The 144179-nt window shown below is 38.1% G+C and overlaps 5 protein-coding genes and 1 long non-coding RNA gene across 13 annotated transcripts; 4 read left to right on the forward strand and 2 right to left on the reverse strand.

Moving 5' to 3' along the window:
• The first annotated feature begins 1993 nt into the window (after positions 1-1993).
• Positions 1994-7801, forward strand: LOC139145618 (uncharacterized). The gene is made up of 3 exons (XR_011554982.1): positions 1994-2149; positions 6859-6933; positions 7343-7801. It is a non-coding gene; the product is annotated as an uncharacterized lncRNA (long non-coding RNA).
• A 3874-nt stretch (positions 7802-11675) lies between these two features.
• On the forward strand, positions 11676-13295 carry LOC139146276 (uncharacterized). Its single transcript, XM_070717683.1, has one exon. It carries the CDS (start codon positions 11676-11678, stop codon positions 13293-13295), a length of 1620 nt encoding a protein of 539 aa, XP_070573784.1.
• A 17852-nt stretch (positions 13296-31147) lies between these two features.
• LOC139145620 (uncharacterized) lies at positions 31148-46479 on the forward strand. 5 transcript variants are annotated; one of them, XR_011554983.1, is made up of 4 exons: positions 36201-36646; positions 38044-39113; positions 41773-41873; positions 42315-42760. XR_011554983.1 is itself a non-coding variant. In XM_070716887.1 (3 exons), exons 1-3 carry the CDS (start codon positions 36567-36569, stop codon positions 42347-42349), a joined length of 1185 nt encoding a protein of 394 aa, XP_070572988.1. In that variant the 5' UTR covers positions 36202-36566; the 3' UTR covers positions 42350-42758. The 5 variants fall into 5 exon arrangements, 4 of the variants coding, with proteins under 4 accessions (XP_070572987.1, XP_070572988.1, XP_070572989.1 ...); XM_070716887.1 differs by lacking the exon at positions 41773-41873 and having other exon boundaries at positions 36202-36646; positions 42315-42758; XM_070716888.1 differs by lacking the exons at positions 41773-41873; positions 42315-42760 and adding an exon at positions 46448-46479 and having other exon boundaries at positions 36204-36646.
• A 415-nt stretch (positions 46480-46894) lies between these two features.
• On the reverse strand, positions 46895-81262 carry LOC139145619 (copper-transporting ATPase 2-like). Of its 2 annotated transcripts, XM_070716883.1 has the most exons (22): positions 81136-81262; positions 73754-73946; positions 72654-73173; positions 70272-70349; positions 68310-68534; positions 66819-66982; positions 65332-65573; positions 64450-64600; positions 63416-63649; positions 62231-62480; positions 61488-61612; positions 60877-61020; positions 60524-60580; positions 59943-60137; positions 59419-59601; positions 57881-58190; positions 57178-57336; positions 55795-55937; positions 55119-55322; positions 50185-50302; positions 49357-49459; positions 46895-48799 (listed from the first exon to the last, which is right to left on the reverse strand). In XM_070716883.1, the coding sequence occupies exons 2-22, from the start codon at positions 73931-73933 to the stop codon at positions 48748-48750; spliced, it is 3837 nt and encodes a 1278-aa protein (XP_070572984.1). In that variant the 5' UTR covers positions 73934-73946; positions 81136-81262; the 3' UTR covers positions 46895-48747. The 2 variants fall into 2 exon arrangements, with proteins under 2 accessions (XP_070572984.1, XP_070572985.1); XM_070716884.1 differs by lacking the exon at positions 70272-70349.
• Positions 81263-101269: 20007 nt separating this feature from the next.
• On the forward strand, positions 101270-107732 carry LOC139145622 (serine/threonine-protein phosphatase PGAM5, mitochondrial-like). 3 transcript variants are annotated; one of them, XM_070716893.1, is made up of 5 exons: positions 101270-101601; positions 102402-102586; positions 104825-105039; positions 106347-106480; positions 106653-107732. In XM_070716893.1, exons 1-5 carry the CDS (start codon positions 101429-101431, stop codon positions 106801-106803), a joined length of 858 nt encoding a protein of 285 aa, XP_070572994.1. In that variant the 5' UTR covers positions 101270-101428; the 3' UTR covers positions 106804-107732. The 3 variants fall into 3 exon arrangements, with proteins under 3 accessions (XP_070572994.1, XP_070572996.1, XP_070572995.1); XM_070716895.1 differs by having other exon boundaries at positions 106350-106480; XM_070716894.1 differs by having other exon boundaries at positions 101279-101601; positions 102402-102580; positions 104819-105039.
• Positions 107733-120584: 12852 nt separating this feature from the next.
• LOC139145623 (mediator of RNA polymerase II transcription subunit 19-like) lies at positions 120585-133255 on the reverse strand. The gene is made up of 6 exons (XM_070716896.1): positions 133055-133255; positions 131397-131519; positions 128201-128334; positions 126116-126218; positions 125325-125431; positions 120585-121774 (listed from the first exon to the last, which is right to left on the reverse strand). The coding sequence occupies exons 1-6, from the start codon at positions 133212-133214 to the stop codon at positions 121703-121705; spliced, it is 699 nt and encodes a 232-aa protein (XP_070572997.1). The 5' UTR covers positions 133215-133255; the 3' UTR covers positions 120585-121702.
• Positions 133256-144179: the final 10924 nt, after the last annotated feature.

Below are 144179 nucleotides of genomic sequence, written 5' to 3' on the forward strand. Positions count from 1 at the left end.
CATCTGGATTTAAAACTGATCAAAATTTGACCGCATGCTTAGGCGGGAACCATCAAATTTAATATGGCATAGTGGTCACCATCAGAGGCCACGGCATTGTTAAAGGGACACTGTAATGGATATATTTTTCATTTGTTGTTGAAATACACCTAATATTTTAACCATGTATCTTTGTGCGATACCAGTTTCATTAAATCAATTTGTATCATTTCAAACTTTCAATATGTGTAATTGGCATACTTATACAGCGGTAGTCGATACACACACGTGAACATGAAAATAACATTCATCGACTTATAGATCATTGATTATAAAGGGAAATGGACTAGCAGTAATTAGGATAAAGCTACACTCAAATGGACTAAAATTCATTGATATGTTTAATTAAGCGTTTCGATATATGCAATGTACACATTGCTTCTACGTTGAGTCATTTCATAACATTTTGCTTTGTATAATAGTTATATTTGCATTATTGTGCAGTATCTCACGTCACGATCGCGTTACAGGAATACAAAACATTATTCAGGTGCCGGCGCTCATGAAATAGTGACATCACCGTGATTCAAAGGTCCATAATTCCTAAACCTGTTTTGATATTTATTTGTTCTGTGTGTGTCGAAACTCTAATAATTACACTGTGATCGACGTTGCGCTCCAAATGTTTGGTGGTGAAAAGAACCAGGCGTCTATTCCTAATTTTAGGGTAAAGATCGGCATTTCAGTAAGCGAAACCGCCGTTCTTGTCAGGCCAAGTTTGAACTTTGTATTTCTGTCACAATGTTCCATCGTTCGAAGGACGACAATTCTTTTCAGTTAGTTTCGTTATCTGTTTATGCTTTTTTGCTCACGTGTGAACACGTGAGCATATGTCGCAGCGATGTCTGTCTGTCTGTCTGTCTGTGTGTCTGTCTGTCTGTCTGTTGGTCCATTTTCTCAAAAACGGCTGAACGTATTTCAGTCAAATTTGGTAGACATCTTCAGAATTCAAATGGCTAGAACTGAAAAGGTTTTGGTGGGCGTGGCTTGGATATTAATGAAGTTATGAAAGTTTTAATTTTTCTGTTACGCCGCGTATGACAAGTGAAAACAATCGACTGTTTGAGGCGCTGTGAAATGTGCTTGTCCAGGTTGGCTACAGCTGGATACATTTTACCCACAAACCCTAGCGGCATAAAGCCAGTCTTACTGCACTTACTGTACTTGTACATTTCGTCTCCCCGCCATCGTCGCGTAAATCAAGTTATACCGTCCACAGGCGTTATGTGGACCGGATAGATTGTAAAAGTGCAGTTAATATATGCTGTGAGCACAGGCGTGATGTTTTCTGGGTAGTTTCTATAAGTATAGTTTATTCTACGTTTCGACGTTCTCTTCCGTAGCCTAATCATCAACTTAAGAAACAGAATTACCCGGCCTGCCAAGAAAACTGCACGTTCTAGTCGAAAAATAAACACAAATCCTTCATTGAGTTACCTCGTTAGATGCGGAAGGATCTCGGCTGTCCAAAAAAACACACTTATGTCACGATAAAATGACAACTTTAGGAGAAATCTGCCGTGTTTTGACAAACTAGGCATTTCTGGCGTCCACCGTTGTAATAACGCAACTCATTATCATAATTGTACGCCGTCCGCATCGCTGATTGGTCCGTGAGCAACGCCATCAACGGCATCAGACTGAGATTCACCACTTTCTATGTGCAGAGACCGTCCGTTATGATAATGAGTTGCGTTATTACAACGGTGACCATCAGATACGCTGATGCTGTCAAAACGCGGCAGATTTCTTCGAAAGTTTTCATTTTATTATGACATGATGTGTTTTTTGGACAGCCGAGATCCTTCGCATCTAACTAGGTAACTCAATGAAGGATGTGTGTTTATTTTTCGACTAGAACGTGCAGTTTTCTTGGCAGGCCGGATAATTCTGTTTCTTACCTTGGTGATTAGGCTACGGAGAAACGTAGAATAAACTACACTTATAGAAACTACCCAGAAAACATCACGCCTGTGATACCGTCGTATCATAACGAGCACATAGTTCTTCGCTTGTCTCCACAGCCTTTCTGTGCTGTGAGTACGCTTATCCGGCTTTTTGCTGTACAAATTCTGAAGCGTGATTTTGATGGACTGTCGGTGTGGTGTCGGTAAGTAATTCAAAGTAATTTGTGTGTGATGTGTTGATTCTATGTCGTGATTTGATGTATGCACCTTTGTTCGATACCACGATTTGACTTGGACGCTTTGAGTTTACGGTTGAGAAAGTGAATAGTACGGTACATGCATCAAAAGAATTGAGAAGGAGCGCGACTGTGACTCGATCGCGACTGGGAGCTGTAGTTCCGAACTTGACTTTTTCATGGCATAGATTCCCTTACGGAAAACCTATGTCCACAGTAGATGAGAGTAGATCTACGGACCGTCTGCAGTAGACTTTATGTAGATCTACATCAGGGTTTTGTAGATGAACAGCCACAGCAGTTTGTCTACATGAAGCTTTGTCTACAGATATTGTCCACACCAGACATGACTATGTCTACATTTCGCACTAACTTCGTCTGCACTTGATCTACACTGATCTACCATCCAATCTAAGGAGTTTCATCTACAAAATTCACTTAGGCAAACAAAGACTCATCCACTTCTACTTCAAAAATCACCATCTTGTCTACATTTAATCTAATGTACTGTTTCTTGCTGTATACTATGTCCAACGATCCAATCCCTTCAAATTCTATGATTGGCAAACTGCAGGCTCCATGCAAGAAGGAATCAGTAAAAGACAAGACATTTTACCTTACATTTGAATATATACTGTACAACAAGAGAGAAGAAATTAGTGAATTAATTTTCTTTTCATCCTAAGGCACTCCTGTTTAACTCGAGGAACACAAATACAAAATGTCACAGGGATCAAACTACAATTTTGTGGTAAAGTTAAAAATGTAAAGATTATCCAGTAATTAATTTTTGAAAAAGTGACTTTAAAGTGAATCTAATAAAAAAATCAATGTTTTCATTGATACTTTCTTCAGATGGGTCAATACAGTAGCATCTAACCACGGGCTGGACCCTGATCTAATTTGTAAGTTTTTTTTTGGAGTTATGTGACTAATTACAAAACTTCATAAATATGCAAGTGAGCTATTTGTTAACTAATAACTTTATTTCCTCGGCTTCATATCCAACAAACAATCAAACGAACCTGTTTGATATCCCAGCTGCTTTTAATTGTAAAAAATAAAATCAAAACTATCCTCGTATAAAACTTTCTGAGTATCATTGAGTCACTTCTGAATCGTGTGAAAATCAGCAGCCACGGCCCTATCTCTCAGTCAACTTACAAATAATTGTATTGACATTGTTATCATTGCCACATACGTAACAGATAAGACTACATTACAGTGTTATTTTGGCAATGGCATTTCAGTACACATGCATAACACGAGTTAGCTTTAAAAATTACCAGTACTGCTTTAAGTAATTTCTTCACCTGAGCGACGTATTTTCTTGCATTTTCATGGAGAGTTCGCGCATGGACTGATCTCCCCACCACCTTTCAGCCTCCACCTCTTGCTCTTTTAGAGCAAATGACCTTGTAACTGGCTTCGATTTCCGGGTCAACTGTGAGAGTTGACTTATGCGCATGCGCAATCACAAGGCGCCATGTTTTCAACGGTTCAGCATATCAATGCATATCGGAGAGAGAAGCCAGCCTGCTTACCATTCGTACTTCAACAATCTTATTTTTCAAGCACATTTTCGTCATCTGTACACCTTGGAAACAATGTTACATCAATTCTGATATGCATAGAAAGTGTTCCGATCGAGAATTACATCGGGTTGAGACATAGCTTGGCATCGATAACTTGACGATGGCAGTGCCTCTACACTGCCAGTATACGGCACACAGTCCATGTAGCCGACAATGAGATGCAAATGATATGCGGTTAAGGTCTCCTCAACTAACTTTCAGCTGGTTGTTCACTTTCTACTATTTTTATAGTATTTTATACAAAGGCACAGACTTATTCTACCTGCAACTTAAAACTGATAGTGATTTTGTAGCTCATTCTTGACTATTTTCCATAGTTTTTGGTAGCCGGTAACAGACACTTCGTGTTCGTGTCGGCTACATGGACGATCTGCCCAGTATACAGCTGTACTGGTACTGCGGTAATGCAACTTGTAAGGTAGGCCCGTGAGGTAGGGAAGGTTTGTTGATCGCCTGTTTTAATACCACGACCATATGAATTTTGATTGTGTAACATGTAGAATATTTCAGTTCTAAATGTTTTAATAAAGCGTCGTTGAATGTACTGAAATGCTTTGTATGCAGTTTGTTCTGTTAATCATGTAATGATGTATGTACAGTTGAGAAAGATTTGAAAAATTTGAGTATATAGGCCTAAGCATGCACAATGTTCTACTCTCTATTTCGACCTGAATACCACTCATGATCGGTCATTGAATTATTGATTTTCCAGCGTGAGATATCTCATGTTATGCAAAGGTCCATTGATACCATGGTGCTCAGTGAAGTTGCCAGCAATTAAATTACATCAAGAAGATGTTGTTGTGATATGCAACATTGTGATACTCATCATGAACTGCAGCCCTAGCCTGTGCTACACCATGGCCATCGGTCAATTTTTAAAGTCTAAAAATTGATTGACATGTTAACATACTTACATTTTCATTTTCAACACTTTTGCAAGATCTCCATGCCTCACTAATTTCTTGTTCTTTGTCTAAGCTACATCTTATACGTAATTTATTCCATCTACATCTTGTCTGCCTTTCATCTACATTTTATCTACTCTCTAAACTATGACCTGATGATTAATATGCACAAAAGTAGACGAAGCAATAGATCTACATCTTGTCTACATTTCATCTACCTGAGATCTAAATTTCGTCTAATTTTTCATCCACATTTGTCTACATTTCATCTACTCTCTGAACTATGACCTCATTAGTATGCACAAAAGTAGATGAAACAGTTCATCTACTGCCCAATTAAAATAAAGTCTACTGTAGATCTAATGTGGACTAGATGTAGATCTCAATTTTCCGTAAGGGTTTGTACGGTCGGCTCTTGCCCTGCGTACCCTGCTGTGTGTTTCGGGCGTTACACGGCCCCCGCCACTATCATCTACATCATCACATCTTTCATCTAGTCTAATGAGGTCTTCCAAATCCTTTGTATTCATTTAGACCCATATTTTTTGAGCAACGGCTTTTGAGATTTTCTGGCGCACGTTTGTTGGCTCATTATAAAGTGAGTCTTGGGGTCGACTGTTCAGAGATGACAGCTGTAGTTGCTTCATTGTAAGAAGGCAGACAAGGCCCTCTGTCACAAACCTTAAAAAGTCTGTAGCATGATTGAAAGAATCCATTACTTTACGCTTCACTGTTCTGTGATTAAATGTTTTCTTGGCGTGCGACAATGTCAGCTACGCTGGCTCCTCTGTAGAATTCATCCATTAGATGTGGTGGGGCCGTGTAACACCTGAAACACACAGCACGGTACGCAGAGCTAGCTAGGTCGGGTAGATTTCTGTGTACGCTGCACTGTCTCCAAAACCCACGTGGGTCCGGCCCGACAGCGTATCCCTTAGCGTACACGAGAGGTCCTGCACGAAGAATAACAACTTGACTGGTGTCAATGTTATTACTATTTCATAAAAATAGTCCACGTAAAGATTGTTTTGTGACAATCGACGAGAGTCATAGGCTGGTTAGGCTAATTTTGTCGTGGCACCTAATTTTGTCGTGGCAAAGCCATAGATTAGGGTTAGGGATTTTAGATTGGGCAATAGTTTTTCGTTCTCGTAGATGTCGCGGGGACATGGATATTCTAGGTACACTGGTAGCAATGATGAATAGTTACTATTATTGTTTGTGTATAGGGTCTGTTGTGTGCTCCGAAGGGTTTCAGGTAATATTTTCATGATATCGTCATAATAATATGTCTGATCATTTACATACTTTTTAGTTTCCTATAATGTGGGACAAGCTACTGAATTTCGATGGTTGGTACTCAGTGGCAAAGACTTTGCTTGGAAAATGCGTTACCATCAAAAGCGAATAAGAATGTAAAATGCCCCCAAAAATCTTCCAGACCCCCCCAGGATATCAAATGGTCCACCCCATAGGTGGGAAGGCTTGTATAATGAAAAAATGACATTTATTCATCATATTCATAACTTCCAGACAAATATTGCTTGCAAGATCCTGTGAGTAGGCCACCACTGTAATTGTTGATAGATCAATAAAGCCTGTCGGCTGGTAGGAACTGATCAATTAGTGTGTGTGTGTAGTGTGGAGATTTCCTGACTTTCCATCCTGTAAATTTTGACAATTTTCTAAAGTACAGCTTGTAAAAAATTACACAAGTTTAGTAATATGCAGATTAATTTTAGTGCCCTTTCTTATCCAGCTTTGAGTGTTGAATGAATCATTATGAGGACAAAATGGTAATGTGATGAAATGTCACAGGACAAAGTGATGATAAACCATGAATTCATTTATTATTCATGAAAAGTATACTCTATGAGTGAACTAATGAGGTTTAAATGGGTCCTAAAAGATAAACTTAATTTGATGAGATTTACATCCGTGTGTTGCCCTTATATTTCATTAAAACAAAATGACATGTCATACACACATCAAAAACATTAAGATAGCTATTTGAAGAGATTGTTGGACATGGAAGTTGTGTGAGAAATGTTAACAGAGCTTTCGATAATGTTGTATCACTGTTCTAGTAAATTATATGGCACTTCATGGAGTCAACAAAATTTATGACAGTGGTCATTTTAATCCTTGGTGTTATGTTTTTTTTCATTTGCAGAAGTGGTCTATTGATGATTACATCACCACAGGGCATTCATTAGGACATTCCAATTAAATCCACATATTTTTTTGTGTGAGTTCATTCACTTTTGCCATTCTTTGTTAGTCCATGCAGCTTTTCATTGTGTGTGCATTCAGGCATCTAGGTAGATATTTCAGACATGCCCAAACCGATTTCAATTTGTTCTTTGATACTATCAATGCCATCAGGCAGCCATTATGTTATATTTTGTGGCCATTCACAAAGATATGTCTGACATACCTGGACCAATGTCATGCAAACTTGCCTTTGTATGAATGGTGTCGTGTCATCAATGATGAACTTGTTGGTCAATAATTTCCATGAAAAAAATGGAATAAGTTCTTTACATGTTGTAAAACATCAAATTCATCTTTTTTGCCAATTTTTTTCACTGGTACAAATATGTATATTTAACAGGATGCAATGGATGTCTTACTTTGATTTTTTGTTTCTTTAACAGATTATACCAGGAGGCCATATACGTGGTGAAATTCACTCGCCCATAGGAGGCACAGCAATAACTTGCCCACAGGAGGCGCAATAATAACTTGCCCATAGGAAGGGTGCAATAATAACTTGCCCATAGGAGGCGCAATAATCATTTGCCCATAGGCGGCGCAAACAATAACTTGCCCAAAGGGGTACAACACAATCACTTGCCTATAAGAGGCACAGACTGCCCAGTTGAGGCACAGTTGCCCATAGACGGTACAGACTGCCTGTAGAGGCGCGTTCAAGATCACAAATTGATAGTCAACAAGCATTGGTTACAACATTGCTGATAGTACTTTGAGCAAACACTGTTGTGGTTAATTTCGCATTTAGATCACAACTGATTTGACATTGATAATATTCAGTATTAACTTGCAGAAGAAAAAAAATAAGGCAGTAAAGTTTTGTCTTTGTCTTCCTCAGTGTACATTGAGAAATTATACCGTGAATATTTAACAGCACACAAGTTAGTGCTCTATCATTTACTTCCTGATAGGAAACAAGAGTATTGTTTACAGGCAGATTATTTGCAATCAAATAGAATTACTTCAGCGTACTGAATATATAAGGAAGACTGACATTTCTCTACAATTTCTGAAAATTGGCATTCATTACTTCATAATAAACAAGAACAGTCATACCACATTCTATCATTGTCTACTTATAACTGACAACCCTTTTAACTGCTTTTTTCTGTCTAGGTCCAGCTTCCCCAATAAAGTTGGACCTAAATTTTGTAGTGAAAGGGTTCAACGTCTAAACTGCACAATATTGACAAGCAATAACACATTCATAGTCTACAATCTCAACAAACACAATCATTCTTTCATCAATACTTCAACTTTTAAGGTTTCACTTTTCATAGCATCAGAAGAAATCAAGGAAGCAATAAGCAACATCAGTCAAATTATTAATTTTTCTTCCTATACAAGTGCTTGAATTGACTGTAAGAACTTATTATAATATTAAGCACACCCATAACACAACGTTACTATAAAAGTACAATGAGAGTAAAAAAACTGAGCATAAAAGCAAAAAATGAAAGAAGTAATTGTACATGCAACGAAAAAGACAGTTGCAGACTCCTCACAGATGTTACACAAAGGTTAATGTCGAAGGTGATGGTAATTGCTTGTTCCGTGCTATAAGTCTAGGACTCTATGGAACACAAGATCATCATCATGCAATAAGAGTACATACTGTTGACTATGTAATTGAACATTGGGACAGATATGAGGATCCAATTAAAGGTGAATATGAAAGATGGCATATTGTCTCTCAAGATGACTATAGGCAGTATATGTCCAGATCTGAACCAGGTAATGCAACTTATGGAGGGGACATTGAAATAAATGCTGCAGCGCTTGCATATAACATTAATATTGCAGTTTCATCTTGACACTTTAAGTGAACCATTAGAGACTGTTGGTAATTCTTCTGTAACTATACATCTTTTGTATCATGCAATCCGTGTTGAAGGAGAAATTGATAGTGGTCACTATGACTTTCTGCAAAGCACAGAGCAAAATTTGTCACAAGCAATAAATGTAAACAGTTGTGGACCAGTACAAACAGAGAATCTTCTATGCCGCAAAATGAACATTGTGTAAATTATAGAGAAATAGAGAAACAGAGAGACATGATTGCCAAGAGAGAAAAGAGAGAACAAATAGATTTTAGGCAAAGCGAAAAGCAAAGAGATTTAACAGCCAAGCAAAATAAACGAGCTGATCCAGCATACAGGCAAACTGAAAGGCAAAGAGATATGAATGCTAAGAAATTATGAGAACTGATGAGCTGTACAGACAAACTGAAAGGCAAAGAGATGTCAATGCTAAGAAAACTATGAGAGCTGATGATGTGTATAAACAAACTGAAAACAGAGAAACAGGACATCAATGAAATTGAGACGGTGTGATGATGAGTACAGACAAACTGAAAGACAAAGGAATGTAATTGCTAAGAAAACAAAGAGAAGTGATGATGTATATAAACAAACTGAAAACAACAGAAATAGGGAGTCAAAGAAATTAAGACGGTGTGATGATGAGTACAGACAAAATGAAAGGGAAAGAAATGCTAATGCTAAAAAGACAAAGAGAACTGACCAGGTCTTCAGGGAAAGCGAAAAGATCAGAGATGCCAATATTAAAAGTATTAAAAGAACTGATAAATCATATAGAGAGAGAGAGCAAATGAGAGATAGATTAAACAAACTAAACAACAGAAGATGTAGTGCTGCCAAATCTATTGAAGAGCTGATACAAATTTTTCACGGTGCAGTTCAGAATGCCCAAATTTTGTATGTGTGTGCTGCCAACAGCTGTGGTACAGAGAAAGTGTTTTGAACTACAATAATGTTAAAGAAAAGTTAAACACCTTTGCATCATCTCAGGCTACAGATAATGATATGGCACCATTATGTAAAACTTGTTATTCATATTTAAAAGAGTCAAAGTTGCCTCCTTGTTCTGTGGCCAATAACATGTCATTTCCATTAATTCCCCCCGAGTTACAGTTACATCCACTAGAAGAAAGACTTGTTGCCTTACGCATTCCATTCATGCAAATAAGAGAATTGCCAAGAGGTAGACAAGTTAGTCTCAGAGGTAACATAGTCAATGTTATAGCTGATGTATCAACTACTGTCTCTACATTACCTAGAACTTTAAATGAATCGCAGACAATACCTGTCAAATTTAAAAGAAAGATTAGCTATAGTCATGCCTATCAGGTAGAGAATGTCAGACCAGTGAAAGTCTTACAAGCAGCTAATTGGTTAGTTAAAAATAGCCCCTTATATAAAGCAGAACTGATTACAATATCTACAGATTGGGTTGTTTGCAGAAAGGATGAAAACCACAATTGGCAGGAATTTTGTGAGGAAAATGACGATCATGATTATTCTCACATGTCTGACAAACAAACATGTAAACAAGATGACAGTAATGATCATGATGATCATGATGATGATGATAATTGGACTGAAGAAATAAAATTGGAAGATCATCCTGCTGGCACACTGGATACAATGCTGTCACCTTTATATGATCAACACACAGACTCTGATGGCGCAGTTTGTTATGCACCAGGCGAGAACAATAAACCACTAGGAATATTTCAAGACAAATATTCTGAGGAGCTCTCATTTCCAACAATATATTGTGGTCAACCCAGACAAAAGAACGCATAGTCCCTGTATTATATAGTACATTGTGTAAATGGGAACTTCGACACAAAGATAGGAGAGTTGCAAAGTCGATGCCTAACATTTTCTTTAAACTAAAAAAATTACAAATCAAGCAGATTAAAGACAAGGCAACATCATGTTTGCGAAAATGTAATCTGAAGGGCCGCAAATTAACAGCTGGTGAGCTTCAATCACCACAAAATGTTGATAAAATTGTTCGACTTGATGAGGGATTCAGAGTGTTGAAGACACTTAGAGGTTCACCACCATACTGGGAGAGTGCAAAGAAAGATATATTTGCCATGATACGTCAACTTGGTATTCCAACATTTTTCATGTCATTTTCATCAGCAGAATCTAAATGGATACATCTATTGAAAATTCTTGGAAGGACAGTTCACAACAAGGAATACACAGATGACGATGTATTGAACATATCTTGGAATACAAAATCTGCTTTGATAAAATCTGACCCTGTTACGTGTGCTCGACACTTTGACTATTCATTTCAACGATTTATGCATGATTTCCTAATGAGCTCACATCATCCAATTGGTGAAATACACGATTACTTTTACAGAGTGGAATTCCAACAAAGAGGATCACCACATATACACATGCTTGTATGGATTAAAGATGCACCACAATATGGTGAAAATAGTGATGATGACATCACACAATTCATAGATCAGTATATTACATGTTCAAATGATACCAGTAATGAATCCTTCGCTGAATTGATAAATTATCAAATGCACAGACATGCAAAAACCTGTAAGAAAAAAGGCCAATGTGTTTGCAGATTTGGATTTCCTGTGCCACCTATGCCAAGAACAATGATATTGCAGCCATTGCCAATGGATACTGATGAAAGCACAGAACAGATCCTTCAAAAGCACTATGAAATATCAAGACTGTTGTTACTGATTTACAATTTGGAGAAACTCTTTCTTTTTCTGAATTCTTAAATAAACTACAACTTGATGAACAAACCTATATTAATGCAATACAGTCATCTCTAACATCAGATAAAATATTCCTCAAGAGGTCACCAAATGAAATAAGAATTAACAGCTACAATGAAACCCTACTCAAAGCTTGGAGAGCAAACATGGACATTCAATTCATTCTTGATCCATATGCATGTGCCATGTACATCGCATCTTACATTAGTAAAGCTCAACGTGGAATGAGTAATTTGCTCAGTAGGGCTGTGGAAGAAGCAAGGGAAGGATGTCATGATATCAGAGAAAGTGTCAGGCATATAGGAAACAAATTCCTTAATCATGTTGAAGTTAGTGCTCAAGAAGCTGTTTACCTTGTTATGCAAATGAGACTAAGAAGAGCTTCACGCGGCTTCACATTTATTAACACATCACCCCCTGATGATAGAGTTATCCTATTGAAACCTCTTGATGACATACAAAACATGCGTCCAAATGCTACTGACATAGAAAGTGATAGCATCTTGAAAAAATATGAGAGGCGCCCAAAAGCCCTTGAGAAATTGTGCTTGGCAGACTTGGCAGCATGGTACAGTTTTCAAAAGTTAAAAGATAACCCGCAAGATCATTACCAAGATAATGATGACTTCTACAAAACTGATGAAGAGGATGATGATGATGAAAACAACACAATATATCAGATACGTGGCCTTGTGTATAAAAAACGCACCAAAAGTAAAGTTATCAGATATGTTCGTTTCCATAGGGAAAAAGACAAAGAAAATCATTACAGAGAGTTAATAATGTTGTTTTATCCTTGGCGAAATGAAAATGAACTCCTTGCAGGGTGCAAAACATACTATGATCGTTACATGCAAGTGAAATTTGAAGTAGATTCTAAAGAAAAGGAGTACAATAAAAATGCTCAGGAATTAGATCAAGCTATTGAAGCAGTACAAAACACAGCCATTGATATGTTTGATAATGTTGCTCCAAATACACAACATCAGGAACATCAAGACATTTTAGAAGGATCAAGGCCAAGTGACACATTGAGTATGTTTGCACCATGTGATGAGAGTCATTCTAAATATGACATTGGACAGGACATTGGCATCAGTACAAATAATCCCATTATTGAAGATCTTCAACAACCACGAATGGCTGATAATGAATTATATCCACTTTTACAGAAACTCAACAAGAAACAAAAAGAAATATTCTATCACATAGTACATTGGATGAAAACAAGGACAGAGCCGTTAAATATTTTTGTAACAGGTGGCGCTGGTGTAGGGAAATCTCTTGTTCTCAAATCATTGTATCAAGTACTTTTAAAATATCTTTCAAATCTTCCTGGTGAAAATCCTGACAACATACACTTATTACTAGTTGCACCTACTGGAAAAGCTGCTTACAACATTAAGGGTACTACAATTCATTCAGCTTTTCAAATTCCTGCATCCCAAGGTTTTCATTATAGACCACTGACATCAGAAAGACTTAATACTCTACAAGCAAAATACAGGAACTTAAAAGTCATATTCATAGATGAAATCTCCATGGTTGGTAATGGTATGTTAAATTATATCAATCTCAGACTACAACAGATAATGGCCAACAATAAAATCTTTGGTGGTGTCAGCGTTGTTAGCTTTGGCGACTTATATCAATTAAAACCTGTCTTTGATGGTTGGATATTTAACGACCTTCAACATGATTATGGGCCATTGGCTGTCAACATCTGGAAAGACCTGTTCAAAATGTTTGAATTACAGATATTATGAGGCAAAAGGATGACCAGAATTTTGCTAAATTACTCAACCGTATACGTGAGGGAAAGCATACATCTCATGACATAAAAGTTCTGCAAACTCGAATAGTCAGTGTTGATAAAAAAACTTCATCTATTGATGAGTCGACAGTACATCTTTATTGCGAGAACAGACTTGTTGATGACCACAATGCAATAGCATATGACAGACTTACAGGAATAAAAACATGTATACCTGCTACTGATACAGTCATTGGCGATGTCTCTGAGATCATAAAACACAAAACATTAGGTATTGTTGTCATGCTTCCTGCTCAAAAAACAATGGGGTTAGTTTCTAATTATCAATTGGAACAAATCAGCGTATTGAGCTTTGCATTAATCTGTCTGTAAATGATGGATTGATAAATGGTACTCCAGGAGTAATCAAATACATCGATGGACCTGATTTGCATCATGTTACTATTCTATGGATTTTATTTGATGACGATTGTGTTGGCAAAAACCTGCGACGTGAAAAACGGCATTTAATACATGACAAAGTATCTCACAGATGGACGCCAGTTTTACAGATATCACGGCAATTTAGAGTGGGAAGACACAAAAATGCAGAAGTTGTGAGAAAACAATTTCCACTCAGACCAGCTAGTGCCAAAACAATACATCGTTGTCAAGGTGATACACTTAACAATGTGGTTGTGGACTTCAGTACAGCAAACAAGAGAAATCAGTGTCATGTACACTATGTTGCTTTAAGCAGAGTGACTAAACTTACAGGTCTCAACATAACCACATTACAAGAAAATCAAATATCAGTTAGCACTGATGTTACACAAGAGATGCAACGCATGAGAACCCATTCCATGCTACAACTCTGTTTCACATTACCATATATTATATCGAACAGATTCATTATTACTTATCAAAATGTGAGATCTCTTCATTGCCATTTTCAAGATGTTGCTAGTGATTTCAGCTTAACTTCAGCTGATGTACTAATTTGCAGTGAATCAAGACTACAAACCGGCGATCACAATGATGACTTCAAAATAGCAGACTTCAACCTTTTCAGACAGGATGATAAAACCGTCAAAACAACACCAGACCATATCATGGTATGGTTATGTACAGCAAAGAAAACACTCTTGAAGCTACCCCACAGACACTGCATTGTTTTAATACAGATTTCTTAATTGCAATACACAAAACAACATTTGGTTTAGTTCAAATTGTTGGTGTTTACAATCCACCATCATCACCTACATCAAACTTACAACATGCTCTTCTTCAGCTCATCCATACACTTGAGTACAATCTACCAACCGTGATCATTGGTGATTTCAATGTTGACTTACAAAGCAAACACAATCTACAAGACAACTATCTGAACTTATGACAAAGCACTTCAACTACACACAAGTTATTGAGGAGTCAACAACAGACTATGGATCATGCCTTGATCACATTTACACTAACATCCATTGCATGCAAAGTGGTGTACTTGAGTCATACTATAGTGACCACAAACCAATTTGGATTGCATTGTAAAATAGAATTAAATCAAAAACTGCGGTCATACTAATTACTGCCCGTGACTACCCGTAGCTGCCTGAGAACTGCCCGAGGAAAAGTGGGACAAACAGGTTCAGTTTATTTCATGCCCAGCCAACCCAAAATATCATTGATTTGACGTTAACCTGATGTTTTCTCCAGCCGTTTTGAAACACTGAAGACACCGGGCTTCGAGGACGTCGCCAGCTTGACATTGAGTTCATACCATTCAGTCCGAGAGATGGTACAATAATCTCGCCAAACGCTCACAGTTTGACAGCTTACCACCCCTTGCACTGAATGGTATGATCTCACAATCAACTGTAAAGAAAAAAATTGAAAGATTTCTGCAGTGATGTCAATTACACTTAAGGATTACTCAGCAAGGGCACTTTGCAAGACCAGTACTGGTTAGCCACTTTCATACAGAGGAATTTCTCCTTACTACTCTTACACAAAAACACTCCATTATTTCTCCGTACTACTCATACTAACTCTCTATTGCTATTTAAACTATGTCCTTCTCAATGGCTCATTTTAATCTATTTTCTTGAAAGATTTATCAAAATAGCCATGTTGTTTATCTTTTACTTGAGTTCTTAAAAAATAAAAATGGTTTTCTGAAAGAATGCGTATATGGCTTTTCATTACTTTATGGTGATATCACTTTGGCCTATACAGTGTGAAGCACTGTACCAATCAATTGCACTTGTTATGTAAATGCTGATACAATGCCAGAAGCCAAAGACATTCAGCATTTTTTCCACCGAATTCATATTTGTAAATAAAAAGGCCGTTGTCATTGGTCTGTCATGATAATGTCCATGATCTTGATCATCACAGCTAAAAAACTTTAAAACTATTGGCAAAAGTTTAAATTTACAGACAAATGCAATATCTTTGAAAACGCGTGAGCATTTTCAGTTCATGTCTGGTTTGTATCTTTAGCCATGATGTGCCTGTACCTTCTTGTCTTTTATATAAAGATTTGCATGGGGCCTATCACCTATTTTTATTATTATCTGTAGATATATTGGTAATATCTCGATTGAGCTACTGGACCCCCTCCCCGAAAATGAATGAACAAGTCATCGTTGATGACACAGTTCCCTCTTGTCCATTTTGTTATAATCTTTGGTGTCTAGGTAGCTGTGGTCTAGGTAGCTGTGGAATGACATTGATGCATTGGGTGCATCAGGCCTGTGACTTGCATAATAAAGTAATCTGAGGAACGTTCAATAAAATTGACCAATCTCTGTCGGTAATGACCACTGAAGGAACTTTTGATTACATCACACATAACGATGCCCTCACTGCCTCTAGTGTCATGATGGCACATACTATACAGTGTCACATGGTTTGGTGAAATTTAAGAAATGGTATTGGATCGGGTATGTTGTTGTAATCAGCCATTTCGGATCATATAATGAAACAAATAATGTGCACAAGAATGCAGCCATATCACGTTTAAACAAAATCAGTCCATCGAAGGACAGTGACCTTTGTTTATGTTTCAAAGATATAAAAAAATCACACCAAATTGAAATCAAACGGCTGTCTATTGACCATATTGATCATTGCACAATATTAGTAGACGTGCATATGTAGGCCATAATACTTTATCTTTGTACCAAGTCTCAACAACATTGGATAAGGAATATTTGCATATGATTAAGCATCAAAGACATGAAGAAATCCAAAAATGACCATCTGGCAGCAATATCATGCCAGAAAATGCCAAGACGTTTTGACCGGTTGACCTCGCTGTTAATTTTATGCAGGAAATTACAATAACAATGCTTGGTCGAATGACGTATTGCCTTGAGGGCGGGATCGCCAGTGGTATAGGGGGAGGAGTACCTTTCCCGATGGTGATAAGTGGTGCAGATTACCGTCGCCGAGGTGACTGGCGTATACGCGTGCCAAAAGACACCTATGGTTGATTTCCTGTTGACCAGTCGGATGGCAGAGTTGCAAATACCTGGACTGAACCATTTGGTTTTTTGTGGGTGTCGGTGGTACTTTGACAATAAAGTAAAGATTCACAGATATTGAGTTTATTGTCTTGTTTATGAGCGGCCAGTATTTCCAACAGCATGAATTACGTGCATTTGCCCTAGGAGAAATCGAATGTAACCACATTCCTTAAGCTCGACGTACACTTAAGTGCCCCAAAGAACCATGGAATCACCCGACTTTCGATTGAAGAGATGAGTTTTGCCAAACCGCGTATACAGAAAAAGTGGCAGATGACTTTATTTTTAGAATCATAGACAGTAGAGCGAGATGTAAAAAAATGTGAAAGAGGCTCCCCACCTAACTATTCTAAATGTTTTTGTGTCGAGTTTGTGTTTGATTCATTTTCGAAAATGTGTTCCTACATTCTTATCCCATTGTGTGTGTTAATAAAAATGTTTGTTTCGCTTTGGATATTTGTAGAGAAGTTTGGATTAGTGTGTACGGTAATGTTTTGTTTGTGTGGGGAAAGCTTATGGCGAGACGCAGCCGGACCTATGTTGTTACAAAAGTTGATAGAGTCGCCCTTTGACGCTCGCGTTTCGAAACCCGAGTGTGGTTTCTCATCAGTCGCAGTGTAGATTCATTCCTTAGTTTGTGTTTGTGAAAATTTATTTTAATGCATTTTAGTGGTCTTGCTTTTCGATTAGCGAGGCAAGTATATTAATTTTTGGTCACGTTGTGAGTCCGTTTGGTGGTTCGGTTTGTTTGTTCTATGTTTCTTTACTTCGGTAAATTTTGTTTTGACTGGTGTGTCTTTTAGATTTTTGCGGAGGTTTTTGAATTTTTGGCAATAAGTACCACTGCGGGGTACGGATTTTATGTTTAGATACTTACAAGTATCCTGGTTGATGTGCTTGTTCTCGTACATTTTGATTAATAGTTCGTTTACTTTGTTTACTGTTTGTTCTGGCTTGTTGTGTATAATACTGAGTGTTGCGTAATTGCCTTTCGCATTCGAGTACGTAATCGTTTGTGTTGACAATGACGAAAACCCGACCCTTGTCGAAGGTTTTTTTCCGGAATTTGTCTATTGTTTGCAAGCTGGTTTATCGCGATTCTTTTAGCGCGCGACATGTTTTGTTTCCTTGTTTGAAAGGGTATCTCTAGAAGTGCGAGTTTAGCAGCTTCAGATAGCTTTCAAGTTTTTGTTTTTTGTTGTTCGTGGAGCCCAATTTGACTTTTCTTTGAATTGGTGTTGTTGCGATTGTTTGTGTCTCACGATGTAGCGTAGTCACATTTTACGACTTTATTTGTTGAAATCCTGAGGTGGTTTTATTCTGTTTGGTTTTGTTGGTGTCCGAATTAATTTTAAGGCTTTTGCCTAGTACTAGTTTCATAGTTTGAGCATGAGCGATGATAGGTTGTTGTTGAATTTCATGTTGCTGTCGGCTTTTCTTTGGAAATAGCTGATTTATTTCCACGGCCATTTTTCTGTTACGTTACGGTGATTGTTTATTTTGTATTTAATGTTGTGTTACAGTTGTTTGTTATGTGTACGATTTTGTTATTTCTTTTAAGTGTTTGTGTGTTCTATGTAATTTTATGGTTTTTTTTGGTAGTTCTCTTTTTGGAGTATTTGGTGGCCCTGAAAAGGGCCGCTTGGTATGGGTTTTTGTTAGCGCTTGGCGCGTTTGTTTTGGCGATAAGCCTAGCTTTTTTATGCTTCTTTTCGCCGATTCGATGTGCTTGGTGAGAAGTGTTTGCTGCCTTCTTGTCACTGTGTGTGCGTACATGGACGGTCTGCATAGCCCTTGAATGAGGTCTCCATTTTACAATCAAACTTACAATTTAGGAGTATATATCAAAACTGATAAATGATTTATGTTTTCACATGGGTTCAAAAAAAGTTTCGCCCCCGTGTTCATTTTTGGCCCAGGAATTCCATCTATCCACACTTTGCAGAGTAGTAAGCTTATGGGGCAAGTAAACATGGATGCGCCGGTGCGATTCAACGATCAGCCTGTATATCGGATCGAACGTCAACAATTTTACGGCTCGGACTATGATTTTATAAGTTTATACACAGTCCCTCGTGGATAGAGGGACTGTGGTTTATATAAAAAGTATAAGGCGCGGGGTATTATATATTGACTGATTACTGTAGCTATAGATAGGCTACATTCAGGACGGGCAGCGACGGGCAGTAATTAGTAGGCAAAACAGGTGGTTTTCACCGTGGGCAGAACTCGGTGCAATGATACTGAACATTAATAGTAAGCCTGTCACCTTGAAGGTAATACTGTAGGTGAAACAAGGACTTTAAACGCACGATGATACAAACAACACCACAAGTGAAACGTACACATAGAAATACACGCGTTCCTACGTTGTGCCCACCCGGGCCACGCGATTAAAATATGACTGATACTGCTGGATAGTGTTAATTGGGTCGGCAAACAGTCAATTAATAGTTTAATTGACTACCTGGGTGATTGGCAGGTCGTGTCCAACGACGCATATGCAAAGCAGGCCAAAAGACAAAAGCCCCCAAAGTTATTGACAGCTGGCCAGGGGTCACCATGAATACGTAATGAAGCTTCACTACGCAGAAACTGCGTAGTCAGGCCCTTCTTAACCGGTCAAATCGTCTTGCATTTGTCCTCATGTTGGGGAAAAAATGACAATCTGGCAACCTATTGGAACATGTCACGAAGTACATTGACATGTATATGTATGCCATAGTGCATGATCTTTGTGCCAAGTTGGACAAAATCGGTGTAATGACCTTTGAATTAAGCTTCAAAGACATGCAAAATTCCAACAGAATGGCAGTTCTGCAGCCATTGGCGCCTATCGCAAGGTTAATTGATACATGTATATGTATGCCATAGTGCTTTGTCTTTGTGCCAAGTTTGAACAGAATCGGTTCAAGGATGTTTGAGTTATGGTTCAAAGACACGAAAAATTGCAAACAAAGTGGCCGCCTCACGCCCATATTGGATTGTATTGCAATATCATTCTACATGCATATGTAGGTCACAGTGTTATGCCTTTGTGCCAAGTTTGAACAGAATCGGTTCAAGGATGTTTGAGTTATGTTTCAATGACACGAAAAATCGCAAACAAAATGGCCGCCTCACGCCCATATTGGATTGTATCGCAATATAATTCGACAAGCATATGTAGGCCATAGTGTTATGCCTTTGTGCCAAGTTTGAACAGAATCGGTTCAAGGATGTTTAAGTTATGGTTCAAAGACATGAAAAATCGCGCAAAAATATGTCCACCTTGCGGCCATATTGGATCGTATCGCATAATAAATCGATGTGCATCTGTAGGCCATAGTGTTATGCCTTTGTGACAAGTTTGAACAGAATCGGTTCAAGGATGTTTGAGTTATGGTTCAAAGACACGAAAAATTGCAAACAAAGTGGCCGCCTCACGCCCATATTGGATTGTATTGCAATATCATTCTACATGCATATGTAGGTCACAGTGTTATGCCTTTGTGCCAAGTTTGAACAGAATCGGTTCAAGGATGTTTGAGTTATGGTTCAAAGACACGAAAAATCGCAAACAAAATGGCCGCCTCACGCCCATATTGGATTGTATCGCAATATAATTCGACAAGCATATGTAGGCCATAGTGTTATGCCTTTGTGCCAAGTTTGAACAGAATCGGTTCAAGGATGTTTGAGTTATGGTTCAAAGACATGAAAAATCGCAAAAAAATATGGCCACCATGCGGCCATATTGAATCGTATCACAAAATAAATCGATATGCATCTGTTGGTCATAGTACTATGCCTTTGTGCCAAGTTTGAACAAAATTGGTTCAGCAGTGTCTGAGAAACGGCTGCGGACGCACGGACGCACGGACGCACGGGACCCAATCTATAAGTCCCCACCGGACTTCGTCCGCGGGGACTAATAAATAGAATATGTAAGCATCTATTGATAGCTAGCTAGATGGATACGCAGAGAGACAGAGAGATAAATAAATAGATAGATATACATATTAGGTAGACAGACAGACAGACAGATAGATAGACAGACAGACAGACAGATAGATAGATAGATAGATAGATAGATAGATAGATAGATAGATAGATAGATAGATAGATAGATAGATAGATAGATAGATAGATAGATAGATAGATAAGGAAGTGAGTTAAACAATCTAAGGCTCGGAACCAAAATTATTTCTATGGTAGAGGAATCACGGACACGCAGGCGAAGTATGAAAGAAAAGGGTACCGAATTCTTTTACCACAGTCCCTTCACTATTTGCAGGGACTGTGCTTTGACCCTTCTCGTAATTATTGAGCCGTAAAAATTTAACCTCAGTTTTGAATGAATACATCGTTATCTAATACAATGAATGTCGATCACAATGCAGACTCTGACTCTCGACGAAGCTATTTATTTCTCTTTCCAGTTGCTTCTCCTTTTCCTTTTTCTCCTGATTTCGTTTTTGTCTTATGGCAGCGATAATACAGCAGTCTAGAATTGTTAGACCCGCTCCTACTGCAATCAACAAACTTTTTAAGATGAAAAGATATACGATGGCAAGTTACGAATGATTTCGTTTGTTCCAGGTTTATTATCTCTTGACAGTGTATCGTGCGTTAAGAGTACTCCTCCTACGGACGTTTTGGTTGTTGTTCCTGCTTCTACAGTTATTGTACGTGCACGTGTTGATTGCTGAGTGGCGACATCGGTATCCGATGGCTCCGTTTTGGTACTGGATGTATTTGGTATGTCGGCGGTAGCAACAGTGGTAGTTGGCGCCTCTGCACTAGTGACAACGGTGGTTGGTGGAATATTAGTGTTAAAGGTTGTTGGTTGCTCAACAGTGATTATAGTGGTCGTTGGTGACTCATAAGGGGAGAAAGATGTCGTTGTTGCAGTTGTTTGATCTGTTGTAGTAACACTAATCGTTGTTGGATCCCTGGTTGTAACGGTGGTCGTTATTGGTCCCGTTGTGGTAAAAGTGGTCGTTATTTGTCCCGTTGTGGTCAAATCAGTAGTTGGTAAATTTGTTGTGATGGCAGCAGTAGTTGGTACTACAGCCCCTGGTGTCGTAGGTTGCCCTGTGTTGATAATAGAAATCGGTTGTCCTTTTAATGTGTGCATCTGAGATAACCTTTTAATTTTGTTACATTCAACAACGTTTCAATTTGGACTATTGAAAATAGCCGGAGCTGGCAACAGTTTGTAATGCAGTTGCGTTATACTAATTGTCCCACAGGAAGGTAGACTGGTTGTGATCACAATGCAATACAGTAAGATTCATGCAATTATTGTATTAAAAGATTAACGATAAATGAAATCGCAAAAGAAACATGCTGTATCTGCATTTTGATACTTTTCAAGATCTTTTTATGTCCAAGACTGCATTTCAGGGAGGACAAACGTGTTCGAAAACGTCTTGTATTCTCTATACCTACCTGGAACCCTGCAAATCCGAGCATGAAGTTCAGTAACGCAATCTTGTGTCACCCAGTTGAAACTGACATTGTTGTCCAATAGTACACATCTCTCTGGCCCAGGTTGCCCAGGTGCCCAGCTCGCATGTCCAGTGGTTGACACTAATCTGTCATCGACCAATTCGTAAACGCCAGTTCGAAGGCTGTCATATAGACCGACCCAGTAGCTGTAGCTTTGATCAAGAATACCAGCCAGAAACACCTGATCGGTGTTTTTCTCTATTATTAGAACATCTCCCAAGGCCGCCAAACACGCTATTCGAGAGTCGAAATATATATCCTGAGAAGTGGAATACTCAAAGCACCATCCTTCGTATGCTACCCGACCACCTGTACAAGCTGAATACACATGCATAAAATAATGAACCTGTGTTAAGACTAAAGCATTATTGTTTTTGTTAATATTTAGGCATTCAGCTTCCTATACACACAAACTAAAACAATTTACACGTATTTCACAATGCATTAACACTATAGAATAAAAAAACATAACATAAAAGGATATGATATGACAGTACAAAGTAAAGATAACAGACATAACATGAAGTAGCAAGACAGAAGATAAACACTAAAAATATAGTTACATATAACAGCACATATACACGCATATAATTTATGCTCTGAACGAAACATGTCTGCTATGTTTAAAATTGTATTTTAAAGATGCCACACTTGAACGTATTAAGCTTACTTTCTTCGGAGCTACAGTGAGAGTAACAGGTTTTCTTTGGAAATAAAAGTAGCTGAAACTATAATCAAAGGGCATCGGTTGGAATATAAATGTAGATGTCAACGACAGACTGGAATGACTTTGAAAAAAAAGGACGTTAAAGAAGGCTCGAACAAGTACTCATTTTCAAACTAAGTTCTTCCTAAATGACCCGTGGCGATACTGAAGTTGTAGCATCGACTCAGCAGGATCAGGACCGCTGTCATCGATGAAAGATACGGCATTATTTTCATCGTCGTAAAGCAATATCTTGTTTCCGTAATAGTGATATAGCGATGTGATTCGCTGCCAGAGTTTACAGCAAGCAGCTTCTTGCTATCTCTCTCCTATCAAAGTGAATACTTCAGTTCGTAATAGGCTTACAATGTAACACACGACAATATGTCAATAATGAAAGAAAAGTCTTTATGCAAAGCACACGCAAATATTGATCGCATTATTTAAATAATCGAAAAGTTTACCAAGGAAAGTATTGTACTGTGTTAACGATGTCAAGAAAAAAAATCCTGTGATCTTCGGTATTTCTTCTAAAATAAAAATTTGCTCTGAAGAAGAGTTTTAATGTTAAGAGATCAATTTTTTTTACAATATAAAACAAATACTGATCGAATGCCGCCGGCAACATGGTTTTACAGAGGCTCAGTGTTCAATTTCCCGTCAGTCAGAATGCTGTGGCAATTAATTTACCAAACCCGGAATTCGAATCGACCACGGTACAAACAAAGCCATGTGCGCAAACGCGCACAGACGTACGTGTATTTCCATACGCGTTCAGTACACATGTGGGTTTGTTTGTACCGGCATCACGTGATTATTTGGCGTTCTGAGTATGTAGAACGGCGTACGCATCGCGTCCTTTTTATTCCGGAGTAGAACCATTAATTTACTTAACCCTTCGAGTGCTGTATTTTTTCCCGCCAAAAATTTAGTGCAACATTTTACCAATTTTTAAAAAAAATTTCTTTAATTGTTTTGATAATTTAGGACCAAATGGATATGGCATTATATTTGGTAACTTTTTTTTTATAAAAGAAATTGTCAAAAATGTGAATAAAACTGACAGAGGTGTGTTTTATAGAGGTGACAAAAATTGACTTTGGCGCTCAAAGGGTTAAAACGTTAAAGCTCGTCTGTTTCAACTGGTAACCCTGCACAGTTTAAGATTACAGAAGCAATTTTGCCTAAATGTACATGTATTTGAAACTTAAACAGGCCGTCTCGCCGCTAAAATTATATTAGGAAACTTAAAATGTTCACTTTAATATACACAGAACGCTTTGAGAATTTTCTTTTACCCCATAAGCTTAATTATGAGTCAGCACAAGTAGCATACAAGCAAAGAATAGGACAAATTGGACTGTGCCAGAATATTTTGCCAAGGTGCATTTTACCCTAAGATAGTATGTACCTTGAAAGTGAAAGCTTAAACTTTTGCTCAAACTTTCCTTGATTTAATATTCAACTTTTCTCTCTCCTAATCAAGCATATTAAACAGGAGTTATCGTGCAAAGTTTGGTACCAGAGAAACAAATTGCAAAACATTTACCGATGTCACTGGATATCAGAAGCCATAGCTCATTTTTCGTATAGCTATTTTGATATTCATATAGCCAACTGTAGGCTACCTAAAAGGGCAAAAGAGTTCGGATTCTCAGGAAAAGGGCACTTAACACGGATTGACTGTACTGTGTATTGCTCGTGCTTCGGATAAACGTAGCGTATACCTTAACCTGTTTTTACACTTTTGTTGAGCGGCCGAGTTTATATACACTAATTATCATCGGGCCCCACTCAGCAAAAACAATCTGAATACCTACAGATCACAGAAATACGTACAAAAACTACAGAAACATATTCCTTCTGATATAATCTTTGAAGTTACATTTGAAGGTATGAAGACTAGTACTTTATTTGATATTTGTAGCTAAGTCATTCAATACTTTAGACCGTCGGAAGCGAAATTATACGTTGACCAGCTTTTGAAATACATCTCGACGCATAAGAGTCCTGGCAACATGCAGACCCTGTATTAATGGCCATGGACGCTGCAGTTTAGAGTAAATATTAAGCTGAATAAATATTGTGGACAAATTCTATTCATACATTTACACATTTAAATTGCCATAAAGTAAAAAAATAAACTGTCTAGTTGGCATAACATTAAGAGATGACAATAAATCTTCCGACGGAAAATCAAAGGGAAGTCCAAAAAGTGTACGTAATGCTCGTTCCTGGAGAACGAAATCTTTATCAATGATTTTGTTATCTTTGGTTGCATTACCCCATATTATACAGCACTCATCACTTTCGGGTCAGCAATATCTGTGTAAAACGATCGACAATATGTAGAGGCCAAGTCACAGTGAATGATGCATCTGCTCGATGCACTTTGTGCTTCCTGCTTTGCACTGTAGTTGGCAACTGTGGTGTTACTTTGATCGCGATCGACTGGAAAGAATGAACAGATTTTGTGTGTTTGTGGTCGATAGAACTACAGGACTTCAGGTGTACCTCCAGTGATGATAAGCTTATTATTTATACGAATGGCAGAGTTTGTTAACATGTTAAAATAACTGTTTCACTTCACTTCTACCTATGTGTTGCGCAGACAGTCCCGAGATGCACATAAGTTTTACGTTAAATGTATCTGGAATAAGGTGCGTGTCATCAACAAAACTTCAACACCCTTATCGTCGACCGTTGGCGGTTGCTCTGGCCAGGATAACATTGCATATATGTGGAGGGAGCATTACGTGTCACTATTATCGTCTGTAAACAATAATGTTCATGAAGACTATGTTAAATCATTCATCAACTCACCTGACACTTCAGATGAAATTCCTATAGTACGTGTTCAAGAAATCAGCGATGCGATCAGTAGTCTGCCATCTGGAAAGGCTGCTGGTGCCGACGATTTATCTTGCGAACACTATAAATTTGCAAGTAACAGACTTCATGTCTTGTTAGCTTTAGTTTATTCTGCATTTTTATCTCATGGCTATTTACCTGATGACTTTATGAAAACAATTATTGTTCCCTTAGTCAAGGATAAAACGGGTGATCTAACCAGTAAAGATAATTATAGACCTATAGCAATCTCAACTTCTTCCTCCAAAATTGTGGAAATTATCATTCTTAATCGTTGTAAACGTTATCTGTATACAGAAGACTTTCAATTTGGGTTCAAACAGGGGCACTCAACTGATCTCTGTATTTACATTCTGAAAGAAGTTATCAACTACTATAAGACGTACAACAGTCCGATATTTGTCTGCTTCCTTGACGCAACGAAAGCCTTTGACCGCGTGAACCACTGGACCCTTTTTAAGAAGCTTATTGACAGAGGTGTTCCGTGGTATGTGATACGTATCTTGCTTGTTTGGTACCGGACACAGAAATTTTTCGTCCTATGGGGTACTGTGAAATCCTCTTTGTTCAATGTAAAGAACGGTGTCCGTCAAGGAAGTATCCTTTCGCCTTTGTTATTTAATGTCTACATGGATGAGCTGAGCACTCGTCTTAAATCATCAAAAAGGGTTGTAATATAAGGGGACAAATGATAAACCACCTCATGTACGCTGATGACCTGTCACTTCTATGCCCATCTATCAAAGGTTTACGTGAGTTAGTCGCAATCTGTGAGAAATATGGTATCCAGCATGACATTATCTATCATAAAATGAAATCTATGTATTTTATACCGCGTAAGAGTTCAGTCAAATTAGAGAAGCTCCCTTTGGTAAAAATCGGAACCAGCCAACTACAAGTTGTGCAACACCATGTGTATTTGGGTTATGACATGACTGATGACTTCTTTGATGACCAAGCAATTATGCGGCAAACTAGGAGCCTTTATATCCGCGCAAATACCTTGATTCGTAAATTTTCTTACTGTTCAGATCATGTTAAACTGTTTTTGTTCCGAAGTTTCTGTACCAATATGTATTGTTCGAGTCTCTGGTCTTCTTACACCAAGAAAAAACTGAATTCACTCCTGGTAGCTTACAATAACGCTCTCCGAATTATTATGGGCTATGCTCGTGACTGCAGTGCCAGTGCTATGTTTGTTTTCAATAGTATACCGACATTTGAAGCTCTCAGACGTAAATCGATGTACAATTTCTATGAGCGTCTTAACGACCATCATAATGCCATTATTTTAACCGTCCTCAAGTCGGATGCTCTATTGCATTCTAAAATATATCTGACGTATAGGCAACTGATGTATTTTTAATACTTTTAGCTCTTTTTTACTACCGTCTAACATCTCTTTCTGTGTGTTGTGTTTTTTTAAAAGTCTATGGGATTGTGTACTTTTTTGGTATGATATCCTGAAATAAAGCTTATTATTATTATTATTACAATGTTTTACCGTACTTGAATAACGTATGTATGCTAGTCTTGGCTCTCACTATCATAGCATCGACTTTGCGACTGTATCAATTGCTATTTTCTGTAGTACTGTCTTCTGAGCAGATTACACTTTGCACTGGCACGATTACTCTACCCGACCGTGGCACTGGCATGTTTTTTAGGATAGTCTACGCAGAACTTCTCTGAGTGAAACCATTTTCATGTATGTTTACTCAGTTTTTCAGGGATCCATGTCTCCGAGCTATGTAAACTGAGATCACCGTGCTATGTAAACTGAGATCAAGTTTTGCCTCACATAATCCAAAAATACACAATTTTCTATTCAATACGCAACAATTCTTACAAAAGGAATAGCGCTACTATTAGTAGCAATGAAAAACATAATAGCAGTGTTTTTATTCGCAAAGTGTGTCAAAATCTAAAACTAAGGAACATTCGGAAGTTTAGCAGATAAAATTGGAAAATGTAAGAGTTTAAAATTCCGTCTCCTTTTCTGGTCCGATCTTTGTCATTCAAGGTTTTATGTTTTATTTAGTAACAGCTTATGACTAAATAAATGTTTGATTTTGTTGTTGCAAATATTCATAAGTGGCCGAACACGGATGTCCAAGCCGATGTAAGTACTATGCTTCATTTTGATTCAAGAATGGCTTTGAAATGTAGGTTTGCTCAAAAATTAGGTAAATGTCTGCAGAAACTGTAAATTCTCTAAGTTTTGAATGCGCATATTCAACATTAACATTTTCAACCCTTAAAAATACATTGCCAGTAGCTTTTTAGTCTTAAAGTTAGTGAGACAGGGATTTTCACAAAATAGGTTGGCTAGATCATTCAATAAGTTATATGATAGATGTGGGGATCTTATATCAAAATATAACACGTTTGTAACTCAGATGATAAGAGACAGTATTCCTGACTTTGACGTACAACAGTCATTCAAATTGGCAGCCACCTGAATTGCCGTACAAATACTTGTGTTACTTTAGTTCAATCTTGACGGGTGTAGCATGCAAGCAGGGTATACTCTTACCAATTCCAGACCCGGTACCACCACTTCAGGTTCCAAGACAAAACATTGACCGTTTTAATCTAACAATTCTCTAGTAGTTAATAAGATCAGAACCCCCGTTAATTGTACATTTTCTGGAGGGCTAGATATAAGGAAACATTTTGTTAACCACAGTGTCACCATTGTTTACATAACTATCACGTGACAGGTAATTTGCATAACCTTTCAAAAATCAGTTTTCCGTATGTTTTGTCTCAATACTTCAAAATATCTGACTCAAAGTTGCTTGAATGCAAGCTGTCACAACGCTCTTCAAGAGTTAGACTTGGTTCAAGTCTGTGATTTGTGAATGTTTGAGTGGAGTGAACGCAATGATTTGTACTCTGCTTTCATGTGAAACGCGCGCGTGAGTGGACGCGATGAGTAGGGTGAACGCGATGAGTGGAGTGAAGTGAACGCTGTACAGCGGAGTTTCACTCGGAATCACACCGGCAGAAACTAACTCACTACTGCGCAGACTCAAACGTGACGCATTCAATCGCTTGGAAAACCTGGCGTGTGCTGCCAAATTCCGGATAGGTTTGTACGAAATAGGAGAAACACAAGAGAAACTATTATAAATGCTTTTATTTTTTTTAAATTCACCGACTTGAACCAAGTCTATTCCAGAGTGTGTCTCAGATGTTTTATATCTTGCTTAGATTTTTTTGAGCACAATTTTAAAGAAATCAATTAGGGTAAAATTCACCGCTCTGAAAGTTTTTCTGCCATAAAAATTGTTTAAGAAGGTTTAAAAACATTCTGAGACAGAGTTTGGAAGATCCATAGTACAGCTTGCACTCACACAAAGGTTATGCAAATAACCTGTCACATGATAGTTATGTAAACAATTGTGACACTAGGGTAACCAAAATGTTCCCTTATATCTAGGCTTTCCGAAACTATATAATTCATGGGGGTTCTGAGCTTCTTAAGCACTAGAGAATTGTTAGCCTAAAAAGGTCAGTTTCTTGTCTTGGAACCTTAACTTGTGGTTCGAGATTGCATTTTATTGATTTTGTCAGTGGGGTAATTTTCTGTTTTGGTATTTTTGTATTGTTTCTTGGACCTGGTGACATAATTGCCTTGAATGAAAACAATTGCTGGAATTGATTTGATATGTCATATTACTTTCAGCGCGGATAAGTTTGACACTAATACTTCCTTTCCCTTAAAAAGTCAAATGCCCCTTTGAACGATATGAAACCTGTCATATCTGCCGATGGCAGAAGACCAACAGTAGCAAAACAAATTTTTGAAGAACAAAGACATTTTGCTACAATATTTACACGTGTCGTAGTTCTATTGGAAATATAAGGAAGACGCTGACATTGACGAGTGATGCTGTAGAACTTGAACGTATTCATTGAATACAGAACCATGGCTAGGCCTCACGTTACAGCCGCTGATACCTCAGAGCATTTTCTCTCCAAAATAAATTGAGTGACCGTGATCAGAGTATCTCCCAGAGAGTGTGCCCGTAAGTCTGCCTGTGAGTGAGTCTGCCTGTGAGAGTCTGTCTCTGGCTGTGTATCTTGTGTCTGAGTTCGTGTGTGAGTGAGTGTCCATTTATACAGTATTTTGGCTTTGTCGGATACCAACGCCATAAAGAACACAACAAAATGACATACAATACTCTGATTTCTATCGAGATCACAAAAGGTACAAAGCACAAATTGCCCGTTCGTAGCATGCTACAATTACATGTACACAAGCGTGATTAAAATTCTACCTGGTATAATGTTTGAAACCCACTCCACAGAAGAAACTAAAGCGACATAAAACAGCTCAATATGATAAGTGGTTTGACAACAATAAGAACACGGAGGTAATATTATATAGGAATACCTCCATGAGAGGGATAAGCAACTGTGTGGACTTTTAAATGTGTGAACGAGTTAGGACATGTCGTCGATCGCGTGCTTGTATTTCGTGGCGCCAATAGTGTTGTAGTCCAACCCAACTGGAATTGTGTGAGATTTATCGCGAACATGGACGCATATATATTGAGAACGTGAAAAAGTAAGTTTTGACACGTGGAAAGTTTAGAGAAACTATTCTACACTATTTTCACTATGGTATTCATGCTAAACCTTTCAAACTTGATCGAATGAATGTCTATGAAGAGCAACTTACTGGATTGGAATTTTTTTCAAAGCTGAAGTGTCTCTCTCTCGACAAGTCACGTGGATATGACGTTTGACTGATGAGTTTAATTTGAATAATACTTTTGGCTCGATAGTATGAAAATATACAATATTGTTGGCAGATTGTTTAATATCCACAAACTTTGTTATACCTATAGTCGAACATAAAATAAAAAATGTTCATTATTATAGCCGTATTAAACGTAAACTGTTTTCATGATAAACCCTCAGAAACGCCCACTCTTTACAGAGATACAATGGAGACAGAACATTCCTGTAAAATCAGTGCTTTTGGAGAGTTATTATTCTCGTTTGTTCATTCTCTTTTAATTGATAAGCCTTTCAAGTCAGAAGACCGGATATTGATGAGTCGATAGTCAAATATATGACCTCGTTTATACTATTTATAGCTGTAAGTGCATTATGAAGCACACCACCTGATAAAGAAAACAATAACTCTCATTGTTATGACAACATGTATTATATGACCCATGGATTTACATATTTATTAGGCGAACAGAAAGAATTTAAGAAGGGAAATACCTGCGATATTGGCCATTTCACACCTTTGTCAGATTTGCCATAGGAAAGAAGAAAGTATAGGAGATTGCGTGTGCGAAGGTATCAGTCAATCTGACACAGCACTGAAGACCCTGATTAATATTTGTAGCCAGTTGCGAAAAGATCACTTAGATCAACACAGTAATCGCTGAAGCCATGTATTTCAATCGTCTTCTCAGCTATCACCGTTCGACAAAATTATGTGTCTCATTTGCTACCTTCAAGCTACAACAAAGGTAAGTATAGCTATAGCTCGATGTGCCGGGAGGGGTACTCAGTCCTGAAATTGGCATACGGGGTTGTGTCGCCCAAGTCGAAAACACCTACCCAAATGGATATTCCGAAAATGTGACCTATTGTTAGGGCTTTGCTTGACTTATTCTGTTGCATGTCAAGATTTTAAAAAGCACACTGTCAGGCTTTTGCTTTGTTATCCACCCATGCTAATGTGTTTTTTTCGGATTAAAAATCTACCAATGTTTTGGAAATTTTTTCGTGAAAAAGTGATCTATGCGAGTGCAACATCCGCATGCAACTTTCTATGGGGATTGCGTCCATGTCTTGTCCGATGTGCAATTCCGATAGCATGGTGTACTATCAAGTTGAACCCGCAGTTCTCAAACCCGGTTCTCGTTTTAGTGGATGCTCCACCCAGTAAACATTATATCGTTTTCATTGTTTAGCGTCAAACTCCGCTATACATTGCAGATTTATAAACATGGATTATAACCTGGTTGACTATCAGATTCAATACAAATGGGTTAACGTGCAGCACAGCGACAGATATGAGGACTTTCAACGTTTTACAATATTTTTGCCATTTGCCACACACGGGAGTTCATTTTGAAGCTCTTTGAGTAATAAAATAATTTCCTCTAATTTTTTGGTGAAAATTTAGTTCATTTGTACATCTCAGCCTCAACATTAGTGAGAAAAAAGGGAAAATTATCTGGAAAGGTGTCTGCAGCAGCAATGAAACGCTTGTTAAATTACAGGCAAGGTTTCTCCTTGTCTGTGTTAAAACACTTAATCGACGACACAATGAAAAGAAACACTTGAAAAATCTTTATGGCTGTATTTTATATTGCGAGAAACATTATTGTACATATCAAAATTGAAATGCTAAATTAGCAGCTCTCAAAATTTTTATAACTGCTAGGGTCGCAGACAGAAAAAGTCCAGATCATTCTTGTAACAAAGTTTCTGGCAATTATCACGGTTCCCTAACGATATCTGTGCTCGGGTTCACAATCTGATCGATAATATTTTGTTCGGAAGAAGCGTCACATTCCAGGGAATGTCTTTGGTAGTGTATAATATGTTGGTGTCAAACATACCCAAGTTGGAAGTAGAGTCCACGCCCTACTGGCAATGCACGGGTGAAAATGTTCTTGAATGCGCTCACCTTAGCTGTCTACCATTAGGTTTAAATGTTTTTGACAGTGAGAGCCAAGATTGCATATAAGTTATGTTATTCAAGTACAATAAAACATTGTAATACGTTGTACAGTAGACTTGTGTGCATCTCGGGACTGTGTGCAACATACAGGTAGAAGTGAAGTGAAACACAGTTATTTTGACAGATTTAGAAACTTTGCCATTTGTATAAATAATACCACCACTGATTGTAAACATGAAGTCTTGTTATTTTGTGGTTCTATCATCCACCAAACTCAAACATGCTGTCTATTCTCTCAAGTGAATCGCGATCAAAGCAAAGCCGTAGCTGCCACAGTGCAAAACAACCTTGTGGTTCATCAATTTCGTTTAAACGATCGACAACATATTTCGAGGGAGGAGAGACCGAGTCACAGTGAAAGATGCATGTGATCAATGACGTTGCTGCTTCAAATGTGACGAAAATGGGTAAATTTAGCGATAACACCTTCAATGAAATCACAAGGTATCCGTTACCTAACATTTATCCTCTCATTGTTGCAAACAGAATTCAAATTATTCTATCCCGTTCACGATGGCGTATATGAACATAACAATGCTACTGTTATGTCTTATATTGTCGGTCTGTCTGGGGAGTTTACTCACTGCTGAGAGGTATTTGAGATCTTGGACAGAGTAAAGACTCATAAAGTAGTTGCATGTCAATCGACTGTGGTTTATTGCTTTAGTGTATAGTTTACACATCAGAGATGCCCAGTTAACTGAAGATAGTGGGTGATCATCCCATGGCTGATACTTAAAGTGCAAAGCCGGCCAGTGACTGCCAGCACTCAGTATAAAGCCTTTTACATGCCACACCAACCTGGCAAAGAAAAACCCCTACGATCGTCTTCAAATATGTCACACCTGCAAACAAATGCCTGCACTATGTCATGCAGGTCTGTTTTCAAGGCCTGGTAAATCAACATCACGCTGACCGTATTCAAACCACAGTCTCTTTTGTGGAGGGACCGCGTTCAAACATGCAGGTGCCACTTGTAGTATGAAGACATGTTTGCAGCAGCATACATGCCTGAAAAAGCTTGTCGCTTTTATCACGTGATATAGCAGGGACCAGCTTTTGATGGGTATGGCATTCATTTACGGTCACACCAGGCTGTAGGTATTTGCATAACTATTAAATTATTCAAACTGGCATATATAATTACAATTACAGTTTAAATCAGATCACAATCCCAGAAATGCAAAATGTGACTGTCGACGTATTAACCTGTATAGACATTTCATTGATATCACTCATTGATATTCTATTTCATTGCTGCAATATACTTATATTCCCTTTCTTATTGTGTATTATCTTTCGACAGGTCGATTGTTACCTCGATGAGCAACACATTAAAAATTAAAGAATTCAGCTCTCGGGTAGGATGAGCAACACAATACTATCATAATACATGCTTTGTAATCATTTAGCAGGAAGTAAAACGTACATGCGCCATACCTTATCGATTCATACCAATTCGCTTCTAGTTCATCTTTCTCCATGGCAATTCACATTCTAGGTGGTAGATGTATTTGACTTGTAGCAAATTCATAGCAAACGATGATTTCCTAGCATACTATAGTTATGCTGTAAGCTTATGAGATGATTATAAATAACTGGATCACTAGGGATATCTCAAAAGGAGAAAAAGGGCTCGGTCTCCAACAATGATAAGACTATTGCAAATTAAAAAGCACAATCTCAGTTGCAAGTATTAATGTGTTCCTTGTAAATGTGATTGAATCCAGCGGACTGGCAAAAGGCAGCAGGTCACAGGGAACCCAATCCCTGAACAGTGTCAATCACATATGTAATAATACTAGTATATGGGCTATTGTGATTAAAAACCTAAATTCATGAACAGTAAAGTGGGTAAAATATTTCGTATTTCTGTTCCGTCAAATACCTCAATTTACACGTTGTTTTAAGGTAGAACGCGGCTCGGGGACAGATAGTCGAACTCAAATTTCTACAATTTATTTCTGATCTACCACTTGTTGGGGCTCATTTTAAAGCTCTTACAGAAAGAATTCACCGGTTTAGTTTTTCGAAAATCCAAACTTAATCGCCCCATAGAGTTAACACAGGAATGGCGGCAATTTTGAATTTCAAATATCACAAAATGTTAGGTAATTTGTTTTCGCTAGTTCCACATTTTGCACGGTGACCCCTATTTTTATTGTTGATTTGGTAAGAGAATGGTTGAAAGTTTCATTCAGGAAAGTTTGGGCAAAAGTTTAAGTCTTTCACTTTCGAGGCGCATACTATCATAATACATGGGTATCATGGTGCACTTTTTAAATGATATTATCACAGAACATACGTACGCGCTAATTTGCTACAACATTTGCACGTGTCCTACTTCTATTGGAATTATAGGGAAAACGCTGACATTGACGAGTGATGCCCTAGAACTTGAACGTCTTCATTGAATACAGAACCATGGCTAGGCCTCACGTTACAGCCACTGATGCATCAAAGCATTTTCTCTCCACGAATGGAGTGACCGTGATCAGAGTGTCTCAGAGAGTGTGCCCGTGAGTCTGCCTGTGAGTGAGTCGGCCCATGAGAGTCTGACTCTGCCTGTGTATCTTGTGTGTTGGTGTCCATATATTCAGTATTTTGGCTGTGTCGGATACCAACGCAATAAAGAACACAATAAAATGACATACAATACTTTGATTTCTATCGACAGCAGAAAAGGTACAAAAGCACAAATTGCCCATGCGTAGCATGCTACAATTACATGTACACAAGCGTGATTAAAATTCTACTAGGTATATATTGTTTGAAACCCACGCCACAGAATAAATTAAAGCGATGTAAAACAGCTCAATACGATAAGTGGTTTGACAACAATAAGAACACGGAGATACTATAACAATGCCTCAATGGGAAGGATAAGTTACTGAGTGGATTTTTAAATGTGTAAGCGAGTTAGGTCATGTGGTTGATTTCGTGCTGGTATTTCGTGGCACCAGTATTGTTATAGTCCAACGCGAGTGGAATTGTGTGGGATTTATCACGAGCACAGATGCTAATATATCGAGAGGGTGAAAAAGTAAGTTTTGACACACGGAAAATTTAGAGAAACTATTCTACATTATTTTCTCTGTGGTACTCCTTATACAGCTTTCTCACTTGATTAAACGAATGTCTGTGAAGAGGAACTTACTGAAGTGGAAAGTTTTTCAACACTTAAGTGTCTGTTTCTCGACAAGTCACATGGATATGACGTTTGAGTGATGATTTTCATTTGAATAATACTTTTGGCTCGACAGTATGAAAACAAAAAATATTGTTGGCAAAGTGTTTAGTTTCCACAAACTCGATTATATTATAATGCTATAGAACATAAAACATGTTGATGATAATTGCCGTTTAAATCGTAAACTGTTTTCATAAATAGAAAACACTCAGACATGCCCGCTCTTTACAGACATACTACAGAGACAGAAAATTCCCTGTCAAATCAGTTTTTTGGAGTTTCTATTCTCCTCTGTCCATTCTCTTTGAAGTGATCAGTAATTTAAGTCAGAATACCGGATATCGATGAATTGATATTCAAATATGACCTCTTTTATAATTGCAGAGCAGATTATGAAGGACATCGCGTGAGTAAGAAAACAATAACTCTCATTTTCATGACAACATGTGTTATGTCACCGATGGATATTAAGGAGAAGGGAAAGAAGAGAAGCATTAACAATGAACTCAGTAAATATCATTGATTGACCCTCATTATCCATAGGGCTGATGAAACAATACAGAAAATTCAGTTCGGATTGAATGCCCATTACATATTAAGGGAACGACATTGACCATTTCACACTCTGTGTCCGATTTACCACATGAGAGAAGAAAGTATACGACTTTGCTCGTGTGAATGTATGAGTCAATCTGAGACGGCACTGAAGACCCTGATAAATAATTGTTGCCAGTTTCGAAAAGATCAATTAGATCAACACAGTAATCTCTGAAGCCATGTATTTCAATCGTCTTCTCAGCTATCACCGTTCCACAAAACTGTGTGTCTCATGTGCTACCTCGATGCTACAACGTAGGTAAGTACAGTGTACAGCTCGATGTCCCGGGAGAGGTACTCAGTCCTGGTAGTGGCATACAAGATGTGCCGCTCAAGTCGAAAACATCTACCAGAAGGGACGTACATTTGCTTTGTTATCCACCCATGCTAATTGTGTTTTTCGGATTGAAAATCTACGAATGTTTAGGGATTTTTCGTGAAAAAGTGATCCACGCGGGTGCCACCTCCACTTACACCTTTCTATGGGATTACACCCTCGCTCGATGTGCTTGTCGAGGCTAGCATGGTCAAGTGGAACCCGCAATTCTCAACCCCGGCTCCAGCATTTTAGTGGATGCTCCACCCTATAAACATTTTATCGTTGTCATTGTTTTGCGTTAAACGGCGCTATATCAGCAGAGATTCATAAAAACGGATTATTACCAAGTTGATCATCAGAGTCAAAACCAATGGTCTAACCGAGCCAAGTTGTTGCAATTTTACTGAACGCCGCCCAACACGATGTAAAGATAGATCGGCACAGTGACGAAAGTGAGGACTTTCAAAGTTTTACAATACTTTTGCGATTTGCCAGTCGCGGAAGCTCATTTTGAAGCTCTTAGAGTTACAAAATATTTTCCTCTAAGTTTTTGATGGGTGTGGCATTGCCATTGCCATTTACGTTCACATCGGGCTGTGTGTATTTGCATAACTATTGTTTATGTTATGCGCACAGTCTGACATAAACGTGAGTGAGTGCCATACCCATCAGAAGATGACACCTGTCACATCACATGATGAAAGCGCCAAGCTTAGCGCTTTTTCCGATGATTGGACATGCATTAAGTTGATAAAGATCTAAACTGCAACTTCCCCGCTATTATTGTCCATTTTTGTTCAAAAATCGCGTTATGAACGACGAAAATGGCTTTTACTGAATAAGCCACTCCAAAGCAAGCACATATAGCCTTGGTGAACTTCCCTCTTTATAAACAAGGCTTCGCCACCGTTACACTTTGACATACATATTCCCATCTGCTCCTTGTGTCAGGATCAACTCACGCATCCAATATTCTTTGAGCTGTTCATTGTCTTATACATCATGGAAAACACCAATAGTATTCAGTATTTTAAAACCATTGAGTTTTAAAACATTTTATTTTATTTGTGATAATGTAAGCTTTGGAAATTCTCTTATATGGTTGTATGAGAGTAACGTACAAGTATGCGATACTGTAGTCTCCCTTAAAGCTTATACCAAGTGAACATTTAAACATCGTACGATTAAAATTAGATCACAATCCCAGAAACGCAAAATGAGACTGTGGACATATTAACCCGTATAGACATTTCACTGACATGACTCATTGATATTCTGTTTCATTGCTGTTATATATACTTATATTTCTTTTCTTATTGTGTATTATCTTTCGACAGGTCGATTGTTACCTCGATGAGCAACACATTAAAAATAAAAGAATTCAGCTCTCGGGTAGGAGGTCAAAACGTGCCACTTATTGGAGGAAAGTGGTATATTATGCAGTCTTTGTTTTCAAAGTCACCCAGACAGTCGGAAGTAAGAAATTTCTGTATGTCCTCCAATAATAAACCATCGAAATATATTCGAAAATTGAATCACGTGGAAGTAATGTTTGACAGGTTCACAGAGCTTGGTTACTGTAATTCAATGGCGGGCTTACCCATAAAATCGACAGTAGAAATTACAGAGGACATGCTACGAGAAGCCATGAATCGCCTTAGAAAGGAGCATGTAGCATTGAGATCACAAATCGACATTGCATACGACAAAGATGACAAAGAAACTGGCCGTTACTACGTAGAAATGGAAAATGGTGGTTTCGTCGATGTAAAGACGTCACGTGCAACGAGCGACGAAATCGACGTTGCCATGTGCGAAGAAGGGAAATTCCCATTAAAGAGCAATAAAAATTCTCTTTGGCGCTGTATTCTACTGAAGGGGCATTGGGTACGAGATGTAAACAATGGTTTAAAGGTTTATAAAACCGGGATCATTATGATGATGAACCATGCTTTTGTAGATGGTTTGGGATTTATACGATATAATCAACTCCTTCTGGAAAAACTTGATGAAGTTGTTGGAAATAAGCCAATGCCAAAAACCATTGCTTTTGAAAGTGCACCATTTCCAAGGCCTATCCAATCTTTGCTGTCCAGTGAAGACGCTGCTTTTGTTTTCCAGGATGAAGGAAAGGTGAATGATGGGGTATCAAACTCTTTAAACATTCAAAACGCATCAGTTGAAACTAAATACTTGAACATAGAGATACCAAGAGAGTTAATGCTAGGACTCAAGAACACGTCACACAAACATGGCGGGAGCTTAAATTCTGCTTTGATCGCCGTATATTGTTTAGCTTACATCAAAGTGATGAATAACGCAAAAGTGACCGATCGTCAATCCCTTGCTATTGGCCTTGCCGCTTCTCTGAAAAGGTATTTCACTGAAAGAGACATTCCAGATTTAGGTATGTACGTATGTTCTTTGTGGTTTAATATTGATATTGCGACAAATCAGTTTGAAGGAAAAGGTGTATGGAAACTTGCAAACAAGATTGCGAGAGATATTAGGAAACAATTATATGACAAGTCGCAAGGCTTATCAAACATAAAAAAATCGTCTGTAAATGTGTTCCTCAAAACAATATTGGACAAGATAAAAGACATCAACAACTTTAAACGAAACCCGCTTGATCTTTACATCTCGAATATGGCATATGAATCTTGGAAATTTCCTGAATTTCGCAACTTCACACTTGAATCCTTCTTTTGTGGGAATACTGGAACTGTTAACAATTTTGGCATTTTGACATTTATGTTAAGCGATAAACTCATTATTATCATACAGTATGATACTGAGATGATATCTTCTGACACTGCCAAGTTATACAAAAATGAAATTGAGACGATTTTAAAAGAATTATCTATTGTTATCGAGAGATCAGAATTTTAAATAATTTACTTGTATTTTTCCTGACGATGGGGACTGAATATAATTGATGATAAAAGTATGACAACCTCATGACGAGGCAATGCATATTGTGATCTGCTTCTATCACTTGCCCACTCTTGCGGGGACAGCAGAACACACTGCAAGTGCGAGTGCAAATACCCCGAGTACAGCACGCTTCCTTTCTCGCTCATGGGGTTTTGTTATTATGACTGATAACTGAAAGCACACACTTGCACTCATAAACGTAATCTGCATAATTCTTTTTCGCTACCCGGTTACCTGTGCTCATTAGCGTAATTGCACTGCAATACAAATATTAGTATTATACAAACTCCGGTTTAAGTAAACTGTGGTACTGTAACGCCCTCCCTTGCAAATATTTTTTTGTCCCTCGCATGGAAAGGCGTTTGAAGGGTGGTTCAAGATCGGATGAGAAGGAGATAAGAAATAGGGCCATACTTTTAATTAATTATTGGTAAAGATTTCAATGAGAACAATCGAGAACGATATAATCTCGTTTAATCTGAAGAAACAATCAAAGACCGACGGAAATTTCCATGTGATGACCATTGTATAATGATGGTAATTTTGTAGTTATGTAAGTTTAGAAAAGTATATAACATGGTAGAGAATGTACGCTAATGATCAGAATTTGAGACGTGGAGAGTCACGTTGCCACCTTGTAAATAAAGATATAATGTTGTGGTACAATCAATATCTTGGTGTGTTAGCTTCAGTTACTGAAAGCATTGCCATAAACTGGTACCTCAACTCGTATTCCCCTAATTACGAGCGCGACAATAAGTATGTAATAATTAATAGAAATTCGATTGTTGCTGATCATGATATCTGAATCCTTGTGTTGTAATTCTATAAATCACCTGGATATCAATTTATCTTTCTCTTCAAAGTGTTTCTGACAAAATAAGTGAAAGTTGTAATATAATTGCATCGTGTGATTTTTATAACACTTTAATATCTCATTGTTTTGTCCTGTTTATATCATAGTCAGTAATATTCTTCCATAAAAAAGGTAAATATGATTTCTGCTTACTCTATAAAATTAGCAAACTAATAAATTCATTATGGGAAAATTGAACAGTTCTTTGATAGTTTTGTCGCAAACATAGGCTCTGTTCAGGAAACTTAAATTTTCGATTTTCACAAGAAAAAATGTCCCAACAATTGGTCAACAATTGGTAGTTCAAAAAGTATTGTAAAAGTCCCGAGAGTCCGAATACCTGTTCCCGAGGCGTGCATCCCACCTGTTGCGTCTCCAGAGGGCGCCGTCTATGACCTTTGGTTTTCCAGAGACGTCTGGAAAGCCAAAGGTCATAGACGGCGCCCTCTGGAGAGGCAATTCCACCTTAAGTTAAGGTAGAATGAACTTCTAACTTGCACTTGTTGGGATTCATTTTGAAGCTCTTTGAGAAAGAAGAACTTTGACCGTCTTAGTTTTGCGAAAATCGAATATTTTTTCATCTTCATAGAGTTAACACAGGGATGGCGGCCATTTTGAATTTCAAATATCGGTAAATCTCGAGTAATTTATTTCTCTAGTATCAAAATTTGCACGGTGAACCCCCGATTTCTATTCTTGATTTTGAAAGTAAATGGCTGAAAGTTTCCTTGAGGAAAATTTGAGCGAAATTTTAAGTCTTTTACTTTCGAGGCGCATACTACCTTAATTAATCAATATTAGTGAGTTACAATAAAGTAGATACGGTGGGTCGGAATAAAGAAATACAAATGTAATTGGGGAGAAGGGGAGTCGAGAAAAGTGAAATACCAAGAATAAACTAGAGAACGACTTAGATGCAGCAAGTCAATGTTTGAAGTGTCGGGTGGATAAGGTTGATCGAAAAGAGATACATGCCAACAATGACTTAGCACAAGCTTCATAAAACTTTTATGTTACAAAGTTTTTGAAAGAGACAGAGTTGAAGTTTATCTACCCAGTCCCGGAGGTCAAGTGTGTCCTCTAGGATTATCTTGCTCGACCATTTTTCCGAACTTTCTGCCACCTTCGAAAATTTTTGGGAATTGATCATCCTCCATATTAAGTTTTCTGAATCACTGATAATGACTAGAAAGAAATTCAAATTTACGTACTCTCCATCAATTATCACAGAATTTGATTTACTCAATGACATACAATGTACTGACTTATACAGAAATCCAAGAATATGGGATCATTGATATGGATGAAATTTGAATACCTGAAAAAATCAACTTGTTGAGAGAAAATAACCGTCACGGTGATTGACTGAAAGAGGTAATACAGCCTTTTTATTGCCAATGTTTTTGTCGTTGCGTTAAACGTATCAGGCATACGGCTGTATTATGGCTTTACATGTCCTTCTTCTTCAGTCTAAGTTTTTTTGATTTTACAAAAGTAATGAAATGAAATGATTAAGATTCATGTTGCATGCATGCTCTTCTAATTTCTGCTGCAACGCCTGAAAGAAGTTTCAGTTATCTCTTTATTGTTCATCTTCAACATTCATACCAATAGATAATTTTCTGTGACTGTTGGTGGATATTAATCTCAGGTTCTTTTATGACTAATTTTATAGTTACCTGAGTGAAGATTCTCATTACCACTTCCGCCTTCTCTCTATTATTTTAGTTACTTCTTAGTGCACAATACTTGAACAGTGTGCCCTTTTCGTTGGTTTTAATTTATTCTTTATCTCATTTGTTTGTTTCGTTGTAGCCCCAAGAAAAAAATCCCGTCGTACCGTTGCATAGTCGCATCTTCTACAACTAGATATTGCGTCCAATACAGACTTGCTTCAAGTCTAAGGGCATATGAATATCAAAACAGAGTAAATTGAAGGAATGAACTTCAGCAGACTGTCAGGCAAGGTGATAGCTAGCTGTGGGTCCATAGTTGTGGTGTTTTCATACAGGGTTCCTGCATTTCACGGGCTGGTTGTGACTTTTACGATTTTTAACCCCGCCACCACATCGTATAAGTCAAAACCAGTCCGCAAAAGGCAGGAATCCAGTGTGAAAACACCATAGTTATGTACCCACAGCCAGGTGATAGCCTGTTGCGTAGATCGTAGGGTGAACGCCTTGCTGGATAGCGACTGCTATGACGAGAGCAGCCAAACGACTGGCAATACTGTGTCAATTTGTGATTCGTCGAAATAAAAATGCGTTCTGTTGAGACAAATCTGTATATGTTGTCTTTCTGTGATGTATGCCTCATTGTAGGACGCAAACGCGTTTTCACCAAATCATGAAATTTTTCTTTTCAAACTGATTAGCTGCAGTCGTATCTATATTAGAGACAATATTTAAACTTTTCTAAGTAGAGTCTTCACCCGTTCCCAACAACTTGTCTACGTCGGCGCAGTATGGCCTTTCTAAGCTTTGAGGGCGGGGTCCTGCTCAGATAATGTGTAGCAAAACAAAAGAGCCTTAACGAAAAAGTCGTCGTTTTATGCCTTCGTAAATCCGATATTTCTTCATTCGACCAACCGACCGACCGACCGACACTACTTCCTTTCTGTAATCTCGAGCAAGTCACGCGTGATTCATCGTCTGCTCGTACGACTGTAGTCTTCCACCACAGTGTATAGAGGGACTGTGCTTCCACTGACTAAGCGATTTCGGGGAGCGCAAAGCGGCCCCGAACAAGATACGTACCTTGGCGAGCAAAGATGTTCCTGCTTTGGAAATAAAGGTTCAAAACCACACATAATGTGATTAACTTTCCAATTCTACCTTAGCGAGCGCACTTTTTGTTTGAATATCAAAACTTGCGATCTCCCATACCCAAGAAGTTATCAGGGTTATTAAACTCAAAGCACTGAGTTGAAGACAAATTTTACCTATACTTAATTACTTGTTCTGATATAAATATTGGCTCATGACACGGGACACCAATAAAGCATTGCATAGTTTCTGTTAACCGTTTTTCATATTTTTGCATGAATGATGCACCTTATTTTACTTAACATGATACACCCTGTGCTAATATTAGGTCTGTAATGGTTAAAAATATCCTCAACGCAAATAAGCCACTGTGTGGTGCCGATCAAACTGTGTAACTCAGTGTTGTCCTTATATTTAAAAGTAGCCGGGTAATTTAAGAAAGTAGACGGGTGGACTGCGAGGGAGCGAAGCGACCGAGCGGCAAGTGAGCGTAGCGAAAGAGGGGGAGAGCGCGAGAGGGGGTGTCCCCCCCTCTCGCAAGGCGAAAAATGAAATTTTGGAGTGTAAATGGTTTTCTCTGATGGCATCTGAGGTGACATTTAGCTGAGACTGAAACAGTACTTTTGTTGTGTGTCCTAGACGTGGCTCACATTCAACAAAACAAACAAACGTGATTTTGTTTTGTTTGTATTATTTATGACACACTTATGGTTTTATTTGCAGTGAAGATGTAACATTTAATCTTAAATCACCCGCATTATGTTACCGATGTTTTTCTTAACAAAAGCGAATGTGTTTTGATTAGAATAGAATGAGTTTGATGGTTTTGGGGAAACTACTATGTGGGTAATGAAGAATGGGAAATGAGCAATGAAATGAGCAGACAGCGGGTGATTGGTAAAGATCACATCTTTTCGGCGCTTTTTTCTCACAAATTCAGCGAAATTGAAGTTTTTCATACATAAAGTAAATATATTTTTGGAATCAAGTATACCTTTCGAACGGGCTTTCTTCGGGAAAAAAATTCCATCGGCAAGGTGCCAGTGGCCGACGCCACATTTCTTTTTGACGCCATCGCTAAAAATCATGACCTAAGATGACCTTCATACTAATCAAAACAATTACACTGCTCGTAACAAAGACAACACCATAGGCGCGTCCATCAGCCAATCACACTATTTAACAAATAAAAGATCGGGCTCAAAAAGCCACAAATGGGTATTTAGAAACTGTTTTATGTTTGTGCAGTTCCATGCGGGGAAAGGGGTCGCGAAACTGCTAATCGTACGTGTGCCGTCTAACAGCTGGCAGTACAATCCCGAAAGGTCTATAAAAATAATCTAATGACGTTAAAAGTAGCCGGGAAAAATGCAAAATAGCCGGGTTATTTACCCGGCACCCGGCTTCTAAGGACAACACTGTGTAACTATGTACCACGAATACAAAACCCTCTCCTTAACAAAGCTGATGATCCCTCAAAAAGCAGATTTTAACGCATGTTTGCAAAAATCGCCTTTAAGGGCTATTGGGAGGAAATTTTGCCCTCTGTGAGTATGAACAAAACAACAGAGAGTTGACAACTCTGTAGATTATGACAGACATGTTTTAACCTACATCAATCACCATCGTACCTTGGATGCAGAGTTCACATTGGTCGTATGGGTCCCATACGACCTCAGCCCAGTTCCGACGACTGTATGCTTTTAAATGTCAGCGGGGACACGTTTCAAAGTGCATACTATATAGTTACTTCTGTCTTGTACATCGAAATTTTAGTGCCCAAGCTGCATGGTGACAAAAAATGACAGATATAGCGAACAGAATGCTTGTGAAAAATACCACCTTTCCCTTCATAGTGTTTGGTCTAGTGGGATCGAGGAGGTACGTGGCAGTCGGCTTGTGGCGGGGTATTCCAGAATATGTCTAAGTATTTCATTCGATTCGAAGGTGAAGGACAGAAAAAAGGGCGTAAAACATAAAATATACAAAAACATATGCAATGTAGGAAGACAGAGAGACAAACAAATTGCGGATTTACATGCTTTGTAATCATTTAGGAGAAAGTAAAACGTACGTGCGCCATGCCCTATCGATCATCACACCAATTCGCTTCTAGTTCATCTTTCTCCATGGCAATTTCGCATTCTTGGTGGTAGATTTATTTGACTTGTAGCAAATTCATAGCAAATGATGATTTCCTAGTTTTCATTGTCATTGCACACTGCCGAGATGGTTATGAATAACTGGGGTATCTCAAAAAGGAAAAATAAAGGCTCAGTCTCCAAAAACACAATCTCAGGTGCCAGTATCAAATGTGTTCCTTGTAAAAGTGCTTGATTCAATCCAGCGGACGGACAAAAGGAACCAGGTTACAGGGAACCCAATCACTGAACAATGTCAATTAATCACATATTTAATAAAATTAGTATATGGGCTATCGTGATTAAAATAGTAAGTTCATGAACAGTAAAGCGGGTAAAATGTTTCGTATTTCTGTTCCACCAAATATCTTAATTTAGGCCTACACGTTGTTTTAAAGGTAGAACGCGCCTCAGGGAAAGATAGTCGAACTCAAATTTCTACAATTTATTTCTGATCTACCACTTGTTGGGGCTCATTTTAAAGCTCTTGGAGAAAGAAAACCTTTCACCTGCTTAGTTTTTCGAAAATCCAAAATATTATTTTCCACCCATAGAGTTAACGCAGGAATGGCGGCCATTTTGAATTTCAAATATCGCAAAATGCTGGGTAATGTTTTCGCTAGTTCTAAACTTTGCACTGTGACCCCCTATTTTTATTGTAGATTTGGTAAGAGAATGGTTGAAAGTTTTATTCAGAAAGGTTTGAGCAAAAGTTTAAGTTTTTCACTTTCGAGGTGCATACTACCTGGGTATCACGGTGCGCTTTTTAAATAATATTATCAAAGAACAAACGCGCTAATTTCTAACCCAAGCCCCCGGGGTGCTCCCAAAATTTCCATACTGATATCAAGGGGCCACGGTTAAAAACATCTACCCTTGCAAGTAAACTCCAAAATTGGCGTAGTCCTTAGGGATTTTTTGTCAAACTTTCGGGAACATTTACAGGTCAGTTGCCGTTATGCTACTGCATGTAAAGTTTTCCTAGAGAATGGGTACAGTACCGATGTCACATGCTTATTGTTGTTGCTTTTTTCGGATACAGAGTCAAGCAGTGTTTAGAATAATTTTGTGTGTGAAGAAGCATCTTTCTATGTAAGTACAACAGTTTTCTACCGTCTTCCTGGGATGGTTACTTTGTTTTTATATACGGGTTTACATTTCTCTGTCACACTTTTGACCCATCGCCCTATCCCCTTTCCCCCCAGATTTATAGTGGATTCCCTCGTACCCGGCAACCAAGCCAAATAAATCTACAAGAGTTTTCGTCCCCCAAAGAGACCCGCTGGTTTACAGATAAGGATAGTGATTTCAATACCAACAACACTCCTTCAGATTGTATTACATGTACATGCTACTCTGTTTGGTCTCCGATTTAGTCAATACAGTACAACTATTATGCTGATAATTGTCATCGCTTTGAAACTGTGAGAAGGTATGGATAATAATTGTAATTTACAAGTATCCACATAATAAATCATATAATCAAAACTGTAGTACAAAGAATTGACTTTAATTTCCAGTCAAAAGTGAATATGGACATAATGAGATATTGTATTTAAATATGTAATAAAATATAACACTGTATACAGGGCATTTAATACTATGTAAAAAGTAATGTTGTCGTGTGATCACATGACAAAGATAGATACAACTTCCAATACACATTGGACTTGATCATTTTTTTCACTCTCAAACGACTGCAAAACAAATTTTAAAATAAAATTTATAGATGTGTGTAACAACGTATTTTTGAATTCGAGTTTCAAGTCTTTCATTTTGCCTCATTTGAAAATAAAAAGACTGATGACAGACGGTTACATTGTTGCAACGCAATTTTCACATGATGAAACATGCTTAGTTCATAACTTAGGATCTTTTCATCGGTTGCTTTAACAAAGAAAGCATACATGTACAATAAAAAAATGTAAAATTTTGATTTGACTTTTACAGATAATTTTGAAATGCCTTAAATGTTATGTTTTCAGGGAGTTGTCCAGGGATAATAACTCCTTGTCTATTGGACAACAGGCTGGGTAACCGGCGCTGCTAACAAGATATGGAAATCTGGCTTAACCTATATTTCAACGGATTTACCGGCTATCTTCAGAAGTTCTTTACCTTTTTATATGCTACACTCAAGGACTCACTGAAATGTCTGCTTTTCAAATAAACTTGAATTCTCCTAGACTGAAAGATCCGTTGCTCGAGGGCGCTTTTGACACTCCCACCTTTGGAGTGTAGAGAGCGCCCTCAACGACAGATTTTTCAGTCTAGAATTTTTCACACGTACAAGAAATTGAATGAGACCTGAGTCAAGGATTAAGGCTTACTTTTTGGTAACATGGAAGAATTTCATTGAGTTGAATACTGTGGCAAGATTGTACAATAACACGGTCTGATAGTACTTAAATAATACTGGCTGGATATACAATAGGCATGAGAGAGAGAGAGAGAGAAAGGGGTGGGGGTAATCACTGCCGAAACAATGAAACACTATTGATGTTACAATAGAATTTGATTAACAAAGTTGCTTCAACTGATTAATATTATCAGCCACTGGTAGTGGTAAGGTTTCATACAGGCAACAAACCAATATGTTAAAGCATGGAGGTAGGTTAAAGTAACTCAGCATGCATAATTAATATGTATCGTCAATCACTAACGATTGAAATACGAATACTAGTACATATTAAAATATTTTGAATATAGAGACAATAGACATATGGAAAAGGGGTTCAAAACAAGTTGTGTGTTCTGAAAACTTACAAAACACATACTGTTTTTTCACAGAAAAAAGAAACTTGCGGATACTTTACATAAATTCTTATGTATCGGTTACATGGAACGACTGTTTTCACAGTCAAGGATATATCCGTATTCGATACTGCACTGCAACCTTAGAAGTAACAGATCTTTGATGAATTACTGCACAGAAATGATGATTTGGGCAAGAATTGTAGTATAAAAATAAAGCAAAACAGGTATGCATGATGATGTTCAAAAAAAATCTCGAAATATTCCTGGAAAGTTCATCTGTACAAATGTATGATATAACAATAGGAATGCAAATAACTGTACACTTGACCTTGGGATGTGGCCTTTAAACAATTGTGACATTCATTATTATAGAAAGTTGTTTAGTAGTCTAAAGTTGAAAGTATGATTGAGGTATCTGTTGTGGAGTTTTCATGAGAGGAATGGTTTTGCAAGAGTAAAATGAAGAAAATATAGCAGGTATGTATGTATGTATCATGTATATATCATGTATGTATCATGTATGTATCATGTATATATCATGTATGTATCATGTCATCAAATCAGAATTATTGAATTCAAACATCTTTAAACTTCTTCAGGCTGCACCAGAACTGTGTGAGGCTGGGGTTTCTTGTAACTGAAATTGTAAAAAAAACAATATAATTTTGCAAAATTTAAAATGATTCCTCCAGTCAAGCGTCACTCTCGTGTTACTGGGAGAATGACAACCACTATAATACTGGTTTCAAAAAGGTGTAAGGACCACATGAATGCAGTTCAACTCAGATACTCCCTCAAGAAAATGATATGGCAAAGTTCTGTCTTTTGACAACATACTATTTACACGAATGAAAATCCACATTCCTTGTTTGATAGCTATATGCAAAATGTGAAATTTTGCAGTTCCTATAGGTGAAATTCTCAATTTTTTGAATACTGTCATAGAATATTCAACTACAAGCTTGTGTGGTTCCTATTAATCCTTCCAGATAAATTTGAAATCTTCACTCAACTTGACCATGTACATAGAAACAAGTTGACAGTTGGAGTTCAAGTGTAGTGCATGTTTATCCTTTGTAACAGGAATCAAAATGGTAAGGTTATGGAGTGCGATCGCTGTATGTATTATGAGACCAGAAGAGTTAAGGGACAAGATGGCTGGGAGGTTGATATAGGCTGAAAAACCGTACTTACAACTTTAACAATAGTGATGAGGTAACCACGGATACCGATGATAGAGCCATGGCAGCAGACGCCATCCACGGTTGCAAAAGAAAGCCCAGTGGAGCGAAGACACCTGCAACAAGAACAAACAAATGAAGATTTAGGATTTCCAGAAAACTGTTCGTGAAATCTCAACAAAGTCTTGTCTTTCAAGGTGTAACTACAGTAATGCGAGTCAAAGTCTCGCAGACTGCTGCAGTATTGTAACTATTACTAGTTGAGTGAGATTCAGGAATTTTAGAAACAAAAAGCACCTCATTGTCTCTGATGACATATTTTTCGTGTTCTAGACTGAACATGAAGATACAATGCTAAGCACATTACAAATTTTAGTTTGTGTTCTGTCTGCTTCAATACAACATCCTTGGTCCTTTATTGTCACACTTCACCGTATGTAATCACCAACTTGCATTAGGCTTTCAGACAAGTGGTTTTGGTGAAAAAAACTTTGACCGAAAATGACAAAAATTGCCTTAAAATACAACTTTGCATATTTCTTCACAATCTGAAATAGGTTATCCCCAGCCAGAGGCCTTAAAATGCAATACACTAAACTTGAAAAGCTCCGAGCAAAGCTCTAATTAATTACATACAGGTCTATAAATGTTAATTAAGTCAAAGGGAACACTGATACAATTATCATCAGGGAAATAATTTATCTATACCAATTAACCATACAATATATCAACATGGTTCATATGATACTTGAAAAAAACAGATAGGAAAGACATTTTGTCAATTTATAGTGCAAGTGTCCCTGTCAGACACAGAGTCATAGTTATGTATTTGCCGTCTCACCTGCGGCGATTGGGATTCCGATGGCATTGTAAATAATGGCGTAGAAAAAATTGATATGAATTCTTCTGACTGTGTGTTTGGAAAGATCAATGGCCGTGGCAACATCAAACAAATCATTCTGAAAGAAAACAAGAGATCGCTGTTGATTGACTCTCCTGGCACATCCATTCTCCCGTAAAATTACTGTACATGTATTTAATGAATATAAAACAGAACGTGAGGTTTCATCATACTGCAGTAGGATTGGAATGATCTGTCTGGCAGAAAGCTGAAATAACTATCAAAGTCTTTCTCTCTGTCTGTATTTTTTGTGCTATGTTTCTTTGTGGTTTTCATTTATGGTGACTTGCTTCTGTTTTATTTATGTGGCGAGCAATCCAACTTATAATCCAATTAATAAAGATAATAATAATAATTAAAACAAGGCAGTATTGCTGAAGGCAATGAGTACTTGGGCCGTGATAGAGTAATTTTGAGGACAATATATACTACTATTCAAATATGGTCTTGAATTTCCTCCTGTCAATTAGGCATTTGATTAACTGGTTATTAAACGAAGCAATGGCATGACAACGGCAAAATATGTTTAGCAACTTTTGTGGAGTTTGAGGCAGGGGTTCTTTATTTATAGTGAAAATTGCTTAAACTCCTTAAATATTCAAATTACAGCAAATTTCTTTTGTTCTCGATGGTAGATGTCTAATATTTAGATGGGCATTAGATTTCTACCCTATAGTTATTCCTATATACCAAAAATCGGACATCCAGCTCTATTGGCTTGCTCAGAATTAGATATGCGCATAATTAATGAGGTACAATATGTGGTGTCATAAGGTATCCCATCATACCAAATATGAAGGGTGTAGCACTTGTGGTTACTGAGTTGTGGACAAATATATATATTTGAGGTCAAAGGTCATTGAGGTCACGTGACATTTTGGCAAAATAATTGTATTGCTAAGTTATTCCTATATACCAAAAATCAGACCTCTAGCTCTATTGGCTCGCTCGCTTGAAACAATCTCATAAACCTGGCCATATGGGCAACTGTGTATGGGCAGCTGGATACTTGACTTCCCGGAGAAGGCGAGCTGTCACGTTCAAGCTCAGGATTATTTGTCGATCAAATTTCAGTAAATTTACCTTACCTAGATGAAATTTTGTCTATAGGCTGAAATTTCGCCGAATTTTGACGAAATTGCATCGATTTTTCAGGTTCATATCCGACATTTTTGAGTTTTGAGTGCAGACAGAAATAAGTTTTGAGGCAACATGGCTGCGACCCCATGTTGACCCCGGTATCTGCTAAAGTGTGGGTTGCGGGCTACGGGCTGCGGGTTTTTAGAATTATGGCTAGATTTCTAATACATGTAATATGGCATTTAGTATATAAGAAATAAAACCTTTAGAGTGTGTCTATTATAAATAATGATGATCAGGTCTATCGTACAGTATCCCTTTTCCTGCGAAGTCCATATTTCACCATCAGGTCAAGATGGTTAAAATTAATGAAACACTACTATATGGTGTATTTTAACGTAATACTGTATATTTGAAGGCTGTTGAAAACATCAATGCTGTAAACTTGATTTTTTGGACTAAAGATGCTATAACAGACCAAACCAAATGGGTGAAAATACGTTATGTTTCTGAAAAAAATCAAAATCTGCTAAACTAAAAGCGGCGATTCCGAGGACCAATTTATTTATTCCGAGCTGCCTGGCCATTACAAATAATTAGGGATCTGAATCACTTTTCTTTTCTTGCCATGGATGTGAGTGAGAAATATACGTAATACCAGACTGACAAAAAAAATCGCGCCTCGAAATGTCGCCACTTATCGCGGAATGAAAATTGTTACATTTCTAGTATCAGGCCATAGGAAGTAAATTCTTTGTAATGCATCCATTCACAATTCGGTTCCAGGGCAACTCATACAGAAAATTAAACAATGCCTAGTTAAATGGAATGCATAAGGAAAGATTTGACTTAAAAAAGCGTAGAAGTGATGTGTATTGTAAATGCCGTGTATTTTTCATGAAATCTTTAAAAAGAAAAAGACGTACAACAAAGGACTTAGTTTACTTTGCCGTTTCGGTTCAAGCGAGGTCGCGACCTCAGAGAACGACATTCTGCTAACATTTTACGCGAGAATTTCAGTGGGAAAAACACGCCGGTGCGTTGCCTTATTTTCAGGAATCGATCTAATAGGAATATTTTTGATGAGTTTGTGTTCTGCAGCTCTCAATAATTTATCTCCTAATATCATGAACGTATGACTTGCACCTGCAGTATGATAGTCGCTCCATGCCGGTATGCCCCCTTCAAGCATTTGATCCAGCGTGACTTTGAAAAGTTTCCTAGGACTATAATCGTGTTCACCACAATAAAATTATTTGAAACGGCGTTGAAAACGATTTTGAAAATTGTGCTTTTATCGGCGGTTGAACTAATCTGAAGTGTGAGAAGGGCGAAAATGATATCAAAAAACACACATTTTTTCATGCCCGCAACCCGCAACCCGCAAAATAGCGCATCCGGTTGACCCCTAGCCCTGCGTACGATGCTATGTGCTACAGCTAACACACAGCTTCGTACGCAGGGCTAGCGAGCACAGGCGCTCCTTAGCTGGGTAGTCTGCTAAGTAGATCGATTTTCGGATCGATCTATTGATCCCGTAGTCGATATGCCCGCCACTGCAACCTAAATACTCAAATAGGTTGCAGTGGCGGGCATATCGACTACGGGATCAATAGATCGATCCGAAAATCGATCTACTTAGCAGACTACCCAGCTAAGGAGCGCCTGTGCTAGCGAGAGAGTTGCCGACATCGACGGTTATTTACTATAAGTGATAAAAGACTGTCATTTTTGGAAGCGATCGAGTAGCTGAGGTAGGCTGGGATACGACTTGGGCCCAAGAACGCTGAATTTCGGCAGTAATTTGGCTTTTTACGTGAAGTCCCAAAATGGATTTGAAGTCACCGACCCTACGTACGGGTCTTTGCAGGCTGTGGTGAGCGGGGCGATTAGCTGTAGCGGAACACACAGCATCGTACGCAGGGCAAGTTGACCCCAAGTGAAAATGTGTTCGCGATCAAATCTTCCTATATTTTTTTCAGAATTTTCGACAAAATCATTGCTTCTTAAATCTTTTGTAAAATATAAAATACTAAAATAAAAATGCGATGTGCCATGTCTCCAGATTTCTAAAACATCGTTGGTTGACCGTTCGACGAATACTCATTTCGCAAACTTTGACGCAGTTGAAATTCAATACTGACGAGATCATTCTAGACCCCGGTTCTAGACATCCTCCAAATTATCCAACCATTCGCGTTAGAGTTCAGCTCGCTTAGAGTATCATAACATTCTTCGGCCTTCGTTTAGATCGACCCTAATCTCTCCCATTTAGGAAACAAATACACAAGCTACCTCGACAAAACTTCGTGCACCATCCAGGACCAAACGCACTACAAATCTGTCTTGACGTCATCATCTCCTTACATGGTAATCGGCATACCGTATTTTTTAGCAAAGGAGACACAGATTACGTCGGAGTATTCAGTTTCAAAACGTATTACATTGTGTGATGTTGTCAAAAAAGGTAATGTTACTGCAGTGGTATAAATTACAAAACACAAAAGTTCAAATCAGTTTATTTTGGACTGACTTTACCCAACATTTCATATTGTTTCTTATGCCAGATTTGACCACGTGCTTACTGGCGACCCCTTTACATGCAAATTTTGTGTCAAATGGTGTGTTCTCCTGGAAAAACAAACGTACGATTTCTATATGAAGGAGGCGAAATTTGCCCTCAAAACTCGAAACCACCCCTTTATGGGGTGTACCTAGCTATTTTGAACGAGCTTCTCGAATCTGCAGCTCTATTTCGAAATGATGGTCTGGTTTTCTCAGCTCAAGGATAAGTGTTCTCCATCGCTGTGGGCATTACTATTCTCAACTGGGGGTACAGTTTCCAGTCGTAATGTTTTTCATTGTGTCCGGGATATAAAACCTTTCCTTTTCAAACTTTCAGTTTGATTAACACTAGTCCACATCTTGTCAGTGATTAAACATGTTTCAAGTTTAAATGTTAAAATTCTGGTCTCGAGCCCTCCTGTTCGACCAAACTGAAATTACCCCTCCCACTTTGGCTCGTCCAGTGGGTGTAGCAAGGGTCGTGCCATCGCTTAGGAAACGGAGGGTGCATTAATTGTTGCTTTCGATGCACATTTTGATTATATTCAGAAGATTTTGTGGCAAAAACTCAGATAGAGAAGCATTTATATTCACATCTCACTTATTCATGACTGGCTGAGAGCAGCACTTCCATTAAGTTAGCATCATTACGCCATTTATTATGCCAAGAAAGATGAGCCAAGACATTTTGCCCTCCCTGGTCTCAGCCAGAAATGGTTATACCTTACAGAGTTTTTTCCCACGGAATGAAAACAAATGTACTTGGGCTGAGGCCCAAGTACAAAAAACAATCCAAAAGTAAAAGTTTTGATTATGACAAGCTTTGACAGGAATAAACTACAAAAACGTAACAAAATAAGGAGATATGACACGAATGAAATTCATTAATATTATCATCGAAAATGATATCTTTTTTATAGATTTTATGAAGCCAACATAATATATAGTTGGGATCCTAAATCATCCATACACGCATGTCACTTGTACTGAGCATGCTCTGAAACTAAAAAAAACTATCGGCGAACAATTTTGGTATGTAGGACTTTACAAGGAAGTTCACTGGGACGTTAGGTGAACATAGAATATGAAAACACACATAGATATTAGGTCAATATTGTAGCAAAAATGTATGAAAACATTTCTGTAATTTAGAGAGACAGTTTCTGTAAAACACATATTCAGGGAGACACCTTGGTAGATTTACTGGTAATTATGTACATAATACTCACCCTGATGAGGACAATATCGGCAGCTTCTACCGCTACGTCAGTTCCCGTTCCTATGGCGATGCCGACGTCTGCCTGGGCAAGGGCTGGGGAATCATTGACGCCATCACCTACCATGGCGACACGCTGTCCTTCAGACTGCAGTTCCTTGACCTTCTCAGCCTTGTGAGACGGAAGCACTTCCGCAAACACCTGCGTTATGCCCACCTATAGGTTGATTTGCAAAGGTCAAAGATGACAAAAATATTCAAATATATCCGGGTATCCAGGATGTCACACAATTTTTTCACCTAGAAAATTATCTCGTAATTATTCTTCTTATTTTCTCTCTCAGTTTTATACCACTTTACGTATGCAGAAAACAAGATTAAGGTATTAGAGTATTTAGCAGGCACAGAGTTGACAGACTTGGAAATAAAAAATTCCATTATAATAAGATGACATTTTTAGTTTTCTTTTGTGCAATATATTTACCCCCTGCTTCAAATTATCCCTATAATATCATGGTTAGCATTTCAGAGATTTGCCTTAATTCACATCTCAGCACTACACTTTATTAATATATGAGTAAACCCGCAATTTCCTACTTTGATCACTTTTGGTATCCGCATGCTTTATCGAGAATACATGTTGAGGAAAACCAAAGTCAGTCAGGAGGTGACTGGCAATACAGTTATACCTGTTTTGCAATGGCTCTGGCTGTTTTTCTGTTGTCTCCAGTCAAGAGAACCACATCCAAACCCATCCTCCGCAGCTGATTGACGGCCTGCTCTGCCTCCATCTTGACTGTGTCCGCCACGGCCAACATGCCTACTACAACACCTGCCACAGAAAATAGAGGATACGGGTGACAACGGGTAAGTGGACCTAAAGTCTCATTCAATAATATTCACATGTGGATAGAAATAAAGTGGTAAAAATTGTTATCATATACCTAGATTCACGTACCCATGTAAACCTATGGGAAAAGGCGCTCTTACAGGTGTGTAATAAGTTGCCGTATCACGCCCAGGCACACTTTGCCCAAATAAGGTAGTGTGCGCGCTTTTTCGAACTTTTTCGTTGTCGTTGCTATGCGTGTTGCTATCCACGTACATTCCATTCGAAAGCACGTCAGCGCGAGATTCGAACCCGTTTCTATGCGCTTCGCTCTTAGTTTTGGAGCTAATTGTAGACAGTTCGAATCTTATTCCGATCAAAATTGGTTTAAAACAAGTGCTTGATAGTCTCCTCTCAATGTTTTGCTGAGAAAGTGTATTTTAACGAGCAGGATCAACTACTCATCTGTGCTCATTCTGTAGTGACATTGGCGTTCACATAGAACAAGCTCGTGATGTGTTCCACAACAGAAACAATGACAACATCGTACATATTAATCCGCAAAGTTGCGTGGCTCATTTTTTTTTTAATTTACGCCCATAACTTTAACAAAATTTTATTGATAAATACTGAAACATATCACAACCGTTCAATAAGGTATATGATAAAACCTTTATGGCCCAGATACGGGATTTGCGGACCTCGGTTGTACGCCGTACGGGCCCTCGCATGCTCGGGCCCTTCCGCCGTACAACCTCGATCCGCAAAACCCGTATCGGGGCCGTAAAGATTATAAGGTAGGGTACCTTCTGCACTTTCACAAAGTTTTATGTTATTGGGGAAGAACTTCAGGTGTTTACTCGTATTAGTGCCATCGACCTGGTCAATTACTGACAATTGCTTGAAATCTACGGTAAAAGTAGCTCTTGAACGGTCAAAAGGATAACCTTGATTTTCACAATTGCTATACAAAGAGCAATTCCGTACAAATATGATTATGTTATCTCATCATCTTATGGCTGATAACTTTCAGAACAAGGTGATATGATACTAGCACAGACGTTTTTGAGTTACAGTTGCCTAACTTTACACTTTGTCAAGACTTTACTGCCTTTTCATCCGTATATCTGCACAATTTGGACTCTGAGTCTTTCTTAAGTCATACACATGATGGTCACACAATATGAAAACACATCTGTTCGATTCAAAAATTATTATCTGATTAAGATAATTCAGTGCATACCATTGATAGCAACCAAGACAGCAGTTTGTCCACGTTCTTCGTGAATGGACATGGTGTCGTTCATTTCATCCGATACTTCCAGATCATTTTTCTTCATCCAATCTCTATTCCCGATAAGTACAACATATTCCTTGGTCTTTCCATCGCTATCAGCCGTTGCTATGCAAGGAAGTCAAGACGATGACCGCTTGAGAAAACTTAGACAATTGAAAATTCAGCTTTGGTAGTGAGCTATACTTATTTTTATTTGTATCGATAGGAAATAACTTTAAAGAATTAGAGATTTCGGTCCATCAGCATGTAGTTTAAGCATCAGTTTATGTCAACATGTTAATCTGACTTCTGAAATATTGCAATTTAGTATGACCTGGGATGATATCATATTAACCTTTGAATGCTGAGGTTAATTTTTGTCTCCCTTACAAAATATAACCCAGCCATTTTTTTTCAGATCCTGACAATTTTTTAAAATTTTTCCAAGAATTTTAATCACAAAATGTAGCCTGTGAAAAGTGATATCAGTGTGGTCCAAAATTATCAAATATTATAGAAAAAATAATAAATATTGGTAAAATGTTGCACTAAAATTTTGGCGGGAAGAATTACAGCATTCAAAGGTTGATCCAATTAGAATGGAGAATCCATACATAAACAATATATGCAATAATTGATTCTGCTAAAACTTCCGGTCAAATTAACTTACTGTCCTGTGTAATCGCATCAGGATCATCAAGAACTTTGTCCTTTTTGTCGTCATTCTCTTCATCCATTTTTTCTCTAGTCTGTCCATCAGCCTCTTCTTCTTCTTCAGCTTTGCTTTCCTTTTCGGTTTTCTCTGCGTTCTTTGTGTCATTCTTGGTTTCCTCGGATACGGAATCCAGACTGCTGATGATGGTCATGGCATTCCGCTTGGCCTGCAGCATGTTGTCAATGTGACTGATGGTGCATCGGAGACCGAATCCCGGCTCTGCCTGGAAATCTGAGCATTTCCCAATGGCAGTTGTACACAGCATCTGTGGGGAATTCAACAAGATTTGTAGTTCAAGTCACAATGGCATTGTAAAATCACGTCAAAGTATCAAAACTTTTTCTACTCAGTAAATTTATTTATCTTTGAGAATAGCGGACCAGAGTGAATGTAAGGAGAATTCTGCAAAGACTGATTGTTATTGTATGCAGTCCTTTGTTAAACCATAGACAGTAGCCCCCACTACTGGCTATGGTTAAACCAGGTCTGATACTTTGTTTTTCCAAAAAAGTACAGAAGAGAATATGTCATGTTTTGATGTAACTATATGAACATTTCAAGGTTATTTGTTCTTTGTGCCAGAACTTGATTTTACACTTTGCATCATAGTATTAAATCCTTCAGAAGTTTGAAATACACTGTAAATTTATTCTGTTAACATAAATTGTACTCCACCATTACACAGTACTGTAGATTTCCCATAATTCATTATGATTTGTATCCTTGGAGATTCCTTAATGAAGTCTCCCATGTCTCCCATGTGTAGACAAATTCACAGAGTAGTTGTCAAAATTTTCAAAACGTACTTTCAAGCACACCATTCTTCTCAATTCTCATTTTAAATGATTTGGAAAATTATGCATAATTGAAAGAGGAGATAGCATTTTTTAAAATTTTTCCACTGATTTGTCTTCAGCCATACAGAATAATGTGATGTGATGAAAAGTACAGAGACTAGTTGCACCTGTTTTTTGAAATATAAGGATATTGATTTTTTCCAATGGAAGTGACAAAAAAAACTTTGCATGCTAAGTTTTCTCAGAGAATGACCCCTTCAGTTCGTCATAACTTGCTGCCTAAAAAGTATGGCATTTGTAATACCTACAGAATGTGACTTTTAATGGTTGTTTAGTAGTTACTTTGAAACTTTCACTGAAATATCTAAACGTACTTTTACTAGATATTATTTAACAATTATTCTGATGCTGAACATTAGTGCTTACATGCAGAACTGAAAAAGTTATTAGAAAAGTAACCTTCGATGATACAAATCAAAGAGAATTGTGGGTAATTTATTGTACTGTGCATTATATTGGTTTCAACACAGACCCTAGTTTTCTCTACAGTCTATGGGTTTCAATCAGTTCGTCAATTGTATAAACTGTTTGTCATTGCAAAACCTTCACCAGGAGATAATTTCACAATATTAACTTTCATAACACAAGCAAATACAAAGTTGATTTTTCTCCTGATGGTATTAATTTTCCCCGTACCTCCTTTGCATGTCTGGTGATGGCAAGACCAATGGGGTGTTCACTGTGAGCTTCCGCTGTTCCAGCGATGGCCAATAATTCATCTTCATTACAGACTGACGGCTCTACAAAGATTGCAGTCCTCATCACTTTCGGCACACCGTGTGTTATGGTTCCAGTTTTATCAAAAATCACTGTTTTCAGCTACGAAATAAAGACGGGAAAAAAATTTGAGTTCAGAAGACGTCTTGACTTTCATAAGCTAAGAATTTCTGAAATGATGGTTTGTCTGAGAAGACTATATGATGTATCTCAAGAAATGCTTACATCTATTTTACATCTGAAAATACAAAGCAAATTTATTTGAACTGATTTTGCTACTTCTAGACTCTGCAAAACAAATTCATCTATTAGAGTGCTCATATACCCTGTTCGCCCCCTAATTCCCTGTAAACAGGTCTACACGATCACCATTTTTAACATTGGGTTTGGGCCAAACCATCGTGGTGCAACGGTTAAACCAATGCCAAAGTGTTCAACCTTACCTTGTGTGCCATTTCCAACGGTTCACCACCTTTGATCAGAATACCATTTCTTGCCCCGACTCCAGTTCCAACCATTACAGCTGTAGGGGTGGCCAACCCAAGTGCGCATGGGCAGGCAATGGCCAGCACAGAAATAGCACAGCGGAAGGCATACTGAAGGATTATTTCAGTCTCATTAACAATGTTTTGTTCAGCCTGAGAGAGAAGTAAAAAAAGCAGATTTATGTTATAGACTGTACAATCTTGAAACATTTTGCTTTTTGTAAAACTGGTAACTTTAACTCCTCAAAACATATAGACAAAGGGCATACAAACTACTAACAATATGTCATAATTTTTATGGGGATTTGATTTCACTATTTTGATGCATGAAACATTTTCACTAGCATTTTAATTCGCTGATTTGACAAAGGGAAAATAGAATCTATTGTTCTTTGACATCTTCACTGGCATAAGCTTAGCAGATTTCATCCATAAGTGAAAATAGCAAAATTTATACATTAATGCTAGTATTGTATCATTGCAAGAGGCAGCAAAAAGGCATGTAGGCTGACTAAAATCAATCTGGGAATAGTACCTACCTCTGGAATGTCTGTTGAGTTGCCACCGCTAACTTTTGTGTCATTTGAGAAAACATTCTGTGTGCGAAGACAATAAAACATAGACATTAAGAAGTGATGATAAGTTTTCAATAGACTAAATGTACATCGATCTACATGGGATCTACATGGGATCTACATCTGATCTACAACTACATCAATCAAATACTGACTACAGCAATCTATACACAGTTATTATAGCATTACAGCATACTTCCATGGTTTTAATTAGATATGAGTATTAACAGGCTTCAGTCGTCTCTCATTGCTGTTGGTTCTGTCGTGGGTATAATGTGCATATGTCATTGGTTTGTATCACGGGGTCAGCCACTCACCTCATGTGCCATGGAATAGCTTGGTATCAGCGTGACATCATGAAACCCTACAATCAACCATGCAGCGAGAGTTCCGGTTGACAAAATGATGATACCTGGTACAAAATACCCTGAGATTTTGTCAGCAATTTGCTGAATTGGTGCCTGGAATAGGACAAATGGAAGTTGATATTACAATGTCAAAATTCTATCTGCAAATTGGGAGATATGTAAAAAACACGTACTGTATCCCAAACTCATATTCCTGAGAAGACTCTCGAATAGTCTATGAGGAACTATAACTAATTGTTCCAAGTTTTCCTTTTGGGACGAAGTTGAGGAGAACAAGGATTCAGTTATTTTCCTGTGCATAAAATCCTAGACTCTCTCACAGCCCCTTGTTCACTATGCAGCTCTATCTTCAACCATTTGGTGATGCGTCTGCAACAATCTTTCTACAAAGCGAGGCTCACCGCGCCAGCCAGGCTAAAACGTCATGGAACTTGGGGTTGTTAACACTTGTTTTTCAATTTTCTGTTTGGCGCTATTTTGGGGAGTCTTTTAGCCTATTTTTTGGCTTTGTGTCCAGCCTGTGAATAATAAATTACAAATGAAAATATTGTTAAACTCACCTTTGATGTCTGTGCGTCTTCCACTAATTTCACAATCTGCGCAAGCGTAGAATCAGAACCAACATGTGTTGCCTCGACTAACAATGTTCCGTTTTGGTTAATGGAACCCCCAATGACTCCAGCTCCTAGAGTATAGAATGATTGAAAGTTGAAGTCTTTGCTTTGCGGGTAATAATTTCAATAACTCAATATCTCAATAACTCTTTTGATAAACAGCAGTTTACACCAAAAAAAGTAATTTTTTAGGCTTTGTTGGTATCCCAATCGGCAGATGTACTTGTTTAATATATCTCTGCAGATGACACGGTGCATGTGATGTTATATGATTCATGGTATTCAATCAGTTCTGTACAGAGACCATAAATGGTAGAATTCGTAGAAAAAGAAAAAATACAAACTACTAATTGTCACAACTCAGGTACACTGTGCGCAGAATTGCACAATTTCGTTTTCTGGAAATGTGTACACTTTCAAGACTTTAGTCTTACGAAGATAGATAGGTTATGAAAACTTTGTGGTTGGTTATTTTCAGGTTTACCGGTTGGCGATAGTTTTGGGCAAAGTGGCGTTGTTTGGGACGGAATGGTCTAGGGGGCAACATGACTACTGGAGTCAAGAGGTTTTGGTACCAGGTTGTGTTGGTGCAAAGTGTCTGGGAACAATTTATAAACACCACTGTGACTGTGGTAATGACAGATAGATAAACGGTGCAATAAACATCAGTAAATGAAACAAAGTCTCACCTGGTTTTTTCAGAACTGGCATCGATTCCCCTGTAATGAGTGATTCGTCAGCCATAGACGTGCCGTCCACAACTTTGCCGTCCACTGGGATCTTATCTCCGGGGACCACTTTCAATATGTCACCTCTCTGGACAAGGTCAATGTCAATTCTTTCCTCACTCAAGACCTCTTTGTTCTCACCCAGGACAACCAAACTTGCATCAGTGGCTTGTAGGGATATCAACTTGGCCAGAGCATCTGACGTTTTGGACTGATGATTGTGGGAAAAAAGTCAAAACTTAGTCTAAAGACTTGCAATATTTTATCACCCATACCGGTTCAGTGCCTACATGCTACTCATTATTATGACCTTTTATCAACATTGCTATAACTTCACATGCGGCATTTAATACCGTGGCAGACTGTAAGATTTGTCACTCAAAGAAGACGGATTAACATAGACAAAATGGTCTGTTCCTCAAGCTACAGATATTTCAGTTGATTACAAGGGATGTACAATACATGACATACACAATGTAAAGGACACCGTCAGTGCTGTAATTTAATTACACATGTCCTATGGTATGCTGAATTCAACTGAATTTCAAGCATCTGGCTAAAACTTTGTATTTGTACCATAGAGGTGTCCTGACTATAGAGAGATATTGTTACTGCAGATTATACCCGAAAGTGGTTGAAGGGACACGAACCACAACTTTTGATTTTTTTTTCATTATTTTGGCCTCGATATCAATTGCAAACTCTTCTTCTTCTCCTAAAAGCATGTTGAAACATCCACTTTTTAGCTTGTGAAGACAGCATGTACAGGTATAAACCACATATGAATTCTAGTATTGACCAAATTCACTTGTCAACAAGAAAAATACAGTCTTTACATATTTCATGTTGAGTTGAGAAGCTACATACTGTGTATCTAAACATACTCTGGGGAATAAAACACAAAATTGTAGTTGATATTTAAATAAAGAAATAGTAAAACAAATCATCAAATTACAGCTTCAGACCCTTCAAGGCATGCTGCAATCATTTATTTTTGAATATTCAATGAATGGAAAACTCCAAAACTTAATAATCTACCACTATTTCAAGGTTAACTGAGTATATGAAAGCTGTGACGGGAATACGCAGACACCGGCTGTACATACTTTTTGGAAATATCTAGTGAGAGATCTTCCACTGACATACCTTTGCGATGTGTTCCAACCATCTGCCCAGTGATATGAAGACCAGCAGCATGGGGGGTGTATCAAAGAACGTCATGGGACTGTAGTCGACTTGCTGCACCATGGCTATAATCACCACAATACAGGAATATATGTAGGCTATGGTCGTCGCCAACATGATAAGGACGTCCATGTTGGTCGTACGGTGCTTCAGAGCCTTGTAAGCTTGGACGTAGAAATATCGGCCACCGAGAAACTGTAGGTATGGAAACAGGTGTACATTCAGCACTGGCAACCATGACAACATGAAGAGTTGTCCATCAAGAGTTATGAGGGTAAAGGTCAAGCTAGCGTATCGAAAGGAGCATACAGATTTTTAAATTTAATGCTTAGATGAGATACATTCAATCAACTTCCCTCAAGGTACATGTATAGTTACATTTATAATGGTACACTCACCTTTAATTGAAAATTAGCTCATGTGTGGAGGGAACGTGGTTAGATGAATACGCAATGAACTTACTTCTCAAACTACCTTCTTTAAGCTTCATTTCAACTAGATACATGTGTGTCACCCATATCAAGAGTTTAATTATCAAGACAAACAGCAGCTCAATTCACATGATGTGCTTCAGCAGTTTCAACCTTTCTTAACTTTGCAAATTCTTCAAAAGTTCATTCATTATTCATTCATTCATTCAGTCATTCATTAAGTTTCTTGGGATATAAAGTTGATCCAGAAACCTCAACTCAAATTAAACAGTAACTTTCCTAAATAAGTCGACTCCTCTAAATCTCTGTCTTGTTTTGCTCTGACACTGTTAAAAGTTAAAATTTGCACATTCTTGAAACCAACCAGTAGATCCTTTGACTACTGGTAAGTAAACAACTTTTATCCCCACTGTAATCTATAAAATATGTTTTATAAATCTTAGCTTTTGCATATTCAGTTTAATTTCTTTTCCATTTTTTATGCATTTTTCCTGGATATCCTATGGTCCAAAATTTGTGTTGATAAATAAAATGTTCTTTGAAGACTTCCATTTCATGGCTTACCTGTACAGGTGTAGCACAGAGGAAAAGGAGTAAATTTTCAACGGAAAGACCAGGACAGACCATGATGTGATTCTTTGAGAACATAAAGTACATCATTATGATAACCACTGGAATACCAAACACCAGAGACAGAAGGAAGGAATTGCGCCACCTGTGACAGAAAGGAGAAAATCTTTTGTTAGTTTTGTCTTATCAAAATCTTCAACAGCATCTCCACCTATACCTTATTCAACATGAAACTGTTCACATGTGATATGATAGTTAATGTGGAACTTATCATACACACAATTCGTGTCAGTGAGCAAAGATCCTCAAACACAGGCAAAACTGACAACACTTAGTCATGAAAAAAGTGACAAGGTCGTGTCTGCTAATTTCTCTACACTGCAGGTGTCAAAAAACTTCACATTTGAAAAAGAAGCAGTCATGAGTACAACAATCACTTAGAAATATTCAGTACATGTATGTCTTCAACAGAAATATCACTTTTGATTGAATTTTGCCCAATGCAATAAGCCATTCAAAGTCATTTCAGACGACCTTTTCCTGACATGATGACAGGGGAATGCATACTTAGCTAGCCAGTTTTAAAATGGAATATAGTCACTGTCTATGCTGAAAATTGTTTTCTTTTGTTTTAATCATATCAGTTTACTGCGGATTATAACAGAAGCTTCCTTGGTTGCAATGGAAACAGATGTATATTCAGTCTTGTAAATGCTGTTGTTCCCAAAATCAAAATGGACTTCTTCTTGTTAACTTCTTGGCTCATATTTACTGTTCTTCATCTCAATTCAAGCAGCAAACCAATGCTTTCAAACAAAGACAGAAAACAATTATGATTTGCTATTCTGTAAAAACATATACTGATAACAGTCTCACTTTCTGATGGTTTTCTGGTGTTGCAGAGCTCCGGCAGCTTTGGTGTCCCTACTCTGCAGCTCAACGTCAAATCCAGCATCTTCTATCGTTTTCATGATATCCCTGGGACCAATTTCCGCCGGATTATAACGGAAACTTCCCTTGCTGGTTGACAAGGCAACAGACGCATAGTAAACACCAGGCTTGCTCATGACCTGTGACTCAATGGCATTTACACACGATACACAAGACATGCCTAGAATCTGAAAACAAAACAAAACAACAGAACAATCCTGTTTACTCCTTGAATGCCAACTTAAAGGTCAATTTTTGTTGCCTCTATAGAATATACCGGCATTGACAACAAACTCTGTTTCCAGGAAAACATCGATATTATTTACAAAAAATCACAGCGAAGACTATTTCTGCTAAGGAAGCTTAAAAGCTTCAATGTCAGTCAATGTATACTTGAACGAGTTATAGGAGTCTAATAGAAAGTGTGATAAGCTTTAACATCGTAACATGGTATGGAAATCTCACTATAAGAAATAAGCTTAAAGTTAGTAGTATAATCAATACGGCAAGCAAAGTTATTGAACACAGCAAATTCCCTTATCAGTTTTATATCACAATTCCATGAACAGAAAAACACATTCAATTCTTAATGATAGCACACATCCACTTTACAGATTGTTTCAGAAACTTCCGTCTGGGCGCAGATATCGAGTGCCTAGAGCTAGGAGAAATTTTTACAACATTCTTTCATTCCGTCAGCAATATCTATTTTAAACAACACAGAATGAGTTGAACTCAATTTGTAGTTTTAACCACTTTTTTCAAATTACTTTCATGTGCTGTTGATCAGCAGTGTCTTGTGTTTCTATGTGTGCCATTTAACTCTTTGTATTTCATTTTATTGTGTTTATTTTACTGCGAGTGATAGAAAGGCGATTTTCCAATTTTTGGACATAAAGTTATTCTAATTTCTAATTCTAATTCTAATTCTATAACTCAGACAATATTTTTTGCAGCTCAGACAATTTTTCTTCAGATTTTTTCCAAATTTTTGATCAAAAAATGTTGCAAATGAAAAGTGATGTCAATATGGTTCAAAATTATCAACAAAATTTCAGAAAAATTAATGAAAATTGGTAAAATGTTGCACTAAAACTTTGGTGGAAAAAATTACAGCACTTTCATTCCTAGCACTGACATTGTTTGTATTGTTAATAACCTTAGGGAGTCCACTCATACCATCACTTATTATTTAGAGCCCCCTAGGAACATCCATTTTAGTTTGAAACCAAGGGTGTGTCCAATAATCTTCAGTCGTCCCCAAAATATTAAGTAACTTCAAGATACAACACCATCACAATGTAATGTTTGTCATAATATGAGATACTGTATTTGAGAAAATTTATCAAATCATGGTAGTACTGTCCCTTCGCTTGCTTGAACTTGGCCAATGAATCTACATATGCCAGTCATATTGATGCAAAGAAACTCACAATTAATTCCAATGTGCCGGTGTTACCATCATCTTCTTCTCTCACAGAGGCCTCGAAACCCATGTCATCGATGAGCTGTGCTATCTGGTTGGGAGACAGCAACTGTGCGTCATATTTGATTTCTGCCTTGCCGGCCATCAGCGCAACTAGTACTGACTCAATTCCTGCCAATTCAAAATGAACAGAAGATGGCATCAGTAAACTGAAATTGACCTCCAATTTGTCACCACTGAATGCCACAAATAGTCCCTAAGAAATTTATCAGCTGTTTGCATATGGTTGCATATATATGCAAAAGATATGCATCAGTATGTCTTATGGTAGAAAGGCTAGTGTTCAATTTCTGCTGGCTGATAGCCAGGTGTACCACAAAATATATATAAATATCTGTAAAGTCTACCCAATGAGAATATTGTGAACATATATGTTCATGATAATATCAGGTCAGATTCAGGGCTGATGTGCAGCTGTTATCCAACTGGCTTGGTTGAATCTTATTGTTGTCATTGAATAATACAAATAGACTCCCTAAGTTGTTGTGAATATTGACAATCGACAAATTGGATATAATCTTCCGAGCACACTGCACAGCAGCAGGAGAGTCACACTCTGCCTCATTTGAATATCATGAATAACTGTTTACACTCTCATTTGCATGGTAACATTCAACAGGTGGTTAAATATTCAACTGTTGAATTCACATCTTTCTCAAAAGGAACACAGATAATTGGGATAATTTATTTCCTTGAGAAAATGCAAAAATAGACTTTCACTGATGAAATGCAGATCAGTGAACAAGAAAAATCAAGTAATGGTTGCAGTATTTTGTCTGAGTGATATTACATGTATGTTTATTTAAGTATTGTCTACATGCTTAATGACTGTCTCATTTCCTTCAAATCGAAAATCATGTTTTTTTGCAAAATGTTGATCATTTTATTTTTCATTTTCTGTGAAATGGGATTTACTTTTATGGAAACGGTGAAAATCAGTTGATACAGCTTTATACATTAATTGCAAGTTACATGTACATGAACCTTGGGAGTTTAGATTAGAGACAGAGCACATGACGAGTGTCCTCCCCCAACACCAGATACCCTTTCAGTTTGTGTCCAGAGTTATGTGCACATACAGTATGTGCATTAATCTTGACTTGTTACAGCATAAGTTTGGCTGTCAGGAGTTAAGTGTCACTATACCTGAACGTATGTTACTGTGATGCGTGTACTTGGATGTGAAATTTCAGGATATCTGTGAGAAATTTGCATTCTAGACAGGATGTTGTAGTATGTGGAAGAACATTTTACTTTCTTACACGAAATAAAAATAACCATAATGATGTTCTAAGATGGTAGCTTTGTCAATTTTAGCCTTATCTTGAGTGTGTGTACAGAGCTTATCAGACCCTCCTGTTTACAAATGCATTATGGTGTCTCTGTAGCTTGATTTACTATGGAAAAACCCAACAATAGCAGTGTCTCCATAGATTACCTTTGTGTTTGGACAGCGTTGACTCAATGCTATTCACACACGATGCACACGTCATGCCTTGGATTTCGATCACGCATTTCTCCAGCTTCGGGAGCAGAGGCATCTCTATGACAACGTTGTCCGGATCTGCTTTCACGTCGGTATTGATGCGGAATTTCACCAACGGCTCCCTGGGCACTGGTTGATGACCAGCTGATGTGTGGTTGGTGTGTCTCTCACTAAAATCTGTTGATGAAATCACATGAAATTACTAATTTTATTTTCACGAGTGGTCATGACAGACACACTGTGGAATCACCTGATGACATATTTATCCATGTGCTGATGTTCCCAAATTGATTAAAAACAGCTCTAATCGAGTATTTAGGTCGTGGTAGTGACTTTATGAAATTAATAAGACATTATCATGAGGTATATGTTTAAGTATGGAATCAATAGAAAATTACTGTTTCCATTTTCCATTTAATGATGTGAGAATTGCACTTGGTGTTTACCATTTGAAAATAATAGTTTACCTAATAACAAAATATTTCAGTGATGAGTGTGTGTTTATGCCATGGCAGTGTTTCAAGAACTAACATTGATTAATTTACTGTCAAAAGGGACATTAACATGCCCATGAAAAGAACAAGATATTTCAGAAAATGAATCTGGAGATCAAAGAATGAAAAGAATTTGTCCACTTTCAGGTACTATCACTCATCATGTACGCTGTTGAAGCTAACTATACACAAATCTACACTTTTAGAAAGATCATAGGGTCAATCATTCTTTTATGGAAGAAAAATTGACGCAAATTCAACCAGGGGCTCATTTGATTTTATTATTTTTCACTTAAAAAGCAACATTCTCAAAGATTCTAATTTGTGTCATTATGTTGTATGTATATGAGTTGACATTCCATACACAAAATAGCACTTTTTCATTGACTACTGTTCACATGACTGTAGAACAATGGACCCTGTAATCTTCATTATTTTAGGTAGAATGTGCCTCGGGACAGCTCAAACTTTCACAATTCTGTTCTGATCTACCACTTGTGGGGGCTCATTTTAAAGCTCTTGGTGAAAGAAAAATGTTCACCATCTTAAATTTTCGAAAATTTAAAATTTTGTTTTTCTCTGTAGATTTAACACAGGGATGGCGGCCATTTTGAATTTAAAAAAACGGTAAATCTGTGAATAATTTGTTTCTCTAGTACCAAAATTTGCATGATGACCCCCCCCCCCCCAATTTTTATTCTTGATTTTGAAATGGTTGAAAAGGAAAGTTTGAGCAAAAGTTGAAGTCTTTCACTTTCGAGGCGCATTCTACCTTAACTGAGCAATACATGTCTGGTTGATTGCCTCCATGCCCCATGCTTGCACAGTACAAATGGTACTCAGAGAAGTCTGACCGAAATGAAAGTTGCAATGCACATGCTATCATTAGAACTTAAAAAAATATACCAAAATAAATATACAGAACATGCACATACCAAATGAAATACCTTTGTTAGCATTGTACACTACCTTAAGACTTGGTTAAAGTCGTCGGATTTTCTAACATATACTTCAACAACTTTTGGTATCTAAGCGTTCTTTGCACATGACTTTCTGTGAAACTGTCAGAGTATGAAGGGTTGTGTCTATGTTGTTGAGGCAAATATGATGGGGCACTGAGATCATTTTGCTGTATTGACACCACCCAAATAATTTCGCACACAGCATAGAAAGTACTACTACTAGCAATGTAAATAATTGACTTGTAGACTTGAACCAAGTGTATACATTATACTCGCACTCAAATAGACACTATATTGCCTTGAGATGGTACTGAAAACAATGTATCTTACAAACATTACGGTATGTGCATACTCATTATCCAGACAACCATTAACGAGTGCATAATTACAGACAATGTGACGATGAAGAAATTAACACGGTGATATGAGTTCAGTGCATAAAACAAACACCAAGTTACCATCATAATCTGACAACAACGCTATCCTTTGCATATCTTCCGTGTTGTCGTAGGTTGTTATAGGGCTTTCACTCTCCACTGGAGACGGAAGCGTTAAAGAAATGCATAATATTTAAATAGTTAGTGGCAGAAGAGGCAAAAAAAGAAATGTTAGCTTGTAAAGTTGTTCAAATAGAACTTATTGGTCAATGCGAGCCATACTGAATGTGAACTTCACCAAAGCCCCTCCACCACTTAATAGACGTATAACTGTGACCATACAATACTAAAACTTGACGTCCTTGCAGATTTCTCAAGGAGTATACAATTTTTGCACGCAAAGAATTCAGGTCTATATTACAAATATAAGATCACCTATACATGATGAATAAATATCCTGAAGGACAGTTGTATCTTTCTGTCAAGATGTGTAAGTGTCTGGTCACCGTATGCTACATGTACGAAAAGTACTTGTATACAGTTAGAGGAAGATATTATGTTGTAAATATTTTATATGGCTTTCTGAACCACACTATACAATGTAGCAATATTGTAGGAGATTCATGTATAAAAGTATGTTGGGTAGGAGTACTTCTGTCTATAGATTATGCATGATGTTCAGAATTGTTCTTTGTCTAAAAGTGTTGTTTTTTGGCATTTCCAATGTTTTTAAATTGAAATTTTTAAAATTTTTGAATTTTCGACGGCACAATGAATGAGATGGAAAGAAAATCTGATGACATAATCCAATGATCAGGCAGAGTCAAGTCAATTTCAATTCCATTTCCGTTTCCTAATATTCAGGCCCAACTTCACCATGGAAAACAGCTTGATTGAACCAAAAGCATTATATAGTGAGTAGGTCCGGGGGTGGAGTTAGGGATGGGGTGGGGCTGTGTTTTTTTGGAGTATACTTCAATTGCGGTATGCTTTTGGACTGTCTCGCACTTTCAGACGGGGAAAGATTAATATAATCACAGACATATTGAGTTATCAATTTAGATTCAACACAACTCTGGAGCTACAAAGAATCACTGAAGCAAGTTTACATAAGCAGATTTTTTTTGTGCAGATTTGTTTCCTTGGAAATAATTGTTATTCAGATGAGTTTAAGCAAGGAGTAATCCAGCATGGAAAAAAAATCTGTGTAACCTTGGATGTGGCAATGTACTTTGATGAAGTTTGCTATTAAGCGATAAGTCAATGTACTATTCTCAGACAAAAATACAGACATCACAGACTGCAATTTATTGTCATTCAGTACTGGGACTTGACCAACCATTTCCTGGCACCACTATACATGTAGATACAATGCCAATTATGTGTCCTCTATACACAGAACAGTGATGTACATGATGCTATGTGGATTTCATCTGTTAGTGTCTGTCGTAGACTTAGTCTACACATAGTGTATAATTACAGGCATCTTTGATTTCAGCCAGTGTGTGGAATTTAATTTCCTATGCCCTGTGTGTATTATACACCCTTAGCTTTGCTCTGAACTTATATATTCTGCTGTATAGTCGAAGTATGCAGTGTAAGTATATTAGCTAACCCAAGCCACAACGTACACATACCATACTCTTTCTGCCCTCTACAGTGGTTTGCGGTTTGCATTGGACGATTGGTAATACACTGTATGAGGATACACATACTAAATTGAGGAGTTGCCAACACTGTCAGGTGTAACTATCGTCAAGGGGTAATATCAGTGGATCACAAAGAAATTAACTATGCGAAAGTTTAAACATTGTCTGGAAGGAAACTCAGATGTAGTCAAAACAAAAACACCAGATCATCACAAAAAACTTGAAAATGATGCACTCTATGGGCGTTAACAGGATGTGTGGTGTTGTTTTGACGTTGTATGGCCTCCTTCTGGACAATGTTTCAACTTTTGCAGACTTGATTTCTTTGTTTTTGACTGATATTACTGATTAGACGGCTGACAGTGTAGGCAACGTACTCCTCAATTAATACAGTGGTGTATATAGGTCCCTCAATGATTCAATGCAAACCATTGTAAGTCACATGTACATGTACATGAACGTGCTATAAGTATACTACTACCGGTATTACTAGTAATCTGTAATCTGTAATCTGTGTGTGTGCATCATTTCTCTCTGAACCCTAATTTGTGCATGTATGAATATGTATACCTTTGCTTTGCTCTGTGCATGTATATGATTATATATCAACATACATATTGACAAAATCTCTGCTGACTATTTCTGTAAGTATGCAGCTCAGGAAATCTGACTTGATATATTATACTATCAGGAAAGTATAGTAAATGTTATCCCCATTCTGTTCAAAGAGTTTGAAAAGTCTTTTTGGAGTGGATTCCATATTGCAACTGAAAGACATCCTCACAAATTAACGGGAGGCTGTTATAGTACTTACCATTAATTTTAGCTTCATATCCCATATCTTCGATGATATCAACCATTTCTGCCGGTGTGATTTTCTCTGGGAAATAGTGAACCTTGGCTCTTTTCTTCTCGAGAGATACACTGACTGTCTTTATACCGACTCTTTTGACCAGCTGTCCGTGCACGGCGCTGGTGCAGGACTTGCACGTCATGCCTTCGATGTCAATGTTCACGGTCTCCGTCGGTACTTGATTGATGTGTGCGAGGGCGCTCTCCAACTGCTCGGGTGTGATGCCTTTGCTCAACAGTCCCTGTATCACCGAGTTGCGATTTGATGAAAACAGGTGGGACGACCTCGGCGAGACAAGCTCAGAGGCTGAGAGATCTTCCACCGATGCCAACAGTGGGATATTCAGGTTTTCCAGTTGTTCAGTGTTGGGCGCATTGGAAGTCAATTTATCTTCCAAAACTGACGTGTCGTAACCCACGCCACTGATCGCGTCTTTGATGACTTCTGCCGTCGTGTAGTCGGCTCTGTAGGTGACCTGTATCTGTGTTCAGACACAAGGAGAAATCAACAGGTCATGACAAAGCTATGAGTAATAAACTTTTTTGTTAGATTTTCTGTGTGTAAATTTATACACATACATGTACAGTGTACATGTATGCCTGCAGTGTGCAATACAATGCATCAGGTTCGTAATTCCAATATCAGTACACCTTCAGATAATTGTTCTTGCACCAGCCTAACAGCAGGTGACAGACAGATCATTAAAAATGATCTTCTATTAATAGGAAAATTGTTATACATCAAGGACAAACACACAGGTGATTATGCAGTGACTGTCTGGCAAAAACACCAAGATTGTGTGTTCACAGATAGGAGCATCATATGTTCTGAAAAATACAGGATATTAAAACTGGTGATCATTGACACACTGTAATGGCATGAGTATTACAATTCATCGCACTGATCAACACCGATTATAATTTCAGCAAATTCATTTTTTTTTTCTAAGTCATGCTTCTTTACAGGAAAATGGGGCTGAATATCATAAAAATGGTGAAAATTTTTGTCTAAATTAACTATGTGGTCTTCAAAAAAAGCAACAAAATAGTTTCTAGCTTTACCTGGCTGTCGGGAAGCGACACAGAAATACTCTTTACTCCCAGCTGTTCTGAAAGTGCCTTCTTAATGGTATCGGCACACAGCTCACATTTCATTCCCCAGACCCTGATGGCCACTACCCTGTCAAGGTGAGACGTGTTCATCAAGTCCTTCTGACGGTACGACAGCAACTGAGGAAACATTTTGAAATCCCTCCTGGAAAAAAAATCAAAAATAGCAGTTTTAAAAGATATGGTTCTAATGCTTTTAGAAATTCTTATGTGCAGTGTATGTATTTATTGAATTGAAATTTTGTAAGTGGCAGACATTATGATAAATATGACTGTCAAAATAAAGTAACTCTTGTGTGAGAAAATGCTTTTCTTAAGATTGTTACATTGTTAGACTTAAAATTGATCGCATAAAATCACAACACAGGGCTTATAGGTTAGATCTTGGTTTAATAATTGTACTTGTAAAATTCTAGAATCACATTTTTTTTTTTTGTTAATTTTATATGCAGGTAACATTTCTGAAACTTGCAAACTTTAAAAATCGGCGAAGGGCGTGTAGATGAAAAACACTTTCACAAAACTAAATTTTTGGACAATTACAAAAGCCAGCAGTGAACAATATGTGCATCGACTCCAACCAACTACAGTCTGTGGAAACCCAACCATTACAACGTGCAAAAAAAATTGGAGAAACATTTTATTCTCTACAGATCTGTCATGTGAAATCAAATAGGATTCATAATCAAACATTAATTTCGACTCCGTCTTTCTCTGTGCAACATTCAGGTCAGATGAAATAATTTGAAAATTAATCTCACGATAGCTTATAACTATCTCCTGGCTCATCATAAATGTAATTAGTAAGGCCTTCAAGTTAATCAACATACATTCCTCTTTGATCATTGACCATGCATGGTAACTCATATAATGACTATTTTTATGGCGAATTCCTTTATCCCTGACAGCATTTCATTTTTTTTCCTGAAATTTATTTCACATGACACTGAACTTTTCATATTGCCCTCAAATTCTGCACGATTTTTCAACAAAAATTTATAGGACATATATAGTACTGTACACAAAACAAAATTTAATCAAAATTTTTAAAACAGAGAAGGAAGTGTGCAGGAACACGAAATTTTCTTTGACAACACACTGAACACTGTGTACAGTATGTAAATGATGGAGTTCACAGTTCTGAAACGCGATCTAAAAAATTACCTACGGTGTAAAATATTCACTTTGTTATTTCATAACCACAAACTTCATTCACCAGTACGTATATGTCATTTTTGCTGATGCCTTGTATTTTAAATTGACTTGTAAGGATAATTTGATGTGTAAATAAATTTCAATAATCCAATCAAAGTTTTCATATACTCGTAGTCCACCATATATGATGTATTTTGGCGTTTTTACATGTATGTCCAAGCAAGTCAGTATTGAGTGACATTGAAAGTTTCGGAATTCAAAAGAAAATAAACTCTCTCGAAAATAAATATGCATACATATACACAGGTATGCAAGGACGCATTCGAAATATCTGTCATCATTGCTCATATGCTAAATTTCCAACATGTTTGATTCGTAGTCCTGAGTTGGCAACGTATACTCAATAAAATCATGACCTATAGGCTGAAAAAAAAAGACACTGAATGAGGTACCTGATCGTTACGCCATCCTCCTCGCGAAAAGCGCAGTGCCTCGTGTACATTGGCATCGCTCTTGCGTATTTTGGCGACTCAGCGTCAGTATTTTCAGCAGGGAAAGTTCAGGTATCAATTGGAGACTTTCAATGAATCTAGAGTGATCCCTCCTCGCACACTGCCCTATAGAAGCCTCTCAATGCCTCGGCTGCAAGGCACACTAATGACTTACTTACTGCCCTACGCATACGGAATACCAATTGATGAATATTTAATGAAACTATGAGCACTCTCCATGTCCAAGAAGCATCGCAAACAGGATATACACAAAATGTACACAAAATGTACACAAAATGCATACGGAATACCAATTGATGAATATTTAATGAAACTACGAGCTCTCTCCATGTCCAAGAAGCATCGCAAACAGGATATACACAAAATGTACCCCTGACAGAAAAAAAATTGTGTTCTCCAATAAATGTAATTACCAAATCTCATAAATCATATAGTTACGAATATAATAGCATTCCACAAACAGCGTGCAGGAAAGCAAGGATTTTAATCCGTTTTTTGTTAGAAAAATTTAATCATTAAGTTTTAGCTTAAGATAGGTATGCAGGTGAAGGTGCTATTAAGAATATAACTATTTTGAATTTTGTTTTTCTTCGGAGAGGTTTTCATTATAGAAAAATCAAACATTGCAGAAAAATTAACTTTTTTCAAAGGATAATCATATACAATCTATTGACAGTTGATAATGATGTATTAACGTAGTTTGTGCCCCTACCCCTAAAAAACACAAAATAAGCCGGTGAAAAATTGATTTTATTCCATAAACTTGAAAATGAGCTCCTACAAGTAGTAGGCCAAAAGAATATTGTGAAAGTTTGTGAGTCCAAATAACTGTCCTTAAGGTGCATTTTACCTTACTCTAAGCAACTTATATTGGCTCCTTGAAAGTAATTTGTTCAACCTTTCACCGTATTTTACGTAAGTTTACACATTTTTTGTCTTTTTGAGTTTCCAAATGCGTGTACAGTTTGTTAATGGGGTTTAGTGGACAAGAGAATTAAAAAAACTCTGAGTAAATGCATGAGATCGCTATTGCATTCATTTTATTTACATCGATATGTTTTTACAAAAGATGAGAAAGCATATACAACAAAAATTTGGATATGATGGAAGCACATGAAGTTCAAGGACTCAAAATGGCGTGCTTTCAGCTTTGAGGTTTTTACTTTTAATATGCACTGCTCGCATCTATCAGTATTTACTGAGATTTCTATTAAGAGAAGACGGCTCAGCGGGATTCTGATTAGATCCAGCTGTTTGACTGGCTCAGCATGTCAACTATTTGCATGGGAGACATCCATCACAATTACTCTGACCAGAGAACATCTGAGGAACATTTTGCAATGAAGAGAGGAAACACTTTCCTTTCTCCTACTTTGTGTGTTAGGGACATTCTATTTCAATCAAGGGGTAAAAAAAATTGTACTCTGCTAAAAAAAAACGTGCATGCTCTACCTTGTCTTACAGAGAAGAGTAAATCATGTCTTTTATTGTCTGGGTTCAAAAAAGGACACAATATTACCAATTAATCTGTGCTCAAGTCTAATTTGAATCCCTGTCTGTTATGATCATTATGATATAGTGCAGCACTGCGTGCACGTACATGTAAACTCAGCATTTCTGATTAAAAAATTCAGTTACTGAAAATTAATGTGGTGTCCGAAGAAGGTACATGTATGTTGTAAGTGGGCCAACTTTTTTCCTAAAATGTATTTACAGTTGTACAATAACAAAAAATATTAGAAAACCCAAATTTTATAATTTTTCTGTGTATATCATATACTAATACTTGCTGATATACTGCCATTTACTAAAAAAAATACCCACTACAAGTACGGAGTGAAATATAAAATGCATATATGTTCATAATATGTGTGTAGAATGCATATATAATTTTGTTGAATTCTTGTCTGAAGTCATATGCTGTGCTCACAATATCACACACGCAGGCATTGATTCCACAGGATATTAAACTTCACTCTCTATTGTGCATCAGTATCTGTACGTGAATTCACGTACGTAACCGTAGCGTGTGGGACTGAATTCTCACCAGCTGCCGGCGACACTATAATGACATTTCTACATTATGATTTACAAGCAAGCAGGGATTTGCAAACCATCTGTAATGTGATCTTTTAAATACCAATAAATACAATTTCCATCGTAATGAAAGTAAATTTTCCAGATAAGTATGTGCTTTTGATGAGGAGTGAATATGGTGAATGACTGCATTATAATTTATATGTATATGATGCTGTGTAATTTTTGACAGCTTCCTCAAAAACAGCAACAAAATGACATTATTGATATTCTGGGTCAGTTTCATGGATTCTTATCTTGATAATTTTAAAATGAGAAAATATTTTCAGATATATGTACAATGCCACAAAGCAATCTAACTTTTTAGACAAAATAAAAAACCCAAAAGGTCTAGGACATGTACCAGTATCTCAGGAACCGGTATTGACTGGAACTGATCAGTGTTACAAGTTCTTACACTCATATCATGAAATAATTGGAAAATAATATATTCTTGAAGGTTCTCAGATCAATATACCGGTAGTCATATTTCAGTGAACCGTGCAAAGCATCTATGATAAATTTATTTGTTTTTTGCTGCAACCAAGATGAAAAAGTTTTTAATGTTATTGAAACGTTGCTGTCTTTGATTAAAAAAGAAAGAAACTTGTGCCGACAGAATCAAACAGACAATATATCCTTTGGAAAGTAACTTCAGAATACAACTGAAAATGTCAGCATAAAAAAGTATGTTTGTAGAGTGTCAAATTCGAAGACACACTTTTTTGACTGGTAATACCAAGTATTCTTAATAATCAGTGTGCTCTCTAACAAACAAATTTCAGGAAACTTTTGAGTCAAGGGAAAAATTTATGAAATTTTCTTGAGTCATAATGTATAATTTCCTATTCAACTGAAATTTTATTGCATCACAGAGAAAATTCATAAGTCATGGTGCACCAAATAGCCTTAGAGGGCACACTGTTAAAGTCAATTGTTGTATGTAAATTTGGGTGATCATATCACTTGATAAACAACTGTTTCACTTTTTACGCTTTCGCTTTATGAGTGAGCAAAAGTACAGCTGTATTTTTTATATGAAGCAAGTTAAATGTTCTCCATGCTGTTGTATGGTCTAAAACTCTGCAAAAAAATTTGCTGATATGCAGATATTTCAATTGACATACATCGCCAACATCAAAACATGTTTGCAAGGGAGTTTGACTGCAGTACGATTCCTATGTGGTATTTATGATATTTACACGCACTGGTAATACGGCGAACACATTTTATTGGCTGGTACCAACAGTCACCATCACTTGATCAGGTGACCACATCAGCTGACGTGTCAGATGATTGAAGAGCTGTAGTTTTCCAAAGCCTACTCAATTCAAGGACACTGCATTCTGTCACCCCCTGCAGTGCATGCATTCCATGCCTTTTATGGTAAGCAATTGATACACTAAGTCAGGTGACCTGACAGTGTGCTGCATACAGAACAATATCAAAAGACTTACAAACCATAGACCCTCGAGAAAAACAAACGCTTCATGCCATAAATCGTGAATTATTCACCGAGACTGGAAATTCATTAGTTTCAGTTTTGCACAAAAACTGACACATTAAATCCTTATGAAATCAACAAAATGAAATAAAAAGATGACAAGTGATTATATTATTTCATCGGAAATTCACGCTGTATAGTAACACGTGTCATGTGACTGGTGTATTTTGATACTCTGCACCGCTAGCAAATTTTATTAGCTGGTACAGGTTCATTGATCAGGTGACCATATCAGCTGACATACCGAGTGGGTGAGTTTTTCCCCTGAAGCCCATTCCTTACCTTTTATGGTCAGAAATCAAGACACAAAAGTCAGGTGACCTGATAATGTGACACGTGTACAAACAACTCAAAGTACTTGATCACATGACACATATATAACATGAATTATTCACTTTTACTGAAAATTCACTGATTTGTTAAACAGCTTAATAAAATCTGTTATATGAAAGTGTGAAAGTGTAATTTGGTGAAATTTTGATCTGGAAGAAATACATATACAAATTGTACTAAATCCCTCAGAAAATTAGAAAATCAGCTATTTTGTAATAAAGTTTGTCTGTTATATTCCTATGCAAAGGTGGCAATTACTATATTTAACATAACAAAAGGATTTATTGGCTGGTACCAACAGTCTCCGCTAACGTATCAGGTGACTACATCAGCTGACATACCGTGGTCAGGTGATCTTGGAGTAATGTGGATTTTTTTCCTTAGACCACCACAATTCAAGGACACTGTACTCTACCAACCCTTGTTGTGCTTATTTCCTTGGCTTTTATAGTTTTAAGGTCAGCAACTCAAATATCAAGTCAGGTGATTGGAAATTGTGTCCAAAGCAGAGATGAAGTATCAAGCAACTTGATCACATGACAGGTGACATATTGAAGTATATATGTACGCTAATTTATTGAGGGACTGTGTTGAAACTATTCATTTTTAGAAATGCAAATATCCCTGATTACTTCATTAGAAAAGTTTGGGTTTTTAAATCTACCGATCTGATAAATAGTTTGAATATCACAATTACCTTGTAGATTTATGTACAGTATACCATGGAGGTAGTAGAGACTACCTCCATGAGTATACCTATTCATTTTGAAAATAAAATTGTAAAGATAGAGAAACAGTATGTAATAAAATTTATGAACCTCAACTTCAATATGTAATTGATACTAAAAAACTATGACTGCATAATTTGAAGGATGTGCTCACCTATACTCTTGCCAATTTTTTTTTGTGAAATACCTATCTGCAAAATGCTTCAAAACCCCTAAGCGAAACACTATCATTCTAGTAAGATGCTGTGCTTACATCCTCTGTGAAAACTTATGGCCCAAGCCCCACGGCCAACCAAGGCTACAATTATTGCAGCTACATGTAGATGACAGATGAACTTTCTGAAACTTTCATAAACGTCTACATGAATTGTGTTTTGTACGAAATTTTGATCAGCTTCTCTCTGGATCACTCAGTATTAAAACACGGTTACTGGCATGTACGTGGAAGGTCAGCTGTAGTTGTTTGTGCTACTATAAACATGACATTGACAATGTGTATTGTTCAAATGCAAATGAAGAGCGTCTATCAACATGTTTTTCACGCCTTTTTTGTTAACGCCAATACAAGTACGTATGGTGGAAACACGGTCACTCTTGAGAGCCCATGGTGGAAAGAAGCATAGACAGCAGTTTTTAGCGGTCACTGGAATGTACGGACCATTTCTATGGAAGCAGTCCGATGGGCGATAATAAATTAAGGCACAGGGCATCTCGCGTCACACACTTTGGAAGGTTCGACAGTTTTTCGTGTAGCGTGCTCACATAAAACGTTGTCTCATTTTGGGCAACATATGTTCGCGACAGAAGTGACAAATGTTGGATCTGATCAGCGGCAGAAAGTCTTGCTTAGGTATGGGGTGGTGGAGTAATCAAATTCGACAAATTTTCCCCACGGTTCACACCCGCCATTTTTGTTGAATAAATTTCACTCAATATCGCCAATGAACGACCCGGAATGAATTGTTACTTCGATTGACAACTTGGGAGCTGATCGATCGTACACTACAAGCACTAGATTTGACATACCTTCTCTCCTTATGTGTCAAAAACTCAAATTTCACTGCAAGTGATCACGATGTAGCTTCGCAGACGATAATCAATGTTTGTCTGGCTTTTGATACTTGGTCACGTGATTAGTCATGTTACTTGGTCAGCTGACCACATTATTCACAATCTTTATTCAAGCTCTGCCATTACAATAACCGTCCCTTCTCCCCCAAATAATCGTGAGCGTTGTGTATCAAATATATTCAAAACAGAAAAACATAATTTAAAAGTCTCATTCTCAGATATTAAAAATATCGCGCCAATAAATCTGTGAAAACAAACAGTTTTTTTTTCTTTGTAACTTGCGATATTAACTACAAGTTGACCTTACATATGAAGGGTGCTAATATGCTAATATAACGATCTGCAATGCGTCAGGTGACTATTTTCCCACTGCACACGTGATCCTTTTGTACACTGCGGAAACTTCGCGAACATGCTGCACGATATCATCTGGCAGGCCTGCTGTCTATCTCCTACGGGCATACTATACAGCTTTGTTTGCGAAAAGTTTTCCCAATTTTGACGAGCGGGCATTTTTTTTCAATTTTGCATTTCCCTGAGAAAATCTTCATTCCGATCATTTCGTCGAAGACGTCAACCCCCCACCCCCCATCCCCCTAGCTGTGGCGGGGTTAAAATCGTAAAAGTCAAAACCAGCCCGTAAAAGGCAGGAATCCCGTCTGAAAGCTAAGGACCCACAGCTAACCCCCCCCCCCCCCCCCACTCCTCGAGCCTCCGGAATGGATAGAGGGTGCACTCAGCTATATCCCGCATCCACAGGTGAACGTCGGACAGTGCAAATTACACGGCACAAACTCAACAATGTTTCGTTAAGGTAGTATGCACCTCGAAAGTGAAAGACTTAAACTTTTGCTCTAACTTTCCTCTAGAATCTTTCAATCATTCTCTTTCAAAATCAAGAATAAAATAGGGGGTCACCGTGCAAATTTGGAACTAGAGAAACAAATTTCCCAAGATTACCGATATTAGAAATTCAAAATGGCCGCCATCCCTGTGTTAACTCTATGGAGAAAAATAATATTTTCGAATTTCGAAACACTAAGCCGTGAAAAGTTTTCTTTCACCGAAAGCTTTAAAATGAACCCCCACATGTGGTATATCAGAAGAGAATTGTAAATTTTGAGAGTCCGAATGTCTGTCCCCGAGGTGCGTTCTACCTTAAGTGGTCTGGAGCATCAAAAGTAATATTTTCGGCACAATAATTATTGATGTCAAAACTCTACACTTTTTACGAAATGCTTGGGCAGAAATGTTTACTTGAGGTCAAAAGTTGAGACTTAGGCCTACTATAAAAGTCGAGGTTAAAGTGGTATCAAGATTTCCTTGGTCAAAAGCTTACACGAAGCAATGAAAAGGAGTATAATGTCTAATCCTTCCCATGGCAGCACCCCCACCCCCCGCCCAGCCCAGTGGTCGGGAAGTTTGCAGCGAACAATTATAATAAGCCTACGTTCAATTTTTTTTACATCATCCGTGACGCACTAGATCCCCGTTTGCGCTCTATATAACACTTCATTCAAAATATATAGACACAATTTTAAAACTTTCTTCACTGTAAAGGCATCATGTTACTTGTTTTATGTCAACCTCACGCCTTGCCAATTAGTATATTTGCTAGTAGTAAAGAAAAGGTGGACAACTGGGATTAATAAGAATTTTACACCCATTTTATTCATTTATCTACATGAAGCGAAGGAAAAATTAACCATCCATGTAACTAAAGTGTGACCCTGACCTATATATGAACTCACGCGCAGCAGCTTGCGCAGCAGTGCATTGTCCTGACTAAGCGGGAAATTCCCTGCTGAGTCACACACAACATGTTTATACATGTACGGGAAATTCCGTGTGAGTCATCACCATCAAACTAGCCTATATAAAGGCGCTTTTACCCGTGTTGTCAGTCCGGCCGGCCGTCGCGGAGTCTGCTGATGTTGAACACGAAGTTCCTATCGGTACGCACTAACTTTCATATCCATTCAATCCATAATATCGTAGATATCGCTCCAGAGGTGGACTAAATCCTTCTTGTTTTTGTATTTCTAGCGCCTGATGAAATATGTTCTGAATAAGTTCTGACCCCGGAGCCTCTGTTGTTGCACCTTTTTCTTGTATTTGTGTAAGCAGCTGTTTATATTGAACATAATAATGTTTATATTTCTCTCGTCTCTTTGCTACACCCGTTTTCCCTTGTATTACATCAATAACAACACCTGGTATAGGAGTTAGGCTAACAGTACCGGAACTGTTGGAATTGCTGCTATTACAGCAGAGCTTACAAGAATCCCCTTAGTAATATTGAGAGCCATATCAATTCAGCCCATTAATTTATAACTGCGTCGATATGCAGCACTTGTTCTTTCTATGTAATCAGCCAATTGTTCAACGCTTTCAACAACTGAGATGTGCATTTTTACTGTATATGTAAGGGGGGATAAAAAATAATTGTAGTAATATAGAAATACAATATGGCAGAAGGAGGAGAAGATATACCACTCCAGGATTTCGATGATGCAAATTTGAATGATGATGATGATATTACTGAAACATCCTTTATAGGCGATGATAATACCCTTGCGGAAGCCAGCCCTTCCCAGGCCATCTCAAGCGACAGACCCGCAGGTGAGTTGTTGATTGGACAGAGAGGACGAATTACAGATATAATGGCTAACCAATACTTAGATAGTAATAGGATTACTGATGTGTATAAACGAGAATTAATGCATACAAATGCTAGTATTAGGGATGGAGAGCTGTATTATCGAGACGCCAGGCTGACATATAATAAAGGCAAGAAGTCTTTAATGATCTCCTCAATAAAAGGTAAGGGAGCTGCAGAATTTAAAAGAGATATATTAGAATATCCACCAGAAATGGTAACACAATTGACTGATAATGAAGCGAAAACATTAATGAACAGGCAGGCCGATAGACTGAAACCCTACGACATTGGACGACTCAGAGATAGAATAACAGATTTACGAGTAAATTTTAGCGATAATGCCGATGAAATACATACTATAGAAAATAAAATCGATGAATGGAATAATCTAAACCCTGACTACAGAGCTTTTGTTGATGAATTAAAGATGGCGAATATGCGTCTTAATGAGCTTTACAATGAAAGAGATAAAATTACGTCAAAGCAGACAGAACTTACACCCGAACTCAGAACAAGACTAGCTAAAATTAAAGATCGAATTGAAGTACAACGTGATATGATCAGTGGGGCACGTGAAAGACTGGCGTCGACTAGGTCTCTTCGTGATGTAATTTCTGATCCAGAATTATCACTGAGACTGAAGCTGACAGAGTTATTTAAACGAAATGGTATTACAATTGCTGCAATACTGACTGCCCTTGGAATGACAATATCAACAATTGCCCTGGCTGTGACTAGAGGAGGAGGAGGAGGAGGAGGAGCGGGAGCAGGAACTGGCGGGTCTGGTTCAGGTCCGCCCAAAGTATATACAAAAGCGAAAGAATTGTAAAGCAATTTGGCGAATGGTTAAAAACATTGGCTGCAAAAAGTGCTGCTGCAATACCAGGTTTAATCGGTTCCCTTGTCAGTTTTCTATTAAAAACAGCAGGATCGGTTGTCGGATTTGTTGGAGAACAGCTATGGATATTTTTAACTGGATTAACATTAGTCATTATAAATAAAATTATGTACTAATATATGATCCCTACGGAATCGGCATGTTTGGTGAAAAGAATATTGCAAAGTTTCTTTCTAAAAATAAAGACCTCTTTGGTTTCTCTGTCGAATTGGAATGGTGTAAACTCCGGCGGGTAAATCGACATATCCTTTGAGCAAATCCAGGTGTGCGACTAAAGGATGATAATCTATATCATAACATATTAGCTTTCATCAAGGAATGTCAAAAGACTAACTTCTTTAAGCGACTAGAATTCATAGCTGTATTCCAGGATACTGAGGATGACCAAGAGGCTCATCATCTCCAAGAATATTGGGTTCTTCGATTGATTCGCGACACAGGCAATCGATTTATCTTTCAGGCAGACGGAAATATTTACGTAAAGATGTGATTTTCTTTTTTCTTCTAAGTCATTATATACACGAAGTGAAACTTAAGATGTGATTAATTTTCTTTATAACATGTAATTTCTTTTTTTTCTTCTACTATATACATTACACGAAAAATGGGGTACGATAGAACATTATTACCGAATTTCAGCAACCGAATACCGAATGGAACGAAGTCATATAGAACTCATCATGTGGTTGCTCATAATCCAAGTGAGGCAGATCCAGGCCAGGAACTTATCATACGATGTCCGAAGTTAGAAAGCGGAGTACTCTTAGTTCCAGATACTTTCGACCTGGTTTTTGATCTCGAAGTAACGGGAGGTGGAACTACCCGTGTAGTACAAAATGTTGCAAAAAATTTGGTGGAGCGTATGGTTCTCAAATTTGAGGGTCAGCCACTTTTCAATTTGAATAGATATAACCTTCTTGAATGTTATCGCGATCTCTTTAAACATAAAAAGGAGAGAACGAACATGACACTGTATGGAATTCAGAACGAAAATCTAAGAAAATTAAGAAGCGGTGCGACCGATGCAGATGCCGACGTCGTGGGCGATAAGTTACTTTTCGACACATATAAAACAAAATATGCTATTCGTCTCACTCACCCCCTCGTGACAGGTCATGGAGTTGCATATCCAAAAGCGTTAGGGAGTCATATTGAATGGGAAATTACGTTGGCACCCGCCCCCCAATTACTTGTCAGTAATAAACTGATTACAACCAATTATAAATTAAAAAACATTCAAATGGAATACGAGACAATTTCTGACCTCGATCTCGCGAGGTCAACTGCTGGTTATTACAACGGTGGAAAAAGTTACCTTTACGAGCATATACATTATTTTAGAACAATCCCATTCAAAGAATCGGACACGGTTATCAATGAAAATAAATGTACCACGACGTAGCATTAGAGGTATCGCTATACTCTTCACTAAAAATCAGAATCAGTCAGAACTTAATAGCGAACTTTTCTTTAACCCATCCATTGAATCTGTGTCTGTAATGATTGAAGGCATTGCAAATAAAGTGTACGCTCAGAAGATGATACCAAGACAATTTTGGCGAGAGGTGCGACGGTATTTTGCTGAAGAAAAAGATTGGTGTGAAATTGATATAGATGAAGTCGATTATTTGAAGAATAAATTCTGTCTGTTTATCGATCTGCGTAGCTTTAAAGATATTGAGTTTCATGGAAATGGTCTTAGACTAATGAACACAAAGGACGGAATTCAACTTGAGATCCTGAAGAAAGATACCGCGTGGGGTGGCGATGACGCTCACAATGATAATATATTTGCCCACATTTATGTTATCAGTGATGCCCTAGTCTCTATTGAAAATAGTAGATTAATGTCTTTACAATTTTAAACCGTAACCATGACCCGTCGTCCGTCCTATCGGCCATGTTTCTGCCAGCCATTCGCCCGTGTCTGGATTGTATAACTGCACACGCTTGATATCATTTGGCGCCATCATAATTTTACTACGCTTTTCACTACGGATTTCTCCAGCCTTTTTCCGTACAAACTGTACAAACTGTGCCGGCTCCGGCTTCTTCCCAGTTTCAAATAGATCTTTATAATCTTCAAAGTTCAAATGTTTTCTAACACAAACATCTTTCACCCCTTTATTTTTTTTCGTCTCCGAAGTTGGAGTTCGAAAAGCATACACTTTCGAGCGTATGCCGACAAAATCAAGAATAGGTACACCATTCAACTCATCTTTAAATTTACCTATCACTTTTTTATTAATCTTCGGAAAGTTGGCCCCACTCATCCCACTAGTATCGTAGATCGACTTCTCACCATTCTTTTCAACATCTTCTCGGACTATATCATTGAAAGTTACGTCCGGATCCGGGAGGGGCACACTGTAAACAAAACTATCAGTATCCATGTAGGCTAATCGTATTCCAGGGAACTGGGCCCGAAAGTAATTGTAATGCGTCTCATACATTAGCAGCTTAGAAAGTTCTAGTACTGCGGCGCCGATGAAAACTGGTTTTACATATCTATGCTCATCCGTTTTCAGTTCCAGTAGGGCACTGTCGCAGGAATCACCATCCTCTTCGGAAGTTATGAAAGTTATATGTTTCATCTTTGGATTATACTTCTGAATCTTTTTACGGCCACTATCCGTGCCGTTCCAGTCCGAAACAAATTTAAAGTCTCTGTACTTTCGAACATCTTCTATTGTCTTACCGAACATTGCATTATTCATCAGCTTATAGAAATTCTTTTCGAAATCTGTCCTCCCCTTTGTCCTCATTTTAGTGTTAAAGTCAATATATTTCGCGAGACATGGAGCTTCATCGAAAGCAAGCACCCGATAAATCTTTTTCAATCTCATTCCCATCCGAAGATAGAATTCCAGCAACTTGTAGTGTAAGACGTATCTCTCTCTATCCATCACACTTGTAATCAGTCGACCGCCCTGCCTCGGAAATTCATAGTGATGCGGCGCTAATGGCAAATCGCTGTGTTCTTCATGTAATTCGGGGGGATATTCTAAGTCTACTTCTAGAAAACTTGGTGGAAAGGTGGCGCCAGGTCCCCACGCTCCGCCAGCTCGGCCCCCCGCTCCCCCCTCGGCTCCCCCTTCTTCCCATTCCTCCCACTCTTCCATCGTCATCCAATGAAGTCCGCCCGTAGGCATTGCCTGACTCATTGCCCAGCCGTAGAGATTGTTTGCATCGAGATATTTTATTTCGGTCACCGGCTTCTCTGGATCGTAATTCCCGTAAGCAGGATGATTTGTCTGTAAGTAATGAATATTACACTGGCTGATACCGCCTCGAATTCCCCTCTGTACGAAATTCATCTGCTCAGCATCTTGAATGAGCCCAAATTTATTACCTGTGTAAAGTAACATAGCATCCCATGTCAAGCCGGGCGCCGACATGTAATGGGCCGGATCTAACTTATATGCTTCTAAACATGTGTCACGGAAATTTTCGAATATATTTGCAAGAAGTAGAACGTCAGTCTCACAATAGAATTCCATATAATCACGAATCGTCTTACATCCAACTTCGTTCCATACTCGCAATGCATGTTTGTAATCAGACTCAGAAATCCCCTCTTCCGTCAATTCGCTATAAAATTCCCCCCTCTCCGGGAGCTCCCCCTCTCCCAGTCTGTCAACCGAGTCTAAATATTCGTAGGGGAAGAAACCTTTCGCCCTTTGAATGTTCGGGTATGAAAGTGGCGCCGCCGTCCACCCATCCTCCGGCACAGTTTTTGCCAACTTCGCCAATGACCCCATCATCAACTGAGCACTGTCCATAAACTTTATAGAAAAGTGGCGTCTCTTTATCTCCCTCTTCCCTCCGGCAACAACAATTGAGGCGTGAAAAATTTTCGAGAGGCCCATAATTCCACCATTGCCCGTCTTAGCTATTAAATTTGGCTCTTGTCCGGAACCCCCTCCATCTATTTCATGTAACTTTTTCAAAATAAAAGAACCATCGTATCCCTTGAGGTTGTGAAAGTAGATAGGAATGGTTCTCGACGGCCGGCATCCTTCGCAATAGAAGGTCGCCTCCTCCTTCACTACTCGGTATCCTGCCGGCTCTCCACATGCAATACAGACTGGATCACATCCGTCACGCTGGTAATTAGATCTATCTTTCATAGGTATTATTTTCCAATAATACGATTTCGAATAATACTCGGCCCGTTCTTTCATATCCTTTAGAAAGTCTGTAACACAGGAGAGACCTGTGAATGTTCTTTTACCATAAACAGTGGGTCCGGCGGCCGCGGGCCTCGTTCCGAAGGTCGCGTCCCATCCCCACCCGTTCGCGCCCTCCCACCCCCGTTCCACCATAACATACGAAAGACAAATTGGAATGTGTCGGCCGGTCCCCTTCTCAATAATTGCCTCAGTATCTGCATAGACGACGTAGGGGGAGGGACCTTCTTCCGATGTCCTTCGAATTGACACACTTCCTTAGAAAAACTGGCTGGGCGTCGTCTGTTCCACAGTACACCTGATGTATTTCTAATTCTTCTGTTGACTTAAACCTCTTTTACAAACCAGACAAATACACTTCCGTCTGCGCTCATTCTTTCGATTAGTACGAGAATTACGAAGGCGATTTACCGCAGTAATTGGTACGAAGTGGCACCTTCGGGCTTCGCCAACTATCAGTAAGATATTTGCTATTTGATTCCTATCACCTTCGGAACGGGCTCCGCCTTCGGCTCCGCTACAGCTACTATATAACACATTTATGCCGGACGGATCGGGATCATTCTCGTAGATCTGAAATACTTGAAGTTTGACGCTCGGATTTTGCTGCTCGAAGCGTCTGAATACAGTCATATCGGTGGGTGTAGGAAAGGGAATACCTTCCCAACAGTAGTCAGCCATAAATGGGGCGTACGTATTCCATTTTCTCCTTACCTGACCACATTTCTTTTCACGAAACTCGGGGTCGGTCAACTTTAAACTTGCTACGATGGCGTATTGAAAACAGTTCTCAGCTCCCACAGGTAGCACAAGATCGCTAACACAATGCTTATTTTTTAACCATCCGGGAAGTTGAATCCCAGCCCCCGGGCCAGCCCCGAGTAAAACTTCTACTAGAATTACTTCAAAATTAAGTATCTCCTCGAGAACGAGACCAGAACCCTCAACATTTTCAATTGTATCAAGCATACGATCGTAGCGATCTATTAATTGTTGCCCCACATCCGCCCCTCTTACATCTTTTGTGTATGTATCTTTTAATTTAATAGGCAATATACGATTTGTGTATTACCAGTTTTCGGATCCGATAATTTGACTTCCATTTCAGTATAAACAGAGTACATCTTTCGTTCCGAATGGCTTTCTTTGACCATACCTTCAATATCCACCAGCTCCCCGATATCCTTGACTCGCTTGACTTCAGGAAATTCTTTTCGTAAAACTGCTCCCTTGAATGCTGTATGTAATCGACGGGCCATAATAATCTTTATGATATATACTATCCTAAAAATTTTTTAAAATGAAAAAATAATTATTCTATGATAGGTCATCAAAATCCACTATAATATTTTTGTCAGCATTTATTTGTTTATATATCTCACCTAATCTTTCTAAGTCGACTAGTTCTTCCGCATCTTGAATTTCTGGTTTATTAGGCGCAGCACAAAATATTAATCTCTCAACAGTGAAAGAAGAGCACGCTTACTTAAGCGCGGTTTAAATGCTAAGAATTCTATCTTACTACCTTTTCGATATTACGAGGTACAATAGCAGGATTTTCTCGGACTGGTAATGGCTCACTGTTTTAAAACCGCAGTCAATTTCTTGAACCATATCAATACATGTAGCGAAATCGTGAGCCCCTCTCCCTCTCCCTCTTTTAAACTGAAATTTAAATACGCAACTGGCTGAGGCCCCTCGCTCCCTCGTTCTGATAAACTTTAGATGGATTGTAAAATCCGGTAGTATTCTTGGAGTGAGCGGCCAGGCTTGCAGCATAACTTTTAGCAGTGCTTGCATCGAAACTTTCACCTAGGTACGGAATATTATTAAATCAGTAAACTTTTGAAGACTCGGTTGCCAACGGACACACACCCCATCACATGTAGCTGGATCTTTAGAACCATATTTAGGTCCGATGTTGAAAACTACTTCTAGCTCACTGTCTACGTATATGAAAGGATCTACATATTCACCAAATACTAATTTGCCTCCATCATCAATTTTGATGTTTTCTCCGTTTCAAGTATTTTTATTGCAGTTGAAATAGAAAGGATTGTCATTGTCTTATCGTATATATCTTAATAAAAATAATTTAAAAATTTTTTCTATGATATAGTATCCTAAAATGTCATACATATTCATAAATGGACCAACTGGAAGTGGTAAGAGTTACGATGCAGTAAATTTGGATCCGTATCACGTACCAGAATTTGACACTAGTTTTTCCAGCAACATTGCCGACTTTTATAATGGCGTTGTTTCGATTGCCGATTTTCAGAACCAGTTTATAGAACATACGCTTAGTTTACAATGTCAGGCTGGGAGGAGGAGGGAGGAGGGGGGCCCCCCTTCAGAACACTACATTATTTGTGACTCTTCCATAATTCAACATCTGACTTTTTCTCGAATCCGGGGCGTGAGAGCGGAAGAAAAAAAGATTGTTTCTAGAGCATTTGACCATTTACCCAGTTTCATTATCATATTCAAAGATATGTCTTGGGATTATTGCAGGCAGAATGTGTTGACTCGAGCAAGACAATATGAAATAGCCGCCTTAGAAGAACTAGAAGAGATTCACAACAAGTTCAAACAGACTTTCTTAGAAATTTGCCACGACTATAGGCTTCCATGTTTGGTAATTCGGAACGCTCTTACCCCCCTCGTTCTCAAGAATATACTTAATCCAACAATTGATACAGAGACAGTCGGACCAGTAGAATATCCACGAGCTTTTGACTTTGGAATTGCATGGAGCGAGCGGCAGCCAGGGATTTTTAATAGACGGTTTCAAGGAGGAGGAACTTGAAAAAGCGTACTTCCACCTGGTCAAGAACACTAGAACAACCTCGAGACAACTAGAACAACCTCGAGTGCTCACTAAATAACCTACACAAACTTCTTAACGCTTGTGAATCTGTGTGTGCTTATAATGCTTCGTTTGACTTACGAGCACTTGACATTATGAAACCCTACGGTTCTGTAACACCGGACTTTGAAGTTACTTGTCTATGGCTTATGTCAGTTGTGTACATTATACTTCAACCAGAACTTATCGATAAAGCTGAAAAAGGGGGACTCGAGAGAACGGACTGTGGTAACATGAGAAGTCGTTTTGAAGATCTTGCAAACTTAATATGTTCAGGAACTGAGGGGGTACCACCTCATCCACATACTGCCGAAAAAGATGCAGTAAGTGAACATTACTTACGACAGTACATGATAAATACTTGGCCAGGTGGGGGGTGGAAGTGGGGTGGTAAACTGACACTTTCGGCTTTCAAGAAATTAAGACTTTTTCCATGGTACTTATTGAATAACTTTCGTAAATACTTACGTTAGTACTTGACAAGTACCATCACAGGAACTTACGTAGTACTTGACAAGTACCATGGACAGGAACTTACGAAGTTCTAATAACATTTTCCTCTGGCTCCCAACTATTGAAACTTTCTGGATAACCTTTCCATTTTATCAGATAGTATTTCTTTCCTCTAATTTTTTTCGTCTTCAAAATTCGTTCTACTCTGTACAGCTCGTCGCGTTCCGAAAGGGCACTCTGAAGTTCATCGGAGTAGAAAGTGCCGAGTATTTCCTCTCCATTCAGATCTTTTATTTTGTAAACTGGTGGCGTTCCCAAGCCAGCTGCGTACACAACTTTTGAAACTACGAAAATCTCCTCTGTCCAGTTTGGTAAATATCCTTTCTTAAAAGTGGTCTTGTATTTTGTAATTCGGACACGTTCTCCCGGCTTGAATTCAGGATTGGCTCCCCCGGCTGCCAACTCAGGACCGAATAGTGTATAAAATGCCTGCCAATCGTTCTCCTCTGTTACGTCCCTGGGTTTCATTTTGATACTTCCGTGTACGGTGTTATTGTAATTCTCAAGAAGTTCTGGTAGAATAGAAAGCCATTCTCGTGTCTGTCTGTATGTAAAGTATTTCCACATCATCGTTTTAAGAGTACGATTAAAACGTTCAACGACGCTAGCTTTTTTGTCACTGTAGGTGTGAAACCAGTGAATTCCCACCTCCTCCAACCACCCCTGCATTTTTCGATTAGTAAATTCCCGCCCCTCATCTGTTTGAAGTTTGTCGGGTCTTCTCCCGGATTTCTTAATCACGTCTTGTAGCGCCTGCAACGTATCATCCGCTGTTTTTGACTGTATCGGTCTAGCCCATGCATATTTGCTTAGCACATCGATTACTGTTAGCATGTATCGAATGTTACGATTCTCTTTTGCGAACGGGGGAGGGAATTCCACGAGATCCGCTTGCCATTGAGAGTCTATCGATGTTACAAAAACACGCCGGCCGCCCGTAGCATGAGAACAGGTACCGGTTTATGTAGATTATAAGTTAGCTGAGTTTTTAACCACTCCTGCACCTCTTTCTTGGTCACTTTCAGTCCGCTGGCCCGTGCTGCGTCATACAATTTTTGTACACCTCCAAAACCAGTTTTCGGGTTGTAATATAATTCTCTAAGAGTGCCTTCAGCTTCCATAATTGCTATATTATACGAATAATTTTATGTCGTACGGATTCCGTAAACGAAATACTAGTTTACTGAATGGCCTACTTTTCAATTGCTTGATTAGGCCCACGGCTTCCCGTTCTGACACCTCCATTCCATATTCTTTTATAATAGTTTTGTTGTCTATCTTGTTCGGTGTGTAAAATAGTACTAACATCTGTATGTTTTCCCTAAATGGTTTACTAATACTAGTATATTGTTGAGTCAGAATCCAGACAGATAATCCGTCATGTCTTGCGCTGAAACCAAGTTGGACTAAAACGTTACTGCGCTTCTTCATATCTTTGGACGAGGCGCAGTCATCGAGGATTATTAAAGTGTTCGTTCCAGCCCATTCTTTATGTACGTAGGTTAATGTATCATCCACTGCATCGAGTCCGACTGGAAATATAACACATTATCATCGGTGAAAATGAATCTTCTATTATACGCTTTATTATTCATGAATGTTGGGCAAATGAATATCACATATTCGAATTTCCTTAAGTACGGACCGGTGAGGAGGTCCAACATAAATTCTGTTTTGCCAGAATATGTCGGTCCAGTTATAATCATGTTGAATGGTGGGGTTACGTATATTGACATTTCCTCTGGATCTATATACTGTAAATTAATGAATCTCTTCTAGTTCTTTTAAGTTACTGGTTCGAGTTAGATGAAACCCAGTCACATCGACAGCATCTGAATGAACTATATAGTTAGTGACTTTATTCCAGTACCTACAATAGTAATGAATATTGCTAAAGATAACAAACCAATTTTACCATATTCGTGAATAGGGTCTACGCTGGTCGTAGATGCTGCCCGTTCTGGGGACCGAATCCGAGTCGTGTCATTGTGAGGTGACTCTCCGGGCTCGTCCTGCCACTTAACAGGATCTCCCCCCTCCTCCCCTCCTTCCATCTCATGTACAGCACTTTCTCGAACTTCCGTGTTTATATCACCGTTCACCCCAAAGGACATAGATTCTGTTGCGTATTGCAGTTCATTATTATAACCTGAGATTAAAGGGCCTGAAAGGATGACCATCTCAGACGGTAAGAGAAGTAAATTGGGCGAAACTGCCATATCAAGTTTGACACCAGTATTCATTATTGTGTCTTGATATCGCCTATAACTAATTACTTTGTCTGTATTACGAATTTCATCTTCGAGGAGAACACCGAATTCTTTTCGGACTTGCTGTGCACTGCCAGTATCACCCACAATGGTACTGCGAATATTTGCTTGTGCGCCGAGTATGCAATATACGTAGGCTTCAAGACTTTCGTTGAGGCGAGCGAGACCGGCCTTTGTTAGTCCCGAGTCTCCTGTCAGAGGAATGAAACTATTGTATTGTCCCTCCGATCCATCATTTCGAAAGAAATAGTAGTGTGGTCTATCTTTGTCAGACAATTTATGTTTTTTCTTTCCAAAAATTGTATGTGTATAGAAAACGCCTCCGTCGGCGGAGAGGAAAAAGTCATGACCATTGTATATTGCTTTTGGCTGTCGAACGGGCCCACGATTAGTGTAATATTCATAACCATAACCAAGACCCTTATTTTGGCCTTTTCGATAACGAAAGTCGGACTTCGTTGGACTTATATTTCCAAATTCTGTACATAGAAGTTCATATTGGACGAGATTGTACGGATTGTCCCCCGCTTTGAAGGTGGGGGTATCGTCTGGAAGTGCAACGCCCATTTCATGAAGGATCCTACGTATTGTAAAATATACATGAAAACGGCAGAATGATCGTATTTGCGGAGGAAATTTCTTATCGACGAGATGGGCGAATGATATACCGCAACCAGTAGTGCTGCACCATACGGCGAAATTTAATTGCTGGTCCCAGTATTTCATCTTTGGGCCGCCCAGCCATATATTACTTTCTTTTGCTGATCGATGAGTGATTACGTTATCTTTAAATATATCCCGTGGATGAAAAGTAAATTTTTCTGTCGGCGTTACATATATTTCTAAGTCCATTAGAATAGGTTTTATTCCCCCGTCCGGTTTGGAAGGGGGGGTATCAGCATGCTGTACTGTCGGTACGCTCGTCTTATTCAATTGAAAAGCAACTGGGAATAAGTCTGTACTCATTATTCGTGTTTCTATATACATATAGATTTAAATGGAGGAGAATTTTCCCGGAATCCCTGTCGGAATCCCTGTCGGTACGGTTCTGTTAGGAGTACTAACATTCCAGACTATGTTAATACTTTATTTCGGATTCAGGTTTAAACGAATTTTTTATTTTTTACTAAGAATAGATAACATACTGCAAACAATGGAGAATTTAATAAAGTCATCAGCAGCGGCAAATATGGCAGCGCCCTACCGGAACGGTTCCGAAGGGGCTTCGGCGCCTTCGGTGCCTTCGGACGCTCAATCCATAATAGAGACAAAACGTGAAAAAATACTCTGTGTCATCGCAAGTGGTCAAAGTAAGTTATTTTTTGGTAAGGAGTTTACAGTTAGAGAAGTGGAAACGTGGAAAGATGAATTCATAACACGAGCCTTTAAAGTCTATGAAGCGAAATACAGTTCTCTTATAAGTGATACCATCACTCAAAGTTTCATAGATCTAGGAGCCCGTGCAATAAGTCAGGTAGTTCCAATCGATGATCGAGATAACTATGCCACTGATCTTAAAAAGGATTTTATTCTAAACAGTGAAATAAAACGATTATCAGGATGGATAGGGTACACATGGGGGCCCCTGATTGCTCTAATTTCCACCGGTTTAATTACGGGTAAACATTTAAATTTTTAAAAAATCGGGTTTAATATAGTACCTGAAATAAATGGATTCAACTTCGCCGACTCAGCAAACGACTCCGTCAGAAGCCCCGCCGACGGAGCCCACACCGCAAACGGAAACGATTCCGACACAGCGCAACATAGAGAAAGTGTCGTTACCGACGAAGCATCCAGGGAGAGTTGCTGCGGGCAAGAAATTAGCGGAATGGAACAGGAAAAACAAGGAAGAAGAACTACAAGCAATGGAGGGGGAGGGAGGGGGGATCGATGCGGTAGCGACTGAAGCAGACCTACCGCCTACAATGAAAGAACAGTGTGATAATAATTCACGCTGGTATAATAAATGTTATCTTGTTTTAGGAATTGTGGGAGTTTCATTGACTGCATTAGGGCTATATGGGGGCGTGCTCGGCATACCCCCTGTCCTCCCCGGAAAGATCCTCCTCAGAAAGCGGCTACGGGGCCAGCTCCTCTACATTGTATGAGATGGATTAACTCCCCATATTTTTTATTTTTATTTTTCTATTTTATATACTAGTCAGCAATCATGGATATTAAAACAGTTGTAAACACAATGTACGATGGTATTGTAATCGCAGGACTTGCGATGGGATATCTTATGATCTCCAGCAAATTTCTGAAAATAGAGGTTGGCGATCCAAGTCGACCAAATTTAACTCGATTGGCAAAATTAGGCGGTGCGACTGCTGCCGCGGTTGCGACAAAAGATCTTCTTGAACAGAAAAATATTATTCCTGCTGAACCTTATACTTTGTAATGGGCACCTTCGGAATATTATTCATCAAAAAAAAATTATACTTAGTAATATATACAACGTACAACGATGATCATTTGGATTGAAAGCGAAACAGGCAAACCGGTTACTATGTATTTTAACCCTTGCATTGACATATCAAAGTTTACGAAGATAAGACTGCTCGAGTGTTCACTCTTTAACTCATGGTATAACATAACGAGGACGAATAGTATATTAAAATATCAAGAAGGTGGACAACCAAAGAAGACTAAATCAATACAACCAGGTAACTACAATATCAATACACTCAACAAAGCCATCGGGTTGAAGCAAAAAATTAATTTTGAAGAACATATGCCGACAAACCGCGTTCTTCTAACTTTAGCTAAAGATGTTAGAGTATTTTTTAATGCCACAGGTAACTTCGCTAACCTCGTCGGCTTTTCAGAAAAAAATGAGGACAACCCCGTGGAAAAAAGTACTATGAGTCCAGGTCAAGCAGATTTCTTAACAGTCACTGAATATATAGTTCATTCAGATGTCGTTGATGTTACTGGAAGTTATGTTGGCTTGGGCTCGGATGCCTCCGGAGGCATACAGGGGAAAGTATCGGACCGTTTACAAATACTTCCCATTCGTGAAACAAAACGAATAAGTGAAAAGGTCACCTATGATTTTAAAAACGGCTCAATTTCCGTGCCACTGAGAAAGGGGGGAGACTGTATGGATTCAATGCGTATCTGGATAACAGATCAGGATGGGAAGATGATCGATTTCAATAACTGGCCCGTCACCTTTTGTATTGAATTACTGTAGCCGTTTCGAAGCCCTGTCGGAACGGTTCCGAAGGGGCCCCCTACCGGAAGATAAACCATCCCACGACCAATCCTCCAGCAATATAGATCATCTCATATTTCTTTTGCTCAGGACTGGGCTGATAATAATCTGAGAATTGAACTGCTCCTTCGGAACGGCCTGACGTAGAGTTGCTTTGCACCGCTTCTGCTTCTTCCAGGATTTCTGCATCTGTATCTCTTAATTCTACCGCGGCATGCGCGTCCTTTGCTTGATTTTCTCTTTCCCAGTCAGCCTGTAGTAATCTTTTTTCTGACCAGACGTTGCGATCATGTTCAAATTTTTCTAATGCTTTATCATGTCGGACTTTCTCTTCAATAAGAGCGTCACCATTACCAGAAAGCTTTTGTCCGATAATATTTCCTCCTGTGAATGCCGTTGCATTTAATACAGCACCGAGAACTGTCATTCCTATAGCTGAAGCCATGGTTGTGTATATTACAAGGTATTATTTTAATTTTCACTGTATATAGGTCCCGTATGTCTGGTCCAGGTCTAGGTATAATTCGTGTACAAAATCTTGAGCTTGAAGATTTGAGTGATGTTAAAGTTAACAATATACTAAGATGGCTGCTAATCATAATAAGGATTACGTCCTTCGTTATAAAGACCGCGAAAAATATTTCGTTTTAGCCAATGCCGCAGCGCCACCCCACGAACATGCTGTAGAATTTTCCGAACTTAAAGACATTGATGAAACTGTAATTGACGCCACAAAGGCTTCGAATGATCCTACTCCTTTTGCTCTGACATGGGATTCGGCTAGTCAGAAATTCATGCCTTATAATGTGCCGCGTAACATCTTAGATATATTGGATAGTGAAATTAGTGGTGGAGTTGCTGAACTGCCAGGGACTCCAAATGTTATTTATTTCGATAGCAATGTTAACAAGTACAAGTTGCTAGATTTTCGTCGTTGGCTTACTCCTAAGAATCCATACATTGCACTTCTTGGTATACCGATTCACCTTAAAATTAGTCCTCTTAATACAATAATGAAGGCAGATAATACACTAAGAAGGTGGATAAACGAGGGGGAGAATTATTGCTCGTATACAGCTAGCGGAGTTCCAGTAAGATTATTTTGGGACACCACTTTAAAGAAACTGGGTCTGAAAAGTGTGGGGGAGGAGACAGCTGAATTAAATTTACAGACAGCCAATCAACAGATGACTGATAATATGAAAGTAATTGAGCATGGTACAGTTGTTATCAAATGTATAAAATTAGGTACAGGAGATGAGTTTGATGATTTAGTTGGAAATATTGCTTTAAAAACAGATTCAAGAACGCCTTGCACTATTTTCATAACTATTGATAAAGATAAAAAAGATTTAGATATTTTTACTCGTACTCCGGAAGAAAGTAGTTCCGGCAACATTTCATTTGTTAAAACAGATACAACTACTTACACTTTAGATATCAGTACCATTTATCTAAAACGTCTCATATTGTTTGAAGTAATGGTCTTCAGACATATTTTAAGTTCGGAAGAAAATTCTAAAATTTTATCTATCGGGTGAACAAGTTAACTTCGTGTTCAACATCAGCAGACTCCGCGACCGGCCGGCCGGACTGACAACGGGGGTAAAAAAAAGCTCCTTTATATAGGCTAGTTTGATGGTGATGACTCACACGGAATTTCCCGTACATGTATAAACATGTTGTGTGTGACTCAGCAGGGAATTTCCCCGCTTAGTTCAGGACAATGCACTGCTGCGCAAGCTGCTGCGCGTGAGTTCATATATAGGTCAGGGTCACACTTTAGTTACATGGATGGTTAATTTTTCCTTCGCTTCATGTAGATAAATGAATAAAATGGGGTGTAAAATTCTTATTAATCCCAGTTGTCCACCTTTTCTTTACTACTTTTGCTGATCCATCATCGTCATGAATTGGCAAGTTGCTGGTTGCACCAGACAATAGACAAGTTAAAACCATCATTTCATTGGATTGGATTGGACAAATGCAACACTTATTAAAACGCATCATCTGCTACAGGTGCAGGGTATTGCAAGCAATATTCGTCTTGGGGTTATGATCATTAAATGCCATGTATTAAACTGTTTACCTTTTTTCATACAAAGCCTTACCTGTGTCGTATGTGTGCCAATTACTTTACCCTCGCCTATCTCAGTATATTTCAAAGAGAAAAGTCCATATGTGTTTATTAACTTCCCCTTAGTTATCGCCCTGATCTGCCAAGGTAACTCGATAGCAGTTCATAATTAAGGAAAAAAACCTCATGAGCTGCTATAAACGAATTGCTTTGTCATGGAGGGTCTATGGTTTATTGAGCGAGATATTCCTCGGCGTTGGTGATCTGCAGAAAATACCAATAAAGGGAATTGAGAGGATTATTTACAGATGGTATATTTTCTTTGAACATTGAAATTTTTTTAGACGATCTATGTTCAGCAACTGACTAGTCGTCTAGGGTCTACTGTGTGAGCACATGGTACTGCAGGCATTATTCCTCTTAGAAGTTATGAATATGATCAAAAAATGCCATGCATTGAACTTTTTTCATCATACAAGCCTTACCTGTGTACCTATTTCTCTGTCCTTGCTATCTCAGAATAGTATATCAAAGAAAACATTTTATAACTCTTAATTACCCTCCCTAATCCCCTTCATTAATTAGTGCCGATCACCAACGGGGGAGGGGCGGCTTATCGCCCCGACCAAATAACTCGTTAACAGGTCATACGGTGAACGTGTCTTTTATCTTATGAGGTGATAACGAGTTATTTAATAAGTCAAAATCAAACTCACGGTGTCCAGCTTATTTTTGGGGGGTTAGGGGTGGATTGTTGGTCGTTTTGACAGGCCGTATTTAGCAAAGATCTTCAGTTTTTTTACTGTATATGTTAATCATTCCTTCGGAAGACCATTAAGCTTATACTTTCTACAGATTGATATCACAAACGGGTGAAAAATAAACGGTAACGACAGGCAAGGGAGACCATTACTTTCGACACGTTGGTATCACAAACGGGTGAACAATGCAATGAAGGGTATAAACGACAGGCAGCAACATAGACTCTCTGAGACTCAATATATCAATGAGGTCAACCAACGGTAGGTTTAGTCAAAATGTTTTCTATCCTCGAAAGAATCTTTAATGCATCTTTAATTACATCAACTGAAGATATATGTTTAAGCAAACTCTGTCGTACTTTCTTTCGGTTGAGTGATCTCAATATTAAAGTTCATGTAGGCACGGTGGGGTAGAGCACAGGCCCACGGAACGTTTCGTAGATCGTCGTCGGATGGAAGAATACAGTACCGAGGTTCGGCCTTCTGCCTCACAGTGTCAGTCACTTCCCATCCGACGACGATCTACGAAACGTTCCGTGGTCCTGTGGGGTAGAGTAATCGTGTTCTCAGGCATGCTCGACTCGGCTTGGACGAATGCGTCGCCCTCAACGGCGGGCAATTGAGAATATATACAAAATGGCTGAGCACATGTGATGAGAGTCACTCAATGACCGAGGAGAAAGTACCGGTGGAGCACTGAAGCGTTGACCAGGTTTGCATTATACGAAAGAAATTATATCTATCATAAACGATAATTGAATACATACTTACAGTGTCAGTGACTAGACATGCGTCCGTTTCGCGTCAGCTCAAGATTTCTTCGCGGGGTCCGACGTGTTGCCGCTGGCGGGGTTGCCGTCGCTGTGGTGTATACATTGAGTCAAGAAAGGAAGAATGTTGCATCGGCATCGTGGACCACTAATTTTAAGCCCAGTGTGCCATGGGACCATAATTGGGATAAGTGAGTAGTTTCAACGCTTTCAGTTTTACAATAGAGTGTTACTTGACATCATTTTCGATGGTCCGATCTGTTACATCCCATCGTCATGGACGGTGGACCTGGGTGAACTGAAGCACTGTCACCGGGCACTCCTCAAAACCGTGACTGAAGCTATCGATAAACCCTTTCCAAATTTTCCGAAAACGCGGGCTGTAAGAAGTAGTAGGAAGCTTCATCGGACCAAACAGAAACACCGGCAATGTGCATACTGTGTGTATGATATTTCGGGGAACAAAACCATAATTTGAATCCTGAGCACGATAGAGGGGACTGTGATTTGAGGCTTGCGACTTTGCGTACCCGACCGTGAGTCGTGAGTTCATCTCGGGTCATCGAGTGCCGCGTTGATCTCGAACCTCCACAAATCATAGCTGTGGATGTGAGATAACAAAGCCTCGCTCAAAACTGCTGAATAATCTACCAAACGAGAGTCATTATAACATTATTGAAAGTTTCCGCTTAGGTTGGGAGGTTGACGTACGTCACAGTACTGCATTGCTGCAGTTTCGTAGCCCCGCAACTCCCCTTGAAAATTTTTGTGTTGGGGAGGTTCCCCAACACAAAAAAATTCAAGGGGAGTTGCGGGGCTTCGAAACAGCAGCAAAGTACTGCACTGCACGAGTGTTCTTCATCAGAAACAGGTACTACCAGTATATTGATCCAACTGTGGCTCCGAGAAATATGCTTCTTTCTAAAATTTACACCATTTCTGTCCAATGACTTGTCATTGTATCTCAAAGTTTCTTTATCCCTATGCTTAGGAGAGATCCCGGGAGTTTGGTGAAGCCCACATCCAAATCAGTAACGGAGCTAGATACAGGAGAAGTTGTCAAAGAAAAGCTTGAACAAGCCAAGGCCACAGCAACCAGACATCTGTTCCTGATCAGACATGGTCAATATGACATGTCCTCACCACATGATGAACATAGAAAGCTGACAACTCTAGGTAAAAAATTCAATGCTTATCAAATTATTTTAGGTTGGTTTGCCTTGAACCGTTGACAATACAGGAACTAGACATTGTGTTCAAATTCAGATTGTCAGGTTTGACTATCACCTAGCATTTATCTAATCGTCTCAAAACGGACGAACTACGAGCAGACGTACGAGCTCGTACGAGCAAATTACGAGTGACGTAATGTGCCGCAATTTCACCGTACAAGTGACGTAATGTCAGTATTTCTCTATAGCCTGTCTGTGTTGAAGGAATATGGCAGGTTTAATGTAAAAAAAACTTCAAGAAAAAACAACGCAACAGTTATTACAGCTACACCGGTGGTAGGTTCATATCCAGAGCCCCGTACGCTCTACCGCCGTCGCTTGAAAACAATCTCATAAACCAAGCAATATGGGCAGCTGTGTATGGACAGCTTGATGCTTGACTTCCCGGAGAAGGCGAGCTGTCACGTTCAAGTTCAGGATTATTTGTCGATCAAATTCTGTAAATTTACCTTACCTAGATGTAATCTTGTCTATAGGCTTAAATTTCGCCGAAGTTTGACAAAATGACCTCGATTTTACAGGTTCATATTCGAAAGTTTTGAGTTTTGAGTGCAGACAGACATAAGTTTTGAGGCAACATGGCTGCGACCCCATGTCGACCCCAAGTGAAAATGCGTTCGCGATAAAATATTCCTATATGTTTTTCAGAATTTTCGACAAAATCAATGCTTCTTACATCTTTTGTAAACTATTGAAATAAAAATGTGATGTGCCATGTCTCCAGATTTCTAAAAATATCGATTGACGGAACATGAGCAGGCCCGCACAGCTGTTCCTGAGGTTATTGCAAACGTATGCATAAATTAGCTGGCAGGCATGCAGCGTGTGAAACATACTTGGAGTCGACAGCACCGCGCTTGTGTGGGACAGCGGCGTGTACAATTATTTAAGGCTTGGAAGTGCAAGGGTTTATCATCTTTATTCGAAAGAAAGAGGAGAAAAGCTGAGAAAATGTATAACTTAGTCTCCCTACTGCGGAGAAATGCAGCTGTGGTCATTTGCATAATAATAGTCTCCCTGCTGGCGATTTTCAACGTGACGTAGTTGAGTCCAGACAAATGTGCGTATAGAAGCCGCACCGGATTTTGGAGTTCAAGATTGGAGGGGGTCTAAAAATAGTTCCTAATACAAACCGCAGCTTCACTTATGAATTTTACGGCCTTACGTCAAAATCTTGCTGTGTATGATAAACCAGCATTGTACGTCACTCGTATTTTGAAAGTATGGGTACATTACGTCACTCGTTCTGTGAAAGTACGAGGCCGTACTTCTGCTCGTACAATGTCAGTTGTGAGACAATTACATACCTCCACCTAGTGGTAATATCAGCCGATCACAGAGAAATCAACTTGATGAAAGTTTAAACATTGTCTGAAAGGAGGGAAGATGTAGTCAAAACAACGCAACTAGATCCACAAAAACAATGCTGGCAAATGATGCACGCGGGCCAATGTATGTGGATGTGACCTTCTTCCAGTCAATGTTTCAGCATTCACAGAGTTGATTTCTTTGTTTTTGACCATAGTTACTACTTGGATGGTAGATGCGCCTGACAGTGTTGGTAAATCATCAATTTAAACAGTATGTCTAGTGCCATATTGCCAATGGTCAAACACAAATCCCTGTATCACTCACTCAAACCATGGACAGGCCCAGTGAAATGGAGAGGAAGTGGCCCTTTCATTGTCTATACATAAAGTATAGACAGTTGTAAAGGACTATATATCAGATATAGCCAATATGTCCTTGGCACAAGATTTTTCTCAACAAGAAGCCCTCAAACAGTTGCTAATTTAGACACATAGAATGCAATTTTTGATCCTTGTTAAACTTTCTGAGCCCAAACATGTTCTAAATTCAGGTTTGTGTAGCAGAGACAGGGCAATTCAACATAGATTGCATCAACCAACCTCTCATTTACATCAAAATGAAAGTGTACTGACATAGATATGACAATATTAATATACCTGTAAGTTCATGTCAAGTGTCTTCGTGCTGAAGTCATCAGCAGACTAGTAGAAATGTTCAAACACAATGAAACATTTCACAACATGACAGCTTTTTGTTATGGTACGATGAAAGGGCAGATGAGTCTGCTAACAGCACAAACAGTATACTTTAGTAGATGATAGAGTTATAGGTCAGCTGCTCACTTGAGTTACCTTGATATATTCACTTTTAGGAAAAACACAAGCAGATAAGGCAGGCAAAAGGCTGAAAGAACTAAATCATCCATACACCTTAGCCATAATCTCTACTATGCAAAGAGCTCAAGAAACAGGACAGATCATCTGCAGCCATCTTCCAGAAGTTCCGGTGAAACATTGCAGTCTTATACAGGAAGGCGCGCCAATTCCTCCGGAGCCACCAGTGGGTCACTGGAAACCAGAACTGAAGGTATGATACGGTGGCAACTAGTACTCCTTTTCCCGATTGTACAGTGTTGCCGTTTCAACCCTAGTTCCTGTTCTGACTTTTTGAATAAGGCTTGTCCAATGAGTCAGAGCCAGCAGTTTGAAAGTCATTTTGTTTTCTTGGCCCTAGGAGTGGCAGTTCTCTGTACAGAAAAAAGTAGCTGTTATTTGTCTATTTCTGTTTTCAAGGCAGCAGTTGTCTACACTCACAAAATTGCTACTTAACATTTCTGTTTTCTAAGGCATTATTGATCTATCACACAAAGCTGCCTGTGTTCTTTTTACAAGGGAGTAGTTTTACACCATTCTTAAATTGCTAATTGCATTTCATTCTGCAAACCTGCAGTTCTGTGTCATAATAAAATATCCATTCAGCTATTTTATTTCGTGCACCAACAGTCCTCCATGATTTCAAAATTTTTTACCCTGTTTTGTTTCCATTATTTACGTATATCATTTAAAGGACTAGCAGCCGTAACTTTTAATGTACGTCAATTCTCACTGCCTTAATTACCTTGTGTCTTGTGCTAAGGGATCAAACTGTATGATATTGAAATGCATTGTGGGTAAAAATCAACTTCTCACTACCGCAAGAATTTGAGATCGTGATCTGATACTTTCAATGCAAACACAATCATTTTCATGGCTGAACTAATGCAACTTTTCATCTTTTTGGGCATTTCTGGTATGAAATTTTCTTCTAGACGTAAACTTTACTTTGGCTTCTGTAAGCAAATGTGTTTTTCCTGTAGAAATCACCCATGTTGTAAATATTACAGTATGGTCAACTGCCTGTGACTTTTATGACTCACCTAGGTGGCAAATTGTTGTACTTATGTTACTGAGAATTTCAAGCTATGTTCTACTTCCAAAAGCACATTGAAAGACTCACCATTTGGCTTGTCAACACAGCGTCTATACAATTAAAATGGACTGTTATTGTTTACATTTGAATTCTAGTCCAGACTAGAATGTAGTTGTCAACAATAACAAAGCAGTTTACATATGTACAGGCTGAGTTGACAAGCTGAATGCTGTGTATCGCAACATGCTATAGGGTGTAGAACAAGAAACAGCATGTGGACATTGAAAATAGCTACTGGGCCTTTAAGTAGAAAAAATTAAACAACAAGGGGAGTAGGAAAGCAAAGATGAGTGTCTCTTTTTCCACTTTGTATTTGAATCCATTTTACCTTCATTAGACAAACTTTCAGTCACAGTTTGGAATCTCAAAGCCGTCTTTGCATATGCTGTGCCATGTCCTGATTGCTACCGCACTGTCTTCTGCAGCAGTTCCATGAAGAAGGGGCTCGTATAGAGGCAGCTTTCAGAAAATACTTCCACAGAGCAGAACCAGAGCAAATTGAAGACAGTTATGAAATATTGGTCTGCCATGCCAATGTCATCAGGTATTTTGTCTGTCGGTGAGTATGAATTATATTCCCATTGCACTGTTACTGCTGTGTTTAGCCCACGTCACTGTCACATGTACCTCTGATTAGTATTTTCATGTCTCATAAATATAGTATACCTTCCTGATTCAAAAACGCACCAGTATTCATTGACTTAATTTGTATGTGTACTAATATTTTACAGGGCACTGCAATTTCCGCCAGAAGCATGGTTACGGATTAGTCTGTACAATGGTAGCATAACCTGGCTAGCCATAAGACCGACTGGTAGAGTTTCTTTAAAACTTCTCGGAGACTCAGGACACTTAGCACCAGATGAACTCACTGTCAATTGACCTTATTTGTTTTTGAAAACATTTCAATATTGATTTTTCCATTACACTTAAATCTCACTGAGAGATGGTATGATTGATGGTACAATTGATGGTATCAATGCCAGTATGATTGATGGTATGATTGATGGTATGATTGGCAGTGTGGTTGATGGTATGATTGATGGTATGATTGATGGTATGATTGGCAGTATGATTGGCAGTATGGTTGATGGTATGAGTGATGGTATGATTGCTGGTATGGTATGATTGATGGTACGATTGATGGTTAAATTTCACATATTGTGAGAGGAAGATGTTTAAATCTAAGTATTATTAACTGAGCCTATAGATAAGTGACCTCTCTTAGCCCACTTCACTTTGGCGGCCATGGATATTCCAGATGTGAATATAAAGGAAACCCAGGGCATTTAACCTCTGACCTCTCTATCAATTAGACTCAAAACTGACACCAGTGTTCTCTTTACATAATACCAATGACCAATGACCATCCCCGTCCCATGTCATCCCCTTTACAAAGAAATTACAAGTTCCCTTCTTGCATACATGTTTTGAATATCCATGGTGCAATTTGTCCCAGTAAAGTCATTGATACCATTACAAAAACTTGAACTGACGTTGTAGAATGCCAAGACATTTACAAACTGGTTGTACTTACATTCACAGGAAATGAATTCAGGTGTACTAAAATCATTATGATATTGCTGCACTACTTCTAGAGATTAACCCTTTCACCCCCAGTTCCCTGTATACAGGTCCAACTTTACCGTAGAAAACAATGAATTTGGGACAAACATGGTGGTGAAAGGGTTAAATTGCAGGGCTCTCCAGAGCCCATTATTTTGTTCTCTGATCAGTTGGTGAAACGATTCCTGGCCAATACTACGTGTTAAAGGCAGCTGTTAATTTGAATTGGTGTTTCTGGGACAAAAGAGGATGTACAAAATTCCATCTTATGTGCTGAGCCATGCTTGTGAGAACTCCGTTGATTGAGTTCTTGTAGCATCAGTGAGATTATCTATTTGTAATGTTAAACCTTTGAGCTCCAAAGTCAATTTTTGTCATTTTTATGAAATACACCCTAGTCATTTTTTTCAAATTTTTTGCCAAATTTTGATAAAAATCTGTAGCAAATGAAATGTGATATCCATTTGGTCCAAAATTACCAAAAAAATTACAGAAAAATTCATAAAAATCGGTTAAAATGTTGCTCTAAAATTTCTGTGGGAAAAATTACAGCACTCAAAGGGTTAAGGAAGATGTCTGAAGATTTTTGAACTGTAAGAGCTTTGTGAGTATATACAACATGTGTTATTGTCAATGTTGAAAGCAGAGATAGACAGTTTCATCATTTGTGTTTTTATTTCAATTTTAGCATCAAGCGTTCCAATGCTGAAATAAGTCAAATGTTAAGCTTTGTGGCCAGATCTGTCCACAACAAAACGATTCATCGAGTTTTTCCCAGCATGCTTTGTCTTCCAAATCTCAGGACTTACCAAATGATGTATGATAATGTGGATCATAGTGACAAAGGTTGGTTTGTTTTGGTTGTCTCACAGTGTGGCCTCGAAGTTGTAACTTTTACATCCATGATTTGATATGCCACAGACTCAGTGTGCTGTCTTTGATAGAAGAAACTTTAATAGATTAAATGTAACTTTTCAGGGTTGACTTCAGGTAATATCGAGAAGCTCATAAATTACACACTAGACAAGGTGCTTGATACATGTTCATATGACACATGTTCAAGTATATTTACATATGGCGGTGTATGGAACACCACATTAGTAAAACATATCTTTGTATATGGATATAAAATTGCGTTAATATACGCAGTGTATATCTATGCAGAACAAGAGTAACAGGGCTCGAAATTAGCGGTAGTCCCGCGTCCACAGACTACCAACTTTCTCCTGGGCTACCAAAATTCATGAAATGGTAGCCTACACGGACTACCAAAGCCCGGGACCTTAAATTCAGTCAGTACTTGGCATGCCATGTCTGGTCCGTCACTTTGGGACGAGCTAGATAAATGCAGTCAAACCCAGCCTGGCACAGAAATTAGCCATAATATGACTTTGTTATGGAAATTACGAAGACGACCGGCCGTGCAGTGGAACTTTGCAACAAAGTTTCAATATCTGAACTGGCGTACTTGAATGACAGGCACAGGAAACGATGGCCAATAAAAACGCATTCTCGTGGCATTTTGATCATAATGTATCAATCACAATGACACGGAAATTATGTCTCCTCCCGACAGAAAGGCCATGGTCTATTTTAGCCCTGCTACAGTATGTCTTAGTGCTGAAAAAGGCCGTGTTGTTGTCATGTTGTCATGGCGACTTTTAAAATTTACATACAACTCTATCGTCCATTATACCTGTTTCCTTAGGTATTAAAGGTGTGCAAGTATTCACATCAAATGACTAGAATATTCCCTTCATGGGCAGAATCTTGAAAATGGCCTTTCTTGTCTTGTTAACGAAAAAAGATACCCCTGAACTAAAATATGGATAGGCTACCAGCCATTGTCACTGGGCTACCAACTTCAGAAAATGGAAGCCCAAGTGGACTACCAGGGAAAAAAGTTAATTTCGAGCCCTGAGTAATACGTAATGCAGATCTTTGCGGACTCAGTGTACACTGTGCTTGTGCATTTTATTTGTATACATACAATTATTCTTAACTTATTTGACTAATGTACAAAATCAGTGTGTGTCTTATTAAGTCCCCGCAAGCGGGGACTTAATGGGTTAGGTCATGTCCGTCCCGGCGTCCTTCCGTCCGTGCACCTGTCATCAACGATTTCTGTGGCATCTGTGAAGCGATCGTTTTGTAACTGGGCATAAATGTAGTACCATATGGTCTCTTGATGCACAGTCCTTATTATCTCAAAATAATTCAATTTAGTCACCAAAATTACTCTTGATGTCTTTTATTCAGACTTTTTTTCTCTGAATCCGAATCTGAAGCCAATGTTTGGATCATGTAAATACACTGATGACGTAAATCACCGGACTGTACGATTATTTATGGGGGAGACGCTAGCAAAGGTTGTAGTCGATTCCAAAAGGTATTTCGCAGGACTGGTGACGGTTTCGGTGGTCAGTTTTAGGAGTTTTAGGCGTCAAGCGTTGTCTGTCGTGATGAACGAGAGCCACAGAAAGCTTTAGTAATTTGCAAAAAATGTCATCTCGTCAGTTTTAAACGTCATCGTTGACAAGCACTACGGTTGTTTATGCGGGCTCCCGTAAAATAATGGTATGTTCAGACGATTCGAATCGCTGGTGATCACATGCCTCACAGCTGATCAGCTTTATGTCGCCCTACTATTGATTGTGCCCAACCACCACGGTCCCTCCACAAACGCGTGTGATGGGTGAGTGCATGGAGGTAGCTACCTCTAGAGTGTAACTACATGTTCCGAAAACCATTTCGTTTAGTGTTATGTCGTCTTCAAATTTCCTGATCTAATTCATTTGTTAACGTGCAAAAAAAAGAAACGAGCAAACAAAGCAATCAATTTGACGTTTGATGCATACTCGACTCAGAAACAAATCCATGGCATAATGGAGGTATAAACGAGACCTAGTTTGCTCATAGGAAGATTTTATCGGTATGATTTGATTTTCTAGAGTGCACTATTTTTTCTAATGTAATCGCCTTTTCCCGATATTCCTTTACGAATTGTGAGTCATTTCATGGTGGTAGCAGCATTAGTTTCGTTCAAGTTTAACTGTCTGGTTTGGTATGTCTCCTGCCCGTATGTAGTAGGCACGTAGTGTGCCGTGGATGGGAACGTTTTAGGCGGGCTCTGCGTGAGAAACAGCGTGCTTGACATGTCAATGACTGTTTGTTTTGATTGATTGAAATTTGTGATTGTTTGATGAAATTGGATCAGTACACATGCAGGGATATTTACCAGTATTTCATCCCGTGATTTGTCAGCATACGTGTCATGTACTACTCGATGCAGTTTCCGTTTGCGGAAAATTTTGCGTACTTGCGTAATTACACGCAACGAAATAATTTTGAATGCATATTGAGCCGGTCACTGCGTACGGCATACGTTACTAAATTGGCTGCTTTATCTTGCAAAAATATACAAAGCCCGCTTCAAAAGGGCACTGATAGGCACCTTCTGTTCTCCGTGTATTTTGAATAAGACTGAATCACTCTAAACTACGCGACCAGCTTCTGATAAAATGTAACAATATTGTGTCAGCAGCAAGAACCGATATACTAATCCGTCGATCACGCGTCACAGTGAACACGTGCTGTGAAATGTGGCTGTTTGACAAAGTTATCTGTTTGGGATCAGACGGTCCGTCATGACGGGACGAAAAAATGAAGGCGGCGTTCGACGTCGACTGCATTGGCCACGAATGATGCCGTCCGCAAAGTAATGCAGTACCGAAAAACCGTCATTAATATTCAACTTTTTTCGCTACTCGGAAGTTGAAAGAACGGCTAGTACGGGATCGAAATAAAATACTCGAGAAAGAACGTCGACTTTCAAAGTCTGAAGGAGCCATGCTCTGCCCGATGGCTATCCCTGGTGGAGCGTAATGGTGCGAAGGCCCGCGCTGTTTTTGGAGTTTGGTGATGAATGCCGCAAATAACAACGTTGCAGACGGCTTGCTGAAGCAAACAATATTCGTTCGTATAGCCATGACATGCATGTGGATGATGCCGATCATTGACCAATGTAATTTTGTCTTTCATAGTCAGGATGCAAACCTTTCGATAATACAACCAATGATACAGTCGACCATCGCAGAATTAAGGACAGTGTTAGATGTAAAGGAATCATGAACGCAACCTTTCGATAATACAACCAATGATACAGTCGACCATCGCAGAATTACGGACAGTGTTAGATGTAAAGGAATCATGAACGCGATCGAGTTCAGAGAAGAAATCGAAGCCAATCACACGACCTGACATATGCTAATGAGAGCTGCGTCATCCGCTTTGCCTGTGCAAACTCGCGTCGACGCTTCATCGCGCCGAACATTTGATACAGCGAACGGAGGAGCGATTTCCTGCCAACTGTACTACATGTACTAATATCCTATTGTGTCTTGACAAAGTCATAAATGCAAGTAAATACCCAGAGATTGACAATGAACTCCGTGACTACGGTATCGAGGCACTTGAAACTTCATCGATCATCTTGGATCAGACTACGTAAACCGTGAGCACTCACGGCAACGCGTTTAGAAACGACTTCAGACAAGCGAAGTTTACGCTGAGAACTCGGAGTCATGTCGTTTGCTAATTCAAGAATATGCGGAAAGGTGTCCTGCAGTTCGACAATTGACATGTATTGCAGTAGTAATTCCTGTATCCTTGGTTGCATGCGAAAAGGGCTTCAGCTGCTAAGACAGGAGCCCGTAGTAGATTTTCCGACGGCAATGTAGATAATTTGATGTTGCTCTCAATGGAAGGGCCGTGTGTTGCCGATTTCCCGTACGGCAGAGCAAGGGAGATATTTGCCTCGAGGGCTCGCAGAAACCCTAGGAATTCTTAGATGTTGAATGTTATTGAGATTTGTCAAAGTAAACAATGGCCGTTTATGATAGTGTTGGTGTCGCTACCGCTGTCCATTGCCTATCGACAGACCATTGTTCACATTTCCTTGCAGACGCAATAAAATCATCCACCCCCACCGGCAGCGCCCCCAAGCGGTGAAATGATGTAAAAACGAAACAATCAAGACATTTCAGAAATCGCCTAATGAGACTCAGAATTCAACATTAATACAATTATCAGTAGTTTACAGCTACTAAACATTCCAAACAATGTAAACAGCGGGGACTGTGTCATCTTTCGATGACTTGTTGTACGGTAGTTTATCAAGCATTTTGCCAAGTGTTGACTCAAAAACGTTTGGAAATCTCAGAAGTTCAAACCGCATGGGCATACTGTTTTACAGATACATTGGAGGAGAAAATGCCAGAAGTAAGCAGTGATCATAAAGGGGTGATAATCAGCCAGAACAGAATGAAATTGAAAATTTTGATTCTCTAGTTTGAAAAGTTGTTATTTATATTGTACATTTTGTCAGCATGCTGTTGTGTATTGCGGCTGAAGCAATTCCACGTGGTGGACCGGATAATTCAACAGACCTGTGTTTGTATTGTGCATAGATATATTATAGACAATGCTCGTCTTGATGTGAGATTTCAGTGACTTCTCGGTTTGTGTTTAAGTTTGAGTGAGTAAATATCTCCATTTAGCGTGGCATGCTACATTTTCATGACAGATATCAACTGCCGTTATTTTCACTACTAGGATGGATGTACATGTACATAAACAGGTACATGTATTTTGAGTTGTGTGTCCTTGCATTGTATATTAGACAGAGTATGCGACATTACACAGAACATGTGTTTTTACACATACATATGCAATCTAAGAAAGCATGATTACTTTCAATGAAAGGGGCAAAGTCTCACACATTAGAGAGTATTAGTGTAAACGTGCTAAAAGTTATGGTAAGAGGTGGAGTACTGGTATGGCACTGTGACTTGTCCAGTCTGCTTTCAAATTGACCCTGCTTGGTTACAAAATTTTGGCTTCTTTTTTTCAAACAGTTTAATTATACATGTAGTTTAAGAGACCTTTATCGTAACTTAAATTTAAATCCCGCTACGGATGAGATTCCAATGAGGGATTACATTCCATTCCTCTAGTCTGTATGTGCATAGCCCTGCGTACGATGCTGTGTGTTCTTGGCATTATATGGCAATGGGAGGCTGTACAACGCCGGGAACAAACAGCATCGTAAGCAGGGCTATATGTGCATCCAGCAAGCTGGTATGACTAGCAAGCTTTGCAACATAATACCTGCCTTGCTGTGGGTGAGTGAAACCATGTTGCGGGCATATCAGTGTACTGCTACGGAAATACGTATGGGAAGTTCGACGCTGTACCAAAGTCTAATCAAACGTCTGTGTACGAACTTAGATGTATTACCAAAAACAGTAATTATTTTATGATACACAGGCACATATATGAATCACAATTTTGTCCTACGTGTATTGGTAATGAGGCTGAATGTTGCAAAGTTATGGCATGAGATTATCTCTCCCCATGTGTGGTTCAAAGGTCATAGGCATGTCTCGCAAACACATGTTATTGTTGAGTGTGCTCTCACTTCCATAGACCCTGTTTAGAGTCCAACTAAAGTACTAGGAAACAAGTGGATTGTGAGATACAATGGTCACAAAGAAGCAAAATAAAATGTTATCATTTTGACAGAGCCCAAAGCATCAGAGCAATGTTTCCAACAAACTGACAAAACAGAACTGTATGGAAACTGGTTACAAACAAAAGTTTATTGAATTATATTAGGCCAGGAAGAATAATTAAATTGTTCCTAAGAATTGCTGTTACTACTTTTAGTAGCCAATTTGTAATCTTTTCTTCCCTTTTTTACGCTCCCATATATGCATATGTATATATGCAAATGGGAGGTATTCGTATAAGGTGGAAAAATGGCGTCTGTGTGTATGTATGTAAGTATGTATGTATGTCTGTTAGTCCGTCCGAATCAAAAACTCCTAAACCGTAGCACCTACTGTCCTAGTATTTGGTGTACAGGTGCACCTAGGGGTGGAGATGTGAATTTGTTCAAATGAACATGTCAGTGCCAAAAATATGCAAATGAGGGGAAAAAAGGAAAAATCCTACAAATGGCTAAAACTCAGTAAGCATTGGTCAGATTTGGTTGAAACTTGGTATGCAGATTTCTTTAGGTATTCTAAATTATGTGTGCAAAAATTGGGATGAAATTTGCATGTTTGTATTTTTAGGGTATTTTTTCCGTTTTTAGTCAAAAAATCTTGTTTTCTGAAATCGCTCGTCTGAATGCTATGAAACTTAATATTCATGTTCCTCAGAATGACTTCAGTCATGCTTGTACAAATTGTATTGATATTGTCATATTTGTAATTTTGGGACAATTTTCCCAATTTTGATAAAAATTTTTTTAATCCAAAAACTGCTGATTTGATAGCTTTGATACATGTATTTGGTATACGGGTATCTAAGATTAATCTCAATATAATGTATTGAAGGTATGTTGAAACTGGCAATTTTTTTTTATTTTTGGGGCAATTTTTGCCTTTTTTGGTCAAAAAATTTTTCTCCAAAAACTTCTGATCTGGTAGCTTTGATATCTAGTGTACAGGTTCCTAGGGTTTATGTTGATTGGATATATTTAAAATTAGGATGAAATCTGCAATTTTGTATTTTGGGGGCAATTTTTCTCATTTTTGGTCAAAAAATTTGTTTCTCAAAATTTACCAGTCTGATTGCTTTGATATTTAGTAAACCGGTCCTTAGGGTTTTTGTTCATACTAGTAAGATATATTGAAATTAAGTTGAAATCCGTAATTTTGAATTTTTGGGGCAACTTTGCGAAACTTTCACTTTTACTGGGATATCTTTCATTTTGTATTTTTAAGATTTTTTTTGGTAATTTTATACCTACTGGAACTAAGAGTATATAATGTGGTGATTTAGTAGGCATTTGATATGTTAAACTGTATTAGGTGTTGAAATGCGGCAAAAAAATCCTGGCAGATTTTGAAAAAATTCCTAACGAATGCCAATAAAAAAAATTCAGCCAGAGAAGGTTTGACAAAAAGAAAAGGTGAGAGAGTGGGGAAAAAAGAATGTACAATGGATCGGATAAAAAAGATAATGTACAGGTCTCATCGATCTTCCAGACACCATCCCTTATCAAGTGGTCCACCCCGATGTATTTTTGTGCACAATTAACCATGCAGTGTATTTTAGTTTAAGATGTCAAGTTAGGTAAGGATTTGAAAGGAATAGTCAAGTTCACCACAGTTTAACTTTATCTCTTGTGTCATCATCCTTGTGTAATTGGTTAAGTTTGTAAGTTGTTCCAGATGTGGATGTACCAGCTGTTCTGGAAGAACAATGTTTACTTTTTCCTGTAGGGTGTCTGAGTTGATGATTGTATGTTGAAATTTCTCCATGTATCTGGTGTATGGGCAAAGTGTAAACATTGGTTGCATGTCATGTATTTCAGTCTATGTCAAATATTGTAAATGAAAAATCAAGAACAGTTTATTGTGTGCTTGTAAAAGATAACATATTTGTCAATACATAAACTGCCTTGCAGATTGATTGTCTTAAATATTATCACAGAAGTAGAAAAGGAAAAGAAACTAATCAAATTGCTGTAACATATTCACCTTCAGTGCCTGTATAGGCCTATACTTAACTATTTTATCATTACATTCAGCTGTTTGTTATATCTTTATCACTCTCCATGGGCCAAGGCACACTTGGGGTCAATTTCATCACTCTGTGCCAGTCTGTGTATGTCAGTCTGTCTGTATATGTATGTCCATGTTTCATACAATTGTTGACTTGTTTTGATAACTATATGGGAGCGAACAGTGATGTTGTCACTATTTTTCAAACATGGCACAATGTTGTGAGACTACTGTGTAAAATGTGTCAGGACAGTGGTAAAGAGGTCATGTGAGGTCAAAATAATACAAAGATAGTGACAACATCACTGTTCGCTCCCATATAGTTATCAAAACAAGTCAACAATTGTATGAAACATGGACATACATATACAGACAGACTGACATACACAGACTGGCACAGAGTGATGACATTGACCCCAAGTGTGCCTTGGCGCATGGAGAGTGATAAAGATATATATAACAAACAGCTGAATGTAATGATAAAATAGTTAAGTATAGGCCTATACAGGCACTGAGAGTGAATATGTTACAGCAATTGATTAGTTTCTTTTCCTTTTCTACTTCTGTGATAATATTTAGGACAATATATCTGCAAGGCAGTTTATGTATTGACAAATATGTTATCTTTTACAAGCACACAGTAAACTGTTCTTGACTTTTCATTTACAATATTTGACATAGACTGAAATACACAACATGCAACCAATGTTTACACTAAATTGCCCATACACCAGATACATGGAGAAATTTCAACATACAATCATCAACTCAGAAACCCTACAGGAAAAAGTAAACATTGTTTTCTTCCAGAACAGCTGGTACATCCACATCTGGAACAACTTACAAACTTAACAAGGATTGACACAAGAGATAAAGTTAAACTGTGGTGAACTTGACTATTCCTTTCAAATCCTTACCTAACTTGCCATCTTAAACTAAAATACACTGCATGGTTAATTGTGCACAAAAATACATTGGGGTGGACCATTTGATAAGGGATGGTGTCTGGAAGATCGATGAGGTACATTATCTTTTTTATACGATCCATTGTACATTCTTTTTTCCCCACTCTCCCACCTTTTCTTTTTGTCAAACCTTCTCTGGCTAAATTTTTTATTGGCATTTGTTTGGAATTTTTTCAAAATCTGCCAGGATTTTTTACCGCATTTCAACACCAAATACAGTTTACCATATCAAATGCTTACTAAATCACCACATTATATACTCTTAGTTCCAGTAGGTATAAAATTACCAAAAAAAAATCTTAAAAATACAAAATGAAAGATATCCCAGTAAAACTGAAAGTTTCACAAAGTTGCCCCAAAAATTCAAAATTCTGGATTTCAACTTAATTTCAATATATCTTATTAACAAAAACCCTAAGGACCGGTTTACTAAATATCAAAGCAATCAGACTGGTAAATTTTGAGAAACAAATTTTTTGACCAAAAATGAGAAAAATTGCCCCCCAAAATACAAATTTGCAGATTTCATCCTAATTTTAAATATATCTAATTAACATAAACCCTAGGAACCTGTACACTAGATATCAAAGCTACCAGATCAGAAGTTTTAGGAGAAAAATTTTTTGACCAAAAAAGGCAAAAATTGTCCCAAAAATAAAAAAAAAATTGCCAGTTTCAACATACCTTCAATACATTATATTACATTGAGATTAATCTTAGGTACCTGTATACCAAATACATGTATCAAAGCTATCAAATCAGCAGTTTTTGGATTAAAAAAATTTTATCACAAATTGGGAAAATGGCCCCAAAATTACAAATATGACAATATCAATACAATTTGTACAAGCATGACTGAGGTCATTCTGAGGAAATGAATATTAAGTTTCATAGCAATCAGACGAGCGATTTCAGAGAACAAGATTTTTTGACTAAAAACTGAAAAAATACCCTAAAAATACAAACATGCAAATTTCATCCCAATTTTTTGTACACATAATTTAGAATACCCAAAGAAATCTGCATACCAAGTTTCAACCAAATCTGACCAATGCTTACTGAGTTTTAGCCATTGCAGGATTTTTCCTTTTTCCCTCATTTGCATATTTTTGGCACTGACATGTTCATTTGAACAAATCATATTCACATCTCCACCCCTAGGTGCACCTGTACACCAAATACTAAGACAGTAGGGGCTACGGTTTAGGAGTTTTTGATGTGGACGGACTAACAGACATACATACATACACACAGACGCCATTTTGCCACCTTATACGAATACCTCCCATTTGCATATATACATATGCATATATGGGAGTGTAAAAACTGCAAATGTAAGACCCTACCTAAAGGATATTAAAAAGACAATACTACAATTGTTTTACTATAAGGGCATTTTTGTTGTGCATGTTTTAAAGTTTGCTGTTTTCTTCTGGGAGCATGTGGAAGTGCTCAGAATTTGTTCTGTCAACTCTGTGCCGGTATATGAAATGTCTCTATTATTGCGAAGCGTTTGTAAAATCTTTACTCCAATTCATCAGTAGCAATGTAACTAGTGGAAGATTTTGCTGACTTGTTGAAAAAACTTTACAAAATGTCTTTGCTGCTTCTGTAGCTTTGCTGAAAAAATTGGAGCAATATTTTTTTCTCTGGCCTTAAAAGAAGTTGGTTTTGCAACCAAAAGTTTATTTGTGAAAGTTTTAAAAGGGTTTCGCTGCACGCCTACAAACAAATTCAACATAGCACATCAAAAGACGACAAAAATCAAAAATTATTAAAGTTCAGGCTACACTTTATTGAAGTAGAATAATTTTCTGGGGTAGTGTACAGGGTTTTCTTAGCAAAAAAAGTGAAGGGAAAACACTGTTCCTGTGTTATATGATGTCAAATACTTCGGGCAATTACAGAAGCTAAGTCCCTCTATCATTGAGAGATTGCGACAGAAATGGAAAAGTAACAGAAACCTCTGAGAAAAATCATAGTACAGTACATGTTCATGGTAGGTGTTTTCTCAGAAAAGCTCAAGGCATCATTTTACAAGTGGTATAGCCACAAACTGATGACGTCAAATCGCCATACACAGTGCCATAATTACAAGGCGTCTGTGTTTTGTGTGCGGCGATTTGACATCATCAGTTTGTGGCTTTACCACTTGTAAAATGCTGCCAAGCTCAACCCTTTCACCACCATGGTTTGGCCCAAACCCATTATTATCAATGGTGATTGTGGACCAGTTTCCATAGAAGTAGGGGTGAACAGGTTAAACCTCTACTGAACTCAAAGATATGAATACCATAACTTCATTGAGGAAGGAAAAATCTGTCTACTTTTCAGTGATTTAAAAATATGCTCAAGCAAATTCAAAATATTTACTTTAATACACTGCACCAAGCATACTGAATTATTCAGCCTCAAATATTACAGCCATATAAAAAATTCAGCAAACACAAATAAACCAAAATTGCAAAAATAAATTTTTTGCAAAATTGAAGATTTATAGCAATTGACATGTCTGGATATGTTGCAATTTTAAGAAAAACAACACGCACTATAATTTCTAGTTGTAATTGTGGCGAGAATAAAGCACACATGTAAATTTGCTAAGATTTATGAGGTGAAAACTAAATAAATGTTCCAAACTTGGTAAATTTCAGACAAAAAATGTTTGCTTCCTGATAAATATGACATCTTATGCTATATGTGTTGTAACCCCTGAACTTGAAGTCAGCTCAATGATATAAAGTGATGTCATGGTTAAAAAAAATGTACAAGACAAAAAAAGTTCAAGCTTGCTGATCACATGGTACAATGTATGCTAAAGAAACTAAATATTTATTCTTGAAAGAAATGTATTATTCACTTTCCACAAGATGATCCCAAAATGTTCATTCATTGAGAGAAGCAACAAATCTGTGAGATCAGCACAAACTCTGCACCAAAATCACTCAAACCTATCTGCCTACTGTTGTCATCTGTCATTGTTTGCTTTCTACTCTGATTGTTGCAATAAGTTACATTTTCATACCGGCGTTTTACAAAAAAATTATCCTAAAAGGTGATGTAAAACCATGAGCTTTTGTGTAGTGTTGATTCCCAGCAACCACTCCCTGTCGGATCAAAGATAGCGGAAAGGGCATACTTCCTCAAAACAACTGATGGCAGTTGCCAATTAGATACAACTCTCAATTTCTCCATGACAACATACTACACTACCTATGTCTAATTAGATCTAATTTTGCTACATTTCCACTGCCAGATCAGCCACTCAAAGACACTCCTTGATAAAATTGAACTCACAGTGTAAAGAGCGCCCTCAAGTGACAGATTATCCAGTCTACCAGACATAAAGCAGAATTCACAGAATTTGTCAGTCTTGTACCTTATGAGTATAATCTCACTAGGATATGCCTAACATGTTGCTCTCTTATGTACACGCATCATGGCAGTAATATACGATGTACATACACCACAGCCATTTTTGGCTAGTCAGTGCACACACAGTCCTTCAAATAGACAGACCATACATGCACTGATTGGCCAAAAATTTAATTCCTGAGGCCAAATACTGAGAATAAACTGAATGTGGGTTTACTTTCCCTTACTTTAAAATTGTTAAGTACTGCCTGAAGATAACTTGTCAATGTGCATGGGTGCAACTTATATCAATATCATTTATATCAAAGGGGAAAATTTTTGCCCAGCAACAGTGTGTAAAGAGTATCCATGTTTCCAGAACTTTTGAGGGTCTAGGTTTTTTAACAGTTGCCTACACAGTATAAAGTGGTCACTGGTTATGTTGTCTGCATTGTTCCAGATGTCAAATCTTATGGTAACTTAATGCAGCATCACACAAACTATGGATGGATGGATGGGTAGTGCTCTGATCAAGGATGCATACCAACAGGGATAATTCCATGATAAAAAAATCCTGGATTGGCTATCATTATTACTATGTGTGTTTCAGATGCAGTAAATATTGCATTCAAAATGGCGTTGTAAAGTAGTCTTGCGCTAAATCAAACAAAAATGTTACCTCTTTTGTCAGATGCTGGTCACACTGCACAATGTTGCTACAACGTAATATTAACAGAGACAACAGAAATAGCCCTTGTGGCCTACTAGTAGCTATGCATTGATCAAATTCTTTTGATTTTCAAATACAGCTTCTACCTTCTTTTACCTTTCTATGAATTTGATATCACCTTTAATCGCTGAGCAGAAGGTCTGGAAGCATTCAAAAAGACAAAACCATGAAACTAAACCCCCAATTGTACTACTTGAAAGCTGGCATCTAGTAACAGTAGAATAATGGAATGATTTCTTTCATGACGGCAAATTTGATGGACAATACTGCAAAATATGTAACAGTTCTCCTACAATAACTACTACACCTATACAGCACCCATTTTTTCTAGTTCCGGCTACCCCTCTACATCTATCGTTCCATCCCAATAAACATCAACACTTCGGCTGAATCCTGCATTTGGGACATTCCCATCAGAGACACTACTGAAGGTATCGTGTCTAAATTTTATATTATCTACACATCCAAATATAAAGCGATATTCTTCACGTGTGTATAATATACTTCTGTCACTGACTCATTGCAGATGGCAATAAATATGAAAATCTTTTTTATGTACAAAATGTTATTTAAAAATAGTAATAAAGTGTTGGCTAAGATGGTCTTCCTGGTCCGTTGGCCTCCTGTATTCCGCTGATACCTTGATGTTCCGGACTGTGACGAGACTGTAAAAATAGAATTTTGCAAATGTGTCCAAATTATCAACAGACTGCAAACTGGTATGTTTTTGTTTCCAATGATAAATGAAAGCCCTGTTAGCAATATCTTTTCACAATTTATGTAAACAGAACATTTTTCAAACATTGGCAATGATCGCATGACTTACTTTTCACAACTCAATAATTTTTTGAGTTGCAACTCAAATACGGCTGTTGCAAATACTGTTTAAGTCTAATATAGCCCCCATCCCCAAGATATTTCAGTAAGTTCCATGCATTCGATTTATTCACTGATTGCTTGATATACTGTCAGTGAGTCTTTAACTTTACATGATCATGAACTTTGAAAGCAGTGTTTTTCACCAAGATTGGGGAACGCTGATAAATGATTTGGGAATCGTAGTACCATTTCTGCTGTCCCGTAGCCTGACTGCATCGAAATCGCAGTACCATTTCTGCTGTCCCCTAGCCTGACTGCATCGAAATCGCAGTACCATTTCTGCTGTCCCCTAGCCTGACTGCATCAAAATCGCAGTACCATTTCTGCTGTCCCCTAGCCTGACTGCATCGAAATCGCAGTACCATTTCTGCTGTCCCCTAGCCTGACTGCATCGAAATCGCAGTACCATTTCTGCTGTCCCCTAGCCTGTCTGCATCGAAATCGCAGTACCATTTCTGCTGTCCCCTAGCCTGACTGCATCGAAATCACAGTACCATTTCTGCTGTCCCCTAGCCTGACTGCATCGAAATCGCAGTACCATTTCTGCTGTCCCCTAGCCTGACTGCATCGAAATCGCATTACCATTTCCGCTGTCCCCTAGCCTGACTGCATCGAAATCGCAGTACCATTTCCGCTGTCCCCTAGCCTGACTGCATCAAAATCGCATTACCTTTTCTGCTGTCCCCTAGCCTGACTGCATCGAAATCGCATTACCATTTCTGCTGTCCCCTAGCCTGACTGCATCGAAATCGCAGTACCATTTCCGCTGTCCCCTAGCCTGACTGCATCGAAATCGCAGTACCATTTCCGCTGTCCCCTAGCCTGACTGCATCGAAATCGCAGTACCATTTCTGCTGTCCCTAGCCTGACTGCATCGAAATCGCATTACCATTTCCGCTGTCCCCTAGCCTGACTGCATCAAAATCGCAGTACCATTTCCGCTGTCCCCTAGCCTGACTGCATCGAAATCGCATTACCATTTCTGCTGTTCCCTAGCCTGACTGCATCGAAATCGCATTACCATTTCCGCTGTCCCCTAGCCTGACTGCATCGAAATCGCAGTACCATTTCTGCTGTTCCCTAGCCTGACTGCATCGAAATCGCATTACCATTTCCGCTGTCCCCTAGCCTGACTGCATCGAAATCGCAGTACCATTTCCGCTGTCCCCTAGCCTGACTGCATCAAAATCGCATTACCTTTCTGCTGTCCCCTAGCCTGACTGCATCGAAATCGATTACCATTTCTGCTGTCCCCTAGCCTGACTGCATCGAAATCGCATTACCATTTCTGCTGTCCCCTAGCCTGACTGCATCGAAATCGCAGTACCATTTCCGCTGTCCCCTAGCCTGACTGCATCGAAATCGCATTACCATTTCTGCTGTCCCCTAGCCTGACTGCATCGAAATCGCATTACCATTTCTGCTGTCCCCTAGCCTGACTGCATCGAAATCGCAGTACCATTTCCGCTGTCCCCTAGCCTGACTGCATCGAAATCGCATTACCATTTCTGCTGTCCCCTAGCCTGACTGCATCGAAATGGTAGTACCATTTCTGCTGTCCCCTAGCCTGACTGCATTGAAATGGCAGTACCATTTCTGCTGTCCCCTAGCCTGACTGCATCGAAATCGCAGTACCATTTCTGCTGTCCCCTAGCCTGACTGCATCGAAATCGCAGTACCATTTCTGCTGTCCCCTAGCCTGACTGCATCAAAATCGCAGTACCATTTCTGCTGTCCCCTAGCCTGACTGCATCGAAATCGCATTACCATTTCTGCTGTCCCCAAGCCTGACTGCATCGAAATCGCATTACCATTTCTGCTGTCCCCTAGCCTGACTGCATCGAAATCGCAGTACCATTTCCGCTGTCCCCTAGCCTGACTGCATCGAAATCACATTACCATTTCCGCTGTCCCCTAGCCTGACTGCATCGAAATCGCATTACCATTTCTGCTGTCCCCTAGCCTGACTGCATCGAAATCGCAGTACCATTTCCGCTGTCCCCTAGCCTGACTGCATCGAAATCGCATTACCATTTCTGCTGTCCCCTACCCTGACTGCATCGAAATGGTAGTACCATTTCTGCTGTCCCCTAGCCTGACTGCATTGAAATGGCAGTACCATTTCTGCTGTCCCCTAGCCTGACTGCATCGAAATCGCAGTACCATTTCTGCTGTCCCCTAGCCTGACTGCATCGAAATCGCAGTACCATTTCTGCTGTCCCCTAGCCTGACTGCATCGAAATCGCAGTACCATTTCTGCTGTCCCCTAGCCTGACTGCATCGAAATCGCATTACCATTTCTGCTGTCCCCTAGCCTGACTGCATCAAAATCGCAGTACCATTTCCGCTGTCCCCTAGCCTGACTGCATCGAAATCGCATTACCATTTCTGCTGTTCCCTAGCCTGACTGCATCGAAATCGCATTACCATTTCCGCTGTCCCCTAGCCTGACTGCATCGAAATCGCAGTACCATTTCCGCTGTCCCCTAGCCTGACTGCATCGAAATCGCAGTACCCTTTCTGCTGTCCCCTAGCCTGACTGCATCGAAATGGTAGTACCTTCTGCTGTCCCCTAGCCTGACTGCATTGAAATGGCAGTACCATTTCTGCTGTCCCCTAGCCTGACTGCATCAAAATCGCAGTACCATTTCTGCTGTCCCCTAGCCTGACTGCATCGAAATCGCATTACCATTTCTGCTGTCCCCTAGCCTGACTGCATCGAAATCGCAGTACCATTTCTGCTGTCCCCTAGCCTGACTGCATTGAAATGGCAGTACCATTTCTGCTGTCCCCTAGCCTGACTGCATCGAAATCGCAGTACCATTTCTGCTGTCCCCTAGCCTGACTGCATCGAAATCGCATTACCATTTCCGCTGTCCCCTAGCCTGACTGCATCGAAATCGCAGTACCATTTCCGCTGTCCCCTAGCCTGACTGCATCGAAATCGCATTACCATTTCTGCTGTCCCCTAGCCTGACTGCATCGAAATCGCATTACCATTTCTGCTGTCCCCTAGCCTGACTGCATCGAAATCGCATTACCATTTCTGCTGTCCCCTAGCCTAGCCTGATTGCATTGATATACCAAGGGGAGCCCATTAAACATTACCTGCTAACTACCCCCATCAATTACACTGGTCTTTGTGATGTGATGCACATGTTTAACTTTTAAATAAGCTACACCTGTAAGCTCCAGTCACACTGACAATAACGATGGGATGTAAAAAACTACAGGCTTTCACAGTATCTGTAGCAAAGCTTTGGTATCAAGACAGAATAGAAGAATTTGTTATGAGGCTATTCTTGCGAATAAAGGGAGGAGAAATTTATCACTTACCTTTTTCTTTTTCTTGTCTTTCTTTTTCTTTCGTTTCTCACCATCTTCGTGTTTCTTCGGCTTTTTGTGTTTCTTGTCATGGCTTGCATCAACGACTGTGCTTGCCACTGAGACAAGGAAAGAAGCATTGGTGATCAAGTCAATTTGAATAATCTCAATGCAGTATTGAGTCTTTTTACACCTACATACCGTAAAAGCTTTCCACATTCTTTTTGGTCGATGTTATGTAAGAATATTTGTATGCATCAGACTGCTATGGATACTTGTGATCAGAACAAACTTGTGTCAAAAGTCACGAGGATTCTTATGCAAGACAAACATTATACACCTCTAGAGGGCGCACTAAACTCCAGCCACCACAACTTTATTTTTTACCATAAGATGAGATTTGTTCAGATCGCTCCCACTCTCTGAAACAAAAGTCCAAAAGTGCTGCACATTGACACAAGATGGCTATATTCCTTGCTCCACATTGTCATTGTACTCTGCAGGATTTGAATTGTATTATGTTATTTTAAGTTTTAAAATATGACAATAAAATGCTGATGATTTTGATATAAGGAATGTCCTGAGGTATGGGGACATCAAGAGCCTACTGTATCAAATTAAAAGTATGACATTTGGAAGTTGACTGATGACATTTTCAAATACTTATTCTGACCCCTGATGTTCCTCTGTAAAATTATGATATTCACAAATTACTTTAAAATTTCCTTTAATATTTTTTTCAATTTTTATTTCTCCATTTCAGTTGTAGCAGGCTACCTAGGTAGAAGAAATTATTATCTTACCTGGATTTTCTATGGGTTCACTTCTGTGCTCCTTTTTGGGTTTTTTATGTTTGTGTTTTCTTTTCTGTGGTTGCTGGTGCATAAGTCTGTATTGCTCTGGTATCTGGCAAAGGATGGAAGATAGCAGACAGTTTTTGTTATCTGTTGTAATGTCACTATGACTAAAATCCACACAACAAACAGTACACAGTAAATTTGTTCAAAGCCAGGTATAGCTTTGCAGTGTCAAGATTGTTAACCTGTGAAGATTTCCGACCAATCAGTTGGGGCTAGGGCTGAAAAGAAAGTTAGGGTATCTTGTCCAGATGATAGAAATCCAGCGGGCTTACTGTCCTAGGACCAAGCTTTATATGCACCCTATGAGGTCGAGTAAAGCTGGTTCAAACTTGGGGGGTAGAGTAACCGTGGTATGATGATGACAAATGTCTACTGCTCCATATAATGTATACTTTCTCAACAAACAATTGAAACTTTCATTGTGATCCAGGTTGAAATAAAGTCCCCATCCTACAAGTGTGTACACAAAAGTATGTCTACCAATGCTTTAAGCTTATGCAGGGCTACTGGTTGGCGGACAACCAAACCTTGCATTTGGACTTATTTCTGGAAATGGTTGTCTCATGGGACTACCACTTATTCACATGTGTCATGGAATGAACCGCAGAGTGTGTTGGCTCCAAGATGGCTGGCAGACTATTTCCAAACAGTGATCATGTACAAACCTGGTGACATTTGAACAATAATGATCAATTGATCACCATATGTAATTTATTCACGTTGTAATTTATTTATTTATTCATTCTTTGTTCAGTCAGAATGATTGAAACAAAAGAATATGGAGTATGACCTATTTTTTGTCTCATGTCTTCTTTTTATTCTGTGGAGAGTTTTAGCTAACATAAAGGGAACATGAACTTATTTTAAAGACACATTTATACAACACTCCAGCATGAAGGCACTTTCATGAACTGTCACTATGTTGCCTCACTGTCTGAATGACATTGGAACTAGATGAGCCACGATTTTCAGAAATATTAACCATTTTTGAGTGCTGTAATTTTTCCTACCAAAATTTTAGTGCAACATTTTACCAATTTTTATGAGTTTTTCTGTAATTTTTTGGATGATTTTGGACCAAATGGACATCAAATTTCATTGGCTATAGTTTGTTATAAAAATATTTGCAAAAATTTAGAAAAAATTATTGCAAAAATTAGAAAAAAATGGTGTAATTTTTATAAAGGTGACAAAATTTGACTTTGGCACTCAAACGGCTAATTATGTAATTCAAAATTTAGCCATATGGCATATTGCTAGCCATATGCTGAGGTTGGTGTCAAATTGGACACCGAAATCTTTTCTTGGGAAAGTTATCCACACGGACTACCACCGAAAAACGTTTATGTCAAGCCTTCGAGGTGGTATGTAAAAGGGGAAGGATAACATTCAGGTAACATGTACTCTTGGCGGTTAGTCCATAAAACAGGCCGAAGCAAACTGAAATACTAGATTTGAAAACCATTTACTGTTTCTCTTCCCTAACCTCCCATGCATCAAATTGGTGATTAACAGCAAACTCCAGTCTGGCTGGTCAGAATGTTTGTGGAACATTACACACAAATGCAATACTTTTAAAAGCTGAATGACCACAGTGAACACTGTGGCAGCAGTGAAACTGCCTCATTACTAAATTGACACACTTCAACTTATCAATTCTGTTCCCTAAAAAGGCCAAACCAGAAATGTGGAAATATTGCCACCAAGACTGACAGAGAACACATCAGTCTACATATAGATACAGTGGGTGGGGTATATTTCTTTCAACAGCTGACTGGCAACAAGAATGCTTATCCTTCAGGACACTTTATAGTAGATAACAGATATAACAAGATACATGTAACTAGGCAGGGAAACATCTCACAGGTGTTAGATTTCACAGTATATTGTCTCCATAGCAGTGAGTTGTTGGGACAATTCTAAGAGCAGGCCCTCACAAATATAAAGCGCCCTCAACAAATGACACTGTTTTATTTCATTGGCCATGAAAATAATGACCATGTGTTTGCAAACTACAGAGTGACTTACTGGTCCAGGGTGTAATCTGAATCCAGCCAGTGATGGTCCTGATAATGGAATGAACTCCTTGCCAAGGATGGGTTGTTTTTCAATCAATGATCTTAAACTACTGTTGTCTTGGCTGCCCACAGTGTCTATCATACCTGAAAGAAAATGACAGGCAAAAAATTTAAATTTCATCATGTCAGGGAACTTGATATCCCTGATACATGTATCATTAATCCAATTTGTCCTCTCTGTGCTGAAGCACTTGGAATTTAAACAGTCTATTTGGAATTTTCTCATATTTTCATTTATACAGAACAACATGGATTCAGGTTATAGAGAAGGTAAATCAGGAACTATTTTTTTATTTTGGGGATGTACGACCCAAAGAGAAGTGAAATGCTTTGCAAAAGTTGCTGCAAATCTGACCTATAGGTAGAAAAACTGTTTTTAATTTGTATCTTTGATAAACGGGAAGTTAGGTTACAGGAAGCAGATATTTTCCTATAAAGTAGAAAGAACATTATCAATATTATACAAATACTAAACATTCTTTTTCAGTTTCAAGGCAGGAAAACTCATGATACAGACATTTTATCTGAGAAGGTCAGAGGAGACTACAAGTTAGACAACATTGATACAGAATCAACCATGTCAACAATATTAAGGTGGTATGTGCCTCAAAACTGAAAGACTTCAAACATGGTAATAAAGAAACAAATTGCCTAAAATTTATCAATATTTGAAATTCAAAATGGCTGAAATCCATGTGTTCATGAAATTAAATAACTCTATGGAGAAAAAATTACATTTTCAATTTTTTCAAACTAAGCCAGAGACAACTTTCCTTATCATGAAAAATTTGAGAGCCTGAATATATGTTCCCTGAGGCACATTCTACTTCCACACCACAGAAATGACAACTGGCAAAGTGGATAACTTTGTTTTCCGGACCAAATTTTCCACCATTTGTACTTTCATACAGTGTCGTTTTATGTGAAACCAGAAACTGTGTTTTTTCAGGAATGGAATGAAGAACTGCGATTTCCAAAGAGCTTTGCCCTTGAATAGATGGCAATGCAATACCACTGGATTTATTAAAATGACATTGGTAGGGTCCCCTGTGATATAACACATGGGGCTAAATGTCACATGTAATACCTATCAGGCGTTGCTGTATGAGTGAACTGAGGAATTCTGCATTTGACAGATATACTTGACATTTATAACAGCTTTACTCTTTGCTATGGAAGTTATCCAACATCAAAATTACTAGGTAACAGTATGTCAAATTTAAAAGGCGACCGATTTCAGAAAATGACTTGATCTCTGAATTACCTAGGGCAAGATTGTTTTGCCCAGTTTATGGTTTATCATTAATTTAATCACTTGTTTTGTAACACTGACTGTACAATGACTTGGATTCTTCGTAAAACACTGTACATACTTCATGACACACAAACAGTGGATTTTCAATGAAAATATTAGCAGGAATAATTGCAGCTGTGTTTGTATCAATAATCATACAATGGAGAATAATCAAATAAGTTTACAGCTCCCCTCAGTTGAAGCAATTTGGGCATTTTTTTCAATATTTTTCCAGTTTGTAAAAAGTTACTTGTTCTGCTACAAAAGCCATTTTGAAAACCTTGGTCGTTAAGCTCGACATATCGACAGTGTCTGCATGTTTGTAATACCCAATGTTACTGTTGACAACAGAATTTTAGTCTGGACAAGAATTCATTTCTCAACGATAACCTTGCAAATGTCATACACATTACATGTATATTGCTTTGGAAAAGAAAAAAATGCAAAATGATTTCAATAAACTTATGTAGAATGTGCCTCAGAAACAGATATTTTGACTCTTAAAATTTTTACTGTGGGGGCTCATTTTCAAGCTCTTGGAGCAAGAAAAATTTTCACCATCTGAATTTTCAAAAATCAACAATTTCATTTCTCCCCATAGAGTTAACACACAGGGATGGCAACCATTTTGAATTTCAGATAACCGTAAAGATTTGCTAAATTTGTTTCTATAGTTCCAAAGTTTGCACAGTGACCCCAGATTTTTATTCTTGATTCTCTAAAAGACTGGTCGAAAGTTTCACCGTGGAAAGTTTGAACAAAAGTTTAAGTCTTTCACTTTTGAGGAAAATACTGCCTTAATAGAGAATTATAAGAAAATTGTGTATTTGTGTTATGAGTAAAAGTGATGAAAATGCTATGAAAAGTTGAAGCTACTGTCTCTGTACCGTTTGTTTTGTTGAACCCTAACATATCTACAGAAACTGATCATAAAGGCTCATCATGCATGGATTAAACTATTGTTTGGACTAGACAATATACAAAGATTGCATGATATGAATGATAAATTCACTAGATATCTCTATTGTCAAATCAGACAAAAGTATTTGAATTTTTAAATTACACATCTACATAAAAGGACTGATAGTTCAGAGCTGGCAAAGCATCATTGACACAATGTTGATATTCATCAATGGAAGACATTCATTGCTGTAAAGGATATGGATCGTATATCTGATTTCAAACTAAATTGATTTTGCCATATAAAATGTCCTTGAAATATCACAAATGCTTGCTCCCATCTTGCTAGATGTCAAACAGTGGCCGAATTTCATGAAAAGATCAATTCATATGTGTACTTAAGGGCCATCAACCACAAAAGCAGATGCAAAAGAAATGTAATGGGGGGGGGGGGAGTTTGGGGGTGTGGCATGTGGGTTGTGTTAAAAACCCAATTCGTTTTGCGTGTATTAAAATCACAATGAGGATTCTGCTGCTACTGAAAATCAAACAAATAGATGCATATGTCAACATAAGATAGGAAACAACTTATATGTCACTCTTGTTAACTCTTGTCTTTCGCCCAGTTTAAGTGATGTATTCATTACTTCGATAAAGTTTGTGTGCAATGTGTGATCAGTGAGCGTTTGAGCTTGAGTGCCCCTAAACTCGACAATGTGTGGAAGGGTTGCAGTAAGAAAAATTTGTAACAACTATTAAAGCTAAGTTATTGAAGAACCACTCTTTGTTTTGAAATTGGGATTTGGCCAAGCAGTTTTGTCTGTGGCTTCTCCACTAGGTGACTGGGTGCCATACATTCTGAGTTTGAATCCGATTGAAAACACTGCACTGTATTTACAGACCTATGATTGCTACTCCTTGATGCAATTTATTTCAATAGCATTGGACTTACCTGGCAGGTTTGGAAGAAAGGCACTCAACTGTTCCTTCACCTTTTTGCTACAGAATTTATTGTAGGACTGTTCTAAGCCATGATAACTGACCAGATTGGTCTCACCCGTAATTTCTCCTGACCCTGACATGGAAATAGAGGATAAAAATGATAAGAAAAAAGACATTTCTTATGAGTAAACATTTCACAGGCACTGTGCTCTTTACATAAGTTGCATAACGAATTCCTGGTCATTGAATTCATACTAGTAGTATGGTAAGTGTTTGAGGACAAGCTGTCTAAATCCTAAAATCTTATCTTGTGAACACTGCTTTTATACTTTCCTGATCAATACAAATGGTACTAACTATATATATATATATATATATATATATATATATATATATATATATATATATATATATATATATATATACAACACACACATATATATATATATATATATATATATATATATATATATATATATATATATATATATATATATATATATATATATATATATATACATACATACGCACACACACCAGTACATGCCTCTGTTTGTCTTGTATATTTTCAACAGAGTGCATTCCCTACAGTGCAGTTTGTGCTCCTTGTTCAGGAAATTGACATATTTGTACTCTATTGTATAGGAGATAATGATGCAAAATTCTATGATGATATCTCAGATTATATGCTATTTAAAGCTTAAGTAAATAGGTGCGCAGTGAACTTATGTTACGTAACAACACCACATGTGTCATAAAACCCTAATATTCCCACAGTCTTGTTGCCTTTTTCCCCAGAAGTGTGTGCAAAATTTCAAACAAATGGGTTTGGAAACACAAAAATTTGCTCTTTTCTCTCAGAATTTACCAGTCAAACTGTACGGTCATAACTGAAACAATTGCAGAAAGACTGCTATAAATGAAGCAGACACAACACATCAAACTGCCCCTAGTGATTAGGTATAAGGAAAGCCCCTGTGCCACATGTGGATTTACCGGCACAACCAGATTATTAAATTAACTTATTAAGCAAATTGTAGCAATGATGTCACAAAATGTTAATTTGATCTCTGGCTTTGGTTAAAATGTGCCTGCAACAAAATCAACGTGACGCTACATATGTTATACCGTATTTCAAGGATAAGGTTTTGAAATAGAATGGTCGTACTACATCACATGTGTATCCTGATCGATCGTGGAAATACCGGCTCCACCGTCTTTGACGTTTTCCATCAGCCTGATTTGACTTAATGAACGACGTATGGGACAATATACAACGGACCAACCATCGGTTACTTTACTCTATGTTCAATGAGGACCAACTTGAACTCCTGTTTCTCTTAGACTACATGTACCTTTTCAATTGGCAAACTGTAGCATTGAGTAGGGCTTCGTTCGACAAAGTCACAAAGTGGGTCAGTTTCGTTTCAGTAAACTGGCCTTTATGCATTGTGTGCTGGTGGAACCAGTACGTTTGCAGTTCGAGACTGTGGTCAAAATTTTCGCCGGTACATGTCCTATATAAGTAAACAACAACACCTATACTTGTCCCCAGTTCACGGCCGGAACTTACGGCTGTGATCGAACAACAACAACTGGGTTCAAATGACAGTGTGTAGTAACGGTACAAGAGCAAACAACGAAATATGTTGGCCGAGTCGAACGTACCGGACATATCTCTCATTAAATAGAAAGGTTCTGGATCTTCTGACGATGAATAAGAAGACTTTGATGGAAGAGGTGACTTCTGTCGCATTACGGTCTGGAATTTCGGTGATCTGACGCCCAGTGCTTGAGTTTGCAGATCAGGTCTTTTCATCCCCTCCATACTGCCGCCATTTTGATTTTGAGGACATATATCCCATAAGGCTCTTCCCAGGTCATGGTTTACGAGCTATCAAAGTAGATTTGAGGTTACGAAGGAGATGGAGCACTGAGTAAAACCCTATCGATTGACAACTGTTTTTTGTTAATAGCTGACGATGATACTTTCGGAGAAGAGAGAAACCTTTAATGATGAATTAATCTATCGGACATGACATCATGTATATAGTCGATAGGTGGCGCTCTGCAAAAATGCTTAAATGCGATGTCAGTGGCATTCGATAATATGAAAAGGTTAACTAGACATTAATAGTCTAAAAATATGATATTATTTTCATAATTATTAAGTATGGCAAGCCAAGTGTTGCAAAATTCGTGAAAACTATTTTTATATCATAAAAAACATTTTTGTGTTCATGAATTCCATGTTTATGTTCATAAAAACCATTTTTGTGTTCATGAATTCCATGTTTATGTTCATAAAAACCATTTTTATGTTCATTAATTTTATGTTTATGTTCATATAAACCATTTTTATATTCATGAAAACTATTTTTGTGTTAAAAAAAATCATTTTTGTGTTCATGAATTCCATGTTTATGTTCATGAAAACTATTTTTGTGTTCATAAAAATCATTTTGTGTTCATGAATTCCATGTTTATGTTCATGAAAACTATTTTTGTGTTCATAAAAATCATTTTTGTGTTCATGAATTCCATGTTTATGTTCATGAAAACCATTTTTGTGTTCATGAATTTTATGTTTATGTCCATGAAAACCATTTTTGTGTTCATAAAAGCTATTTTTGTGTTAATAAATTCTATGTTTATGTTCATGAAAACCAATTTCGTGTTCATGAATTTTATGTTTATGTTCATAAAAACCATTTTTGTGTTCATAAAAGCTATTTTTGTGTTCATGAAATCCACGTTTATGTTCATGAAAGTATTTTTGTGTTCATAAAACTATTTTTGTGACCTGTGCTCGCAGATATATAAAACTATACACCGTGCAAATTGTTTGAAATCACGTGATGGAGTAACCAATGCGTAACTAACACGCGGTTTCTCCTTGGAATAAACGTTGTGTTAGATCTGATGATACAGAAAGGCACTGTCAGTTGCAAATTTCAGTCCCTGTTGAAAATGCCGCCAGAAAGTAACAAAGTGTGACAAAGGGAGTTTTTGTTAAGGATAAGGCAGATGATCAATTCCATAGGCAGCTTGAGCGTATTACACTTCCCTTGTATTTCATCCAGGAAACTTATGTAAACCGTCAGGTTCTTACCTGATTTAATGCAATCTCTAATTGTATTGAATTGGCCAAAGTGGATTGGGACTCGTGAAAGGGGATTGTGCACACTGAAGTAATTTACACTGTTGGGCCCTCACCGTTATGATCAATGGCTGTCTTACCATGGCGGATGCACACTCAAAGAGAGTTTTTTGTACAGTACTGTATTTGACCCTAAGAGTAACTCTTCCACATGCGATTGGCTCAAGGCATTTATAGCATGAATTCTGCTTGTACTAACTCCAATGTTGATTATTTGCTATATTAAAGAGGCACTCCCACTTGGTAACATTTTTTAAAACACATTTTTTTAATGCCAACGGTCGATATTTGACTTGGCGACTCCGCGCGGATCGCGAGATATCGATAAAAACATGTCATTTCCCGAGCGTATTTTTCACATCCCGAAGTTTACGATCGTTTCTGGTTATGACCCGAAATCCCCCGAAAGTGTGTTGTTGTGCTGATTGACGATATTCTAAGGAGTCCAAAAACGTTCGAATGACGCAATTAATTTACCTCCTACTGCGATGACTTTATATACATCATTATCAATGCCTTTACCTCTGGTAATTCTTTTTTAAAACTTCTCCTTAGTTTTTGTCATTTTCATTATTCTCAATTAGTTGTATTAAATTTTTAAACAATACCACATAGATATCACTTTTTACGTGTAAAATATTAGTTGCCTCTGATGACTACATTTTGTCGTCTGCCACACGGTTACGCGTGGTTCGATACATAGCGGCCGCTGCGTGTGGTATGCGCGCATACCACGCGGCGGCCACTATGCATACTATGTATTAACCGCACCTATCTGTGCTAGTCACCTATGCGAATTCTGGTGGAATCAGCAAACTTTGTTTTTCGTTTTTTTGCCGAGTCAGTAGGACTCGGCTTTCTCCCATGGGACATGACCGCTCACCGACGTGAGTGGTACTGCTGTGGCGTACAGCAGCGTCAGCGTAGACTCGTACTCCATAGCTTAGTTGACAATGGCCCCAGTGCCGAACGTTCTATGTTCGGAAGCTGAATTCAGGTGGGCCACCGGAATTCAAACTTTAACTTTTTTGAGGACATGTTTTTATCGATATCTCGCGATCCGCGCGCAGTCGCCATATCAAATATCGACCGTTGGCATTAAAAAAATGTGTTTTAAAAATGTTACCAAGTGGGAGTGCCTCTTTAACAAAATCATTCAAATACAGCCTGCCAGTCATTAAAATTTGAGAGGGGTGAAATACATGAAAGACTGTACCAGTTTGTATGTTGTACAATAATCTCACATTTATTAACTACAAAAGTCACCATGTACAGGTAAGAACAATATTCATGTACTGTAAATCTAATGTAAGTGAAAATCATACAAAATGTGCATATTCCTCTAATAAAACTATAAACTCATACAAATTTGAAGGAATCACTGAAAAATTTAAAAACTCAAACAAACATGTGCAAATAATTGGTTACTTATTTTCTCATCTATAGAAAAGAATAATTATACATCTCTGAAAAGAAACCAGCTCAATATATACTTGAAGTGTATTAGCAAAGAAATCAACTCTCAGATTTTATCATCATCATTATAATCATCAACAACATCAATGCTTTTGACTTTTGTGATGTTTTCTCAACTGAACATTATTGTAAGTGATTATACATTAACAAAATGAATAATGGCATTCAGCACAATGAGTCATGTTTAGAGTGAAAAGTATATAAACTTGAAAACCAGCAATTTTCAGCATTCTTTGAAGTAATGATCAAGTACGTTAAATTTATATACATTAAATTTCATTTCTTCTTCCTATAGGTTTGCATTTAGAATGTATGGAAGAGCACCTTGTATTTTTGTCATTTTAATTAAAATTTGCACAAAGCTCGGTCAAAAGAAATATATTATAGTGATAAAATAAATTGTATGGTCCACACACTTCATTTTGAGGTAAACGACATTGAATAATTTTGTCCACAGAAAAAGCATTGGTGAAAAATGCAGACTCAAGCATTTTTTCATATTATTGGTACAATTCACGGTCTTGTATCTTAGAAACTGACATAGTGACCCTGATATTTCATGACATATTTTGATAATACTTACAAAGAAGAATTCAAAAATTGACATTTTAAGAAAAGTGACAGTACTGTCATTTTTACTGCTCATTCTTACATCCTTTAGCAAGAAATTAAACATAAATAATACACAAACAATTCAAAAGTTACACTATATTGCTGCAAAAATATTCATACACTTTACTTGTAATTCTGTTGGACTTGGCGACTCTCACAGAGCCACAATTATCCCCACAAAAGAGCTCTTTCAGACTATCCAAGCCACCTCTCTGATATGCAATTTGTAAGTGTGAATAATTCAACTCTGAACCTGCCAATCTTCATGCCATGGACTTACTAACAACTTTGCCACTGACCAGGGGATGCAGTGTATTGTATTAGCAGATACTATGTTTCTGTAGTTTTGATAAGCAACTCTCCATTCTTACGGAAAACTGTGTTCAAGGAGTGTTGTCAAAGAAATATCACACGTCTCAAGTAATATCTGCAAAATCATTACATCAGCTGATGCATTGTGTGCAGAATATACCTGGTCAATAAAGTAATGAACAAGATTCTTCTGAGAGTATGAATTTCTCCCTGGGAAAAGTGCCTTGAATATGGGTAAAAGATCAACAAACCCGTTGACTTGACAAACAAACTGGTCAATAAGAGAACATTCATTCATTGCCTTAATGATATATCTGCAATCAAATACACAAGAATTATGCCCCACCAAAACTGGATTATCAAAATTTTGAAGAAAATCAAGAAAACGCTTCATGCACACAGCCTTTGTGACTGCTGGCACAGGATTTCCTTCATAACACAGTTTCCAATTTTTCATGGTAAGTCTCGTCTTCTCTGATGCAATCTGAGAAATTGGCTGATCTGGTATGACATACTCTTCAAACTGATGTTCACTAGACACAGCTGAGAATTGTGTGATGTCTGCTGATGCATCTGAAAGATAACAGAACATTGAAACTGATATTGTATGATTTGTCAACACAGTGTATAGTCATTTTGCCAAAACAAAACTTATCTGTCACTGCTCAAAATTTTGAAAAGTAGCAAATGAAAAAAAAAGAAAGTTCTGTTACAGCAAATTATGATTCGTAACAAAGTTTTGAGTTCAGAAAATATTTAACAATGCACAAAATAAAAATGATTTTGATCTAAAAGGCGAATAAAGATTATTATTATTATTAGACATATTTAGGGATGATAAGTGAAGGGGGGGACAATACTAACGTTCAACAAAGTCCAAAGTTCCATTTCTCACTCAATGGATCTACGACAGAACATGAATACAGGCTTCTCATTTTAACGCTGATTCAAAAGAAGGATAAAACATCCAGAATGTTGATTTGGTAGTGCACTGTGTGATTTACGTCCATGGTACGACATACGGTTTAAAGGTCAAGGGCAACAAACACATCACGCAACCCGTGGCCCCTTACCTCAATTCCTGTCAGAATACGTAAACTGTGTCGACACATACGTCCTATATACACTTGGCAGATTACATTAACTGATAAAAGTACTGACATACCTGTTGCTGTTTTGTTATTGATATCACAAGCTCTCATTCCACGTTTATCTGCTTTTCGATGTGTCTTGTTCGTACTTTGTTGACAGTACATCACATCCTCCATGGATGTAAAAAATAGATTTTTTACATCCTCCATGGATGTAAAAAATAGATTTTTTACATCCATGCATCCTCAGGCCAACCTCAAAATACTTCCGCCTCCATACTTCGTTTCACCGATACACCGTGAAAGTTGAAGGGGCCTCTTACAGTTGTTACAGGAGTTCAGACTTGTAGCAAGAACTCCCAAATTTACCAGCCTGATGGCTTCATTCCATGGTATGTCTATGTCTTGCCGACAGTTTCAGTATCACTATCAGCAACTGTGGCCTCGCGCTGAACTGATTGTCTCTGCAGCTGATCTCGCGCTGGAGTTTTCGCCCCAGAAACTGTGAAAATTCTACTCTGATTCACAACAGAAACATTCCGACGTCTTCTGAACTCGGCCTTTGAAAGAAATTGTCCGTGTTTCGCTGTATTCATAGTGTCCTCAGGGAAAAACTCGACAAAACACAGTGAACCGTGAACGGCGGGCGATAGCCAACACGTCTACCAAAACAAATAAAACTTAGGTAGCTAGGGGGTCTACAAATAACTCGAAGACGGATCTGTTCTCGAGAGAATGGTTCATCCTCGCGTCGTTTTAGGATTTTGGGATATGCCGCGCTGACTGAGTGGTGGGCAAGGTGTTCGGAGGGTGAAGAAATAAAAACACTGCAGCCACAAATCAGTTTATATGGCCACCTCAGTCTGTCATAATATGGCCACCTCTGAGAACTGCAGAGCGCCACCTAGCGCTGAAAAAGTGTATGCATATAAACATGTTTTTATGAACACAAACATGATTTTACGAAAAAACATATGGTTCATACACGTAAACGTGAAATCTATGAACACAAATTGTTTTTCATGAACAAAAACATAAAATATATGAACAAATGAATGTTTTTCAATGAACATAAACATCGAATTCATGAAAATAATTTGTTTTCAGGAATACAAACATGAGATTTTATGGATATAAAAACACACTATGAACACAAAAGTATGGTTCATAGACACAAAAAGGGGTGTCTTGAACATAAACATAAAATTCAAGAACACAAAAATGTTTTCATGAACATAAACATAAACTTTATGAACATAAACATAATTTCAAGAACACAAAAATGGTTTTATGAACAAAACATATATTCATGAACACAAAAATGGTTTTTTGAACACAAAAATTTTTTATGAACATAAACATGAAATTTATGAACATAAACATGAAATTTATGAACATAAACATAAAATTCATGAACACAAAAATAGTTTTCATGAACATAAACATGGAATTCATGAACATAAACATGAAATTCATGAACACAAACATGGTTTTCATGAACATAAAAATGGTTTTTATGAACATAAACATAAAATTCATGAACACAAAAATGTGTTTCATGAACACAAAAATGTTTTTTTTATGAACACAAAAATGGTTTTCATGAATATAAACATGGTTTAATGAACACAAAAATGCTTTTTATGAACATAAACATAAAATTCACGAATTTTGCAACACTTGGCTTGCCATAATTGAGAATAATAAATTTTAATTACGAAACATTGATATCACTAAAACCGAGTTAGTATTTCATCCGGGTTGAGCTTCCTTTCTGCGGAGCAGCACTGGATAAAACGCTACATATGTGTAAGCTTGTGAGTTGTGGCCGGCCAGAGCGTCGAGCATATTTACGGACTCCCCTTTTCCGTCTTTTTGCGAACACATTGAGACTAAATCCACTACAGATGTAGATTCTAAAAGTTTTTCACCTGTAATGAGGCAGGATTTCGTTCAGTGGAAAATTTTGAATTAACATCGGACTGCTTTTGTTGTGAAACATTTTTACAATTAAAGATCAAATAGTACACATTAGAGAGAAAGTAAACTGGAGCCTGAATTGTGAGATTTTGATTTATCGCGAGGAGCATTTGATAGTAAGAGCCGAGTAAGGTAGACTGGTAACGGGATACAACAGCCTGGACGGACTCTGTAAAGGCAACATAACAAGCTTAAGCACACCTTTTTTTTCAAATCAATATTTCATATCAAACGAAGAGTACAAGAACCCCTCCCCCTGTACCACATATTTTCAAAAAGCAGAGAATGCAAAGTTAGAATGTTTAGCATTTGGGGTATACATTATAAAATGGATTTAAGTAAAACACTCGATACTGCTTGATGAAATTTAATACCTTATTTGAACTAAAGTATGTACAAAAAAATAATGAAAATTTTGTTTTGCATTATCTATTCTCATTCTTAAATTGCAGGGTTGACAGATTGATAAAAAAGTGATTAAAATAACGATAATTAAAGCAAAATTCAAATGACTCTATTCGAATATAAGAACATTACTGCCTAACAAAATAAACACTCGCTCAAGTATTTTTGGTTTCGCTTATTTACTTTTGTTATTTATCGTTGAAAGTTTGATTAAAAAAGAAAAACTATGCAAAATAACGTTTAGCGGTATATTTGCTTGACTTTTGGTAGGTGTACCCGTGCTGCAATATATTTTATTCTTTTCCTTAAATAATCGGATTTTGACTGTGATGACTCAGAAAAAACTAAATGAGCGAAACGCAAGACTCATGAGCGGGTGTTGATTGCAATTTTGTTTCATAGTATTTAAAGGATATATGAATACATAAATTTCATAAAATTTCACAAAATTCGCCCCACCAAAATGTTGTAAATAGGAGAAAAAGGAAACCAGGAAATCGTGTGTATTCGCATATATTTGCATAAATTAACACTTCTTTCTCACCCAACATATGGCTGCTTGTAAACTCGACCAATACTTTACATTAATCTTGGGATAACAAATTGATGAAAATTGACTGGATCTTCGCAAAAAAAGCGATTCTGAGCATAATACGCTGTGTTATATGCAACGCAACCTAAGTAGCCACGTCACGTAGCCAATTTTCTGGCTCCGTTTCTTCTGTTACCATATCTTATACTATATATTCGTCAAAACGCCCTAAATACAACGCACTTGTTGGATAACATCTCCAGATTCACGTTTACGTAGCAACTAAGACAAAACGGTCGACTGAGAAACAATGTCAGCCATAGTTTTGCGCTTTCAAAAAGTGTTGTTGAATAGTTCTTGGCTTTTCTATTACTCCATAATAATAGGTTTTGTCATTCAACTGTCTGGTTATCTCGTACTTGTCGATGTGTAAGGAAATTTGGTCGATCGCCCTCTATAGTTCATAATTGTTTTCTCTATTGTATGCCTAATAAAACGCACTTTCTCTCCTGCCAAGTGCAATCATGTGAATAAATATTTTGAAACATTTTATCGATGGGCAAAAACGTTACCAACGCACGTGTTCACATCATTGCAAATTGCAAGATGTATGCATGCACGATGTACTTTGATAAGGCATGTTATAAGTATAGGATAAAGCCTGAGTATGAGGGCTCTTCTGGTATATAAAGTCCAACCCAACGATAAAATGTCGAGGCCGCAGGCCGAGACATTTTATCGTAGGGTTGGACTTTATATACCAAAAGAGCCCGAGTATGAGGGTTTTATCCGACTTAAAAACTATCGCCCCTAACTGATATATTTTCATTTTCAATGTGTTTACGTCAACCGTCCCCTTTGTCAATGTAACATGTTTAGGATATGAATTAAAACTTTTATTTGTGAAATAGCCTTCCAATGTAATGGAACATCCTATAAATGCCCTAGGGCAAATTATATAAATGCCCTAGGGCACAGCAGATTTTGTGTTGCAGCTGGTTTCCGCTGTGTTACCAAATTTGAATATTAAAACGTACCATATGTCTACAGAATATGACATGTTCACTTTTGATTGGACAGTACTTTACTACGGCGCTGTCATTCGTTTCTGGAATTTGGTGACCAAGGCTTTACGAGTAGATAAAACACCCTGAATTGAGCACTCTGATTGGTCAATCAACAGTAGATAGTTTTAAAGGTTATAAGCTGACCGAGGCGTGAAAGAATAATTAACACGATTGGAACTATTTGGGATAATTGGATGGTGAAGTAATGTCGATATAATCTGCAAATGTAATCTCATCAGTTTTTCTTTTTATTTTACACACTTGTCTTTATGAGTAATTTATAATATCGCAACATTCAGCTATACGACTCCTAACGTTTTTGAGAAATATGAAAAATATGAAGATCCAATTATCCGAAATTAGTTCCAATCGTGTTAGATGAAAACATGATACTGATTATGTCAACCGAACCTCTAAATAATTCTATGCTTGGTATATTTTTTAAAAACTCGGACAATACCTAGACTTGTACTGTACATATTAAAACAAGGTAGCGGCGTTTGAACTTAATATTACAATGTTCTGTGTCTAGTCCGAAGCACGAGCGCTAAAGAAATTCGTAAACACTTTTAATTTACGCACAAGGTACGTCATGTCACTGCAACCAGTGTCATTGAAGGTTGTACTCTAACCGTCTCGATCGAATGAACGCAATTCTCTGGCTGATATATTGTGTTTCGCAACCGAACGGAGAAATGCTGTTGGCAATTGTAAAATGCTTTCTACTTTGCTTTATCTTCCTCTTGGTGACCTGGACTTCGCGTTATTTGTAGACCTTATAGTCGTAAGGAAAAATATCAAATGCATGCCAATATTGCCAGGGAGCCATTGTGACAGTATTATAGGTGTAACTGTAACAATCATATGTTATAGAGGCAGGGATAGCCCATCAACCCATTCAAAGAAATTAAAACAATAATCTTTTACAGTTTTTAAAGTGTAAATGTATAATTTACAAGAATTTTCAGCAAAACCATATTTGCAGGGAAAGTGAAAGCTGTTCGTAACTGTCCTCCTGCCACGATTTTAAAATTCCTTTCCCAGATATTTCACATTTCATCTCTCCCCTTCACACAACACACAATCCCCACTGCCCCTCTTCGGCTCCCCACCTCAAACTCCCCAGTTTTCGCTTTTTTCCCACAATCTCGTTTCCAAATGATGTTGTCCTTCTGACTTAATTGTTTTATCTTTCACGTTAACTTCGAAATGACTTATTTTCACTTCGGACCGAAAAATCTCGTTCACAATAAACTTTGACTGGCAACGTATTCTTAAAATGCAGTTCTTGCTAGCTTAAACAAGTTGCCTGGGCGGGCTGAAGGACGATGGCGTTCACAGCGATAGTCATTGTGATCATAAAATCATCACAGTGCGAGAATGAAGTTGAACTTGGCTGCAGATTTTACCCGCATCCGATGATAAGTTTTCCCGCTTATCGTTTTTTAAGTCATACCCTTTCACCCCAGTTCCCTGTGTACAGGTCCAACTTTACCATAGAAAACAATGGATTTGGGACAAACCATGGTGGTGAAAGGGTTAAGTCATACACTGTGAAATGAAGAACAAAATTTTCCCCGCAAACTTTTTTCACGAACAGTTTCATTGGCTGCCCCTTGTACGGAATGAAAATAGTAAAGCGAACTCTGGGACAAGATCGATATATGGCATGGAAGCTGAAAGCTACGTCTTCGATAATTTGTTCTCTTTTGAGAAACTTGCCTTAATGCGTCATTCTTTGAATGTATGCTGTTTTACCACAGGGAACCCTGACTGAATAACAGTAAACAAGTAAATAAAACATGGGAAAATCGAAAAAAAAAACGGTCGAAAAAGAAAAAAAATAGACACAATAAACACAAACAGACAAGTGAACAAGAGCAAACAAGTACACAAGCTAATAAACAAACGACTGGCGGATCAATTGTGAGACTTCCATGAAACAGACTAGATTCACCTTGCTATGAATTGTCATCCTCTCTATATACTCTTCATATACTTGTTTACTTTTTTGTTTATTGTATCTATTTTTTTTTCTTTTTTGACCGATTTTTTTGATTTTCTGTTTTTCATTTACTTGTTTACTGTTATCCAGTCAGAGTTCCCTGTGGTTTTATAGCGCCACCGTAGCAGAAAATAGAACGCTGTCCGCATTACA

The sequence above is a fragment of the Ptychodera flava genome, chromosome 12 (genome assembly GCF_041260155.1).
Source record: "Ptychodera flava strain L36383 chromosome 12, AS_Pfla_20210202, whole genome shotgun sequence".
In the NCBI taxonomy this organism is placed as follows: domain Eukaryota; kingdom Metazoa; phylum Hemichordata; class Enteropneusta; family Ptychoderidae; genus Ptychodera; species Ptychodera flava.

Coding starts and splice junctions, on each gene's coding strand:
- LOC139146276 (XM_070717683.1), top strand. CDS start 11,676: ATGGACATTCAATTCATTCTTGATCCATATGCATGTGCCATGTACATC.
- LOC139145620 (XM_070716886.1), top strand. CDS start 31,298: ATGTATTTCAATCGTCTTCTCAGCTATCACCGTTCGACAAAATTATGT. Junction 31,378..38,043: donor ACCTTCAAGCTACAACAAAG/GTAAGTATAGCT, acceptor ATCTTTCGACAG/GTCGATTGTTACCTCGATGA.
- LOC139145619 (XM_070716883.1), bottom strand. CDS start 73,933: ATGTTTCCTCAGTTGCTGTCGTACCGTCAGAAGGACTTGATGAACACG. Junction 60,581..60,876: donor GCTATTCCATGGCACATGAG/GTGAGTGGCTGA, acceptor CTTCGCACACAG/AATGTTTTCTCAAATGACAC. Junction 58,191..59,418: donor TCACCAGACATGCAAAGGAG/GTACGGGGAAAA, acceptor AATTCCCCACAG/ATGCTGTGTACAACTGCCAT.
- LOC139145622 (XM_070716893.1), top strand. CDS start 101,429: ATGCGTCCGTTTCGCGTCAGCTCAAGATTTCTTCGCGGGGTCCGACGT. Junction 102,587..104,824: donor TAGAAAGCTGACAACTCTAG/GTAAAAAATTCA, acceptor ATTCACTTTTAG/GAAAAACACAAGCAGATAAG. Junction 105,040..106,346: donor ACTGGAAACCAGAACTGAAG/GTATGATACGGT, acceptor TGTCTTCTGCAG/CAGTTCCATGAAGAAGGGGC.
- LOC139145623 (XM_070716896.1), bottom strand. CDS start 133,214: ATGGAGGGGATGAAAAGACCTGATCTGCAAACTCAAGCACTGGGCGTC. Junction 126,219..128,200: donor TCAGATTACACCCTGGACCA/GTAAGTCACTCT, acceptor ATCCTTTGCCAG/ATACCAGAGCAATACAGACT. Junction 121,775..125,324: donor AAGACAAGAAAAAGAAAAAG/GTAAGTGATAAA, acceptor CTATTTTTACAG/TCTCGTCACAGTCCGGAACA.